This window comes from Salmo salar, chromosome ssa01 (genome assembly GCF_905237065.1).
Source record: "Salmo salar chromosome ssa01, Ssal_v3.1, whole genome shotgun sequence".
Lineage (NCBI taxonomy): Eukaryota > Metazoa > Chordata > Actinopteri > Salmoniformes > Salmonidae > Salmo > Salmo salar.
Window position 1 is genome coordinate 159,685,090 of NC_059442.1, and position 123,300 is coordinate 159,808,389.

Consider the following 123,300-nt stretch of genomic DNA (forward strand, 5'->3'; position numbering starts at 1 on the left):
TTGGCTAAGGTGTATGTAAACTTACAACTTCAACTGTATACTGCTCCCCATTCACTCTTACTGGACTAAATACACACAAAACACAAACAAACACAGACACACCAAAAGGTTAAAGGACTTAAAGAGTTGGAGCTGATGGTGAGGCTGGTCAACAGAGGACGTTATGTTAGAGGGAGGGAGAGATGAAAGAGGAGTAGCTCCTTACCAGAGTCTGCCTCTGTGGGTTTGGCTGAGAGGGCGACATGGAGCTCTGAAGCACCCATTAGCATGAGAGAGAGAGATTGAGAGAGGGATGCAGATAGAGAGAGAAAGCACCTACACAGGGGAACATAGAGCTATCCTCTACTACTGATCAACAAACATACCAGCACATAATATAAACCTTCCAAAACCTCAGTTACCAGCTGCATATAATGTAACGTATAATGGGCTACCGAGCGGAGCAGTGGTCTAAGGCACTGCATCTCAGTGCTAGAGGTGTCACTACAGACCCTGGTTCCATTCCAGGCTGTATCACAACCGGCCATGATTGGGAGTCCCATAGGGCAGCGCACAATTGGCCCAGCGTTGTCCGGGTTTGGCCGGGATAGGCCGTCATTGTAAATAAGAATTTGTTCTTAACTGACTTGCCTAGTTAAATAAAGGTTAAATAAAATTGATAAAAACATACTTAGTGTGTTCACCTTAAAAATATGTCATGTTTTGGATGGAGTAATACAAATAATGTCAAGGATGACATGAAAACTATAAGCATATACACTGATATATTAAACACAGAAACATGCATTTCTGTCCAGCATCTTGAAGTCCTTCACTACCTCACAGCCCAGCTTGGCACTGAGGGAGAGGGCAAACGTGAAGTTGTTGTTCCGCGCATCAGCAGGGGCAGCCAGGCATCGGTGGGCATCGTCAGTTGGTTTGTTTGTTTAGTATTTCAGCGAGAGTGCCAGCGCCCCACCTACAGTTCAGTGTGGAAAACAGATGTCCCATTCACTCACCGGGGGGATTAAAAAACAGAGTTTGTTAACACCAACACTCGCTTTTCTTTGAGGTCACTGCTAAGCTCAATGTCTCTCTGTATGGCCTTGGGACTTCTCATTAGGGGAGAAAAGCAAAGCACCTTTAACTGGGGCTACAGACGACTTCCTTGGATCAAAACATTGGAATGTGTCTCAGAGACACTCATACACATACACACGACCCCCCACTTGTTCCCAGGCTCTGGTGGGGTTTCTAGGTCGAGGGTCCTGAGGTGTGTGTGTGTGTGTGGTGGGAGGATTGTAAGAGGGAACTGTGCTGATGGCATCATGCTGTAATTCCCCTGCTAACTGCCTTGCAATCGATGTTGCCTCAGTTCAATATGCCACCTGGGGAGGCCTCAGGACGAGGCAGATATGGACTTTGACATATGTTTCACATTAACTTGTCTTCTCAGCCATCACATTTAACACGCCAAAATCAATGGACGGCTAGATGGATAGGTAGGTGGATTGATTGACATCACCGATGTACTCCAACCAACATGCTACCGGCAAGTTTCACATCTTCTACACACAAAAACCTCACACAAAGGAGCAATGTGGCCCTGGACAAGGACATCTGTAACAGGGGGTAACAGTGTGAGGGGGGCTTACCTACATCAGTGCAACTGGACTGGCCAAGTGGTCATGTTTACATGGAATATTCATTTCACATTTGCTCTTTAATGCTTGGCTTCCTAAGCCTGTGATGAAGCCTGTTCCAAAATGGACATGCTCCAATACCAGTTGGACTGGGTCCTCGCAGTGCCCAGCTGTGTGGTGCCCTCTCTGTTTGCCCGCTGACACCCACGTCAACCATCCCATCCGGAGGAAAGCTAAATGTTTGTGCGGTGCTGCGATACACGCCAAGACACGGTAAAGGTACAAGGCTAGGTTGACCACAGGACGTCCAGAGCATTCCGCGAGGAAACACGCAGCGAGAGGCCATTACCTTTCAACAGAAAAAATAACACTCTGGTGTAGCTCTGTGTAACAACATACAGTAAAAAGAGGGCAACCTTGTTTTTCCATTAGAAAAGATAGTTGTTTAAATGTAAATGTTTTCTTTGACTGCCAAGCCAGCTTGAATTGCGCTCGGACATAAATTAATTTTGAAGACATCGAATTTGGCTAGCGTCTTCGCTGTTCACTCAGATTGGTGAACAACAGCGTACAGTGTAATCTCATGCTCCACTTTCTCAAGACAGCTGCCGCTATAGGGGAGAATTTAAAGCACAGGCAAGTTTGGCTGCGATTTTATAGGTTATAGATTTCAAATTGTGGTAATCAAAAGAAAATACTTCTCCATCTTTAGGACAGATGTTTGGCCCAGATATGCCTTGATGTTTGGCCCAGTTCAGCCTAGATCAGTGTCATACATGATCTGATCTAGTGATGTGCAGTTTCCGCACAATTATTTATTTTTTTTAACACTTTTTCAGTTCACTTAAGAGATTTGAAAAATGCTCCCACCAGACAGCTATTTAAATATTCAAGTCATACACATCAACAGTACATGTTGTCTACAGATAGTATTTCCAACCACAACCTGGTCTGAGGTGGCTTGAAAGGTCTCACGGTCACAGACCCTGACTGTTTCTCTTAAATCAGCTGAAATGCATAATATTTCTCCCTGATGAACAAAGTATCTTTCGGTGGCCATTTTGTCTTCGTTATCAGGGTGGGCCTTAAATCCTTTATATGACCCATCGGGGATTTCCGCAGCAGATATTTTACGCCAGACAAATGTACAGACAGTAACGAGCTTATTTAGGATTTTTGTTCAGTCAGCCCGCGTCCTGAGTATATGTATTGAAGTTGGTTGATGAACAGATCTTCCTGTTTCTATTCAACCTAGTCTCTGCAGAAGGTGGGGGAGGAAGTGATTTCAGACTTCCTTTCTCTCCTGAGGAACGGCTAGACGGGAGAGGAGGTCAAATAAGCAGGCGGGCGAAGTTACGATGATACAAATATGTTATTTCTAGGTTGGGCTTATTTTTTCCTTCCTCAAATCAGCACTAATAGTGAGTTATATCATAGTAATATCAGTAATATAATACAATTCCCTCTCCATGCACGCATTCAATCAAATGTGCCTATACATCTAACTTAGTATACTGGTGTAAGATTATTTAATGAGTTGTTATTTAAAAATCAGCTTCCCTGTAGGCTATTCTGATTGGACAGTGCAGTGCCTACTGGGTAACTCTACTGATGTCATCCACTATAACTCAATTAATTCATGTGTTGCTGATCCAGTCACACTGAATCATTCAGTCAGAATGACACAAAACCCTCCAACTACACTAGAATAAATCATTGGACTTAATGAGAATAACTACAAGGATCGTATAAAGCTTTTTGGTTTTAAAGAGGCAATTCTAAAATCATCAGGCGGTTTTGGAATGACAATTAAAACACTGGTAGGGCGCTCCCCAATTTTTCCATTGTTCCATATTGAATATAATCATCAAAGGATGACTTAAGTGACCAGTATTGGGCTTTTATTGTGGAATCTCGTAACAATTCATGAGGCGTAATTACCATTGTTTTCTAATTATGAAATAAATAAAGGAGGCATGGTGGAGGCATTAAACTGGTGGCAGAGGCTTCATAAAAATGTTCTCCATGTTGTCACTTGGTTGACAAACCCCTCCCTTAATTCAAAGCACTGGTTCAAAGACTCAACTTAAGCTCAAGGAATGATCATTAGTGGTGTGTGTGTGTGTGTGTATGAGAGAGAAAGAAAATTAAAGCATACTGGGGGGGGGGGGTGAAAGGCCTATCCTCACTCAATGGTGCATTGTGGGTACTGAGGGTGCAGGGGAAAAGGTAGCATTGTGGTGGAAAAAGGAGGGAAAAGTTTACTTCATCCTGCTTGAGACGTTACTGCAGTTAGGATGGGTCTGTGAGAGAGGAAAAAAACAGCAGGAGGGAGGACCTCTTGATCCTGTTTGATGGAAAACCTGTTTAGGGCTGTGGTTTACTAAACTGTTCCCAGCAGCATCCAGGGCATGGAAAGCACGTGTGGAGCAATGATCTGAGGTCCTCTTTGTCCTGCTGGACAATTCCACAGGGAGAGGCATTGTGAGTGCTCAACTTTTGTTGAACCAGAGGAGGATGGCAACTTCCCCCTCAAACATCTTGTTCCTGCTAGGGTTTCTTCCTTATTTTCCATAGCAAAGAACCTAGATTGTTAGGGTTTCATATGCTTATCACTATAGGAGCTGGGTGGAATAAGATACCTTTATTTTTTAGATTGTATGGGATAAATACAGTGCCACTTGCAAAATGTGCAATGTATAGTACTTATGAATGCTGTTCGCAAAAAGTGCCCATCATTGAATCCTGAATACATTCTGTCTAGAAAACCAGCCCATCCCTTCTAAACATCTTTGAGTCTATGATAAAGTACCATAACGTGGCACAACACTCAAAATGTCACCGTGCCCACTGTATCTAAGTGACATAATAAGGAGTGGACTTGAGTTAGACTAATCACTTAACGAAGAGGCAATTTGTGTTGTTGGTTTGTTTACAGACTCGCTCTGCAGTCATTAGGACAGTTGCTATGGTGATGCCACTGTCACTTTGCTTGAATTCCCCAAGAGGAGTAGAGAACATGATTTTTTTTCATAAAATGACAGAAGACATTAGCACAGACGTTTCTCCTCAAATGTGTTATGTAAACCAACAGATCTATGCTTCAAGTCATGCACATTTCATTTCCAGTAGGGTGTAACACACACACACACTACCTACTCATTGCTACTTATTCTTGGGTATGGGTAGATTGTCAAAAGATATATGTAAAAAGATGACTGAGTAAAACAAGAATATTATTCTATACATTTATGAGTGCACCTGTTGTTTATAAATGTGTCTGTTTTCTGCATTTCGCAGCTATAGTTTACAACATTCTAGCCTACAGTAGGGTGGATTTGGGACTGGCAGCTGGCAGTTACCATGGTCCAGTAATTCTCAGATCCCCTTTGCTTCCACAGTCATTAGTGACACCTGGTGTTGTCATCTGGAATGACGTCACTCAGTAACAAGATGCACCCAAACACAACCGCATCTGTAACAGACACAGGCCTCACTGTATTCAATCATTCACAAAATGCATTTGCAACAAAATGTATGAACATACAAAAAAAATAATGGTACAGGTCTCCCACCTGTACCATGTACATTTTAGTCATTTAGCAGACGCTCTTATCCAGAGCGATTTACAGTAGTGAGTGCATACATTTTTATACTTTTTCCCCATACTGATCCCCCTTCGAAATCAAACCCACAATCCTGGCGTTGCAAGCGCTATGCTCTACCAACAGAGCTACACAGTACCACACAGATAGACATAATTACCAAAGGACTTTAATCATGGCATGTGATATTAATTGTACAGAGTTACTGTATATCCCAGCTAGAACAAAATGTTCAAAAACAAACTTACACAGAACATCAAGAAAACATTCTGTGGTAACTTTCTGTGAACCCAATTTATTTGGGATGGCTCTTTGCCTCTACCAGCTTTTTCCTCACATGGGGAATAGAAGGAAACCATTGTCTCCTGACCCCTCCTGTCTCAGCCTCCAGTATTTATGCTGCAGTAGTTTGTGTGTCGGGGGGCTAGGGTCAGTCTGTTATATCTGGAGTATTTCTCCTGTCTTATCCGGTGTTAAATTCCGGTGTGAATTTAAGTATGCCCTCTCTAATTATCTCTCGGAGGACCTGAGCCCTAGGACCATGCCTCAGGACTACCTGGCATGATGACTCCTTGTTGTCCCCAGTCCACCTGGCTGTGCTGCTGCTCCAGTTTCAACTGTTCTGCCTGCGGCTATGGAACCCTGACCTGTTCACTGTGATTACTATTATTTGACCATCCTGGTCATTTATGAACATCTTGGCCATGTTCTGTTATAATCTCCACCCGGCACAGCCAGAAGAGGACTCATAGCCTGGTTCCTCTCGGTTTCTTCCTAGGTTTTGGCCTTTCTAGGGAGTTTTTCCTAGCCACCGTGCTTCTACACCTGCATTGCTTGCTGTTTGGGGTTTTAGGCTGGGTTTCTGTACAGCACTTTGTGATATCAGCTGATGTAAGAAGGGCTATATAAATACATTTGATTTGTAGGTCATAACCAATATGTCCTGCTAATTAAGCAAACATAGATCTGTTCACCAACCTCAACACGGTAACTCCGTTGGTCACCCATCACCCCCGCCAGGAGCACTGTGATCATACACAACAGCAATGGCACCTCCGTCCTTCATCAAGTGCACATTCATTATGTAGTCATTATGTTTGAAGCAGCTTAAGGTAAAGCAATAGATTCCTCTCACTGGTGCTCTGAAGTTGCCCATCTCAGTGGGAAGAATTGAGAGATTAGGATTGACATGCATACGTGTCCGCACACTCACAAACGTTAGCGGAGACTGCATTTATGGTAGACGCTGCAATGAGACGAGCTTCAATGCCATACAACTCTCCTTCCGTGGCCTCCAACTGCTCTTAAATGCAAGTAAAACTAAATGCATGCTAAATGCATGCTCTTCAACTGAACGCTGCCCACACCTGCCCGCCCGTCTAGCATCACTACTCTGGACGCTTCTGACTTAGGTATTTGTAGTTGTCCACATATTCTAGGTGTCTGGTTAGACTGTAAACTCTCCTTCCAGACTCACATCGAGCATCTCCAATCCAAAATTAAATCTAGAATCGGCTTCCCATTTCACAACAAAGCATCCCTCACTCATGCGACCTGTATGCTCGTTGGTTGGCCCTCGCTTCATAGTCGTCGCCAAACCCACTGGCCCCAGGTCAACCATAAGACTTTGCTAAGTCTTTGCTAGGTAAAGCCCCGCCTTATCTCAGCTCACTGGTCACCATAGCAGCACCCACCCGTAGCATGTGTTCCAGCAGGTATATTTCACTGGCCACCCCCAAAGCCAACTCCTCGTTTGGCCGCCTAACCTTTCAGTTCTCTGCTACCAATGACTGGAATGAATTGCAAAAATCACTGAAGTCTTGGAGCAGCTTACAGATTATTGCACCTGTACATAGCCCACCCAACTACCTCATCCCCATTATTGTTTTGATGCTCATTTGCACCCCAGTATCTCTACTTGCACATTCATCTTCTGTTCATCTATCACTCCAGTGTTTAAATGCTAAATTGTAATTACTTCACCACTATGGCCTATTTATTGCCTTACCTCCCTAATCTTACTTCATTTGCATACACTGTATATACTTTTCTATTGTGTTATTGACTGTATGTTTTACACATGGAATAAACACTTGTTTGTGTCGCACTACTTTGCTTTATCTTGGCCAGGTCGCAGTTGTAAATGAGAACTTGTTCTCAACTGGCCTACCTGGTTAAATAAAGGTGAAATAAAATGTCAGCTCAATCTGAAATGAACTGACATTTCTATCACGCAAGCTAACATATCAGCGATACAGATTGCATTGAGCCCTTATATAAAATGTGTGAGACAAACAATAGGGTTTGATAGATTTTTGTATGAATTATATAAATACTACTGGATGGATTCCTTGTTCTTTTAGTGGTAGTATGCTGTTGTATACATATGTAACTGGGATACATACAATACACTCACCTTGATTATTTTTCTTCAGCTCGTCCATCTCGTTCACTTGAACTGTAATGAAATGAACACCAATGGTTGAGAACTATTCAAACTTATTCTGACTACTTCTCAGCAAACCCAAAATGACTATTATCCTACCCTCAGTCTCTCTCTGCAGGGATACCAACTTGGAATTCAACACTTTTAGTTCTTCAATCTGGTTATCCTGGAATTTCAGCTTCAATTCCAGAACTACAAACATTTAAGGTACATCAATCTATTCTAAGACCAATCCCCATTGACAAATCAAATGTATGTCACATACACATGGTTAGCAGGTGTTAATGCAAGTGTAGCGAAATGCTTGTGCTTCTAGTTCCGACCATGCAGTAATATCTAACAAGTAATATAACCTAACAATTTCAGAACAACTACCTTATATACACACACACACACACACACACACACACACACACACACACACACGTGTAAAGGAACGAATACGAATATGTACATAAAAATATATAAATGAGTGATGGCCGAACGGCATAGGCTAGATTCAGTAGATGGTATAGGGTACAGTATATACATATGAGGTGAGTAATGTAGGGTATGAAAACATAAAGCGGCATTGTTTAAAGTGGCTAGTGATACATTTAATTACATCAAGATGGCAAGACGCAGTAGATGGTATAGAGTACAGTATATACACATGAGATGAGTAATGTAGGTAAGTAAACACACACACACACACATACATAAATAAAATGGCTAGTGATAAATTGATTACATACATTTTTCCATTATTAAAAAGTGGCTGTTGTTGAGTCAGTATGTTGGCAGCAGCCACTCAATGTTAGTGATGGCTGTTTAACAGTCTGATGGCCTAGAGATAGAAGCAGTTTTTCAGTCTCTCAGTCCCCGCTTTGATGCACCTGTACTGACCTCGCCTTCTGGATGATAGTGGGGTGAACAGGCAGTGGCTCGGGTGGTTGTTGTCCTTGATCTTTTTGGCCTTCCTGTGACATTAGGTGGTGTAGGTGTCCTGGAGGGCAGGTAATTTGCACCCGGTGATGCATTGTACAGACCTCACTACCCTCTGGAGAGCCTTACGGTTATGGGCGGAGCAGCTGCCGTACCAGGAGGTGATACAGCCCGACAGGATGCTCTCGATTGTGCATCTGTAAAGGTTTGTGAGTGTTTTTGGTGACAAGCTAAATTTCTTCAGCCTCCTGAGGTTGAGGAGGCGCTGCTGCGCCTTCTTCACCACGCTGTCTGTGTGGGTGGACCATTTCAGCTTGTCCGTGATGTGTACGCCGAGGAACTTAAAAAAAACTTTCCACCTTCTCCACTACTGTCCTGTCGATGTGGATAAGGAAACAGCTGAGGGAGCAGCCCCCCAAGTCCATGATCATCTCCTTTGTTTTGTTGACGTTGAGTGTGAGGTTATTTTCCTGACACCACACTCCGAGGGCCCTCACCTCCTCCCTGTAGGCCATCTCGTCGTTGTTGGTAATCAAGCCTACCACTGTAATGTCGTCTGCAAACTTGATGATTGAGTTGGAGGCGTGCATGGCCATGCAGTCGTGGGTGAACAGGAGAGGGCTGAGAACGCAGCCTTGTGGGGAACCTGTGTTGAGGATCAGCGGGGTGGAGATGTTGTTACCCTCACCACCTGGGGGCGGCCCGTCAGGAAGTCCAGGACCCAGTTGCACAGGGCGGGGTCGAGACCCAGGGTCTCGAGCTTAATGACGAGTTTGGAGGGTACTATGGTGTTAAATGCTGAGCTGTAATCGATGAACAGCATGCTTACATAGGTATTCCTCTTGTCCAGATGGGTTAGGGCAGTGTGATGGCGATTGCGTCGTCTGTGGACCTATTGGGTCGGTAAGCAAATTGGAGAGGGTCTAGGGTGACGGGTAGAGTGGAGGTGGTCCTTGACTAGTCTCTCAAAGCACTTCATGATGACGGAAGTGAGTGATACAGGGCGATAGTCATTTAGCTCAGTTACCTTAGGTTTCTTGGGAACAGGAACAATGGTGGCCCTCTTGAAGCATGTGGGGACAGCAGACTGGGATAAGGATTGATTGAGTATGTCTAAACACACCAGCCAACTGGTCTGCGCATGCTCTGAGGACGCGGCCGGGAATGCCGTCTGGACCTGCAGCCTCGCGAGGGTTAACACACTTAAATGTTTTACTCACGTTGGTTACAGTGAAGGAGAGCCCACAGGTTTTGGTAGCAGGCCGTGTCAGTCGCACTGCATTGTCCTCAAAGCGAGCAAAAAAGTTGTTTAGTCTGTCTGGGAGCAAGGCATCGTGATCCGTGACGGGGCTGGTTTTTCTTTTGTGGTCAGTGATTGACTGTAGACCCTGCCACATACCTCTCGTGTCTGAGCCGTTGAATTGCGACTCCACTTTGTCTCTGTACTGACGCTTAGCTTGTTTGATTGCCTTGCGGAGGGAATAGCTACACTGTTTGTATTCGGTCATGTTTCCGGTCACCTTGCCCTGACTAAAAGCAGTGGTTCGCGCTTTCAGTTTTGCGCGAATGCTGCCATCAATCCACGGTTTCTGGTTTGGGAATGTTTTAATAGACGCTGTGGGTACAACATCGCCGATGCACTTGTTAATAAACTCGCACACCGAATCAGCGTATTTGTCAATGTTGTTGTTCGCCGCAATGCGGAACATATCCCAGTCCACGTGATCGAAGCAATCTTGAAGCGTGGAATCCGATTGGTCGGACCAGCGTTGAACAGACCTGAGGGCGGGAGCTTCCTGTTTTAGTTTCTGTCTATAGGCTGGGAGCAACAAAATGGAGTCGTGGTCAGCTTTTCCGAAGGGAGGGCGGGGGAGGGCCTTATATGCGTCGCGGAAGTTAGAATAACAGTGGTCTAGGGTTTTGCCAGCCCTGGTAGCACAATCGATATGCTGATAGAATTTGGGGAGCCTTGTTTTCAGATTAGCCTTGTTAAAATCCCTGGCTACAATAAATGCAGCCTCAGGATATGTGGTTTCCAGTTTACATAGAGTCCAATGAAGTTCTTTCAGGGCCGTCGATGTGTCTGCTTGGGGGGGGGAATATACAAGACTGTGTCTGCTTGGGGGTGAATATACAAGACTGTGATTATGATCGAAGAGAATTGTCTTGGCAGATAATGCGGTCGGCATTTGATTGTGAGGAATTCTAAGTCAGGTGAACAAAAGGACTTGAGTTCCTGTATGTTGTTATGATCACACCACGTCTCGTTAATCCTAAGGCATATACATACCCCCGCCCTTCTTCTTACCAGAGAGATGCTTGTTTCTGTCGGCGTGATGCGTGAAGAAACCAGGTGGCTGTACCGACTCAGCGTGTCGAGTGAGCCATGTTTCCGTGAAACAAAGAACGTTACAGTCTCGGATGTCTCTCCGGAATGCTACCCTTGCTCGGATTTCGTCTACCTTGTTGTCAAGAGACTGGACATTGGCGAGTAGTATGCTTGGGATCAGTGCGCGATGTGCCCGTCTACGGAGCCTGACCAGAAGACCGCTCCGTCTGCCCCTTCTTCTACGTCGTCGTTTTGGGTCGCCAGCTGGGATCCGATCCATTGTCCTGGGTGGTAGGCCAAACAGAGGATCCGCTTCGGGAAAGCCGTATTCCTGGTCGTAATGTTGGTGAGTTGACGTTGCTCTTATATCCAATAGTTCCTCCCGACTGTATGTAATAAAACCTAAGATTACCTGGGGTAACAATGTAAGAAATAACACATAAAAAAAAAAAAAAAAAAAATACTGCAGTTTCCTAGGAACGCGAAGCGAGGCGGCCATCTCTGTTGGCGCCGGAAGTACAGACCACATTGAAAACTGATATTCAATTTTTCATTACCTACATTGTCATTCTTTAGATGTTATTTTTCATGCTTTGTGTCCTTTCAGATTAGCCTTGTTAAAATCCCTGTCTGCCATCTAAATCTGCATCTTAATCTGCATCGCGATGATGTCTTCTGGGGAGATTGTTTTTCCTGCTCGGTTCGTCAAGGGATCGATCAGGACACCCATGTTGTTGAGGGATTCACTAAGGATTTCATTTCCATTGTTGTCCTATGCCTGCACAATATTGGGCCCAATGACTCAGGCAAGAGAGCCCAGGAACACAACTACCAAGAGCAGGTTGATGTTTATTGTCAGGAGTCTTGTCCTGGAGGAACAAGTGAGTGATTTCCCCTTTGATAGGTCTGCTGCAAAGTCAAAATTGGCTATATTGTAAAAATGTATTAAAATGTAAGGTTACACTAAGGAAAAACGGTTCTTCGGCTGTCCTCATAGGAGAACCCTTTTTGGGTCCAGGTAGAACTCTCTACATTGAACCCAAAAAGGGTTCTTTAAAGGGTTCTCCTATGAGGACAGCCAAATAAATATTTTAGGTTGTAGATAGGAAAAGGTTCTAAGAGTGTACATTTAAAATCTAATTATACAACTTTGTGGTTGTGCCAGCTAGTGACCACTCTGCAGAGCTGCCGCCAGAACAAGTTTCATAACGAAAAAATGCTAACCTGCCCACCAAGACTGCCATTCCGCTATCCATGTTTTCTTTGCTGTGCCTCAGCTTTTACAGTCAAGTTCCTGTTTATCATAGATATTTGTCTGAAATTATCTCAGGAGTAAGGAAGTATCAGCCCTATTAATCTTTACAGGCAAAATGTCATGTTTTATCAGCTTCATTGGGTTACTGACTAACCATGTTTGAACCGTTGATCCTTTGAAGTTACAGCACGTTTGTTTATCACTGGATTTTTGTTTGTGAGTACAATAAAATCATCAACATAAAGAGATCATATAAAGGAAAACATACAGAAGAAAATGGAATACATTTACAGAGGTTCAGGGGTGTGGGCTTAGTCCCCTAACGGGGTAGGCAACAACACATCCGCCACGCTGACCATCAACACAGGGGCCCATCAGGGGTGTGTGCTTAGTCCCCTCCTGTACTCCCCGTTCACCCACGACTGCGTGGCCATGCGCATCACTTTATTCCTATCTATATGTACATACAGTTGAAGTCGGAAGTTTACATACACTTGGGTTGGAGTCATTAAAACTCGTTTTTCAACCACTCCACAAATTTCTTGTTAACAAACTATAGTTTTGGCAAGTCGGTTAGGACATCTACTTTGTGCATGACACAAGTAATTTTTCCATCAATTGTTTACAGAGATTATTTCACTTATAATTCACTGTATCACAATTCCAGTGGGTCAGAAGTTTACCTACACTAAGTTGACTGTGCCTTTAAACAGCTTGGAAAATTCCAGAAAATGATATCATGGCTTTAGAAGCTTCTGATAGGCTAATTGACATCATTTCAGTCAATTGGAGGTCTACCTGTGGATGCATTTCAAGGCCTACCTTCAAAGTCATTGCCTCTTTGCTTGACATCATGGGAAAATCAAAAGAAATCAGCCCCCCAAAAAATTGTAGACCTCCACAAGTCTGGTTCATCCTTGGGAGCAATTTCCAAACGCCTGAAGGTACCACATTCATCTGTACAAACAATAGTACGCAAGAATAAACACCATGGGACCACGCAGCCGTCATACCGCTCAGGAAGGAGATGCGTTCTGTCTCCTAGAGATTAACGTAATTTGGTGCGAAAAATGCAAATCAATCCCAGAAACAGGTACAAAAGTATCTATATCCACAGTAAAACGTGTCCTATATTGACATAACCTGAAAGGCCGCTCAGCAAGGAAGAAGCCACTGCTCCAAAACCGCCATAAAAAATGCCAGACTACGGTTTGCAAGTACACATGGGGACAAATATCGTACATTTTGGAGAAATGTCCTCTGGTCTGATGAAACAAAAATAGAACTGTTTGGCCATAATGACCATCGTTATGTTTGGAGGAAAAAGGGGGATGCTTGCAAGCCGAAGGACAACATCCCAACCATGAAGCACGGGGGTGGCAGCATCATGTTGTGGTGGTGCTTTGCTGCAGGAGGGACTGATGCACTTCACAAAATAGATGGCATCATGAGGGAGGAAAATTATGTGGATATATTGAAGCAACATCTCAAGACATCAGTCAGGAAGTTAAAGCTTGGTCGCTAATGGGTCTTCCAAATGGATAATGACCCCAAGCATACTTCCAAAGTTGTGGCAAATTGGCTTAAGGACAACAAAGTCAAGGTATTGGAGTGGCCATCACAAAGCCCTGACCTCAATCCTATAGAACATTTTTGGGCAGAACTGAAAAAGCATGTGTGAGCAAGGAGGCCTACAAGCTGACTCAGTTACTCCAGCTCTGTCAGGAGGAATGGGACAAAATTCACCCAAATTATTGTGGGAAGCTTGTGGAAGGTTACCCGAAATGTTTGACTGAAGTTTAAATTGTTTAAGGCAATGCTACCAAATACTAATTGAGTGTATGTAAACGTCTGACCTACTGGGAATGTGATGAAAAAAAATAAAAGCTGAAATAAATCACTCTACTATTATTCTGACATTTCACATTCTTAAAATAAAGTGGTGATCCTAACTGACCTAAGACAGGGAATTTTTACTAGAATTAAATGTCAGGAATTGTGAAAAACTGAGTTTAAATGTATTTGGCTAAGGTGTATGTAAACTTCCGACTTCAACTGTATCTACCTCAATTACCTCGTACCCCTGCACATTGACTCGTTACCCCTTGTATTTAGGCAAGTTACTCATTGTGTATCTATTACAGTTTTTCCTCGATTACTTAAACACAAAAACTGGTTCCTGTAGCACAAAAACCCAAACCCTTACGTCCTTCCCAAAATACACATTTCCCATAAACGTAAACACTATTCACCCGTTTCAATATTCAAAACGCTTTCTGCAAAACCTTACACAAAACTGGCCAAATAAATCATTAATTGTACTATATTTAGCAAACACATGCTCTCAATATAATTAACTCAAGTCATCACAACCTAAACTCAAAGAGCACACCCTTCTCCAGGTGCAAACACTAAGCCTCAAAAGTATTAACACACCAATCAGAAATAGGGCCTAGAGGCATGTCCATGTGCTTTGGAACAATGGATCCTAACAATGCCGAAGTTGCAAGAAAACAGAGGAAGACAACAACAACAAGTAATCTCATGAAATCCATGCCACCCTAGTTCATCATGTGTTCATACATGGGAGGACTATGAGAGAAGCTGGACAGCTAGTTCAACCCAACCCATTACACGGTTGCATCCATTGTCCGTACTTTCAGAAGGAAAAACAGGTAATTTGCCTTGTTGTTACTGTGATACATGTAATGCATATAGACTGAATCTCCACTTTGTTCTCAGTGTAGTTTTTACCACAGTAATGGATGACCATAGGTCAGTAATGGTCAAATTTCATTTTTGCAGAACTGAGAGGCGGCCATCTATTGGAGGTAGGCGGAGACTTCTCACAGCTGAGCAGGAGACTGTCCTGGAGAATATGGTGATTATTGGCAATAATGCCATCTGTTAGAGGGAAATTCAAACCCATTTAGTTGAAGACCAGGTAGTCTTCCAAGGAATTGACAGCATCAGCATTTCCAACATTGACCGGATCATTCAGAAGAACTACATAAGGACAACCGTGTACCTTTTGAAAGGAATTCAAACAGTTAAGGAGCAACGATTCCAATATGTGCAGGTAATTGCTATACTGTACAGACTTTTTACAGTATGTAGAGTATGGACCATCTCCAGTATATCAATACAGTACTGTAAAGTAATGTGTACAGCAACTGCAGTACACAATTTCATTCCAGTTGTACACTACAGTACTGTATTTGTAGTACAGTAAAAAAATAAGTTTTACTTCTGTAGAGAATCTTTGAGCTGGATGCCACGGCAGACCCACAGGAGTACATTTTATCGACGAGGCAGGGTTCAACCTAACAAAATTGGTCACCGTGCCATCATATAAGTTCCTGGCCAGAGGGGAGGCAACGTCACCCTATGTGCAGCCATCAGCAATCATGGCGTCCTCCACCGCCATGTCAAAGTTGGTCCATACAACACGGCACAACTCCTTCAATTTCTAGATCAGCTGCATAATAACATTCTTCAACAGGAAGGGGAGCCAGGGCAACCAGAGCATGCCCAAGATGTTGTCATTTGGGATTACGGGAGTTTCCATTGGGCTGCTCTGGTTGGCGCCTTGTTCAATGACCACCCCAGGTTAACTGTTCTTTTTTTGCCAGCATATTCCCCATTTCTGAATCCGATTGAGGGATTTTTCTCAGCATGGCGGTGGAGAGTATGACCGTAACCCCTACGCACAGCAAAACCTCCTGGAGGCAATGGTGGACACCTGTGATGATGTGTCTGTGGAGTCTATCCAGGGTTTTCTAAGGCACACAAGGGCATTTTTCCCACGCTGCCTGGCAAGAGAAAACATGTGTGATGTTGAGATATTATGGCCTGACCCAGACCTGAGACGAGATGCTGAGTAACCTGTACATTTGCTGCATTTGGAAATAAAGCTTTTGGAAATTGCGTGTTTTACTGTGCATGGACTCTTCCTTACATGTTTTGTCAGTGTGACATTTCAAAGGTTTTTGACCAAAACAGCATATACAGCAGTATTCCCTTATCCACTAATGGAAGAGGTATTTATTACAGTACTGTTTAAGTTCTCTCGCCAGGGTGTTCCTGAAAGGGTTATCTGGATAGTGCTGTGATTTTACAAAGTTCCAATTATTTATCTAAAACCTATTCTAAACATTTTGGTAGCAGTGTTTTGAATTAATCCCTCCAGTGTTTAACAGTCATGTAGTCTGTGTTTTTGACAGCTTGTGTGTGTTGTCTGAGGGCAAAGTTTGAATTGGGACCCAGAAGTCGAATGTTTGTACCGTTGGGTGTGAGTTCTTTAAATTGTGTGTGAAGATTTGAGAAAATAGTGAGTTGTTCCAGGAATTGTGTCTAAGCTATTGAGAAACTGTATTATCATGCGTTTTCCTTAGAACATGAACCTTTTAAAGAGATACTCTTGCACGTATTAAACCCATATAATGATGTGTATGCATCCTTCGTTACATATCATCTGGAATTATACTGAAAAATATAAAAACGCAACAATTTAAGATTTTACTCAGTTACAGTTCATATGAGGAAATCAGTCAATTTAAATAAATGCATTAGGCCCTAATCTATGGATGTCACATGACTGGGAATACAGATATGAATCAGTTGGTCATATATATATATATATATATATATATATATAAATTTAATATATATATATATATATATAAATAAAATGGGCCTCACAAGGGACCTCAGGATCTCGTCACGGTATTTTTGTGCATTGAAATTGCCATCGATAAAATGCAATTGTGGTCGTTATCCGTAGCTTGCCAATATGATAACCCCACCGACACCATAGGGCACTGTTCACAACGTTGACATCAACAAACTGCTCGCCCAGACGACGCGGTTGTGAGGCCGGATGGACATAGTGCAAAATTCTCTAAAACAACGTTTTAGATTTAAAGGGGTATCCAACACCATAACATTGCCACCTGCAACAGATCACAGATGCAAAAATGTAACTATACGTTTTCACAAGCTGAAGAGGCCATGATGTGCTAAGCCATTTTGATATCAAAGCAGAATTAAAGAGAGAGGTGGTTAACAGTACGGTCTTATTGTTCTCAGCATCTCAGCCGCACTTACTGTACAACCAAGCAAGGCTGCTTTATACTCCCCCATGACATCACTTTCCTGCCATTGACAGAGTGGAAAGAATTATTACATCAGCTCAATAAAACATAGGGTTAAATATGATCATTGCATTCTAAGTAAATATATCACATTAACCTCAGGGCTTTTGGATGAAGGGAAACTTTGAAAAACTATTAAAAAGAAAAGGTCATGGAAATTCATGATACTTACCACAAGCAAGTGTTTGAGGTCATGTAAATAGTAAAGTGTGTTGCTTGAGCGCAAATGACAACGGCCCTTTGTTGCTTGTTTTATTGCAATGTGTAGATTAGATTTCTTGTGAAAATTCCACATGCAAATTGTTATGAACTCTTAAACTTGGGGTAAGGCCACACACAACTTGAGATCAGAGTTTGAAGCCTGTACCAGTAAATGAGGTAACTCTAGAACCATATATGGAAGAGTAGTTTGTTTTGGGAATAGAGGAATCGTTGCCGGTTTGAATCCCAGGGTTCACGATGAAGAACCTGGGAGAGTAAGCTGGCAATGGAAGGGTTGCTGGCATCAGAACCTCAGGTGCCACTGACTGTCATTGTGCCCTTTAAGCAAGGCACTTAACCCAAAACTTGCTCTACAGCAGACTCTGTGCTGCTTCCAGCCTCGTGTGTGTGTGTGTGTGTGTGGGGGTGTAAGGAATAAAAATAAGAAAGACAATTTTCTGATAATAAAGTCTTCCATCTTAAAATGATCTGACATTCAGGTGTGCATGTGTTAAAGCATGGAGTCTATAATGTAATGATATTGTAATTGAGGATAACCAACACAGCCCTTTCCCTGTGCTGCTTTCTCACAAAATATACATACTTGAGTTCATTTTCTTTGCCCTTTTCACAAAGTTATTTCAGTACAACACAAACAAGACGTTTGACATTTAACTCCATTCTTGAAATTAATTCCCACACAGGCAAATACGGTTCAGACATTTCCCAAGAAGGATCAAAGAAATACCCTCATTATTGACACTAAAGCAGTTGGCAGTATGTCCCACTAAATTAAGATGCCATTGATTGATGCTTATCATTACCCAGCTGGAGAGAAAAGTGTGTTAATCTAAATGATATTGCCACAGTTGGACTCCCAGATGATAATCTTGGTGGTGTACACGCTAACACTGCTGAGGCTTGCCAGCATGAAAATAAACACAATTGTTGAGGGGAGATATAGAATGGTAAGAATTACTGGGGAATTTTCTGTTGCAACTTTCCACTAGCCTCTTTTTACAACCCTTCTCAGAATTACTAGATTCACACGCTCAAAACAGCAGCTTGATATATTTTGGTCCACACAGTTAGCAGACCAATTTTGTAGCAATTAAATGAAAATGGAACACCCATAAGTAATTCTTATTGTGGGCAAACACCTCATTTTGTTCCCAAAATAACATTCTGGCTTCCCTGCTGAACCAAAGCTTTACCCCCTCTGTATGCCACTAGCCCAGGATATACACCGTCGGAAATTTGAGACAAAATATCCACAGGAACGTATTATTAAACCAACTTTTCAAAACGCTGATACTGACGGTTTTGTCTCCATCATCTGAGGCTTGCGTTGTAAATACATGCACAAGACGTGGTTAACAATAGCAGAGTTTATGCACCCGTTTACATTGCGTGTGCATGCCTGATATCAGTACCAGCGTTTTTAAAAGTTGGTTAAATAATGTTTTCCTGTGGATATTTTGTCTTAAATTTCCAACGGCATAACGACGAACCAAGCGGACAACTAGTAGAGTGTGTTCAAATTTTATTTTATTCAACATTCTGACCTGCAGAGATCGTGAGAGAATGTGTTCTGGAAAGTTTATGCCTTTGTGTCAGACTGAATAGTGATTGCAAATATATACAGTTTCAACATGTTAATGTAATGTTCAAATAATATTTTTGCAGGAATCTCCTTGCGAATGATTTTGCCGAAGATTGTATCTCCGCTGGCCACCAGATGAGGACCAACGTGGTAAAAGAGATCATGAACACAGAACGTATCTACATCTTGGTAGGCTGAGGCGCTTCCTCTATTTGCTGCACTGCCACTCTAATCTCATCCATCAGCAGGCTGTCTTTCTGAGCCGCTCTATTCAATTACCTTTTGTACCTCTCCATTCCGTGGTCCCCATCTTTGTCAGGGAGTTTAGAAGGAACAACATTTGGATGCACGACATCCTTGGATGGTTTACCTGAAAATAGTGGTTTACATCTCTCCAAAAGACAGGAGCGCAGAAGCATTGGATGGCAACGTAATTAGATAAATGTAACACTAATTTGGTAATGACATTTGACTTAAGATGAAAATACTTGAACTTGTCCATTTATTACAATAGATGTTTGTCTTTGTCCCTTAACCTCTCCCAATCTATTATAATCTGAGGATGGATGTAGGCAAACACCGCTTTCCGTTAAGTGCACACTTGTTCACTCCCATTCGTGGAATTAAAAGCATAGGATTGGTGTAAGCATAGGCGTATGCTTACAGGTGAGTTCCATGTGGGGTAGTGGACAAGTGCATACTTCAGGGGAAAGGGTGCATAATTGGGTCACAAGGCCTGATCTAGAAACCCACAATCTGAGAATATATTTATTAAGGATTGTTAAATGGGGATTATCTATTTCTTTTTTCAAATAGACCTATTCATCCCTAGCTTGCAATCATCTCACCTTCACCCTGTAACTCTTCCCCAGGTCATTGCTGTAAAAGAGAATGGTGTGTTTGAGTAATAAACCTAACGAAGCTGAATGTAGAGGAAAGTTGGTGAGTGAAGCCAAGGGAGATGCATCTGTGACAGCCGAAAGTCAGACAGGAAGGCTCAGATCAACATGGCAGTGTCAACATACAGTTGAAGTCGGAAGTTTACATACACTTAGGTTGGAGTCATTAAAACTCATTTTTCAACCACTCAACAAATTTATCGTTAAACTATAGTTTTGGCAAGTCGGTTAGGACATCTACTTTGTCCTTGACATGTATTTTTTTCCAACAATTGTTTACAGACAGATTATTTCACTACACAATTCCAGTGGGTCAGAAGTATACATACACTAAGATGACTGTGCCTTTAAACAGCTTGGAAATTTCCAGAAAATTATGTCATGGCTTTAGAAGCTTCTGATAAATGATGTCAATTAGCCTGAGTCAATTGAGGTGTACCTGTGGATGTATTTCAAGGCCTTCAAACTAAGTGCCTCTTTGCTTGACATCATGGGAAAAATCAAAAGAAATCAGCCAAGTCTGGTTCATCCTTGGGAGCAATTTCCAAATGCCTGAAGGTACCACGTTCATCTGTACAAACAATAGTACGCAAGTATAAACACCATGGGACCACGCAGCCATCATACCGCTCAGGAAGGAGACGGGTTCTGTCTCCTAGAGTCGAACATACTTTGGTGCGGAAAGTGCAAATCAATCCCAGAACAGCAGCAAAGGACCTTGTGAAGATGCTGGAGGAAACAGGTACAAAAGTATCTATATCCACGACATAACCTGAAAGGCCGCTCAGCAAGGAAGAAGCCACTGCTCCAAAACTGCCATAAAAATGCCAGACTAGAGTTCGCAAGTACACATGGGGACAAAGATCGTACTTTTTGGAGAAATGTCCTCTGGTCTGATGAAACAAAAATAGAACTGTTTGACCATAATGACCATTGTTATGTTTGGAGGAAAAAGGGGGATGCTTGCAAGCTGAGGAACACCATCCCAACCGTGAAGCACGGGGGTGGCAGCATCATGTTGTGGGGGTGCTTTGCTGCAGGAGGGACTGGTGCACTTCACAAAATAGATGGCATCATGAGGGAGGAAAATGATGTGGATATATTGAAGCAACATCTCAAGACATCAGTCAGGAAGTTAAAGCTTGGTTGCAAATGGGTCTTCCAAATGGATAATGACCCCAAGCATACTTCCAGAGTTGTGGCAAATTGGCTTAAGGACAACAAAGTCAAGGTATTGGAGTGGCCATCACAAAGCCCTGACCTCAATCCTATAGAACATTTTTGGGCAGAACTGAAAAAGCGTGTGTGAGCAAGGAGGCCTACAAACCTGACTCAGTTACACCAGCTCAGTCAGGAGGAATGAGCCAAACTTAAACCCAACTTATTGTGGTAAGCTTGTGGAAGGCTACCCGAAACATGTTAAACAATTTAAAGGAAATAGTACCAAATACTAATTGAGTGTACGTAAACTTTTGACCCACTGGGAATGTGATGAAAGGAATAAAAGCTGAAATAAATAATTATCTTCTATTATTCTGATATTTCACATTCTTAAAATACAGTGGTGATCTTAACTGACCTAAGACAGGGAATTTTTACTAGGATTAAATGTCAGGAATTGTGAAAAACTGAGTTTAAATGTATATGTAAACGTCCGACTTCAACTGTAGCTGCTACTGTATTTCTTATTTTCAAAATAAACATTTCTATACCCCCATAGTCACACACTCCCAAGCAAAAACATAATATGTGTATAATTAATTGGTTAGAGAGGTCTCAATTATTACCCTCATTTGTATTCCCTGTAGCTTTAGAATCATGGTAAAGTTGCTTCCCTTTTTAGTCACGTCTTTGGTCACTTTGACGTGAGTCATCTAAAAATATCCTAATAATTGGTTGACAAATAGTGCCTTCTACCAGGTAGGCGATGGCTGCATGGTGCAGTTGGTGAGAAGCAACCGCAGCAACTTGAAGGCGACTTCATCAAAAACTGCATGACCTGTGATAATTTGTATCCCCATAATGCACGTGTCAAACTCATTCCACGGAGGGCCGAGTGTCTGAGGGATTTCGCTCCACCGTTATACTTGACTGATGAATTAAGGTCACTAATTAGAAAAGGAACTCATCTGGTTGCCTAGGTCTTAATTGAAAGGAAAACAAAAACTTGCAGACATGGCCCTCCAAGGAATGAGTTTGACACCCCTGGCCTAGACAAAATTGATCTGCTCTAACGCACCCAACATGTTCACAGTCAATTAACCGTGTAAAATAAGGGTAAATAAATAGACAGCTTTTTTTTTAAACAGGCTCTCAAACACTAAGAGGAAAACAGATAGCAGATAAGACAAAACACATTCACTTTACCTGTAATTAAGCGTGCACTGCAACTCTTCGAATTTGCTGTTGGTAGCCAGCCATCTCTATTCATAGCAATGGTCCACTTTCTTTCGGAAATCTAAAAACTTGAATTGTTTATAGTTTGTTGCAGGTCTCACCGAAAACACAGCAACACGACCCTTTCGAGGACATCATCTTGATATTGAAAGTTTAATTCCTTTTACCACAGCAGCTGGCGTTCTCTACAACTGTTTGACTGTGCTCACTACAACCAAAATAACAAAAATATGCCTGGGCTGCCACACAACGGTCTGGTAAAGGGTCCAAGATTCCACCCGATTAGACAATCACCCCATTAAAAAGTGGAAATCATTTTACCGGTCACACCTTTTAATGGGGTGATTGTCGTCTAATCGGGTGAAGATTTAAAAGGGTCTACAGCGCATGAGCAGTGTGTCACTGTTTCCTGGTTTTGACAATATAGATAGTCAAAACTGACCAGAATTGACTTTTCGTACCAGGTTAGGATAATTAATGTAGCAGGTTAGGAACATTTGGTTAAGGTTAGCAAAAAAATAAATGTAATAAAACTTTATAGACGTCAATTTGACAAACGCTATTCCATCTAGCCATTTCTTCCCAACAACAGCTAAATACTTCTTTTTTTTTTATGTTATGTTCATTTGCACAAACAAAGTTGCACAGAGGCGGTATGCGCAAAGTCAAGTAAAAAATGTTTTTAAAGGTCAAAGTTGAAAGTTGATAGGAGAACCACGTGGTTGGAAGATACGCGCGAAAGAGTATCTCAAAAACAAATGTGACAGAGTTCTGAGCTTGCTAGCTAGGAAGTTAAAGTCAATAACATGTTCGCGTGTTATTAAAGTAAAATTGCTAGGCTATTCATTTCTGGACAGAGTGAACAAGCTTGTGTTACACGAATACCTTGTTTGTTGCATTTTTTTTCCCGGGACATGATAGCTAGCTGGCTAGATTATTTTGCTAACGTTAATTCCATTGTAACGTGCTAGCTATTTTACAGTTCAAGACGACTGTTTTCTCCTATTTAGGGGAGAAAGAGCGAAGGCTGCCTCGAAATTGCAACAATTGTATTTAGTTCGTTTTGTTAAAATACGCGTAAGTTAGCTAACAAACAAAGTAATGGCAGAAAGACCCGAGGACCTCAATCTTCCCAATGCTGTCATCACGCGCATCATCAAGGAGGCGGTGAGTGTGCGCACACATTTTCTACAGATTTTGTTTCAATAGGAGCATACTGGTAAATCAACAATGCGACAAATGCCTGCCATTCCCATGACCTTTACGAAGCTAAATGGCATATACACTCATTGGCCAGTTTATTAGGTACACCCATCTAGTACCGGGTCGGACCCCTCTAGTCATGAAGGGATACACCTGGTCAGCAACCATGTTCAGATGCGCTGTGGTGTTCAAACGTTGCTCAATTTGTATCGCGGGACCTAACGTGTGCCAGGAAAACATTCCCTACACCACCAGGATGTGGTCATGGACACACGATACTTACGCCAAATCCTGACTGCCATCAACATGACGCAACAGGAACTGGCATTCGTGTGAGAATTTGTTTTCCACGCCTCAATTGTCTACTGTTGGTGATTGTGTGCCCACTAGAACTGCTTCTTGTTTTTAGCTGATAGGAGTGGAACCCGGTCTGGTCATCTGCTGCAATAGCCCATCCGTGACAAGGACCAACGAGTTGTGCGTTCCGAGATGCCATTCTGCACACCACTGTTGTATTGTAGTTTTCAATTATTTATTTTTTTACTGTTTTGGGCCCAACTGTTAGCGTGCACGATTCTTGCCATTTTCCTTCGACCTCTCATCAACTAGCTGTTTTCTCCCACAAGACTGCTGCAGACTGGATGTTTTTTGTTTGTTGCACCATTCTCAGTAAAAGCCCAGGAGGGCGGCCGTTTCTGAGATACTGGCACCAGCGCGCCTGGCACCGATCATTCCATGCTCAGTTATTTAGGTCACTCGTTTTGCCCATGCAACTGTTCAAGCGAACAGTAACTGGGTGCCTGTCTGCCTGCTTTCATATAGCAAGCCACGGCCACGTGACTCACTGTAGGGTGAACCATTTTTTGTGAACGGTGGTGTACCTAATAAACTGTCGTGTGTAAATAAATGCTGTATCATAACACAACCATGGATGGAGTAGCTAGTGTTTTTGTGGGTACCTACAATGTTATTCTAGATTCATCCTGAACCTAGCCTATACCCAAATCCCAAAGTCTTGTGTGTTTATAGCCCTTGATCATGACTCTGTTCCACGTTACACAAGTCATTGGACCAAGGTGTCTTCTGTACAGGGGAGTTTTGTTAAGAGCCCCGACTCCGGAACATTAACACACATAAGGACCTTATCTTTCATGTCAGCAAGAAATAACTTATTTTAAAAAACATTTAAATGAATACACCTATTTATAGGGTTAGTGTTCCCACACGGCCATATCTCCATGTTAGTGTGTTTACGGAAAACGGACGGAAGACAGTCAACTATCTGGGTGAACACGTTTGTGGTGTCAGTCTTCAGTTTAATCACTGAAAAATACTCTCGGCTGCAACTGTTAAAACGGTACACAATGTGTATTTTGTTTTTTGTAAATTATTTTGATGTGATATGAAAGTAGAGGGATATATGCTTCTAGAACTGTACCGCAAGTAAATCAATTCAAGTTTAGCTAGAGTATTTGGGAGGTTTTCAGAGCTAATTCAACCACCTTAAACAATCATTTTTAAGGTCCTAGGACTATAAGGAGCAACGTAAGGCTCCTTTTAGTCCACTTTAGTGACAACTCATGCTTGCAAATGACAACACTGCCAGCTAATCTAGTAACACTACCCTCACCATTTTATTGTAAATAGCTACCAGATGGGGTGAACGTGTCAAAAGAAGCCAGGCGAGCCATATCTCAAGCTGCCAGTGTATTCGTCCTCTATGCAACATCTTGGTAAGAGAAACTACATGTGCCGGTGCAACAGGTTTATGCAATAAACACTTAATAATTGGCCATTTATAATACATACCTCCATACAGTCAAGTGCTTTAAGCACCTGGAATATATACATCTTTCTGAGTGCAACAAATAATATTAATTTACCCCCCCCCCAACAGTGCAAACAACTTTGCCATGAAAGCCAAACGGAAAACTCTAAACGCAACAGATGTGATGTCTGCGATGGAGGAGATGGAGTTTGAACGCTTCTTGCAGCCTCTACGTGAATCTTTGGAGGGTAAATGATCATCACCGATCAACATTTAATTTCTTAACAGCCTGTGTGTTTTGGAGACACTGGCCATGTATGAGCGCATCAATTATAATCAGTCGCGAATCATCGACTGAGCAGACTGACAGATCTACACTAAATAACAACTTATTATGATTTGTAGATCAGTCGGTCTGCTCAACAGCAACTGAGCAGTATTGACACACTCAAACATGGCCATTGGCTGGCTTGGCCTGAAAATGGCCCGGCAATGCATTGTGGTCAGTTCTTGCAGACTGCTTGATGCATTTTAGCCCTATTGGAACAATGTTCTGAATTAATGGGGACACTTCTTGTTGTATTACATTCTGTTTTGATTAGAGAACCTGACAAAATGGGAAAATGTAGTTGTGACTGCCACCACAGAGGATTATAAGTAGCAGAGGTTGCTGGGTGTAGGCCTAGTTGTCCCATTTAAACCTAATTTATCTCATTTCCCCTTCATTGGAACAATGCACTTTTTTTCCTATTATGGGGTGGATATTTATAGCACTCTATAAAGCTATGGAAAATTGTGGCCAGTGTCGACTACATTTGTCCACCTTGCTAACCACCGCGACTTAAGTGAATGCTGTTTTTATAACTGAATGTTGTTCCAATACAGCTTACAAGAAGGGCCAGAAGGGGAAGAAAGAGGCATCGGAACAAAAACGCAAAGATGCAAAGGAGAAAAAGAATGATGTGGAGGAGAATGACAAGAGCAGGGAGGAGGAAGAGGAGGAGGAAGAGCGCATGGAGGAAGACCAGGAAGCAGAGAATGAGGTCGAAGAGGAAGAAGTTGAGAATTGATAACTGACTGTTATTCTTCATGTAGTAGAGCACTGATCAGAACACAGATGTGAAGTCAGCGGCCCTGTTTGAGTACTTGGAAAAGGCACACTAATATGTAAATATAATAGTCTCTTGGTTTGACCATTTTAAACACATAAACATGTTACATCCAGCAACAGATACTCTTCTACACAGCATTCAGATTCAGTTGTCAGATCAGTGATTTTATTTAGATGAAGGGTGCTTTTTCAAGGTAAACAAATAGTGTGATGTAATAGTTCTATTCTGTTGTCTTCCAGCAACTGGCTCACTCTGAATAAAGGGAGCAGAATTTAGACCAACAACCATCTCCATCAGTTATTTGCTGGAATAAAGCACAATGCAAACCTGCTGTATTCTGATCAGAAATGCCTTATACCACAGTTTCTAAGACCATTATTGATATAATTTGTTGATGTTCTCAGATGTACTAATTATCCCAATGTAGATTTGATGGCAATGAAGTTACTCATGTGTTTGGTAGACTTGGTGTCGACTGACTCTCTGTCCTCACTGAACTCTGAAGGATGCAACTCATAGATTTGTGTACCTGACATCCAAATATTAGTCTTTGGCACAAATGAGATCAGCCATGCTTGACCTTAAAAGAATGATGCAGAGAATGTAAAAAATGTTCATAGGCTGTGTGGTTGTTGGTCATGACTCAAACTCTGGCTTTGAAATTAATGATTTGGTCTGTCTGGAATCTTGGGAGATGACAAACTAGGATTAAGGCTTTCAAAATCAGCCAAGCAAGTAACTATCATGTCCTTGTCAGGCTACAGATTACCAAAAGTGAGCTATTATTCATATGTTGTTGGTGAATAACTTTTCTTTTGAACAGAAGGCCTCCAGTAAAGACCCGATGTCTTCAGGGGATTAACTGTGTACTTTTGTAGCGTTGGATACACTGTTTTTTCAATAAAGATTTTTGTATAAAGCACTAATTGCTATTCCTTTAACTGCTAAATTACTTGTGAAGTTAACTCATCAAAAAACACTTCCTGGTGTCCACTACCCTAACTCTAGGGCAGGGGTGTCAAACCTACTCCATGGAAGGCCTCCTAGTGTCTGCAGGTTTTGTAAGTTGACTCATCAAAAAAGACTACCATTCTTGGGTATTATTTCCATTACCTTCTATTACCATTACCTGACAAGTGTACTCTAATCCAGATTTTTGTGACTCAACTTGGGTTAGACCATTGGTGACTTGCACTGGATAGGCTACTATGACAAGAATATTAGCAGCACTGAAAGATGTCTATCAGTGGGAAAGATGCACCAGGCACACGCAGCCCAAATTGGCTGGTGAGCTGCAGGGGAGCAAGTGAAGATTGTGGGCAGGCAGGCTCCGCATCGCTCAAGCGACTTGCTTCCCCCGTAACCATCAGTTTACTATTTAGCTTTGCCTGGACTGGATGAGAAACACAAAGTTCTTTATGAAATTGAAAACGATACTAGTTTAATATTAAAAGTGTTGCTATTTCTCTCCCCATGAGATTAGATAAGTAGCCTGTTTGAAAGTCATCTTCCTCGACCCTCCCACTTTCCCCCCTGCATCCCATAGCCAGGATCGGACAGTTCTCCCTTTACTTTCCACTTTGCAATAAACCTACACAAATAGTAGGAAATTACAAAAAGAAAATAGCTGAGCGCCTGATTTATGTAGTAAATAAGTAGTGAAACAGTATAGAACTTGAGGTAGTGGTGAATAATACATTTGTTTTCATTGGGGAGCGGCAACTAGAAACAAATGCCTAATTACTTATAAATTGGACTCAACTAAATCATTGGTGTCTCAGACTTAACTCGAACACAGGGGACTTGGGACACTAAGTGGATAATTTTAGAAATATTGGTGCCGAATTCTCTACACTTCAGTGCACTCCACTTACAATAATTAAATGTCCCAGTGCCAATCATTGGGGTAAACAGATTAAATTCTTAAAAGGGACAATTCTCCCAAATTACAAAATTACTTTCCTTAAAGCAGATGTATGCTTGACCTGGCTATGTGGTCCAGAGGGTGTGAAGCAATTTGGGAGTCTCCAGAGGCTTGTGGTCAAATCAGATGCTGTACACCTCCCAAATGTAACAAACACGGAAGGCCCCGTATAGCTCCATATTGATGGTAGGTGGGGGCAAGTAGTGTGAACGCCCTGATATCTGCGGAGGCCACAGCGCAGTAAATTATGTCTGGTCAATGCAGACGCCAGAAATTCCATAAACCATCCAAACCCTCACGCATCTTAAATTTGTGCAGCACAAGTTACCTTAAGATGTGGACAAGTACAGAAAGTACATGTAATACCAACTTCCATTGGATTTGTGCCACAAAGACTAGAATATAAGCACTTGCTTATAGGGCCAGGTAAAAAAAAAAAAAGCAGACCCCTTACAGGGTAAGAAACCATATTCCCCTATATTTAGAAGTGGCCCACTAGCAAAAACTATGAGGGTTTTAAATATTCATCTGTTGACAGGCTTTTAAATAGATACTTTATCATTGAGGCAATGACTACAGGAACAGCTAGAATGCCATTTTGCCACTGCTTAAAACCACTAGGGTATGACATGGATTTTTATTTATTTCACCAGGTAGGCCAGTTGAGAGCAAGTTCATTTACAACTGCAACCTGGATGCAAATTGGTGAAAGCCCCAAAAGGTGCCACCTATGTGCACTGAAACACGAAGAGAAAAAAAAGCCTGCTTGGGGAAATGCAGGTTTAGAACATCTACATGATCAGTCTTAGTGGTTTGTGTGAACCTAACACAATTTTTAATTTAAAGCAATCCAATGTTTGCCTAGACTTTGCAAATGAGAAACAGTATTGCAGTTGGCAATGACAGCATTCATATGGCGATTTCTTTAACCGTACCATTACAGCCCTAGACAACCAGGTGGTGAGGTCCTTAACTCTATTTGATCCATTACAGTGGCCACCAACAAAGTCAATTTGATCAGTGAAGTCACCTCTCACCTACCTCTTCATTGTTGTTCAGGGGACACGCTGCTGTAAAATAACTGTCAAACTGCCACGCAAATCTTCCGAGTAACCCTTCCAAACTTCGCTGGCTCTACACGAATAATGTAGGTCACTTATTTCAGATTCAAATGATCAAATTTCACTCTAAGGCACGTTTGCATCCCTGAATGGCGATTTCTTTAACCCTACCATTACAGCCATAGACAACCAGGTGGAAAGTTCCTTAATAAGTTAACTTAACTCATCAAGTACAGGGGAAGAAGTGAAAACCTAGACACTCAACCCACCATGGAACACGTTTGCACCAGAGCCCTTGGAGAAACCAATCTGTCCTTTTGTTATTTGGGTGAACTATCCTATGTATAATTCAAGGTCAAACAGCCATTAACCAGCAAATACAAACACTGCCCAAAACTGGAGTTAACAGAACAGTGTGGAAATAGTAGGCAGATAAGGTAAATAACTGGCAATTACAAAGACCAAATGAATATTCATGTTTATTTATTTCTCCATTTGATGCTTTACTCAGATGGGCACTCCACCTTGCCACTGTTGATGTCGTCAATGACATCATGGGGAGGGCGGCCATCGATGGTGCAACCCACAGACTGGGCAGTTCCCAGAATCTCCTTGATAGTTCCTGAGAAAATAAAGGCATTAGGACCAGCAGGGGACAATAGTTTCTATTGTATGGGAAAGGGGCAATTTTGTTCCAGGCCTTTCGGCACAGAGTTGCCCACTGTCTGGGCAGTCCTGCTTCCTAGAGCTGGGTCCATCTGCGCCTCCACTGGACTACACTCAGTCACACAGACAGGCAAAGTGGCGGGAGGCGGAATCATAGGTGATTCAGTGACGCTGAGGGGGGATAGGGGCTCTTACCAGAAAGCTCCCTGGCAATGGAGCGGGGCCTCATCGTGCGGGCGACTGTCACAATCTCGTCAAAGGTCACACTGCCGCTGTGCTTGACTGGAAACAAAGATGGAAGGCTTAGATGCGTACACTGGATCTATGAATCATTGCTGGTTGTAAAAACAGATGGGACAGCTATGTGACTAGATGACTGGTCCTTTTGGCAGTTGTTCCAGGCCTTTCGGCACAGAGTTGCCCACTGTCTGGGCAGTCCTGTTTCCTAGAGCTGGGTCCATCTTAGCCTCCACTGGACTACACTCAGTCACTCAACAAGACTGGCAAAGTGGCGGGAGGCTGGAATGTGCCCCCACTACAGGTTTAACTCAAAGCCACATGTTTTAAGTGGCATTAGACACAGGAAAAAGTGCAGGGCAACTTACTGTTCTTCACCTTCTTCCTGTCACGAGGGGGCTCCTTCAGGGCCTTGATGATCAACGCTGAAGCAGAGGGCACCACCTCGATCTACAATAGAGCGAAAAAGCATGTTAATAACAGAGATGATTGATAAACATTCAATGGCCAATCCATTTTCAGGGACTACGTACCGCTGCCTGCCTGTTCACAATGGTCAGCTTGACAGTTATCCTCAGGCCCTTCCAATCTCCGGTGGCCTTGGCGATATCGTCACCAACCTTCTTAGGAGACTAAAAGCCAAAACATGTACAGATTTAAAATAACAGAACAGGCACCAAGTGGCAAACTGCTCAATAGTGACAAATAACAATATTGGCAATTGTTCCAGGCCTTTCGGCACAGAGTTGCCCACTGTCTGGGCAGCCCTGTTTCCTAGAGCTGGGTCCATCTTAGCCTCCACTGGACTACACTCAGTCACTCAAGACTGGCAAAGTGGCGGGAGGCTGATCTGTAGAAAATGGGTAATCAAACCACACCAATCATTTTAATTTGGGAGGAATGTAACACTTACCAGACCCAGGGGTCCAATCTTTGGGGCCAGCGCTGAGGTGGCGCCAACTTCTCCTCCTGTGCATCTCATGTACACTGCAAGGGATAAAACGGTTATTTTGGGGGGGGGAAGAAACATCCTTATGCTATGAGTTACCCCCTGGTGGTTCACCAGTCAATAGAATTCACAAATGAGAACCCTTTTCTTTTAGTATGAGGGCACAATTGTTCCAGGCCTTTCGGCACAAAGTTGCCCACCGCCTGGGCAGCCATGTTTCCTAGAGCTGGGTCCATCTTAGCCTCCACTGGACTACACTCAGTCACGCAGACAGACTGGCAAAGTGGCGGGAGGCTGAATCCTAATAGCAGGCGATTCATTGACTGTCCCAATGCTTAAGGTATATTATAGAATTTGCCTCTGGGGTGCCAGTGAACCAAAAATACCCCATCACATGTTTCCAACTAGGGTGAATACTGGATTTCTGTGACAAATATCAACCATCTAATGCATTACTATGTAAGCGGCAAATATGACAATATACATTTGTGGACCACAATCAGAACGAGGTCAATGCATCGGAGTACAATAAACGTTACCTACTGAAATTCTGCTGTCAACGCCAAATGCCTATGAACAGCAAGTAGCTTTGTAGGTCCGTGCAAACTTTCACATAACTAGGCCACCCAGGCTGAAATTTACACAAGACTCAAGACCTGCCTTAAATCACCCAGTCAAAATGTATCACCTGCTAGGTTGCTACATTTGATTTGCATGCCAAATTTAATGTGGCAAAAAAGATTGGTTGCTTTAAAATAACGTTAGATGCGAGCCTGTAGTCTATCCAGCCCATGTCACACGTCTTTCAAATTAATGGAAATTTGTTGATTTTGGTAGTCAAACTAAAATAACTTAATTTCAATAGCCTTCACTTTACAATTGACGCGTCAGAAAGATTGTTACTTGCAACCATGTGGTGCCAACAGAGCAAAAAATGGTTACTTGCAACCACGTGGTGGCAGCTGAGCCGCAGTTACCTGGCTAGGCCAACAGCATCATGGAAATGAAATGGGCTATCGTTGGTTACATAGAAAAATAGTTTCAACAGAATAGCATATCATGCCATGTTCGTTAGAATGCATCACGAACACGTCATTTCGCATTTACAATTACATTCAAGAGATATTAGTTGTTCATCCTAACTAACGTTACCATTTCATCAGCTCATTGCTGAAAGGCCTGCCCCTGCATGGACGCGCCAGACAGAAGTCGACTCCATTTTGGATCTCATCTGAAACAAACCATTTTACAGTAATGCCACACATACCAACTTTAGTCTCATTGGGGTCGAATTTGGGAGGCATGATGCTGCAGTAGAAGTTGAGCTCAGTTCAGCTTGAGTTGGTGAGGGTGTCGGATGAACCCGGATTCGGGACGACCGATTACTGTTACACCTTCACCGCTAAAGTGACAAAGGAAAGAACGAGAGTAGGGTGCGTGACATTTTATAGACAGAGAATAACGCGAGATTTGGCCGAAATGACGCTCTGTCATGTCTGTACGTCATTCACACAGTTGATGAGCTGAGGCACCTTTTTAGACAACAATCACCCAATGGTCAGTACTATTTGGGATTCTTGGGACGTCCCTACCCTAAACCATGCGTTTACTCTTACCCATACCACAGACTGAACGATGAGACAGATATTTCACCGGATGTATAAATCTGAAGCATCCGCTTGGCGTTTCCACTCAACTGTACCGTAGGGATGGAACAGAAGTCGTAGAAAATTGAGGTTGTGGTGGCAGCTGCAGAGGTATTTGGGTTTGCGAGACTTGACGTCAGAAGAGTTACGGGGTGTGTTAAGTGGTGATGTCCCATCCTTTCAGGATTGGCATGAGGTAGGAATAAATACATGTAATTAATGGAGTAGGGTGGTGTTAATTGTATTTTATATAATTTTGAAATTAGTGAGTGTAGTGTTAGATGGTAAGGTATTTATTTAGTATAAAAAAAATTCAAGCAAAGTATAAGGGAGTTGTACTCCAGTCTAGTAGGTGGCGGTAAGGCAAGACATTTGGTGCCAACCGCCGTTAAACCTCATAGTAGAAGAAGAAGAAGAAGAAGAAGAAGAAGAAGAAGAAGAAGACTGTTTCCACTCACTACCAAGGAAGCCTAGTGGTCGGCAGTGGGAGAAGATGGAACGAGATGGATTTTGGACGACATTATGCACATTTTCTCATCGACGAAACATTTGATCTCAATACAATTTTCTGTTCCCAAAACTAAAATATGTTATGCACAGAGTGGACTATGTTTTGTAGAATTTACCCTTTGTCAAAGTTTTACAAAATGGCGTTATTTAGGAGTGAATTGGCGAATTATGATTTTGCACACGCGCACTTCACGGAGTATGCGTTCCCTAACGGACATATGCAGACGTGTACTAGAACATGCCAATAGGATGTCGCTTGGCTCTGCCCACCACCTTGCTTGTTCTGCCCACTATTTGTTCCTATTTGAAACGACGGGCTGTGGTCTATCTTGTTTTAGTTATACAAATCTTTGCCCTTACCATAACGTAATCCGATGTGTTACCCTTACCATTTAAAATGTCAACTTCAATGGCATAGGGACGTCTGAAGGATTCCGGATAGCACGGACCCTGGACCAATGATCCATTGGTCTGGCTTCTGTGTGGGCTCTTCACTGCGACTCAGTGCTAGAGGCGTCACTACAGACACCCTGGTTCGAATCCAGTCTGTATCACAACCGGCCGTGATTGGGAGTTTCATAGGGCGGCTCTCGTCCGGGTTTCTAAATCCCCGTTCAAAGTCACTGCGAAATCTACTCAAAACCAAAGTGACTTAGTTACTAGGATTCTGTGTTTTCCCAAAACGCTTATATGCTTTAGCAATGGAAAAATAGACAATTCAAACATGTATTTAATGTAAAAGAGATGTTGTATGTTTCTGGACGATGCACCATGTTGCCAAAATGACGGAGCGATGCTGATTACTGTTCGATTTGATAAGGGCACGCCTCTCTCCCCGTTTTGGCCCGATAACGTGACCAGTTTATGCCCGGTGCCCAGCGGTTCAGCATAATCGAATCCGCCCTTTGGGCAGAACTCATTTGACAACAGGAACACTAAACAAAAACAGACAAACAGAAGAACCATCAAATAAAACAGCAAACTATATGTCTCTATCGGAGCATCGACCTGCGTACTCAACGTTATATTCAGACTCCAACTCGGATTTATCCCAAAACTAGTCGTTTCTAGTTAAAGGTTTGTCAAAAATGACTAAACCGAAAGCTAACGTTAGTTAGCCAGTTAAATCATACATTAGAAAACTGTGGTAACTTGTTAGCTAGCTAATGTTAGCTTACTTTAAGTAGCTAGCATACATCATTGGAAGAATTTGCTTTGTCAACAGGATTGTTGCTAGCTAAATTAGCTAGCTGTACTATATAGAGGCATTCAGCTGGCTAAACTAGCTAGCTAGAAGTCCTTCTAACCTTTAGATACGACAACTGTAATGTTTTGTTGATACAGTAGCGTATTTTGGCAACATCACGTGTTGTGATTTTGTTGTTTTTTGTGTTTCTGTGTCTTTATATTGTTCTTAGGCCTAACTTATGTATTGACAATGACTCCTAAACGAGAGTAAGCTGAAAACTGGTTATGTGAACCTTAACAATGTATTTTTCTATTCTACAGTATTGAGAATGATTTCTCCACACTGGTAATTTCAAACCTCAAGCAATCTGCCCTCTGCTCGGAGTTCAATACCCGAGAGGAGGGGGCACAAATTCAGCCTCATACAGACAGAAAGACAGATATATAGACAGACAGACTGGCAGAAGGACAGACAGGCATCAGGATGCCTCTGTTCTTCAGAAAGAGGAAGCCCAGTGAGGACTCCAAGAAGCGTCTGGAGTATCAGCTGTGCCTGGTAGGAGCTTTATTTCTCTGAGTATGTGAGTAATCCGGGCATTGAAGTCAGCAGCACTTTTGGTTTTCATGCTCCCCCTCTTGACAGGGACTGATTCCGACCTGGGACAACAGGGCCTGAATTTACAATGTGTCTCACAGTAGGAGTGCTGATCTATGATCAGGTCCCCCATGTCTTGTTCATTATGATCTAAAAAGCTGAACTGTTTCAAGTTGTTTTATAATAACTTGAAAGGGCCTTACAAGCCTCTGGGTTTTCTACCTCTCCTGCACATGCTCTTTTCATTTGCCTTTTAAACGCTCATCATATTGTTATGTTTTCTCTTGTGTGCAAATAAATAAAATAAAACTGATCCTAGGTCAGTACATTGTGAATATAGGCCCTGGTAAGTGGACTCTCTAGACACATAATTAACTTGGAGGGAGAAAAGAACTAGCAGTACTGCATTCCTTGAGGTCTAAATTCAAATATTACAAAAAAAGGGTTTTTAATGCACATCAAACATAATAACAGTAGCTGGACAAAAGGAATGCATACAAAAAAGGGAATGTCCAAACTGCCGAAGACAATGTGGGTCAATTTTTTTTTTCTTCTTTTATAACCTTAAAATTGATTAATCAAATCACCTTTGGGAAAGCAAAACAATGAGTGGACATGCCCTCTTCTATGCACCAGATCAGAATACCCTCCTTGATCCATACTGACATCTTGCATTGACATCTTTTTTGTTTTGGCAGTCTAAAGAAGTAGGGGCTGGTGACATTCTGGACATCTCCGCTTGTGAGCTCACAGAGGTAAGTGTGATGTAGGCCTACACATTTGCATAGATGTGTAGTATAGCAAGTATTAATGATACATTAACGTTCAAGTCATGTTGAAAATGGAGGACAGGAGAATGTAATAATCTTTTTGTGGGCTATCTTGTAGTCTAGTCAACACTAAAAGTTCCATGTGTGCCTTGAAGTATACCAAGTTCTTCAAAGTAAAATCTAATCTCTGAAATGACAGCAGTACTATCAGCATCATGTACTATTAGATAACATGGATCGTCTTGTTGACATGAAGAGTAAAACATCTGTCTGGTGTCCCCTCTGCCCAGGTTCCAACCAGTGCCTTCTCCATATGCAAGGTGCTACAGAAGAAGGTAAGACTACCAATTATATGTGGAAGTCTGGGTCGATAAAGGAACTTGATGAATTTAATATCACTTTCTGAATTTACTGAATGGAATTGACCTAATCTCAGGCTTATAGGTTACAAAGTGCAGAAGTGTTGCTCTTTAGAACACTGGTAAGCCAATAATATGCATATCTGTGTGTCTCTTTGCTCTACCAAGGTCTTCATTCTCCATGGAAACCAGCTGAAGTCCATGGTGCCCAAAGGCTGTTGCATCAACTTTCTGGTCACACTAAAGGTTTGAAGACAAAACATTGCATTGGACAAAGTAGGCATTACCTAGCCTGTATAGGACACATTAGGCCTAAGCATTGCATAGGACACTGCACATTGCACAGGACTAAAACATCACAGGACTAAAGAAGCGAGGTATGGACAAAGGGAGCATTACATTAGACACTGGTAGTATTAGATAGGGCAAGACATGTACTGGATGAGCACAAAGGACAAATCAAACACATCACTATACAGTCATTACGTTGGAAAAAAACTAACATTAGAAATTCCATTCAGTATACTGTCTTTTTCAAAATGAATACCTGTTATTAGTTGATCACTATGTTAATGTAGTGATATTACGAGTTGAAGGCACTAGTATTTTTTTGTTGACTAGATTTACATTTGATCAGTTGTGTTTGACCTAATAAGCATAAGGGGTTAGTTAGTCAATGACTTACCCATAACTACCTGCATGATTCAGAAAACATTCAATCAGATGACTCCTTCCAACGAGGTACATCCTTGCCCTTCCCGCTCTCCCTGTCCATTTCTCATAGGTGTTGGATTTGCACGAGAACATGCTGACCACCCTCCCTGACGACATAGGGCAACTGGCATCCCTGCAGGTCAGATCATTATACATATAATAGCCTTTCAAGCTAGAATCCTTAAATGAAATATTAAGAAATTGTGCTCCCATCCCGTTTCGCTAAAAAGCTGAGTGATGGTGCTGGAGAAATGTAACCACTCTCACAGTCATAGACAGAGCTATGGATGCAAGGAATGACCATCCATGAATATCAAATGTATAGTTTTCACCATATTCTGAGGCTATTCAGTGTTTGTTTACATTTACGTTACTTACAAACATTGGAGTTAAACAAGTTTATATTTTGTGTTCCGATGGTGTACGACAGTTGAACTAAACTGAGGCATTTAGAAGTTATTCTTTAAGAATCAATGAGTATATATCATTAATATTTAAGTCCAAAAATGGATGTAGCAAATAAGGATTCTAGCATTAATATCAGAAGGATATCAATGGAAACATACTGTACCTAAATGGATGCTCACCCGCTGCCATTTTGAATCCTCCGCTTAGGTGCTGAATATAGAAAATAACCAGATCAAGGCCCTGCCGGACTCCATTGGGGATCTCAGACTTCTGCAGACCCTCAATGTGAAAGGTTTGTTTACCTTTGGTCTGAATGGGGTAGCCTTCCAGGGGAAGCCAACTTAGGAAGTATATTTTATTCAGGAAAAGGATGCATGGATTTTGACATTGTTTGAATAGGATATGGATTTGTTGGTGTATGTGTCTGTCTGTATGGCATTGTGTGTGTTTGTAAAGTACTTTATCTTCCGCCATAGGTAATTGTCTAAGTCAGCTGCCTACCTCTGTGGGCCGTATGAGCAGCCTGCGCACACTTGACCTGAGTGAGAACAGTGTGAGGGAGTTACCCCGGGACCTGGCTCTGGCACGCACTCTAGAGGTGTGTGTGTACTCGTACATTGCCAGAAGGAATGTTGCTTTATTGTAATAACACTCATTTACATTCTGTATGCTGTTAACAACCGGTCTGTGTGTTGTCACACCAGAGCCTGACCCTGGACGCTGCTCTGATGTCCTACCCCCCTGCCTCGGTGTGCACCATGGGGACTGAGGACATCCAACGGTTCCTCTGCACTGGTGAGTTAGAAAAGTACTATTAGTATAGTTTTAGTCAGACAATTTTGGTGGAATTGCAATGTAGACATGTGGTCCCTACTGTACTATAAAACAGTGCAGTTATTCCATAACTTCAGGACAACTGATTCAGACACCCCAAACAAACTTGCTCAGTTTACAAGAAAATGGCATCAGAACATGACATGATAAGTATAAGGAAGTCCCTAGTCAAGCCAGAGGAAATTCAGTCAGTACTCACTTCTACCCACTCATTTACACACTTTGTCTCATCTGTCTCTGTGTGTTTGTGTGTGTTTTGACAGAGCTGGGGGAGGAGTACTGCCCCTCGTCTCAGTTCCTGCTGCCCGTGCTGGAGAGTGACTCAGGGAAGCAGAGCCCGGACAATGTGGACAGCCTGGAGGTGGCCTGGCAGGTGAGTGCTGGCCTGGGCTGTCACCTTGCAGCCATCTTAGTTCTGTGGAGTAGCAAGGACCATTTTAGAGAGGAACATACACCAACCTTTCACAGAGCCATGAAGGAGCTCTCTCTCTCTCATTCTTTTACGGACACACACCATGAGACGGACACACACACCATGACAATCTCATTGGTAATGATTTATTGTCATAACTGTCTGACTGATTACACCGCTTGTTTCCCTGTCTCTCCATTTGCAGAGTAAGTTCAATGACTTTGAGAAGAGAAAGGTACTGTAGGAGACTTTTTAATCACTTTTTATTGTCACTCAATGGTTGATGACTCAGAGTTAATGACAGTCTCTATCACTTTCTTTCTTTGTCTCCACACACACACACACACACACACACACACACACACACACACACACACACACACACACACACACACACACACAGGAGCAGAAGCACCAGGAGAAACTGGCATTTGAGCGTCAGCTGGAAGAGAAGCAGAAGGAGCACCACCAGCTCCTCCTCATGAACAACTCCCACAAGGAGAACATCCTGCTGTCTGTCAGACAGGTGACTGCTGGGCTCACACACACACACACCACACAGACACAACATCTCTAATATAGCAACCATCACAGTCATTGTAAAGACCCTTGGAAAGCCCATAATAGTCTTTAGCGTTCAGTGGCAGCCTTCATTAGAACTTAATTTAGTATAAGACTACATATGCCTTACTACAGTGGTATTCAGAGTCGGGGTCTTGACCCCTAATGGTGTCGCACAAAAATATATAGATATACAGTGCCTTCGGAAATAATTCAGACCTCTTGACTTTTTTCACATTTTGTTACGTTATAACCTTATTCTAAAATGGATTAAATAAAACAATTTCCTCATCAATCTACACACAACACCCCATAAAGACAAAGCGAAAAAGGTTTTTAAAAAGGTTTGCAAATTTATGTAAATAAGGTATCTGTTTTTTATTTTTAATAAGTATTCAGACCCTTTGCTATGATACTCAAAATTCAAATCAAATCAAATGTATTTTTATATAGCCGTTCGTACATGAGCTGATATTCTCAAAGTGCTGTACAGAAACCCAGCCTAAAACCCCAAACAGCAAGCAAAGCATGTGAAAGAAGCACGGTGGCTAGGAAAAACTCCCTAGGAAAAACTCCCTAGAAAGGCCAAAAACCTAGGAAGAAACCTAGAGAGGAACCAGGCTATGAGGGGTGGCCAGTCCTCTTCTGGCTGTGCAGGGTGGATATTATAACAGAACATAGTCAAGATGTTAAATTGTTAAAATGTTCATAAATGACCAGCATGGTCAAATAATAATAATCATAGTAGTTGTCGAGGGTGCAATAAGCACGTCCGGTGAACAGGTCAGGGTTCCATAGCCGCAGGCAGAACAGTTGAAACTGGAGCAGCAGCACGGCCAGGTGGACTGGGGACAGCAAGGAGTCATCATACCAGGTAGTCCTGAGGCATGGTCCTAGGGCTCAGGTCCTCCGAGAGAAAGACAGAAAGAGAGAATTAGAGAGAGCATATTTAAATACACACAGGACACCGGATAAGACAAGAGAAATACTCCAGATGTAACAGACTGACCCTAGCCCCCCGACACATAAACTACTGCAGCATAAATACTGGAGGCTGAGACAGGAGGGATCAGAAGACACTGTGGCCCCATCCGATGATACCCCCGGACAGGGCCAAACAGGCAGGATATAACCCCACCCACAAAATTGAGCTCAGGTGCATCCTGTTGCCATTGATCATCTTTGAGATGTTTCTACGACTTGATTGGAGTCCACCTGTGGTAAATTCAATTAATTGGACATGATTTGGAAAGGCACATACCTGTCTATATAAGGTCCCACAGTTGACAGTGCATGTCAGAGCAAAAACCAAGCCATGAGGTCAAAGGAATTGTCCGTAGAGCTCTGAGACAGGATTGTGTTCAGGCACAGATCTGGGGAAGGGTAGCAAAAAAAAATCTGCAGCATTGAAGGTCCCCAAGAGCACAGTGGCCTCCATCATTCTTAAATGGAACATGTTTGGAACCACCAAGACTCTTCCTAGAGCTGGCCACCCGGTCAGGGAGGTGACCAAGAACCCGATGGTCACTCTGACAGAGCTCATATGTGGAGATGGGAGAACCCTCCAGAAGGACACCCATCTCTGCAGCACTCCACCAATCAGGCCTTTCTGGTAGAGTGGCCAGACAGAAGCCACTCCTCAGTCAAAGGCACATGACAGCCCACTTGGAGTTTCCCAAAAGGAACCTAAAGACTCTCAGACCATGAGAAACAAGATTCTTTGGTCTGATGAAGCCAAGAATGAACTCTTTGGCCTGAATGCCAAGCGTCATGTCTGGAGGAAACCTGGCACCATCCCTACGGTGAAGCATGGTGGTGGTGGCAGCATCATGTTGTGGGGATGTTTTTCAGCGGCAAGGACTGGAGACTAGTCAGGATCGAGGCAAAGATGAACGGAGAAAATTACAGGGAGATCCTTGATGAAAACCTGCTCCAGAGCACTCAGGACCTCGGACTGGGGCAAAGGTTCAGCTTCCAACAAAACAATGACCTTAAGCACACAGCCAAGACCACGCAGGAGTGACTTCGGGACAAGACTCTGAATGTCCTTGAGTGGATCAGCCAGAGCCCGGACTTGAACACAATCAAACATCTCTGGAGAGACTGAAAATAGCTGTGCAGCAACGCTCCCCATCCAACCTAACAGAGCTCGAAAGGAGCTGCAGAGAATAATGGGAGAAACTCCCCAAATACAGGTGTGCCAAGCTTGTAGCGTCATACCCAAGAAGACTCAAGGCTGTAATCGCTGCCAAAGGTGCTTCAACAAAGTACTAAGTGTCTGAATACTTAAGTAAGTTTGATATTTCAGTTTATTTTTAATAAATTAGCAAAAATGCCTATAAACCAGTTTTTGCTTTGTCATTATAGGGTATTGTGTGTAGATTGATGAGGGGGGAAAAAACTTTAATACATTTTATAATAAGGCTGTAACCCGACAATGTGGAAAAAGTTAAGGGGTCTGAATACTTTCCGAAGGCACTGTTTATTGAGTAAATGTATTTATTGGTTTCTTTACATTTTGATAAGAGATGTTATTTGTTGATGTAAAATCTGAATGTACCGATTTTCAAGATTGTGTCATTAGATTTGGGGTGAAGTCGTGAGAATTTTTTTGGGGAAATAATGGGGTCCCCAGAACTCTAGCGGAAGAAATTGGTTCTCGGCTGAAAAAGTTTCAATACCACTGCCCTATTACTATATGTCAGAGAATGTAGAGTTGAGCTGGCCAATCCTTTACTCCCTGCCTCAGCACTTCTCTTCCCCTCTACAGGTCATACATTGATGAAGGCATTTGCTGAAACGTGTTGGGTTTAATAATGAAATATTTATTTTCAAAGCAGACTTTCATTGTCCTATTAAAAGTTGACATACAATAATTGCTTTATTGGTGCATTTGCACAGATATTATTTATTTTTGCTGTCACAGTACACAGCAGCGCCTCTGGAGCACTTCGGGGTAAAGTGCCTTGCTCAAGGGCACAACGGCGGTAGGTAGTAATGTCTTCTTCCCCTCTCCAGGAGCAGGAGCGTCTGGAGCTAGGCGTGTCAGTGCAGCAGAGGTTCCAGGAGGTTGAGAGGCAGAGGATTCTGGGTAAGGTCCGCCAGGCCGAGACGGGCATCGCTAACCGCATCAGCAACCTGCTACTGGACAACAAACGGTGAGGACTAGAGCGAGAGCGAGGAGGGGGGTGCGCACGTTTGTCCACTTTTATTATGAGTAAACCTGGCAATGAGATGCAGGAAAAAGGAGATGTGTTCAAGATTCTAAAAATAATGGTTGATGACATTTGTTGAAATGTATCATTGATCTTGATGTCTTGGTCTTGAGACCACATAAATGCAGTCTGGGTCTCCGTCTCAGCTAAAGGTCTCAAACAAGACCATGTTGTTGGTACTAAACTTTACCCAATACATATTTTTGTCAGTTTTCTGTGGCTAAATAGGGGTGACATAGCACACAATTGCCAGGGTACCTTGGTTCACTAATGTGGCAGCTGGGCACTTGGCTCTGCATCCAAATGGCACCCTATTCCCTATGTAGTGTACTACTTTTGACCAAGAGAAGTGCACTATATAGGGTGCAATTTGGACTGCAACATGGGTCTTGAGAGGCTGGGCGTGGGTCTCAAGCGCTCTGGACTTAACTCCATCTCTGATTGACTGTGTGGTTGTGTGTGTCTTTTCAGACAAAGAAAAAGTGCAGAGTTTCTCCAACAGTTGGAGCAGGACCGGTAAGTGGGAGAGAGCCTTTCTTATCGATCCACCCTTACTGGAGCAATCCATCTATGATCCTAGAAGCTAAAAAGATTACAGCTCTTACACTGACTGAGGTACTCAACGATCTGACTCATATTCCAAATAGACAGACTATTTACGAACAGTGCCAAATGGAAGCTGCAGTGCAGAATTTCCTTCTAGAATATGTATTAAAATAAAAAAAATATTAAAACGGAATACTGCTGAAAAAGAATTGTTGCAGTGTGAGATGTCTTTCTTTCCCTTATTCTGTGCAGGATACGGATGGAGCATCTGACGGCCATCACACAAGAAGAGACCAACTCACTCAGGAAGAGAGAGGTAGCAGGTGAGCATGGGAAATGTAGACTTCAATTAGCATAAGGAATGGGGTCTCTCAAAGTCTTATCTTTGTTTTTCCTTGTCTCCTCTCTCTCTTTCTCTCTCCAGTGGCCATGCAGAAGATGTTGTCTGAGAGCTGCTCTATGCGTCTGATGCAGGAAGCCAGTGACTCACGCAGACAGAGTCTGGTCACTGAGGCCTGCAGGAGGTCAGTACACACAGACACACACGTTTGTTTTACTATCCTTGTGGGGACCAAACAATTGATTCCCTTTTCAAAAATCTATTTTCCTAACCCTAATTTTAACCCCAACTCTTAATTCTAATCCTAACCCTAAACATAACCCCAGTCTAAAATAGCTTTTTTTCCTTGTGGGGACTAGCGAAATTCTTGGCAGAATTTTTCTTGTTTTACTGTCCTTGAGGACTTCTGGTCCCCATAAGGATAGTAAAATCAAAGCACGCACACACACACTTTATCAATGAGATATTGTTTGGTCTAGTTCTCTGTGAGCACTTTATTTTTGTGGGAGGTTCCTGTTTAGAAACGCATGTCCACCTTGCTTCCTCTCTCCTCTCGTTGTAGTCTGGAGAGTCAGGACAGGAAGTTCGATCAGGTGCTTTCGCTCCAGCAGCTAGACAAATCCAAAGCCATCGCTTGTATCCTACAGGAGGTAAAATATATATTTACTGCTATGTCCGTCACAAACAGATAGATAGTAAACAAAGATTTACAATATTTTCACAAGCTAGTGAGAATGTCTAGTGTTACATGAAACACTTGGTACTGACATTGCACTTTGGTAAGGTTGGATCATACGTTGGAAAGAGTATAGAAACAGGTAGCCGACTAAACTCAACTCCACGATTTACAGTGGAGTTGAGCAGTGACTGGTGGTGGTCAGACTGGACATTGTCCTGTGTAAATGCAGGCTATTCTTTGGGTGCTGAAAGTTTTTGATGAAACAACATCGTTCTATGTGATGTTAGATCTCTAGTTTGCCCACACAAGTCGCCGCTCAACTCCATTGTAAATCGTGGTAAACAGGGAAACCCAGCCCAGTTGAATGAGCTGCCATTAGTTACTCTCTGTGGCCCTCTACAGGAGGAGATGCAGAAGGCAGCCTTCCAGGCACTGCAGCTGCAGAAGGACAGTGTGCACGGCTACATCCAACAACAGGTACCTGTGGTAACACACCGTCAACATGCATTCAGTATGAATTCAGTGTCATTTTATATAACATTCAGTATGAATTCAGTGTCTTTCAATATTACACACATTCAATGTTTATATCATTATCAGGAATACTACACACTATTCAACAACTCTGGCAATACGCAGGTGTATTAGTCCTGTGTTAGATCTATAGACCCTGGACGACATTATTTATTTGTAATCATTTTTGAACATCTCCACTATGACGTCTGTATCATTCAATCACACACGTTGAATATCAAGGTTTAGACAAACTTTGGGCTGTGGAAACCAACTGGGAGTGTAGGCTTTTGTTCCAGCCCATCACTAACAGCTGATCCCACACAGCCTTTTCTGTTGTTTTTATGTTTGGGGAAGACCGCTTGTCTGAAGGTAGAATCATGCGGTTTCCATTAATCCCAGTGCTTTTTGCATTACATGCCATCATCCCCCTACCGAGTTTGCTGCCGGAGCCTCCAGCTCACCTCCCTGTTATGTTCATATGTTTCTAGATCAGGCTAATAGAAGGAGAGTTAATGCAGCTGACTAAACTGGAGGTTAAGAGACACAATCTGGACGCTGAGAACCTGCAGGTACGTCATAGATATTAGCAAATAGTTTGACATCACTGACATGTAGCCTAGCGGTTAAGAGCGTTAGTGGTTGCTGGTTCGAATCCCTGAGCCGACTACGTGAAAATCTGTCTATGCCCTTAAGCAAAGCACTTAACCGAAATTGCATCTGTAAGTCGCTCTAGATAAAGAGTGTCTGCTAAATGACGAGAATATGTCATGACTATTTTACGTACACTACAAAACTAGATCCCCCTCGCTTCTATCCTGTCCTTAACCCGGCTTCTATCCTGTCCTTAACCCGGCTTCTATCCTGTCCTTAACCCGGCTTCTATCCTGTCCTTAACCCGGCTTCTATCCTGTCCTTAACCCGGCTTCTATCCTGTCCTTAACCCGGCTTCTATCCTGTCCTTACACCGGCTTCTATCCTGTCCCTACACCGGCTTTCATCCTGTCCCTACCCCGGCTTCCATCCTGTCCCTACCCCGGCTTCTATCCTGTCCCTACACCGGCTTCTATCCTGTCCCTACACCGGCTTCTATCCTGTACCTACACCGGCTTCTATCCTGTACCTACACCGGCTTCTATCCTGTACCTACACCGGCTTCTATCCTGTCCCAACCCCGGCTTCTATCCTGTCCTTACACCGGCTTCTATCCTGTCCTTACACCGGCTTCTATCCTTGAATATTCTACCTTGGTTTAGCCCCTCCATGTCATTCTGCCATGAGTACATTTCATGCCTCTTATTTGAAGAGGACAGGGTGTGGGCGTTGAGCATGGATAAGACATTACACAGCATTATGCATGACGGTATGTGACTAATTATTCGTATAGATTATTATCCAAATATTCTCTTAGTTTCTCTGGTGAACTCTTTTTGGCATGAGGAACTGCCAGTGCTCTCCTCTGACGTGTGTGTGCGTGCGTGCCTGCAGGAGGTGCTGTGGGAGCAGCGATCGGCTCTCAGTGACCTGCTGCAGCAGCTGCTGAAGGAGAAGGACCAGAGAGAGGTGGAGCTGAGACAGGTCCTCCAGGAGATGGAGCTGAAGAGTGACTCCAACCAGCAGAACTACTGGCTGATCCAGTACCAGAGGCTGCTGGACGCCAAGCCTCTGTTGCTACGCATGCAGGTAGCTACACTACCTTATACCACCATAATACACCACCTGTGTGGCTGTTGGTAGAGCATGGCACTTGCAGCACCAGGATTGTGGGTTCGATTCCCGCTGGGGCAGCCCATTCAATAAAGTCGATTAGCATCTGCTAAATGGCGTATGTTATTTTTATATTACCAAAAATTATACACAGAATAAATTCCAAAGCATTAAGAGTTCTTTAATGAAGGATAATGTCCCTTGATTATTTTTTGAATTGTGTCCCCCCTCCCCAAAGATATTGAATTGACCTAAACTCTTCTCTCTCTGTGTCAGGAGGTTGGTGTGGAGAGTGACCTTGTCAGTTTGCTATGTAAGCTGTCAGCCCAGCACTATCTCCCCATCATGGCCCACCACAGAGTCACTTCCGAGGCCCTGCGCCACATGACCACCAAAGACCTCCGCAAGGTGTGTGTAAAAATTAAGTTTGTGTCATGGAATCAACACAGACATGGCAATTCCATAACATGTTTTAAAGGTGCTACACATAGGATATTTTTACATTGTAATTTCAGAAAATGTCCATAATCTGTAGTTATAGTGGAATGATAGTGTTTCACAGTATTACTTACCTGCCAGTGTTGTGATTGGCTGTGATATTCACCTATTGATTTCTCCTGCTGGAGCGGCATCTGTTGTCAAACTGGGAAAAATGTTCTGACTTTGAGGCTGTGTTATCTAGTGGAAATCGGTAATTTCCTGGTTGCTAAAATTCTACACTGTTCATTCAATTTCAGTTTGTGAGAAAACGATCACTGAATAGTGTAGGGAATCATTGTACCATCTAAATCGCTGTGAAACATATTTTCAATAACAAAAAATGTGTTTTTACAGCTGTTAGAAGCTGGTGGACTAAAACTGAAAGCAACTTTTGGTTTTGGTTCACCAGCTTCAAACAACAGTAAAAAAATATATGTTTTGTTATTGAAAATGTTTCACGGCGATTTAGATCGTACACTTCAGTGCTTGTTTTCTCACAAACTAAAGTTGAGTGAAGTGTAGAATTTTTAAAACATTTCTGGAGAATTTTTTTAAATAATGTGCATGCTTTTTTTCCAGCTGGGAATCAATGAGATGGGTATTCAGAAGGCTCTTCTCAACTGGGCCAGGGAGCAGCCCACCGCGCCTTCTGAAGGTACGCACACACTCTGCTTAAAACAAGTCATCTACTGCACTATGGGGTGATAGAATGTGCGACAAATGCATTTTTTTTATGCATTACTGTGTCACCCAATTCTGTCTCTCTCTTCCCCCAGGGGCCTGCAAGGCCGATCCACAGGAAGAGGAAGCTGTCCCGTCACCATCTTCTCTGCCCAGCGCCCCCGGCGAGACACCCACCTCCACCCCTCCACTGACCCCCGTCAACCCCTCAGCCCCCAGCCTCATAGACGGCCCGGGTAGCTCAGAGTGTGTGGTGTGCATGGAGACCGAGGTAAGCAGGCAGACATTGACACTCCACTCCATTCAGACACTCCAATTTTATTCTGTCTCCTTCTCATTGTGTCTCTCTCAGTCTCAGGTAATCTTCCTGCCCTGTGGCCACGTGTGCTGTTGCCAGATGTGCAGCGATGCCCTCCAGACCTGCCCCTTGTGTCGCAGCAACATCGCCCAGCACCTACGCATCTACCACGGCTAAAGGGACCTTCTTTCCAACCCTCTGAGGCCTCAATGTGGTCTGGGAGAGCCACTAGCACTCTACCTGCAGGCTTTTGTTCCAGCCCAGCACTCACTTCATCTTATGCCTGGCAATATCTGCATCTCTTATCATACAAGTCTAGGAACTAGCCTGTTTTCTCATCTTTAACTCTGTCAACCAAGTCACTTTTTTAAATCACATTTTGTGACCCAAAAGGGACAAGGTCAATGACTGTTAGGTGTGGTGAGGGAGAGATGTCTTGCCTTAGTGAAATAACTGTCTACCTTTGCTCACTCCTCTCTTCATAGTTTAAATAGTGGTTGGCCACCCTTTAAAACGCATCATCATGCATATCTATGTGCATCCATCCAATGGTAACCAATGATACTTTTCTGATCTCTCTCTTTCTCCATTTAAGTGCTCTTATAGTCGTTTGTAAACATAGCATGCAACAGGTTATAGGAAACTTATATTGTACAGAATGATACCATCAAACAATCTGAGTGTTAAAAATATGCTGAATATGAAGACATTTAATGATATTCAATTGTAATGTGGTGATGTGTTATGTTCCTTAGCTGGTTATGTGATCACTTTCAACTTGTGTGTATTCAGCTTCTGAATGTGTTCTCTTGGTTGGTTCAATAGACGCTATCATACTCTCTCCTAGCATTTGCCACAGTAGATCACCTATATGTACTGTCAATGGCTTTTCACGCACTGAGCCGAGCTGAACTGTGCTGGGCCCGGTTTCCCAAAAGCATTTTGTGGCTAAGTTAATCGTAAGAACCTTCGTAGGAGCGTTGTTTCCCAAAACCATCGTTACTGAAGATGCATTTAACGCATGTTATTTAACGGCTGCCTCAGACCACGTGTAGAACAGCCAAGTGCGTCGTTACAGTTTATACACAAGATCTCCGGATGTTTATCTGTGACCGCCGATAACTTCAGAACGAAGTTGACTACAAAGTTTCCAATGTATTTGCAATTGTTACATAGAAGCGAATGATACAAATATCCTTCAAATGAAAACCTAGATGTGTTGGCAACATAGGCCAATATATAAATCAATTTCATGTTAATTCCATTGAGTTATATTTTGCTCATTTTAGGCCGTCTAATTTGCCTCTATTTAATGTGTAACGTGCGCACTGATGTTCCAAAGCTATGACTGTGCATTATTATAGGGTAGCCTCAGCATTGGAATAAGCCGTCTCAATACTTGCAGCCATATGGTGATATCTCGGAGCTGATCCGTCGTCGTATTGTGGAACAATTTGAATGGAGAATGCTGATCCAAGGGCAACACTGCCTTTGTTTCGACACCACCAGTATCAAAAAATGCTCCAACGACGCACTTTTTCGTCGTTATATATAGGAACGATCCATCGTTAACATTCGTAAGCCTAAACTGCATCGCTATCGGGAAAACCCGGGGCCTGGTCTGGTTAGGCGTCCACCATGTCAAAAGAATATCTCTGGTTAGGGTTGGCAAAATTGTGTGAGAAGACTATCAGTGTCAGGTACATGATCACTTAAAGCTGCTCTAGAATGTAAATATATACAGAAAAATGTATAGAATATCCTTTCATTTGTATGCCAACAGCTTTGTATATGGTAGTGTCAAATATAATAGTTACACTGCATACAATAGCATGTTACACACACACACACACACACCTGTTTAATATTTTACTTATTGCATAGATTGAACAATAGTGTATTTCCTTAAAATACAGTTATATCAAACGAAATGGGCAGATAAAATACCATATGTGTGTGTGTGTCATTTGATGCAGTGGGCATAGCCAAGACTCGATGGAAACCATATCGCTAATTTAAGAGTATCATATGGTCAGGCCTCCAGTCTCAAGATTTATGCCTGCATCGCGCTCAGTCTTCTATGCTGAACGTTCTAGATGTTAAACCACGTGTCTATTTCATGTATACTTCTTTCATTCCAGTGTTGGTAAGTATGGGTTGTCATCACTTAGGTAACACTCCGTATCCTGCTATAATACGACCATAGGAATTTATGCATTAAAAGAAGGCATGTTCATGTAGCCTTGCTTATATTGAATTATTTCATGCCATGCATGTTGTCACTTTTGTGATAAGGTTATGACAACGTTATTGCAGGATACGTGGAGTAACGGTTACAGTCACTTCTCTTCACTAATACATTAGTAGTTTGATGGAAAAAGCCTATGCAAATAAAATCTGCTCTACCCTTTTCTTGGTTTGTGATTTGACAGTGCATTATTTTAGTCATTTAATGCACTGACATTTATTGAATAAAATGTAAACTGCATTTTGATAGTACTCTGGTCACAAATCAATCATGTGAAAGTTCGTTTTGATAATTTAATTCAGACATGAATTCCTGAACTACAAGACAAAAAACAAATGTTTTATGAAGTTGTAGGGAAGAGTGTTTAAAAAAAAACGTTTTTTGTAGCTGCCCTGAACAGAAATATACTGAATGTGTTATACTGTCCAAGAAAATCTCACTTTCAAAAGTTAATATTGTTAACTCAAACCCAAATAAGGTGTTTGTAATAGGGGCTCCTGAGTGGCGCAGCACTGCATCTCAGTGCTAGAGGCGTCATTACAGACCCTGGTTCGATTCCAGGCTGTGTCACAACCGGCCGTGATTGAGAGTGCCAATTGGCCCAGCGTCGTTAGGGTTTGGCCAGGGTAGGCCGTCATTGTAAATAAGAATTTGTTCTTAACTGATGTGCCTAGTTAAATAAAAATGTTTTAAAAAAAAGAATAAACATGGCAATGAATGTGGACATTAATAAATGCATTTGTATAGCTTCCAAAATCTTTTTTTACAATGGTGGGGGAGGTACAACTTCCATCTGCTTTGATTGGTCAATTTGGACTGCGAGAGGCTGTATTTGACAAGACATTTCCTCAATAAGAACCATGAGAGATGATGGCGTTAGGCCATTCTCTGAGCCAGTCTTAGAAGGCGTTTCTTCTCTGGATGTACTTGGTGTGTCTTCAGCTTTGTTTTCTAGGCCTTCTGAATTGATGGACTCATCCTCCACTTGAGCCTCAGACCACAAGGCCCTAACAATAGAGGTCCAGGCTGTCTGAGTAACTCCACTGTCCTCTTTTTCTTGTATTGATCGATTCATCTCTTTATCATCATCAACCCTCCTATTTTGCTCCACAGCTTTTGTCCATTTCTCCTCTTCCACCTTGTCTTCTTCCTCTGGATTGTGGGCTGTTAGCAGATCCAGGGTGACACTCTGTAGGATGGGGAGCATTAACACAACATGCTCAATGTCATACTCCGGATTCAAATGACTGGTGCAGGACAACCCATGGGTGTTAAAAGGATTAACATGGGCACCACCCATAAGCAGTGATTATCAACTGTTGGTCCAGCCTCACTATCTGCAGGGCAATGTGAAATGGAAACACCAGGCATTGGTTGCACTGTACCTTGATGGTGCTTAGCATGACTCCTAGAACATCGCTTCCTTGGTATGACTGGTGCAGGCCGAACTCCCCTCTCAGAGAATGGAACAATCTGTTCATCACTCTCTTCACCTGGAGGGAACACACGAAAACCATTGAAACGATCACTGATCAGAGAGAGGTAGGAATGAGAGCAATATAGAAGGTGGAAGTCCATTTCTCTTGGTGTTGCTCATTGGAGTAGTTTGTTAGAGCAAAGGTAGATTTTTTAAATTTATTTAAACCCCCCCACGCAAAGTCTGCTTTCTCTACTCCTGTAGTTCTTCACACTGGTCCTGGGGACGTTTTAGTTTTTGCCCAAGCACTAAACACCTGATTCCACTAATTAAAGGTTTGATGAGGTGATTAGTGGAATCAGATGTATAGTGCTAGGGACAAACTAAAATGGTGGGTCCCCAGGACCAGGATTAAGAAACACTACTCCAATCATGTACGGACTAGTCTGAGGTGAATGTTGGAACACTCACCTGTTCTGCCATTGCATCCTGACTGGGCTGCTGGGCATGCCTCTTCTCCTGCTCAACCAATAGCATTTCTAGCTGCTTCCTGGAGGTCTCTGCCCTGCTCTGTGCTGCCATATACTAAGAGCGAGAGAGCATTGGAATTCAACTTGTTTGAATCGTTTACATTTCCTAATGTTTAGGGAGTGTGCACACTCAGTATGTCCTTCACCTGTTCCTGTAGTTCTGACAGTGTCCTGGCCAGAATGTCTCTCTGCTGTGTGATTTCTGCTAGCTCACGGCTATGTAGTTCCTTCTCATACCCACCCTGCTGCCAGTCCACATCCAGCACCACCTTTAGATAAACACGTTTAAAGCCTGCAGGTTTAATGCTTTACATAATGTTAAGCATTATTATATGCAAATAATTATTAATAATAATGTTGTGTATGTAGCAACATTTCAACTGATATGGCTGGTATTTAGTCTGGATCATGTGTGTGTGTGTGTGTGTGTGTGTGTGTGTGTGTGTGTGTGTGTGTGTGTGTGTGTGTGTGTATACCTGTTCCCCCTGCTCTACTTCTCCTCGCCTGGCCCCCTGCTCTACTTCTCCTCGCCTGGCCCCCTGCTCTACTTCTCCTCGCCTGGCCCCCTGCTCTACTTCTCCTCGCCTGGCCCCCTGCTCTACTTCTCCTCGCCTGGCCCTCAGGTGGTCAGTTTCCCTCTGGCTGCTCCTCCTCGCCTCCTCCACTTCCTCAGACAGATGCTGATGCTCACACTGCCACCTCCTCTTCCTCTCCAACAGCATCTGACAGAGACCGACAGTGTTACAAGACCAAAGTCCAATTCTCCCCCTTCTCTTCTGTGAAGTGTGATGGGGACTCTGACAGAGGTTATACCTCTTCCCACTCAATGAATTAAAAACATTGGATTAGTATAAATGAGGGGGAGTGAGTGAAAGGGAGCACACTTTGGGAACAAGGGGTATATTCAGAAATGGGTAAGTGTACTGTATTCTGTAAAATAAATGTCAAGGGATTATTTTTTATACCAAACAGTTATTAGAAGAATACTGGCACCATGTGGGACAGTGGTATTGCAGCCTGATAATACCCATTGGTTCAGCCTGCTCGTCTCCACAGACACACACCTTGTCCAGGTTGCCTTTCCCAGCCCTCAGGCCCTGTAGCTCCTCCTCCGTGTTGGCGATTCTCAGCTGCATCTCTTTACGTTTCAGTTTCTCTGTACGCCACTGGGCCTGCGCCCTCCCCTCTCCCTTCCTTAGCCCTGTACGCGCACACCCACACACCTCTTTAGTTAGCATGGTGTAATGACCCAATAGAACATTCCCAAAAGTTTAAACCCTGCCCACCAGGCACGCTGGACACAACTCAAAAGATATTCAAAATTGTGTAGTCTCTCTAATAAACGGATCCAAGTGCAGTGGTTCTGCCAGTCCTGTACCTTCTACTAGTCTCTCTAATGAGTCGAACTGAGTAGAGTGGCTCTCCCTGTCTTGCAGGGCTTGGCTGAGCTGGGTCTGCAGGTCAGAGACAGAGCACTGCAGAGAGGAGGACTCCAGCTGAAGCTTGGAGACCAGGGTGGAGGAGGCGGCTAGGTACTCTGTCAGGTGCGGCTGAGATGGAGAGAGGTGGGGGGAGGGACTTAAGTATGTGTGCATGTGTGTCTATGAGACTCTCTCTCTTGCTCTGTGTGAGTGTAGTAAGTTTCCTCTGCTCTTTCCTACCTTGTCCTGCTCTGCTTCCAGCAGGCTGGTCTGGTCCTGTTGGTTGCTGGTCTTCAGCACATCTTTCCTCTGTTCCAACAGTAAAGCACTCTGCTCCATACACCTGTCACACACACACCATCTTTTTTTTTTTTATATCTCAGGATGTCTACAGATTCACATTCTATCTTCCCATTGTTTTATTTGCTTGGAAATACTGTGTAACTTTACCCTAGCATTCACAGCGGCTAAGAAATGCATTGCCATTAATTGGAAGGCTGGTTATCCTCCCACAATGGGAAGACAGAAATGCCATGACCCACTACATTTGATTTATTAACAGATTAAGAGTATACCAGGCGGCTTTCATAAGGTGTGGAGGCCTTGTATTGAATACCATAAGACAAAAGGAGTCTGTATTGAAAACATACCCATGTCAGGGTGGATACCTCTTTAGGCCGCTCTGTCTTGGCCCTGGGGGTCTACCGTCCTGTGGATTGTCTGCATAATACTGCATGAATCAGGCCTTCATGGTCAAATTGCTGCAAAGAAACCACTACTAAAGGACACCAATAAGAAGAAGAGACTTGCTTGGGCCACGAGCAATGGACATTAGACCGGTGGATATCTGTCCTTTGGTCTGATGAGTCCAAATTTGAGATTTTTGGTTCCAACCACCGTGTCTTTGTGAGATGCAGAGTAGGTGAACGGATGATCTCCACGTGTGGTTCCCACCGTGAAGCATGGAGGAGGAGGTGTGATGGTGCTTTGCTGGTGACACTCTCAATGATTTATTTAGAATTCAAGGCACACTTAACCAGCATGGCTACCACAACATTCTGCAGTGATACACCATCCCATCCGGTTTGCGCTTAATAGGTCTATCATTTGTTTTTCAACAGGACAATGACCGAAAACACACCTCCAGGCTGTGTAAGGGCTATTTGACCAATAAGGAGAGTGATAAGTGCTGCATCAGATGACCTGGCCTCCACAATCACCCGACCTCAACCCAATTGAGATGGTTTGGGATGAGTTGGACCGCAGAGTGAAGGAAAAGCAGCCAACAAGTGCTCAGAATGTGGGAACTGTTTCAAGACTGTTGAAAAAGCATTTCTCATGAAGCTGGTTGAGCGAATGCAAAGAGTGTAAAAAGTTGTCATCAAGGCAGTAGCTACTTTGAAGAACCTCAAATATAAAATATATTTTGATTTGTTTAACACTCTTTTGGTTACTACATGATTCCATGTGTTATTTCATAGTTTTGATGTCTTCACTATTATTCTACAATGTAGAAAATAGTAACAATAAAAGAAAAACCCTTGAATGAGTAGGTGTGTCAACTTTTGACTGGTACTGTATATATATATATATATTTTTCAATCTACAGAACCCATTGAACAAGCACACACACACAGTACAGTACTGTACACACACCTCTGGTTCTGCTCGAGGAGTTCTCTGATCTTCCAGTTCTGCTCCTCCACTCGGGTGCTCTTCTTCAGAACCACCTCCTTTAGAAACAAGTTCTCCTGTGGAACCCAAATGGAGAAGTTATGTCGTTCCATGCAATGGTCAATGCCTATCAGGAAATTGCTTTCACCCGTCCTATTTTCCTCACACCAGTGCAGTTGAAGGACGGTAGACCAGACCAGTGCAGTTGAAGGACAGTAGACCAGACAAGGAGGAGGACACTGTAGATTAGTGGGACAGTTGACTGACCTGGGTGATTCTCTGGATGTTGTGCAGGCTCATGGCTGTTTCCATGGACACCGAGGACAGACCCAGAGAGTTGCCGCCACCATGCTTCTGGAGCTCATCCACCTAGTATAAAATATGGTAACATGACTTAAACCTGATACAATGCTTTATTACAAGCATGTATGAGGCTAAGAGCCCTTATAATGTCTCAGTTTGACAGGATCATTATGAGATTAAAAGAAGTTATGAGGAGGTCATACATACTTACGCAAAACAATGCAATACAAGAAAGTGTTACCAGAACTACAAACAAGTCCACTGCTGACCTTGGAGACCAACAGATTGATTTTATCTGCCACTTTCCCCACAGCCTGTTCGATCTCAGTGTTGTGCTGTCGCACCTCCGTCATCAAGAAGGAAGTGACATCACTAGGTGCTAGACAGGTCAAATGTTGTTTTAGATAAAAGGTTGAAAACAAATGAAAACATATTACAATAGTATGTCTGCCATACTGCACTTAGACAAGGTGACAGTGAAAATGGTATTTCCATTACCCTGGTATGAAACTGCATGATGAGGGTGGAACTGGCCAAGGTAGGACAGACCAAAGGCAGACTGAAAGGATGGGTACGGCTGTGAATGGAGTCGTAACAAAGTACTTTGTTAAATGGGGGGGGGGGGGGGAATAAGCATATTGGATAATTTCAAATTTCCCTTTTGGAGATCAATATTGATTATTCAATTCAAATTCAATACCTGGAAGGCATGACTGCTTCCACCACAGTCCACAGCCTGTGGGACCACTGTCTCCATAAACACTGGTTGCTGGGCAGCAGTTGGCACAACGACCTCAGGCACTGAAACAGAAAATATAACCCTGAATATAAGCAAATGACTGGTGGATCTACCAAACATATGGGCATAAATGGACACTGAACTAGAGGTCTTACCTGCATGGACAGGGGGTGCAGCTGACATCTGAACTGGCTGGGGGAGCAGACAGTGATGTGAAGGGTGAGATTCACTTAGGTCCTGCAGGGTGACACAGATACAGAAGAATATTAACAGGTCAGTGGCACTGTCATGGGTGTCAAACATGACAAAGGTTCGTAGGTCGTACTCCTTTTCCAGCATACTTGGCAAACAGGTTCCAAAGTAAAAGAAAAAGTATTGACTTGGTCAAAAACTGGAATTGTGGGAATGCAAATGTTGAATTTCCATACAGAACAGAAGGTGCACACACACACAGACTCACTATGGAGCCCACCTCTGTCTTGGAGTCACTGTGGTCTGGCTGGGCGGGGATGGCTCCTGTTGGGAAGGGCAGGATGGGCTGACCCATCTTGGCCATATGAGAGATCAACTTGGCTTTGGCTGTATCCAGCTGCTGTATGTATGATAATACTGTTTGAGAAAGATTGTGTCTGTTTGACTGAGTGAGTGAGTGCGAGAGTTTGTGCGTAAATGTGAGTGAAAGTGTGCGTGTAAGCATGCAAAGAAGTTAAACTAAATGAAAATAACACTCACCATCAGTTGCTCGTTTCTTGAATTGGATTTGACATTCAGAGGCTTTCCCCTGTTGGCAGAAAAGTCAGTTAACCTGCCATCTGACGACCAAATAAAAAACCCTCCTGACTCCCCCACTGAGGAACAGTGGAGGTAGTGGTACATACCTGGGCTCTGCTGGGATAGAGGTGGGGGGCTGAGACTGAGGGGACATCCCAAAGCCCAGACTGTCCACACTTGGGGAGGGGGAGTTGGTGGTTAATCCCCCACTCTGTCGCTCCGACCCACTGTCCTTAGCAAACTTCACCTAAATACACCCCACAGAGTTAGAACATCTAGACAGCCATCTTTGGCCAATTACGCCCTCTAGCTTCGGTACACAAACAGTTTCACATGGCTACAGTAAGATACTGTTTGATGTTTGAAACTGAATGTGTGTGTGTGTGTGTGCGCCCACCCGGCGGATCTCCACATTGTAGACCAGTGTGCTGGAGGAGGGGACGCGGTTGGGGATGCCCTTTGACCCATAGCCTAGAGTGGGGGGCACAATATGGAGGCGACGCCCAGTTTTCTGCATCCCTAACATCCCGTCCTCCAATCCCTAAAGAGAGAGAGAGATAGGAGAGAGAGAGCGAGAGAAACATCACATTCTTCTAGATTTGTTTTTTTCTGTAAGCATTAAAGTTGCCTCACTATGTGTGGTGATGTCATATTGCTGAGTTGACCACTACACCAGTGGAGGCTGGTGGAAAGAGGTATAGGAGGATGGGCTCATTGTAATGGCTGGAATGGAATAAATGGAAAGGAGTCAAACAGGTGGTTTCCATATGTTCCATTCCAGCCATTACATTGAGCCTGTCTTCCTCTAGTTCCTCCCACCAGCCTGCTCTACAACCTACCTTAATGACTTTACCAGTGCCAAGTTTCACTCTCAGCAGCTTGTCTTTGCCCACGTTGGAGTCAAACATCTGACACACAGAAAACAATAGAATATATTCAGCTGAATGGTGATTAAATTGGCATTGACATGCACTGTGAAGAGGATAAGTGAGTGAGTGAGAGAAAGCGAGAAATAGGACAGTCACACAAACCCATTCACTGGAAGAAAAAAAAACTACAATTCTTGTTTTAAAATCCATGCCATACATTTAGACTCTCTCCAGACAATAGTAAACAAGATGGGAGAGAGTTCAGGGTTAAGTGCTCAAGGAAGAGAAAAGTGGGTGGAGACAACAATGTTCTATTAAACGTCACTTCGAAGAAGTAAATCTAAAGATTTATCTAGGCCTCGTCTATTCCTCTCTGATAAAACAGAGAGTCAGCCTTATCTGGGCCTCTTGAAAGCACATAGACATTCCCAACAGAGGGGAGATGGATTTTTCCAAAAACTCTATTGCTTGCTGCATATGTTTATGTGATATACACAGCTATTTTTTTAATCATGAATTATATACATTATGGCCGCTGATTCATGATAACTCGATCATAACCCAAAATACAAGGTTGTAAGCTATGTCATAAACATACATTAATGTACAGCTTCAAATTGTCTAGAAACGAGTCCTTTTTTTTATTTTTTCCCCCCTTATAGTAGCTATAATTTGGTGGTTAAATTTCACCAGCCCCATCCCTCCGTTCTATAGCATTTAGTGGTTTTGTCAATGAAGACCCATTTTTATTTATTTTTATTTTATTTTACCTTTATTTAACTAGGCAAGTCAGTTAAGAACAAATTCTTATTTTCAATGACTGCCTAGGAACAGTGGGTTAACTGCCTTGTTCAGGGGCAGAATGACAGATATGTACCTTGTCAGCTCGGGGATTCGATCTTGCAACCTTTCGATTACTAGTCCAACGCTCTAACCACTAGGCTACGCTGCCACCCCATGTGCACAATGTTGCCCTGTAAAGGTAAAACCATGCTTTACAATTGGTTAGAATCCATGTTTCACGATTTGTTACGATCACATAGGGATCTCAACATCGTACCATGTTGACTCAAACTGAAATGGTCTCGAACTGACTGATAATGTTTTCACCTTTGGTCTCGGTTTAGATATTGCCGCCTCCGGCAGTCTGCTGTCTGAGGAGCACTTCCTGGATGTGTTCACTGAGCCAGTAGCCATTCCATGTGGACAACGTCTGCATGGCCTGTATCAAGGAGTACTGGGATACTAGTGACCTTTGCCGGCGTCCCATGTGTTTGGAGAAATTTGACAGGAAACCGGAGTTTTGCATCAATACTCTCATTTCTGAGATGGCTATTCAGTTCAGGAAGTCAGTTCAAGGGAAAGCCACCAGCCTAGACCAAGGACCTCACCCAAGGCCCAGCCCAAAGCCCTGCTCAACCCCTAGAAGTTTCCTGTGACATCTGTACTGGGACAACGCTCAAGTCCCTGAAGTCCTGCCTGGTGTCTGACATCTTTCCGTGAGACTCACTTGGAGTCTCAGAGAGTCACCGGTTTAAAGAGACAAGCTGATCGACCCTGTGGAGAACCTGGAAGACAGGATGCGTAAGAAGCACGAGAAACTCCTGGATCTGTTCTGTTGAAGTGACAAGACATGTCTGTGTGTGTGTTTTGCTTGAAAACAGACCACATGACACTGTCCCTCTAGAGAAGAGTATAGAGAGAAAATGGCTAAACTAGGAAAGGTTATGGCAGAGGTAGACCAGAAGATGCTTACAAGATAGAGTAAGGTTGAGGAGATGAAACACTCAGATCTCAGCAAGAGAAACAGAAAGAGAGAGACAATGTGCAGGTCTTCACTGCTCTGGTGCGCTCCATTGAGAGAAGCCAGGTAGAAATCATTGAGGTGATTGAGGAGAGGCAGAAAGCAGCAGAGGCAAGCTGAAGGGCTCATTAAAGAGCTGGAGCAGGAAATCGCTGAGCTACAGAGGAGAAGCAATGAGCTGAAGCAGCTCTCACACACTGAGGGCCACCTTCAACTCCTCCAGAGCTTCCCATCCCTGTGCAGCCCTCCACCCACCAAGGACTGGTCTGAGATCAGTGTTCACAGTGATCTGTGTCTGGGGACTGTGAGGAGAGCTGTGTCTCAGCTGGAGGAGACACTTATGAGTGAAGTGAAGAGGTTTGGTGATGTTGAGCTGGAGGGTATTCAGCAGTAGAGGTGACCCTGGACCCTGATACAGCACTTCCTTACCTCATTCTGTCTAGGATGGGAAGCAAATGAAAAACAGAGGCAAAGAACATGATCTCCCAAACTACCCAGAGAGGTTTGATTATTTTGTCAATGTCCTTGGAATTGAAGGCTTCTCTTCAGGGAGATTTTACTATGAGGTTATGGTTACGGGCAATACTGAGTAAGATTTAGGAGTAGCCAGTGAGTCTGTCAACAGGAAGAGGGATATAAAACTAAGGCCTCAGAATGGATACTGGACAATGCAGAGGTATGGGTGTGAGTACAAAGCCAGTGACACCTACCCTGTCCCCATCTTTCTGAGAGACACACCACAGAAGTTGGGGGTGTTTATGGAGTGTGAGGAGGGTCAGGTCTCCTTTTATGATGTGGGGACCTGGTCTCATATCTACTCTTTCACTGACTGCAACTTCAGAGACGCTCTATCCATACCTTGGCCCAAATCCTAATCCTGATGGTGAAATCTTCCCTCTGATCATCTCTACATTCAAAGTCACAGACTCTTAAATTCCCAAATTGTACAATGGAGTGGTTATTCTCATTATTATCATGTCTGTTTGACATGACGAGTATAAGACCATACTAGGCTAAGCTACTGGTCAGAAAGTTTGCGTCATAATTTCTGCCAGCACGATGCTCATTAGGGAAACTAATGAGCACTGTACGAGGAAGGGTGCATTGGGAAAATATAGGATCCAGCATCTAGAATGTCAGTATATTGTCAATGTTTGAATATCTTCTGATCTTTTGTATTTCAAAATAAATAAATTATAAAGCCACAAATCAAATTGCCCAATGCGCTGAGCTTTTCTGAGCCTTTATTCATTTTGTCAGAACCAGTTGATTTTCTCTGAATACAGCAGTTATTTTGGCTGTATTCTGAGTTATTTGTCACCTGTCCGATGTTGTGGTTCTGTAGAAGCCAGCCTGTGAAGGTCACCTCTACCGTGTCACCATAGTCCACCGCCTGTCCCTCTCCTAACAGCAGGTCCTGGGTCAGTAGTGTATCTACTGTGGTCTCACTGTTCCATCTGGCCACACACAGCTGTAATGGTGGGTAAAGGTTTAAACATTAAAAAAAGTCTATGGATTTTTACTGTGTGCAAATAACTCAATACAAACTATCCATCCATCTGTTTTTCCAGCGCCATATATAGAGATCTATATACACTGTGTACAAATCATTATGCACACATGAATCCAGGTGACAGCTAAGATTCCTTATTGATGTCACTTGTTAAATCCTCTTCAAATCAGTGTAGATGAAGGGGAGGAGACATGTTAAAGAAGGATTTTTAAGCCTTGAGACAAGTTAAGTGCATTTGAACGGGGTATGGTTGTAGGTGCCAGACGCACCGGTTTGTGTCAAAAATTGCAATGCTGCTGGGTTTTTCATGCTCAACAGTTTCCTGTGAATGGTCCACCACCCAAAGGACATCTAGCCAACTTGACACAACTGTGGGAAGCATTGGAGTCAACATGGGCCAGCATCCCTGTGGAACGCTTTTGACACCTTGTAGAGTTCATGCCCTGATGAATTGAGGCTGTTTTGAGGGTCAAAGGGGGTGGGGTGCAACTCAATATTAGGAAAGTGTTCTTAATGTTTTGTACACTCCGTGTATATCTGTCTAGTATGAGAAAAAAATTACATCCGTCGTTCACCTCTTTGCAAAAGTCCACTCCAGCTTTCTCAGAGTCAAACATCAGGGACCAGTTGTGCCTCTGGTCATCGTAGAATGTTCCATAGTTACCTGGCTGAACCTGAGAAGTTAAAACTGATATAGTCTAGTTAAAACACACCACACAGTTAAAACTGCACAAGCATGTACACATCATGGGAAGATGTACTACTCACTGTGAAGCTGAATCCTAGATGGATCTTGGCAGTTGTGATTGGTTTCTGTTGGCTGCCATAAAGCAGGATCATGTACTGAAGAAAACAATCAAGACGAGATGAAGCAGACAGACAAATGACTGGGCAAACACAAACTTGATGTGTGCATGAACAGAATAAACTTGGGTCCCACTTTACAATAACAAGTATTTATGTGGTAGTTACAAAGGCAGGTTTATATTGTTTTACACAACCTTTTTATGCAATATTTTGTATCACTTTTCCACCTTTTGGTTATGATCAAGTGTAGTAGATTTGTAAACAAACGCAATTTAAAATGTGGCTAAAACTCTTGCCATAGATTTATTACTGTATCAAGACAAATTAAAACAATTTATCATGAGCCCTTTTCACTCTACACTAAAACAGCCTAGAGTATCTCAAGATCATACAATTAACTGAGTCACATATTTCTTATTAAGTGGTTAGAGCAGAATACATGACCCTGCATTAATTGAGTTGGAAAATCATATGATTAAATGTAAACAGTGCATGGCTTTGGGCGGCGCTCACAAGCACCTCAAATGTTCTACTTCTTGAGTTCCGGCACCTCTTATAGAATATTCACTTAAAAAAACATTGCAGAGTTCCAGCACCTAAATAAAAACAGCACTCAAAATGAGTACCAGCACCCATTTCAGTCCAAGCACTGAATGTAAAGAGATGGAGACTTCCTCTTCACATCACCTGGAGTGTGTTTATTCTTAATGGAAACCAGTTTTACATATCCTTCACAGCTCAAGTACCTCTCTGGTTGGATGATTTCCCAGGATAGCAGCTCCCACCTTCCCCTGTTTTGTGTACTGGCCATTCACACTGCAAACACAAAACCATGATGACAAGATCAAACAGGACCTGTGAACACAACAACAAACACACACGCATATTCTCTCACGCACGCGCCACCTCAAGCACACTAATAATGGACATACTCACATACACATTCAACTCTGAGAGAGACATATCAACTCTATCTAGTGATATGGATTTCAGGTGCTTGTTGGTGGACATACTCACAAGTGGAATGCATGAACAGCAGTAGCCAAAAGGACAGAAGGAGTTGGTGCAGGCTTTTGAGGAGATGGGCCTTTGAAAACGCACACAGAGTTAACAAAAAACACGCAGACCATATTCAAACACTTCCATAACGTGAACTTTTGCACCAATCCATTAATGGATGTATTGGAAGAAATGCATTAGCGTTTACATGTGGTCTGAAGTCTGTTTAAACTTTACAAGCCACAATACTGAAGAAATGCATCCTTCCTGCTGTCTAGAGGAGTCATAACTTTCATCTATCCAATCATGTCGGATCAGTATTTACGTCAAAGGGAGGAAGGAAGGACGGAATGGATTTCACTAGTGTTTAAACAGGGCCTCAGACTTGTCTTACTCAGAGCGGTGGGGGTTTTCTTCGGCTGTTTGGGGGCTCTGAACTGGAAGGACTCGTTGCCCTGACTGGCAGCCTGATCCAGATCAAAGAGAGAGGCTAGCTTTGCTCTGTCAACACACAAACAAACACAATGATACTGTATATGGGTAATTCCAAAATATCAGAATTGCACTGAAACTAATAAAATGTATGCCAAACAAAAACCATTGAATGAAAAAGTTTAACAAACCATACAACTATGCAAGGAATACTTTTTACAGAAACATATTTACTGGAAGAACTAGGCAGATTCAAAGTTTTGTAAAAAAAAATGTTTTTAATGCATCCACGTTTTTCCAAAACTCACATACCTTTTCACATTTAGTTGTGTCAACAGTCTGAATTTAATTTATTACATTTAGAAAAAAAAAAGTGTCACTGGCCTACACACAATACCCCATAATGGCAAAGTGGAATGATGTTTTTCCAAATGAATAAAAAGTTTGAGTCAATAACAACGTCTTGAGTCAATAAGAAATCAACCCCTTTGTCATGGCAAGCCTAGAGTTCAGGAGTAAGAACTTGCTTAGCAAGTCATAATAAATTGCATGGACTCACTGTGTGAAATAATAGTGTTTGACATGATTTTTTAATGACTACCTCATCTCTGTACCCTACACATAAAACTATCTGTAAAGTCCCTCAGTCAAGCAGTGAGGTTTTCCAATGCCTCGCAAAGAAAGGCAGCTATTGGTAATGGTAAAAAACAAACATTGAATATCCCTTTCAGCATGGTGAAGTTATTAATTACACTTTGGATGGTATATCAATACACCCAGTCACTACAAAAATACAGGCGTCCTTACTAACTCCGTTGCTTGAGAGGAAGGAAACTGCTCAGGGATTTCCCCATGAGGCCAATGGTGACTTAAAAACAGTTAGAGGTTACTCCACAATACTAACCTAATTGACAGAGTGAAAAGAGAGAAATCTGTACAAAACATGTATCCTGTTTGCAATAAGACACTAAAGTAAAAGCGCAGAGATTTTGGCAAAGAAATTAACTTTATGTCCTGAATACAAAGCATTATTTTTAGGGCAAATCCAACAACACGTCACTGAGTACTACTTCATATTTTCAAGCATTGTGGTGGCTGCATCATGTTGGCTAGAGGAAAACCGGGTTCAGTCTGCTTTTCAACAGACACTGGGAAACAAATTCACCTTTCAGCATGACAATGACTTAAAACACAAGGCCAAATACAGACTGGAGTTGCTTACCAAGATGACATTGAATGTTCCTGAGTGGACTAGTTACAGTTCTGACTTAAATCGGATTGAAAATCTATGGCAAGACTTGAAAATGGCTGTCTAGCAATGATTTATATTTAACTAGGCAAGTCAGTTAAGAACAAATTCTTATTTACAATGATGGCCTACCCCGGCCAAAACCGGACGATGCTGGGCCAATTGTGCACTGCCCTAGGGGACTCCCAATCATGGACGGATGTGATGCAGCCTGGATTCGAACCAGATACTGCAGTGACGCCTCTTGCACTGAGATGCAGCGTCTTAAACCACTGCGCAACTTTGGAGCCCAACTTGACAGAGCTTGAAGAATTTGAAAAATTCTAATGTGCAAATGTTGTACAATTAAGGTGTGCAAAGCTCTTAGATACTTACCCAGAAAGACTGGTGTTCAACCTCCCCAAGTTCTCTCACGTCACCCCGCTCCTCCGCACACTCCACTGGCTTCCAGTTGAAGCTCGCATCTGCTACAAGACCATGGTGCTTGCCTACGGAGCTGTGAGGGGAACGGCACCTCCGTACCTTCAGGCTCTGATCAATCCCTACACCCAAACAAGGGCACTGCGTTCATCCACCTCTGGCCTGCTGGCCCCCCTACCTCTGTGGAAGCACAGTTCCCGCTCAGCCCAGTCAAAACTGTTTGCTGCTCTGGCACCCCAATGGTGGAACAAGCTCCCTCACGACGCCAGGACAGCGGAGTCAATCACCACCTTCCGGAGACACCTGAAACCCCACCTCTTTAAGGAATACCTGGGATAGGATAATGTAATCCTTCTAACCCCCCCCCCAAAAAAAGATATAGCTGTACTATTGTAAAGTGGTTGTTCCACTGGATATCATAAGGTGAATGCACCAATTTGAAAGTCGCTCTGATAAGAGCGTCTGCTAAATGACGTAAATGTAAGACTCACAGCTGTTAAATCCATTTTAATCCCACTTTGTAACAACAAAATGTGGAAAACATCAAGAGGTGTGAATACTTTCTGAAGGCCCTGTGTGTGTTTATTATAATTTTTTACATTTTGTATTTTACCCCCTCTTTCTCCACAATTTTGTGATATTCAATTGTGATCTTGTCTCATTGCTGCAACTCCCCAATGGGCAAGGGAGAGGCGAAGGTTGAGTCCTCCGAAGCATGACCCCGCCTAACTGCACTACTTAACACCCGCCCGCTTAACCCAGAAGCCAGCCACACCAATGTGTTGGAGGAAACACTGTTCAACTGACAACCGAAAGTCAGCCTGCAGGCACCTGGCCCACCACAAGGAGTAGCTAAAGCGAGATGAGTCAAGTAAAGCCCCCAAGGCCAATCCCGGACGCTGGGCCAATTGTGCGCAACCCTATGGGACTCCCGGTCACGGCCAGTTATGACACAGACTGGGATCGAACCCGGGTCTGTAGTTATGCCTCAAGCACTGCCTTAGACCGCTGTGCCACTCAGGATGCCTGTATGTGTATTTTCAGTAACAGAATTTCAAGGCACAAGGCAATGTTTCTTAAACTTACAGAAGGCAGAATAATTTCACCAAAACTAAATAGAAGTGTTGATATTAGTTGGCAGGGGTCTTCACTTCAACATTGTGTTTTGATGCATTTCTAATACCGTTTGACTTTTTCCTGGTAGATGTTGTCTGAGACCCCTTTTCCATCTGTTTGACCACAAATCAAAGTCTTTCCTAATTCAATTTTTTTGGGATGGATAATGGTTGAAAAATGCACAAGTATGCCTTAACTTCTCAAAACGAGTCTCTTAGCTTTCATTTGACATTCTCCTATGAACTTCACGTTGGTACTCATGGACATGTTGGTGCTCATGGGTCCATTAAGACATGTTGGTGCCCATGGACATGCTGTTGCTCATGGGCCCATTAAGACATGCTGTTGCTCATGGGTCCATTAAGACATGCTGTTGCTCATGGGTCCATTAAGACATGCTGTTGCTCATGGGTCCATTAAGACATGATGTTGCTCATGGGTCCATTAAGACATGATGTTGCTCATGGGTCCATTAAGACATGATGTTGCTCATGGGTCCATTAAGACATGCTGGTGCTCATGGGTCCATTAAGACATGCTGGTGCTCATGGGTCCATGCTGGTGCTCATGGGCCCATTAATTTAAACCTCTTTGGGCTAGGGGGCAGTATTTTCACATCCGGATGAAAAGTGTGCCAAAAGTAAACTGTCTGCTACTCAGGCCCAGAAACTAGGATATGCATATTAATAGTAGATTTGGATAGAAAACAATCTGAAGTTTCTAAAACTGTTTGAATAATGTCTGTGAGTATAACAGAACTGATTTGGCAGGCGAAACCCCGAGCACAATCCACCCAGGGGGAAAAAATGTAGCTCAATCTGTTTCCCATTTGTTTTCTTTGGCAATCCCTTTTTAATAGAAATATGCTTGCAGTTCCTATGGCTTTCACTAGATGTCAACAGTCTTTAGAAATTGGTTGATGTTTTTCCTTTGAGAAATGAAGTGGCTCTACTCTCAGAAAGGAAAGGGCTAAGTGTACTTTTTTATTTTAGGCGCGCGACCTTGAACTCGCTCCACTTTCATTTTATCTGCTATTGAACACAGTATATTCCTTCTTAAATTTGATAGATTATTTACATTTTAAAATACCTAAAGTTGGATTAGGAAAGTTGTTTGAAATGTGTGGACAAAGTTTACAGGTAACTTATTAGATACTTTGTAGGCATGTTGGGCGAGATGGAACCGGTGTTTTTCTGAATCAAACACGCTAAGTAAATGAACATTTGGGGATATACGATGATGGCATCAACACATGGTTAAATACTTGTATTATGATTTGTATCATCACCATTCAGTCACTTAGAATTGTTTACATCCAAACAGATACTATCACGGCTTGCCTATCATCCTAACCTTACTTCCCAGGGTAGAGAGAAGAGACAGCATAGCTTTCTAGTTGTTTGATTAGGTGATTGATTCAATTTGCTCACATTACATTTCGATTAGAAGCCAATATTATCCAGAGCCCAGCATGAATGTTTGCATGAAAGTTAAGTTGAACAAGTATTTTCTGGTATAATGTGATGTGCTACAAGGCAATAGGCTGCAAATGAACAATGCAAACCATTTTCCACATATTCCAAAGATTAGAAAAGAGAAAAACACTACTTATATTCTTCAAAATATAACCTTTTCTCACCCTCTGTGCTAAATGCAATATAAAGTGCATTACTAGCAGGGAACATCCAACCCACATGACATAAACATGACATCCCCAGGCAAGCCTATCCACTCTATAGAGATCAGCATCCCATGACATCTATTAAACCCACCCGTGGTGGCCCCTTCCTCAAGAAAGCTAAAACATATTTTTAACTACAGCAGCACTCAAAGCAGTGAACCTTTGGTTAAATAAACTCAACACTCAACCAATGGACAAGCAGCCAGTCACCCCATCTTTACTTACCGGATAGGTTATCTCTAGTCTCACACTCCAGACATCTGTGCACAATAGCCTAGGGATGAGGTTAGGTTCTCTCTCAAAGAACACATGTACACAGAACATACTGACCCATGGAACTCCCACCACAGGTAGTCAGTATGCCACACTGCAGACATGGTCGCCAGTTTGTAGCTTCTGACAGAGGCCCTGTGCCAGATGAAGAAGACACCGAGAAGGGGAGGGCACGTAGGAGAGGAGCTGGCTGGCAAACAGATTGTGTGCCCTGCCAGATCTCTCTCTCATGGTCCCATACAGTTATGACAAGGGACCATATAGCAGTATGGTCCATGCTGCTATGGTGCTATACCAGAAAACATTGTTAGAAAGCATAGGTGGTCTAATTGGTATATTCCCATCCATTGCATAGGTGGGACAGGCTTCTCAGCCTCGCTCTGTCACATCCCAAGTAAGCGATAATCAACGAGGGGCTATGAGTTCATTATTTTCCAGAGTCCCTTGTTAATTATCCCTTACATAATCCATTGGTTTAAATTGAATAGTTTTTCTTTTAAAAGGAGGCCCTAGATGTTGATGTGGTGGCTTTTATTGCACTTCACTTGGAAATATTTGAAGGGAAACACTGTTGACACTTCTTGGAAGAACACGTATAGGCTAGTAGTAAGAAACATTTTACACCACATATTTTAGTGGAGGTTTGTTTAGCCTACCCAAGCTATGAGAGGCTCTCACACATTTCACCAAACGAGTTTCCCCAAATTCAATAATGCCACCTTTGACTGAGTCCATAGGGCACCACTGTTTCAACATAGCCACTTATCTCCAGACTCACATATTCTAGTTAAGATCTATCCAATGCACGTGGTTAAGGACTGCAAAACAATTTGGGAGAAAGATGAGATAAATATCTAAATCACTATTTAATTCTATACTATTTTTAGGCTTGCAGCACTACTTTTCAATTATTTTAATTGTTTTCATGCATCCCTAAATATAGTCTGTAGCCTAATAAACGTTGATACTGTTAGTTACATTGTAACACATTGTAAACGTTGTTTCTTTTTTAAAACAATGAAAGAACATTACTTTTCCCTCTTCTCAGTGTATGAAGAATGATCCAATCAAAAGACAATGCGCTTCGCATGCTAATAAAAAAACAACTGTACATGCATTTACTTTTTCTCTGTAAACTCACCCGCCTTTAGGCAACAGAAAATCCCCTTCTTGATAACCACAAAACATGTCTAGAAGTCTGTCGTACCCTTCGAATAGAAAAATACAGGGGTATTTTATGTCTAGCGAAACATCACACACAAACAACACGTTCAAGTGATAAACTTCAAACACGCCTCCATGTAGAATGGCCTCAACTGACTAGTCAACTTACTGTCGTAAAACGGCCCAGTAACCAATCAAACTCAAGCTCTGCAGTCGTAAAGCGTAAACACAACAACACGCTGGAGGAAATGTAGTCCTAGTCGAAGAAAGGAGTTTTTCAGTATTATTAGATTCACTCTCGAGATTGTCAAAGACCCCTAGGATAATCTGTTATAGCTACCGTAGGTGAGCATCTTGAACTGAGCAGGGCTGTTATCCGGTTTTTATGGATGTTATGGAAGTATTTCGTGAACGAGGGATCTGTCACGTATCCACTAGTTAGTTAATTAGCCACTGGTACTGCTCGAGAGGCTAGCTAGCCCATTCAAATACACTGTAAGCCACCTTCTCCATTCTCGGGAGCTAGAGGTTAGCTAACTAACTAAATGAAACTAACAGTCAGGTGAAATTGATGGCAGGTGTGGGGTAATTCTTGTAATTTATTGTCATGAATCTTGACCTGGAGGAAGCTCTGCAGGGGGTGGGTATAGTTTGTGGAACGTTCCAACAGGGATCTGTTCCAAAAACTTCGTAAAGTACAAAGTTGCCAACAAACAACGCATACAAAGAAGCCTGATCAATTCACCTAGCTAACTAGCTGCCGAATAGGCATCAACTCACCACGTAGCTTATTCTTAACGTTTATCCATAGCCTACCAGAGTGAGGACAGATATTTTTGGGAATAAACTTGGTGAGTGAAAAACTTAATGAAGTAGTCCACTCCCTACCCGGTATCTTATTCTGCCGCTATACATCTTTGTATGCGTTTGTTGGCAATCTTGTTATTTACGATGTTTTTGGAACAGATTCCTGTTGGGATGTTCCACATATTATACCCACCCTCTGCAGAGTGGTCACTAGCTAGTCATAAAATCTGCTTTTAAACCTAACCTTAACCACAATCCTAGCCCTAAGACCAAAAACAATTTTTTGTTTCCATGCATTTTTATGAATTTGCAGCTGGCCCATCTAGCCAAAATCGCTCTGTTCTGCCTCCAGGGCAAGATTCATGACAATAAACGTCAGCCTGCTTTACAGTAGCTCAGTCTCAGCTAAGAGGTCTGGACCTTTACGGCACTGGAGGTAGTGTAGTATACTTTACCTGTAATCACATGGTGGTCCTGATAAACTCCAGCAGAGTTTTGTAACAGTAACTTACTCTGCAGATAACCATGCGCCGAGTCCGATTGTAACTAAGGCTGTGTAAACAGATAACCTTGGGTGCAACTTACATATGCATTTGTCAATACCTAAGTAAATTGCCAATAGAGTCCAGACAGACTAAAGACAGCTAGCTAACTTTCAAGGATGTCAATATCATATCAAGTGTCCATTGTGTAGGCCATCAATGGGATGCTTCTTTAAGTTAGCTATTCTGTGTGTCTTAACACACTACTTGACACACTTGACATAGTGCTGTTACAGTATGTCCAACATGTCTGATTAGTGTGTACAGCCTGCTATATTGGAAGAATCATCATTTAACTGCCCATCTTTATCCACAGTGAGAATGTCAGCCCCAAAGCTGTTGATTCTATATGGGAGCCAGACGGGCACTGCTCAGGACACGGCCGAGCGGATTGGACGCCAGGCGCAAAGGAGGCGAATGCAAGTCAAAGTGGAGGCTCTTGACAGTTACAATGTGGTCAGTTGGCAAGCGAGATAAGATAGCCACACAGTGCCTAAATAAATTAAATAAAACATACCGCACTATTACTATGAAAAATAAGTATTCTCCATTGAATCCGCTTGCCTTGTTAAAGCTGAATACACTGAGTATACAAAACAACAAGCTCTTTCCATGACAGACTGACCAGGTGAAAGCTATGATCCCTTAGTGATGTCACTTGCACTTGTTAAATTAATTTCAATCTGTGTAGATGAAGGGGAGGAGACGGGTTAAAGAAGGATTTTTAAGACTTGAGACATGGATTGTGTATGTGTACCATTCAGAGGGTGAATGGGCAAGACAAAAGATTTAAGTGCCTTTGAACAGGGTTTGGTAGTAGGTGCCAGGCGTGCCGGTTTGTGTCAAGAACTGCAAATCTACTGGGTTTTTCACGCTCAAACGTTTCCCGTGTGTATCAAGAATTGTCTATTACCCAAAGGACATCCAGCCAACGTGACACAACCGTGGGAAGCATTGGAGTCAACATGGGCCAGAATCCCTGTGGAACACTTTTGACATCTTGTTGAGTCCATGCCCGACAAATTTAAGCTGTTCTGAGGGAGGCAACTCAATATAAGGAAAGTGTTCCTAATGTTTGGTATTCTCAGTGTATAGCTATGATATTTCTGAGGCTGAGCTATGTGCTTCAAATAGGATTTGTTAAGTTGACAAGGTTAGATCTCAGCTCAATTAAAGAGGGTGTTGTATTTGGCATGCATCTGAGGGTTGTGTTTCTTCAACAGGCTAACCTCATCTCTGAGTCCCTGGTTATATTTGTGTGTTCCACCACTGGCCAAGGAGATCCTCCAGACAACATGAAGGTATCAGATAATAGTGTGCAAACTGTGTGTGTCTGTGGTAAAAGCTGCTGTGTCTCTATGCGTCTCTCCCAATTTGCACTTAATAATATATGGCATTTAGCAGACGCTTTCATCCAAAGTGACTTGGACTTAGTCATGCGTGCGTTTTTACCTATCATTTTTTCTTCACTTCCTTTGCAGAATTTCTGGCGGTTCGTGTTTAGGAAGTCTCTGCCCGCTGGATCTCTGTGTCGCCTAGACTGTGCCGTGCTGGGCTTGGGTGATTCCTCCTATCCCAAGTGAGGGCTTTCATCAAAAACGCAACCACATAAATAATTCAAAATCCCTTTGTCTATACATGCACACCATTGAAATCTATTTACGATGGTAGTGAGTGACCAACCCAAACATGGATCACGTCACGCATGTCAATGACGGGAAGATCAAGTGAAATTTGATTAATGAATCAAAACTTCCCCATTGTTTTTCTATGTGGACTTCTATGTGAAGTCACTTCCCGCATTGACTCAATTTAAAAGGAAACTGTACCCTGTACGGGGCACTATCTGGAAAATAACATACCCTAGCTGTGAATAATACAATTAGATTTTCACTTGTAGGTTCAACTTTGTGGCGAAGAAGCTTCACAAGCGCCTTATGCAGCTGGGGGCCAGTGTGCTGCTGCCTGTGGGACTGGCAGATGACCAGCACGACCTGGGGTGAGAGACCGTTGCATGGGGTTCCTCAGGGATCTGTCTTTGGCCCGTTAAGTATTGGTTTTATATACTCTGTAGTCTTCATAATGCCATGTTAGCTCAATATTGTAACCTGTAAAGTCAGTACATTATATTACTTAATTCTCTTACCTTTTGTTGACTGTTTGGACTGTTCAACCTTTGTGTTCAACAGTGCAGATGGGGTGATTGACCCCTGGCTCACGTCATTCTGGGAGAGGGCGCAAGCTCTATATCCAACACCTGCAGGCCAGAGTCTTATCAGGGAGGATGAACCGTAAGTCTCCCTTACTTGACTGTTGACAAATCAATGTGTCTAATATTATGTCTGAATATGCCCAACTCCCATGATGTACTGTAACTGTACCCTTACCGTTGTTTGTTTTACAGACTCCCTCCGAGGTACGTTTTCAGATTTCTGGATGACATCACTGAGAATAGGGCGGATAGGCTAAGAGTGCCAGAGCTGCCGATCTCACCCTCTCAGACACACACCTTTCCAGGCAGGGTGGTATCCAGTAAAAGGGTTACGCACGCCTCCCACTTTCAGGATGTTCGACACATTGAGTTTGACATCACAGGCTCAGATATTGAGTGAGTGCTCTAATGTACTGTGCCTTAAGAAATTGCTACCATGTTTATTGACCGATTTCTTGAAATGTAACTGTCAAATGTATTTTGTGATGGTGAACCATCTTGCTCTGAGGTTGTTAAAATGTGCTTAAAAAGGATTCGACTTTAGATGATGTTTAACTGGTTGACTGAAGTGTGTGTCATTGGCAGGTTCACTGCTGGGGACGTGGTGATGATGAGACCTTGTAACACCCCTGAGGACGTGGAACAGTTCTGTCAACTCCTGAGACTGGACCCTGATCGCCAGTTCACCCTCAGCCCCACAAACTGCGACACAGGTTTGTGCTTGTCACATTTGACTGCCTGTATCGGTGTACGTGAGATACGGTCACATCCATCTACCTAAGCTCCCACTTCTATACACCATACTTTAACCACATAACCCGTGTCCCTCTTTTACCCCCCTCTCCCCTGTCTCCCCAGGTTCGGTCCCAGCCCGCCTGGCCCAGCCTTGCACGGTTCGGCATCTGGTGGAGAGCTTCCTGGACATAGCGGCAGTGCCTCGTCGCTCCTTCTTCGAGCTCCTCGCCACCTTTGCCACCAATGAGCTGGAGCGGGAGAAGCTGTCTGAGTTTAGCTCTGCCCAGGGCCAGGACGAGCTGCATGCCTACTGCAACAGGCCGAGACGCACCGCCTTGGAGGTTAGAGGGACCTGTAATGATGTGATTATGCTGCCACCTGGGGGCACAGGATGGAAGTTTAGTTGATCCCACTTACAACAATAATCAATATTATGTTCAATAGATTTGGTGAGCCAGGTCAAAGGTCATACGACAGGGCTGCGTCCAGATTCCCACTCCCTGTGTGTGTTTGTGGGGTCGTGTGTGTGTGTGTGTGCGTGCATGGTCCTCAGGTGTTGAACGACTTCCCCCACACGACAGCAGAACTGAGTGTAGACTACCTACTGGACCTGTTCCCTGAGATTCAGCCTCGCTCCTTCTCCATTGCCTCCTCCCTGCTGGTGAGGTTACAGCACTGAAAAGCCCCATGTCAGGGTTGGGCAATGATGTTCCCCAAGGGCTGCTGTGGGTGCAGGCTTTTATTCCAGCCAAAGCACTAATGCACCGGATTCAACTAATTGTCTTCAACCAAGACTTTGTTAGTTGAATTAACTGTTACTGGTTTTGCTGGAGCAAAAACCTGCACCTACACTGGCCCTTGGACCATTCCGTTTTCTCTCCACACAGGCACATCCCAACAGGATCCAGATACTGCTAGCTGTGGTGCACTACAAAACCAAGATGCACCTGCCACGCAAGGGCCTGTGTTCCTCCTGGCTAGCCTCACTGGACCCCACACAAGGTCTGTTAGCACTGTCTACTACATGGTTTTAGCATAATGGCACTCTAATGCAGTATGCAGGTAGCTACTGAACGTTCAGTGTTTTGCCAAGCATATTTTGGGTAAATAAAGTCTTATAAATTGAATTTGAATTGATTTAAAATTCAATTAGAAGAAATGGTATTAACACAGTAGCTATATCAGCTGTCATATCAGTCAATTTGTTGACTCCACTTTGCAGGGGACGTTTATGTGCCTTTGTGGGTAAAGAAGGGGAGTATGAAGTTCCCTAAGGATCCCTACTCCCCTGTGATCATGGTTGGGCCTGGAACGGGAGTGGCTCCTTTCAGGTCTGCTCTGCAGGAGAGGATAGCCCAGGGCAAGACTGGTGAGTTACCCTGGGATTGGTTTTACCCTCCGCTCACCACTCCTGAACAGTGTTATTTTAAATTTCATTTTAGTCATTTCATCCGTAGTTTTATCAGTCGACTAACACTCTGGACGATTTCAGTCTACTTTTAGTCACATTTTTACTGGTAACTTCCATGATGTGCACATTAAGATAGCCTTGTCCAACTAGGCCTACTATCCCTTCATATAGCTGGCACATAGCTATTGTGGCAGATTGTAACCAATGCAAGCCATGATTTACCATATAGGTTACAAAGCCTTGGCTACAGGTTAAACAATTTAGGCCTACAGCTCTGATTTGCTCCCCATCATAGCCTTGTGATGGGGTACATAACAGTGACAAAAAGGGGGAGAATCTGAGCTTTCTAACAATGCCAGAAGTATTACTGTACACGACCGCGAGAACGGAAATACTGATGAATAACAGTGCACATGGTAATAGGCTACATGAAAGTAAGAGAGAGTAAAGACTGTTTCTAGTTGAGGTTTGTAACAATGAGGTGTCCTGGCTGCCTGCGCATCAGGTCAACATATTGATGAGTGACTGAAGTGACCTCATGGGAGATCGGGCAGATCAGCTCAATAAGCCAATAGCTAGGTTTCATGTGAATATGAAAAAATCTGCATAACGAAAATATGCTTATTTTCCCACCAGTCGTGTTTCCACCAAACAGACGTAGTGCACACGAAATGTACTTTTTCATGTAACGAAAAAAAATCTAAAGTTCAATGTATTTGATTCGCATTTTCAACTCTACGGATAGTTTTGTCACAAAAAAAACAAAAACGGTTGAGTTAAATAGCAAATGTGTCTACTCTGGTTTTGGCATCTGCGCTCTAGCCAACAGCTTGCAGACACAGTTCGGGTTGGCTAGTCAACATGATGAGATTATTATAGACAATAGCGAGAATATGTTTATTTGTCAAACGGCAGTCAAGCATCGATCATCTTGTCACCAGAATAAGACCCGCGGAAGATAGCCTAGCGGTTAAGAACGTTTGGCCACTAACTGAAAGGAAACTGGATTAAATCTCCGAGCTGACTAGGAGGAAAAATGTGTCTGTGCCCTTGTGCAAGGCACTTCACCCTAATTGCCCCTTTAAATCGCTCTCGATAAGAGCGTCTGCTAAATGACTTAAATGTAAAAATATATATTTATTTTAAAGGAGCATCAACATCACTGTATATTTTTACCACCCTGTAAAGGTAATTTATTTAATGTGTAGCCTAATAACGTGCATGTTTTCCCGATGAGTCGTAGTGAGAGGACCACACATTTCATCGTGAGTCCAAGTTTACTTCGATATAATGGTTATTATTTCAATATTTTTGCTTAAAGGCATTTACACCGCCATTTCTCGCATAATACATTTTACCAACACAAAAAAAAACACCTTGTTAACGAACAAATTATCTGTCGCCATTTATACAATTGTACCGAAACTTCCATCACAGCTGTTGTGATGAATTGTTTTATACGGTAGGACTTTAATCTCATAAAAACATTTATTTATTTAGAGGATTGCATTATACCGGTATTCTGGCAGAATACCTTTTGATTGGACAACATCGATTAAAAGGTTCACGTCACATTAACTGTCCATTAGTCTCGGAATTCTCCTGTCGTTACATTTGTCGATTTAAATTAAGTTATTTAATGTTTTTTTCAGGGCGTCTCGATATGGTCATTAGTTTGTCAGGAAAAATAGGTGGTTGGCGAAATGTTTTTGTTATTGTTGATGAAATTATCACTACTCCTCTAACACAACAACACTGTACATTTACTGAATTAAATATGGCCCCAATTCCGAACCAATCCTTTCTAGCAGGGGAGAAGAACTGCCCCCTCTCTCAGCGACTGGAACGAGCTCCAAACCTGGACAGTTTCTCTTCATTCAATCATGGACACTCTTTCTGACAGTTGTGGCTGCTTCGCATGATGTATTGTCTCTACCTTCTTGCCTTTGTGCTGTTTGCGCCCAATAATGTTTGTACCATGTTTTGTGCTGCTGCTGCTGCCGCCATGTTGTGTTGCTACCATGCTATGTTGTAAGTCGCTCTGGATAAGAGCGTCTGCTAAATGACTTAAATGTAAATGTAATGTTGTTGTCCTAGGTCTCTCTTTATGTAGTGTTGTGGTGTCTCTCTTGTGATGTTTTGTCCTATATTTTTATTTTTAATCCCAGCCCCCGTCCCCGCAGGAGGCATTTTGCCTTTTGTAGGCCGTCATTGTAAATAAGAATGTATTCTTAATTGACTTGCCTAGTTAAATAAAATACACATTTGAATCCACGGAAGTTCAAGGCAGACCGCGGTACTGCAGGCATTGTTAGCAGAATACAGGATCCCCCATTACAGTGAATGGAAAAATGGCAATATTCGTGGCCAATCTTCGTATAGATAAATTTTTTAAAAAAATTTCGAAGACAATCATGGTATCAATAATTACTTCTAATACACTAGATGTACACTACCGTTCAAAAGTTTGGGGTCACTTAGAAATGTCCTTGTTTTTTAAAGAAAAACACTTAGTCCATTAAAATAACATCAAGTTGATCAGAAATACAGTGTAGACATTGTTCATGTTATAAATGACAATTGTAGCTGGAAACGGCCTATTTTTTTATGGAATATCTACATAGCCGTACAGAGGCCCATTATCAGCAACCATCACTCCTGTGTTCCAATGGCACTTTGTGTTAGCTAATCCAAGTTTATCATTTTAAAAGGCTAATTTGAGCTGTGCTAAAATACTTTCAAAAGGGTTTTCTAATGATCAATTAGCCTTTTTAAAATGATAAACTTGGATTAGCTAACACAACGTGCCATTGGAACACAGGAGTGATGGTTGCTGATAATGGGCCTCTGTACGCCTATGTAGATATTCCATTAAACATCTGCCGTTTCCAGCTACAATAGTCATTTACAACATTAACAATGTCTACAATGTATTTCTGATAAATTTGATGTTATTTTAATGGATCAAAAACAAGGTCATTTCAAAATGACCCCAAACTTTTGAATGGTAGTGTATGTCCTTCAACCTATTTTTTTAATTTAAAAAATCGCACAGAGAAGTTAAGGATAATTTACAGTGCCTTCGGAAAGTATTCATACCCCTTGACTTATTCCACATTTTGTTGTTATAGCCTGAATTCAAAATGTATTAAATATATTTTTTTTCCCTTGCCCATCTACACACAATACACCCCATAATGACAAAGTAAAAATATATATTTTAGGATTCTTTGCAAATGTATTAAATGAAATACAGATATCTCATTTACATAAGTATTCACACCAGAGTCAATACTTTGTAGAAGCACCTTTGGCAGCAATTACATCTGTGAGTGTTTCTGGGAAAGTCTCTAAGAGCTTTCCACACCTGGATTGTGTAACATTTACCCATTTATTATTTTCAAATTTCTTCAAGCTCTGCCAAATTGGTTGTTGATCATTGCTTGACAACCATTTTCAGGTCTTGCCATAGATTTAAGTCAAAATGGTAACTCAGGAACATTCACGGTCTTCTTTGTAAGCAACTCGTGTAGATTTGCCCTTGTGTTATAGGTTATTGTCCCACTGAAATGTGGATTAATCTCCCAGTGTCTGGTGGAAAGCAGACTGAACAAGGTTTTCCTCTAGGATTTTGTCTGTGGTTAGCTCCATATAGTTTATTTTTTATCCTCAATGCGAGGGGGCAGCACCTTGAGCCTGCAACGTCACTTCCTGGAGCAGCTCAAACTACGCATGTTGTCTCCATGAGATGCAGTCTTAGCAAGCTAAAAAACGATTTCCTGGGCTTCAAATGCGCTGTTGACTCTTCACATAGGAGTGAATGGTGTCATGTCATCAATGGTCTTGTCAATTATTTTTAGTCATAGCTTTCTCCCCACTCTCGTCAATAATTTCCTGTATGAGTCAGTCAATTTGTGTTCTACCTAGTAACAACCTTGTTTCTATACTTGTTCCCTTCTGTTTGTATACCGGTTAGCAAATTTAATCCTGTTTCTCCTCTTGTATATCAGCCAATGTGCTGTTTTTTGGCTGCCGGTCCCAGTCTAAGGATTTCTACTGCAGCTCAGACTGGGAGGAGATGGAGAAAGCAGGGCAGCTGACACTCTTCACAGCTTTCTCCAGGGATCAGGTAGGTAGACCAGGCTCCACACACACACACACACACACACTTCACTCTAATGGATGGGTAAGTTTCTGTGTGATTTTGCAGGAAGACAAGATTTATGTGCAACAGCGTGTGCAGGAGCAAGCTGAGCTGCTATGGGACCTGATCGCCAATAAGAACGGCTACTTTTACATCGCAGGGTGAGTATACTTTAACGTGCTGAAATGTGTGCTACATTGATAAAATGGTGCTTGGTAAATGTGTGGGCATCTCACCCTGGTCGTGTTCAGTAGACACAACATGGAATGAAATACAGAGCAGAATGTTTTCCCAATCAAAATGCGCATGGTGTGCCCTAATAAACACAACCCCAGATTGGTCTTTACTGATGCATGTCTTCTATCATTCGTATCCAGCAACGCCAAACAGATGCCGACGGCAGTGTGTGACGCCCTGAAGGAGGGCTTTCAGAGCCAAGGGGGCATGTCCTCTGCCGAGGCGGACGAGATGCTGGTCGCCATGGAGAGGGCAGGCCGATTCCAGAGCGAGACCTGGTCCTGATCACATGGCTACAGAGTGGTGCTATTCAAACCAGCAAGCTTTATCAGTTTGACATATTGTTTGGGCAGTATACTGCTCCAAGTGCTTTCATTTGACAATCAGTGGTGACTTCATTGCAGAGGAATTCAAAATCAACGCCATACCACTTCTGTACCAAGGTTTAGGTATCAGCTTAGAAAATAGGTGTCAAATATTATACTACTGTACTACTACAAGCAGCACTGCATAGTGCTATTAAATGTTTCCAAAGTGCATTTGACTAAGTCTGACATTCATTACTTTGACTGCCATGCACTTAATGAAAAACAATGTGTACATACTATCTGTAATATTGCGGCTGATAAATATCAGATACAGAAAAAATGTTTGAGTTGAGACACTGAAGGTCCTAACATTTAAGTTGTCCCAGATATAGGGTTCCTTTAGTGGAACAATTGGGATACAATATATACATTGATCTGACCATTGTCTATCTTGATGTAAATAAAGGTATCAAAACATACCTTTGTAGAAACTACTAGACCAAAGATTCATCACAACCAGTAACCTAAACCACAAAACAATGACAGATTTCCTGAAAAGTTGTTTAATTTGACATTCAAACGCTCATGGGAAACATATACAGTACTTACATTTCATCAGCATTTGCCACATCTTACAAACAGTCCAATCTATGTATTCTTGGTACTGTGAATAAATGACAAACAAGGATGTATGGCAGTGATGGGAAACTGTTCCTGATTTGTTGCTCTATCAAATCAATATCTAATTCCGACTTGGGAAAACAGATGTGACCAGATACTCTGAGCATTCAGTGACATGAATGAATTGTGCGTTAGGCAAAAGTGAGAACCTGGGTCATTTACAATAAGGTACGTGAACTTGTCCAAGTACGTTTTTGTGTAGTTTCCATTGCAAAACAGTGTGTGCCCTATGGAACATGACCCTGAAAAGAATTGCTCATCTCTGTCCTATAGGAACTCAAGTGCTGTAACTCATGTCCTCCACAGTATCACAACTAAAATAATTGACTCAGTGGTGTTTGCATTTCTGAGCCTTACATGATCTGCCCCCATACAGTACATCCATAATTCACAATTATCCTTTAGTAAATTACACTGACAATTCATAAAACCTCTACCTGATGTATTCACACAGAGTGGGTCATAAATGCGCCATTAGACAAACGCGCCTACACACTAAGCTGGACTGTCCAACTTTCAGTAGACAGGAGGCTTGTCATGAAGGTCCCATGTCTTGAGCATGTGCAGCAGCATTTTGACATTGGCACCCATCCTCCACACCGCTACTCCCATCTGTCTCCATCTCTGTCCCTATCGGAGGGCCAGCTGGTGGACCTGGTAGATCTCGTCAGGAAAGTTCATCTGTTGCTCTTCACAGACGATAGTGAGGCCTGCCCGTGTCACCAGGCTCTTCACCAGAGCCAGTTCCCGACACACGCTGCTGTCGACGTCGTCGGGGATCACGCCCTCGTAGGCCACGTTGTCCTTGATGACAATTAGACCCTCAGGGCGGAGGCCGCCGCGGCAACGGCGCAGGAACTCCACCAGGTGGTCGTCAGTCAGGTGGCCTGAGGTGAGGGGAAGGAGGGAAGGGCGGCTAGCTCTAGCTTAACAGTTTGGTTTTGTTGCATAATGTTGTACACATTTGCAGCTGAAAGCTGAATTGCAATATGACTGCATAAAATAAATACAGAAACTACTGTATTACAAAGCTAATCAAAATAAAAAATGACTAAGTTTGACATAGAGCTGTCTGACAGTATGTCAGTTAACTCTGAAAAATGTTAGAATTGTGAGGACTCACCAATGACCCACTGGATCCAGATGACGTCGTAGCGTCTGTCCTGTGGGATAAAGTCCTGCAGGCCGAGGCAGAAGTAGTTCTCCACCCGTTTGCTCTCGTCGCCCAGGTAGACCTTAGCCTGGTCCAGGAACTCCTGAGTCACATCCACCAAGTCCACAGTGTTGAAGAGGGGTAGCAGCAGTCGCTTGGTGATGCGCCCTATTCCGGCGCCACAGTCCAGGGCGCAGCCATTGCCTGTCTTCCCTTCACCCTGCTTTTAGTGCCAGGAGGGAGCGGTTAGAGTGGGTTTCTTGACGTCAGCACCAGATAACTGCATAAGAGGTAAGCCAATGCTCTATACTTGGCCCATCATTTTTCTGTAACGTTTTAAGTCATGTTTCCCCCCCCCATTAAGTTTCATTATGTGTGCAAACAAAGTATGCATGCAAATAAATAGCCTAAAATGATGCGCTTTAAGTGTGTTTCTACAGAGAAGTTTGGAAACTGTTTCTTACGCCAAGGAATTTCTGCAGGAACTTCTTGGAGCCGTCAATGTCAATGTTAGAGATCTTGCCGTAGCCTCCTAGCATGCCATCCACGGTGGGCTCCACTTCTCTCCAGTAGTTTTCAGCCTTGGAGTAGAAAACGGTCTCATTCTGCACACCGTCACCCATCCTATCTGAAGAACCCAAGGGGCTGAGGTAAGTAGGACTGCCCACATATGCATCATTATAAACTGGGTGGTTTGAGCCCTGAATGCTGAAGGCCGTGGTATATCAGACCGTACACCACGGGTATAAAAAAAACATTTTTACATTGGTAACCAGTTTATAATACCAATAAGGCACCTCTGGTGTTTCTGGTATATTGCCAATATACCACGGCTAAGGGCTGTATCCAGGCACTCCCATGTTGCGTCGTGCATAAGAACAACCCTTAGCAGAGGTATATAGGCCATATACCACACCCCCTCGGGCCTTATTGGTTCATTATAACGTTGACTATAAAGCTAAAGTCACACAGAGTGAAAGAATAACAAAGCAACTAGTAGGTCTGACCCACGACTTTGGAGAAGGTTATTTAGTTATTTCTCCTTATTGCGAGCAATGCAGGGAACATGCCTCATCGAGGTTGACTTCTAGCTAACTTAGCTAGTTAGTAAGTTTCTAGCTATCTGAGCATCAGATTTTCTGCCTTAGTAGGGCCTGCACCTTGTGTTACGTTGGTTGAAGCACTGCCTACTCCCCTCCCAGGCTTCTTCACTCCTCTCCGAGACGTCGACTTGATGTTATTCATGATGGTATGATTAGCTGACTTCTTGTATTCTCTCCAGCATGTGTCCCCGGGAAACCCTAGGAGACATGTTTAACCTTACTCCCAAGTCCTAGTGATGACGTGAGAGGTTTGCATTTATCCTCACCTGTCACACACACACACACACACACAGACAGAGTAGCCAAATGTGGCCCTACTTGGCCCCAGTTCAGCTGTCAGCGCTCATCTTGTGACCAGGGTCAATGTGGGGCATGGCAGTGAATGAACCAAGTACACTACATAGCCAAAAGTATGTGGACACCTGCTCATGAAACATCTCATTACAAAATCATGGGCATTAATATGGTGTTGGTCCCCCGTTTGCTGCTATAACAGCCTCCATTCTTCTGGGAAGGCTTTCCACTAGATGTTGGAACATTGCTGCAGGGACTTCCATTCAGGCACAACAGCATTAGTGCGGTCGGGCACTGATGTTGGGCGATTAGGCCTGGCTCACAGTCAGCATTCCAATTCATCCCAAAGGTGTTCGATGGGGTTGAGGTCAGTTCTTTGTGCACAAATCATTGTCGTGCTGAAACTGTAAAGGACCTTCCCCAAACTGTTTCCACAAAGTTGGAAGCACAGAATAGTCTAGAATGTCATAGTATGCTGTAGCATTAATAATTACATTCACTGGAACAAAGGGGCCAAGCCCGAACCACGAAAAACATCCGCAGACCATTATTCCTCCTCCACCAAACTTTACAGTTGGCACTATGCATTATGGCAGGTAGCATTCTCCTGGCATTGGCCAAACACAGATTAATCTATCGGACTGCCAGATGGCAAAGCGTGATTCATCACTCCAGAGACCACGTTTCCACTGCTTCAGAGTCCAATGGCAGCGAGCTTTACACCCCTCCAGCCAACACTTGACATTGTGCATAGTTATCTTAGGCTTGTGTGCGGCTGCTCGGCCATGGAAACCCAGATTCTGACAAACAGTTATTGTGCTTCTCGACCATGACTGCCCAACCCTCTTCCTGGAGATCTGCTGTCTTGTAGGTGTTCAGTCCAACCCTAATTTAACACACCTGATTCTACTAATTAGCTGCTCAACAAGACCTTAACTAACTTAATTAAATTAGGGTTGGGCAGCCCTGTCCTAGACGTTTCCACTTCACAATAACAGCACTTACAGTTGACCAGGCAGCTCTAGCAGGGCAGAAATTTGACGAACTGACTTGTTGGAAAGATAGCATCCTATGACGGTGCCATGTTGAAAGTCGGGCCATTCTACTGCCAATGTTTGTCTATGGAGATTCCATCGCGGTGTGCTCGATTTTATACACCCTTTAGTAACGGGTGTGACTGATAAATCCATTCATTTGAAGGGGTGTCCACATACTTTTTGCCAAGTAGTGTAGCTCGCTGGTCTAGCTAGGAGGGCGAACCTCCGCAGATCAGGGTCTATGATCAAGCCAACCGTAACAAAATATACAAGGCAGACATGACTAGTGACATGCACCAATATTGAAGAAAGCTTACTGGTTTGAAAGCAAATCTAACTAGTAACCAATGTGCACGTTGACAATGAACATGGGGGTCAGGTAGCCAGAAACTGCTACGTTAGCTAGCTGGTAGCTAGCTTGTTTGTTGAAGTGCAATGCCAATGGTTTTCTAGTTTAGCTATCTGGGAGGTTAGCAAGCAAAGTGGTTATGACAGCAAGGCACTTTACTTTAAGGATCTATTTTTAGAAGCAGACAGTTGTCGAGGACTGATAATCACTGACTTAGCCATCAATGATGAAAAGTAGGTAGCACGTTGTAGCTTTAGCTAGCTACCGGTAGGTAGCATGTTGAATCAGTGAGTTGACAAGGCTGTAAAGTTGAATGCGCCCAACATCTGACCCAAATCAAAGCTAATCTTTACAAACTGGGATGGGGCAATTTACCTTCACGTACGTCTCAGTCCTAAATCCCCAAACACCTCGATCATGTCACAAATCAAGTGCCAACGTGCTTTTTCTGCTTACCGAAAGCATCCCTGTACACCACACTGCCAAACGCTTTGCAGTTCACGTAATTTCCTTATTTGGCTTGCGCTTGTGGCATGAGATAGTTCACTGTCTCCACCCAGTGGTTTATCGCAGAATTACAGATAGGATATGTGTTGGGCTACAGTATGTGTGTGCATCAGCAGAGATCATAATTCATGAGAATTTGGTTGTGTCGTGTAGAAGCTGGGTTTGTCTGGCATGTCTCGCCTTACCCTTCTCTTCCTAGTCTCTCCATTACCCTCTCTTATGATCACCTCTCCCTCTATCAGTCATTGCCTCAATATCTTCTTTCTACTATAACTTTTTACTTCTCTTCTGCTTCTATTCCACCTCTTTCTCTTTCTCTTTCTGTCTCCTGCTATTCTCACCCTTTTCTCCACCCATTCCCTCTGGTCCATTTCTCTGTTGTCTCCACCACCCCTCTCCACTTTATATCAGCCCCCCTTCTCTCTCTCGGTTTCTCTCTCTCTCTCTCGCTCGCTTTCTCTCTTTACCTTGCTCTTTCTCTCTTTCTCTCTCTCTCACTTGCTTTCTTTCTCTGCCTCTCAATTCAATTCAAAGGGCTTTATTGGCATGGGAAATGTTTACATTGCTCAAGCAAGTGAAATAAAAAATCAGAAATGATATCTCGCTTCCTCTCTCTCTCTATCCCTTTCTCTCTCTGAATTTCCTCTGTCTTGGTCTCTCACTCTCCTCACTCTCTCAGACTCTCACCCTGCCCCTCTCAATTGAATTTAAATTCAAAGGGGCTTTATTTGCATGAAATCTGTTTATTGCCAATTTTAACTGCACACTTGTTGTTTGTGAACATTGATTTTGTAATGTGATATGTTTCCCGCCCAACACGCTTTCCATAAATTTCTATAGCAGACCGTCATGCCAAATTGAGTCAAAACTTTTTTGAAATCAACAAAGCATGAGAAGAAGACTTTGCTTTTGTTTTGTTTGTTTGTCAATGGGTGTGCAGGGTGTGTACATGGTCTGTCGTACATCTATTCATCTATCCATCTATCCTCTCTCTCTCTCTGTCCTCCTCACCAGCTGTTGGCGGTGCTCACTGATGACTCAGTGCAACGCTTGCCTGTCAGGAAGTTGGACAGCCCCAAGTCAGTCGATATCTAATCTGATCTGCTCTCTCTGTCTCTGCCTGACACTCTCCCTGCTCATTAGAATTACAAAGCAGCAGCAGGGAAATGGAGAGGAAATCAACACTTTTATCAGATAGTCCTTAGTCAGCAACGCCAGCCTGAGAATCTCTTCCCTACCTTCCTCTCGCCACGCTTTTCTCTACCTCCACCATCTCTCCGTCTGCTCTCTCGACAGACGTCCTCTTCAAATACTTGTCCTTTCTTGTGTCCTTCTGTGTCTCCTGTTGTCTCGCGGTGTCTGTCTTCGACTTGATTGTTTGCATCTTCCACGTCATTTTATAGGTGGATGCTAGTATATTTCTGTACTGTACGTCCTGAATTAAATTGAAATTATGTGACTTATTGAAGTTGTTGCCTCCTTCTCAACAGTACTGGAAGAGAAGGTCCAAGGTCCCACCTCTCTTTCTATGCATTTTGAGAAGGAGGTGAAGAGAGATGATGCAAGCAATCGAGGAAAGATGAATTGAAAAAGAGTACTTTAACAAGGAACTTCTCCAAGGTCACCATCGTTAGAATGCTGGTAGTGGGATTGGGAGGTGACAGACGGAGAGAACGGGGTTGGGTAGGGGGTAGGTGATGTCTAAGCTGGTGCTCACTAGGGGTTGAGGTCAGTCGGCGACACTCATCATCCTAATCACATCCGGACCTTCGCCTCATCCCCCCACCATCCACATAAGCACAAGGTCACAGCCTTGCCGGGCCATCATCTACATACCGTACATGCTTACAAACGCACACTCGCTTACACGGGAAACACTTACATACGAATCCGTCATGTAACACGACAGATGCATACCAACATGCCAAGACTGCTAAGCCCCTGTCCCACACCTTGCTGAGTTCATGTGTTTGATGTTAAGGTAGATTTTTTGCTATTGGGTAGATCTCATCAAGAGCTTTCTATTACTACAGAATACACATTTTTCTCCAAGTGTCATATGCCCCATTGTGACTCAGTCAACCCTCGAATTGAGGATTGGAATCCAAAATTGAAGTATTTTGTTTTTGTTGATAAATAAATCAACAATAATTAGGTATACATCACAGTATTTCTAGTGGCACACTCATTTCAAATCCATTCTTTGTCTGTAGTATACTCCGTAGTTAGCCACATTTTAGGCTCAGACTGTATTTAAATATTACAACAGGCAAAATAAATTCCAACCCTAGAGTATTACCAATATCATGGAGCCAAATTTACATGAGAAATATACTAGACTCCCATATATTACACGAGAAGTATATCTGAAATATAAACCAAAGTGCTGCCTTATGGTTTACGTGACTATCAGTGCAGTGTGAAATACTTGTGAAGTGCAGAGGCCTCATCAATATAGGTGACACTTATTTGTGTCTCCTCCATATAAAAATCTCATTACACTGAGCTTTGACAGATCTACAGTCTCGTTGCTTGAGATCTGGAAGACGTTCAATTAGAGGGAAACAGGAAAACTCGGAGCCAATCAAACTTAATGGCAAAGCAGTCTGTCTGCCAATAAAGGGCCTGTTCGGGAGGGTGAAACGTTACAAAACGTTCAGAAAGAAATGCATATGAACAGATAGGATTGACTGACATTGTGTCAGATCTATTACAGTGCTTTCTGCAACATTCTCAATATTTCAACTCTGAATACAGCCCAGGTTAGTATGGCAACCCAACAATAATGTTCTCTTAATGTTGTAATAAGGCCATGACCTAATACTGAGATATGAATATTTTAGAAATGTTTTGCCAACATTGTGGTTGTAGAACATAACTGTGGTCTTCCTAGGTGTCATTTATTGTACAATGTTGTGGGACTGTCATTTAAATGTTTTCTGAAGGCATTTCGGTAACTCCAAGAAGACGATCTAAACTGGTTAAATCCAAAATCTACAATATTTTCTGCTGTTCAACGGTAATTTGATTATTGAAGAATATAACTTATTAGAGTTTAGTACAACTGTCTTATCCTATCATAATCCAGTATCTAAGTCTGTTCTAGTCCATTGTTTATGTCTTGTAGCTGGGCTAAATTCATAAATCTTACTGATGTCTGTCGGTCAAAGTCCAACACCCTAGCTGCTACTCCAAGAGGTCTGCATTACCTGGGACTGTTTTCATGAAGCGCCTCGGAGTAGGAGTGCTGGTCTAGGATCAGTTTAGCGTTTTAGATTATAATTAATAAGATTATATGGACAGCAGGGACCTTATCCTAGGTCAGCACTCCTATTCTGAGACGCTTTATGAATACAGGCCTAGGTCTATCAGACGAGGATGTCCCAACCACCGACTAGCCCTAAATCTGGTTGGTCCCTCTGAAGGGTTATGCTGTGTTCCTGTTACTGTGGAGGGGACTGCTTCTAGCAACACCTAACACACATGAACTGAAGTGAGCTACACAGAAATGTTGCTGCACCTCTTTGAATTGAGAGCTTGATGTGGAATGTCTTTTCTTCATTTTGTAGCATTTCGAAATAATAAAAACAAACGCAATTCCATTCAGTATCAGAATTCTTAGTTCAGTATCATCACACAAGGATACCTGTATGTTCTATGTGAAGAGATAATATCAATTAAATTAAATGTAATGTAATGGAATCTGCATCAATTCACTAGCTGATGCCGCAGTGAAGACCTCATTGAGATTCTACCATAGCTCTTTTAAAAAAACAGCACTGTCCAGGCTTGAAAGGGTCTATGTGATTATGACACATTTGACTTTGTGACAAGGAAGAGGGTGAATTGTAAACAACAACAAAAAAAGAAGAGGGATATGGATGGAACTTTTGAGAGAAGAAAATGACATAAAGTAGATCAGAGAATACTACAGGCTTATATCTTTAATAGATAATAACAACCTATCTGCTTTCTTCCAGGCTACCGCTAGATGGCAATGTTGTGCTTCATGCAGTTGGTATTCTCGGTCCATGCATCCCTGGTGTCTACCAGAGCTTAATCTACAGTTAGTGCACTGAATGTTGAATTTGGGACATTTCAAACATTGGAGGCTTGTGGGAGGAGCTATAGGAGGACGGGCTCATTGTACTGGCTGGAATGGAGTTAATGGAACGGTATCAACCACATCAAACATATGGAAACGACATGTTTGACTCCGTTCCAGCTTCCATTCCAACCATTACGATTAGCCCTTCCTCCTATAACTCCTCCCACCAGCCTCCACTGATTGTAAACTAGTAAAACTGTCTTCTCCCACTGAAAAAGATGAACTGAACCATTTATTGTGTACATCTAAAAGTCACTTTAGTGTCTGTAGCCTATTGAATATAGACCTATGCTTACATGTGTCAAATAGGTTTTAAGACCCCAAAACCTATTTCCTAAATATATTGATTTGCATGCTTTTGGTAGGCTACATTAAACATTCCCCTCTTGTCCCACTGAAGAATGAAAAAGTCTACGAACACCCAATTAAAATAAGTTGTGAGGCGATCACTTTCAGTTTTCAACCTTCACATTTTTACAAGATTTTCAATCCACCCACAATAGCCATCAGAGTGCAAAGGTCAACATCATTAGTAGTTGTCCGTGGTTCATTGAACCTTAGGAGTGTATATTAGTACTATCTATTATTCTCGGGAATGAAAGTGGTTGTGTTCTACCCCTAGATAGCTGTAAGGCCATTGTAGTGAAAAGGTCACCGGTGGGGGAACAACAAATGCTTATCAAATCAATGTGAGGAGAATTGCACTTTGGCAAATGGGCCAGGTGAGGGCACTGAAACGTAGCACTGCGCTCCTAAGTGATTTTCTAACTTTCAGAAGTTTTAGTCATAACCACCATAACTGTGAGATATTCACATTTTCCATGTTGGCTAGACATGGCTAAATCCCTTTTGGACCAAATTTAAATGCTAATTTAGGCACCACTTTGGATGCACTGTTGATGTTTTTACCTGGAGGACTTTGAAAGGACAGGGGTATTCATTCGGACCACTATACAGCTTATTTATCTAAGATGTGTGAGGGACATACACTAGAAAGGCTAAAAGTCTACCACACAACAGAGGAGGCTCATCCAGGGAGGAAGAGTAGGATGGCCTTCCTCATAAAAAAAGTAAAACATGTATCTGTCATACAGAGCCTTCAGAAAGTATTAACACCCCTTGACTTTTTCCACATTTTATTGTGTTACAGCCTGAATTTAAAATGGATTAAATTGATATTTTGGTCTACACATAATACCCCATAATGTCAAAGTGGAATTTGTACAACTTAATAAAAAATAAAATACTTAAAGGTCTTAACCATTCAACATTTTGTTATGGCAAGCCTAAATAAGTTCAGGAGTCAAAATGTGGTTAGAAGTCACATAATAAGTTGCATGGACTCACTCTGTGTGCAATAATAGTGTTTAACATGATTTTTGAATGACTACCTCATCTCTGTACCCCATACTACAATTATCTGTAAGGTCCCTCAGTCGAGCAGTGAATTTGAAACACAGATTCAACCACAATGACCAGGGAGGTTTTCCAATGCCTCGCAAAGAAGGGCACCTATTGGTGGATTTTTTTTTTTTTTTAAACAGACATTGAATATCCCTTTGAGCATGGTAAAGTTATTAATTACACTTTGGATGGTGTATCAACACACCCAGTCACTACAAAGATACAAGCGTCCTTCCTAACTCAGTGGCCAGAGAGGAGCAAAATTGTGATTTTAAAACAGTTACAGAGATTAATAACAATGACAAGACAAAACTGAGGATGGATCAACAACATTGTAGCTACTCCACAATACAGAATAAATGTACAGAATAAAAATATTCTAAAACATGCATCCTGTTTGCAACAAGGCACTAAAGTTATACTGCAAAACATATGGGAAAGAAATTAACTTTATGTCCTGAATAATAAGCGTTATGTTTAGGGCAAATCCAACACAACACATCACTGAGTACCACTCTTCATATTTTCAAGCATGATGGTGGCTGCATCATGTTATGGGTATGCTTGTCATCTGCAAGGACTAGGGAGTTTTTTTTAGGATATAAAGAAATGGAATAGAGCTAAGCAGAGGAAAAATCTTAGAAGAAAATGTGGTTCAGTCTGCTTTCCAACAGACACTGGGAGACAAATTCACCTTTCATTCACCTTTCAGCAGGATAATAACCTAAAACACAAGGCCAAATATACACTGGAGTTGCTTACCAAGACTAAATTGAATGTGTGGCCTAGTTACAGTTTTGACTTAAATCAACTTGAAAATCTATGGCAAGACTTGAAAATGGCTGTCTAGCAATAATCAACAACCAACTTGACAGAGTTTGAATAATTTTTAAATTTATAATGTACTAAGATCTCAGAGACTTACTCAGAAAGACTCACAGCTGTTATCGCTGCCAATGGTGAGTCTAACATGTATTGTCTCAGGGGTTGTGAATACTTCCATAAACTAGATATTTATGAATATCATTTTCAATACATTTGCAGAAATTTCTAAAAACTTTTTTCAGTTTGTCATCATCGGGTATTGTATGTAGATAGTTGAAAAAAATCTATCTAATCCATTTTGAATTCAGGCTGTAACACAACAAAATGTGGAATAAGTCAAGCGGTATGAATGCTTTCTGAAGGGACTGTATGTCATAGGCTATGTATACATTTGCTGATATCATAGCATATGAATGATAATAAGCTACTGCTGGGGAGTGGACACTATGCATATTAGGATTCAATTGGATGTGAATGTGAATGGGAGTTGTGCCTGCATTTTTTTCTACAGTTTGTCTTTATCATTGATGTACGATGGAAATATCACTCTGTCATAAGCAATTCCATGATTGCTTATTACCTAGTTTTCCAAATTTTGACTAGCTTCACAATGCCATGCCTTACATTGGAAAGGAGCATTAGAATGCTGTCGTGGAACAAGGCCTACCCTGAAGACAGTGTAATATGCAAATGGAGGCAAGTTACCTGCAAATGGGCTCCCGAGTGGTGCAGCGGTCTCAGGCGTCACTACAGACCCTGGTTCGATTCCAGGCAGTATCACAACCGGCCATGATTGGGAGTCCCATAGGGCGGCGCACAATTGGCCCAGCGCCGTTAGGGTTTGGCCGGGGTAGGCCGTCATTGTAAATAAGAATTTGTTCTTAACTGACTTGCCTAGTTAAATAAAGGCAAAAAAAAAAAAATTTACATAAAAAAATGTTATTGCATTTTTTATTGAACCTTTATTTAACCATTTCTAGTTAAAGCAATGATTGGTTCAATGGGGGAACTCATATTCACAATCACCCAACTGTCCCCTTGTTACGTGTGTGTGTGTGCTCCTACGTGTGTGTGTGCTCCTATGTGTGTGTGTGTGTGCTCCTACGTGTGTGTGCTCCTACATGTGTGTGTGCACCTACGTGTATCTGTGTGTGCTCTTACGTGTGTGTGTGTGTGTGCTCCTACGTGTGTGTTCCTACGTGTGTGTGTGCTCCTACGTGTGTGTGTGTGCTCCTACATGTGTGTGCTCCTACGTGTGTGTATGTGTGTGCTCCTACATGTGTGTGTGCTCCTACGTGTGTGTGTGTGTGCTCCTACGTGTGTGTGTGCTCCTACGTGTGTGTGTGCTCCTACGTGTGTGTGTGTGTGCTCCTATGTGTGTGTGTGCTCCTACGTGTGTGTGTGCTCCTACGTGTGTGTGTGTGTGCTCCTACATGTGTGTGTGCTCCTACATGTGTGTGTGCTCCTACATGTGTGTGTGCTCCTACATGTGTGTGCGCTCCTACGTGTGTGTGCTCCAACATGTGTGTGTGCTTCTACGTGTGTGTGCTCCTATGTGTGTGTGTGTGTGTGTGTGTGTGTGTGTCTTTGTCTGTGCTTCCACATGTGTATTCAACCATGCCTGCCCATCCAATAGCTCCTCTTATGACGTGAGAGGAGGAGAGTGCGTTCCTCTTATGATGCGAGAGGGGGAGAGTGCGTTCCTCTTATGACGCGAGAGGGGGAAAGTGTGAGCACCTCTTATGATGCGAGAGGGGGAGAGTGCGTTCCTCTTATGACACGAGAGGGGGAGAGTGTGCGCTCCTCTGATGATGAATGAGGGGGAGTGTGCTCCTCTTATGATGCGAGAGGGGGAGAGTGCGTTCCTCTTATGACGTGAGATGGGGAGAGTGTGTGCTCCTCTTATGATGCGAGAGGGGGAGTGTGTGCTCCTCTTATGATGCGAGAGGGGGAGTGTGTGCTCCTCTTATGATGCGAGAGGGGGAGAGTGCGTTCTTCTTATGACGCTAGAGGGGGAGTGTGTTCGCTCTTCTTATGACGTGAGAGGGGGAGTGTGTGCTCCTCTTATGATGCGAGAGGGGGAGAGTGTTCACTCCTCTTTAGACACTGGAGGGGGAGTGTGTTCACTCCTCTTATGATGCTAGAGGGGGAGTGTGTGCTCGTCTTATGATGCTAGAGAGGGAGTGTGTGCGCTCCTCTTATGATGCGAGAGAGGGAGTGTGTGCGCTCCTCTTAAGACACTAGAGGGGGAGTGTGTGCGCTCCTCTTAAGAAACTAGAGAGGGAGTGTGTGCGCTCCTCTTATGATGCGAGAGGGGGAGTGTGTGCGCTCCTCTTAAGACACTAGTGGGGGAGTGTGTGCGCTCCTCTTATGACGCTAGAGGGGGAGTGTGTGTGCTCCTCTTATGAGGCGAGAGGGGGAGTGTGTGCGCTCCTCTTAAGACACTAGCGGGGGGAGTGTGTGCGCTACTCTTATGACGCTAGAGGGGGAGTGTGTGCGCTCCTCTTATGACGCTAGAGGGGGAGTGTGTGCGCTCCTCTTAAGACACTAGAGGGGGAGTGTGTGCGCTCCTCTTATGACGCTAGAGGGGGAGTGTGTGCTCCTCTTATGACGCTAGAGGGGAGTGTGTGCGCTCCTCTTATAACGTGAGAGGGGGAGTGTGTGCTCATCTTATGATGCGAGAGGGGGAGAGTGCGTTCCTCTTATGACGCTAGAGGGGGAGTGTGTGCGCTCCTCTTATAACGTGAGAGGGGGAGTGTGTGCTCATCTTATGATGCGAGAGGGGGAGAGTGTGCGCTCCTCTTATGATGCGAGAGGGGGAGAGTGCATTCCTCTTATGACGCGAGAGGGGGGAGAGTGTGCACTCCTCTTATGATGCGAAAGGGGAGTGTGTGCTCCTCTTATGATGCGAGAGGGGGAGAGTGCGTTCCTCTTATGACGCAAGAGGGGGAGTGTGTGCGCTCCTCTTATGATGTGAGAGGGGGAGTGTGTTCGCTCTTCTTATGATGCGAGAGGGGGAGTGTGTGCTCCTCTTATGATGCGAGAGGGGGAGAGTGCGTTCCTCTTATGACGCGAGAGGGGGAGTGTGTTCACTCCTCTTATGATGCTAGAGGGGGAGTGTGTGCTTGTCTTATGATGCTAGAGGGGGAGTGTGTTCACTCCTCTTATGACGCTAGAGGGGGAGTGTGTTCACTCCTCTTATGACGCTAGAGGGGGAGTGTGTTCACTCCACTTATGACGCTAGAGGGGGAGTGTGTTCACTCGTCTTATGATGCTAGAGGGGGAGTGTGTTCACTCCTCTTATGACGCTAGAGGGGGAGTGTGTGCTCCTCTTATGACGCTAGAGGGGGAGTGTGTGCGCTCCTCTTAAGACACTAGAGGGGGAGTGTGTGTGCTCCTCTTAAGACACTAGAGGGGGAGTGTGTGTGCTCCTCTTATGACGCTGGAGGGGGAGTGTGTGCGCTCCTCTTATGACGCTGGAGGGGGAGTGTGTGCGCTCCTCTTATGACGCTGGAGGGGGAGTGTGTGCGCTCCTCTTATGACGCTGGAGGGGGAGTGTGCGCTCCTCTTAAGACACTAGAGGGGGAGTGTGTGTGCTCCTCTTAAGACACTAGAGGGGGAGTGTGTGTGCTCCTCTTATGATGCTAGAGGGGGAGTGTGTTCGCTCCTCTCATGATGCGAGAGGGGGAGTGTGTGCGCTCCTCTTATGACGCTAGAGGGGGAGTGTGTGCTCGTCTCATAGTGCTTGAGGGGGAGTGTGTGCGCTTGTCTTATGATGCGAGAGGAGGAGTGTGTTCGCTCATCTTATGACACTAGAGGAGGAGTGTGTGCTCCTCTTATGACGCTAGAGGAGGAGTGTGTGCGCTCCTCTTAAGACACTAGAGGGGGAGTGTGTGCGCTCCTCTTATGACGCTAGAGGGGGAGTGTGTGCGCTCCTCTTATGACGCTAGAGGGGGAGTGTGTGTGCTCCTCTTATGACGCTAGAGGGGGAGTGTGTGCGCTCCTCTTATAATGTGAGAGGGGGAGTGTGTGCTCATCTTATGATGCGAGAGGGGGAGAGTGCGTTCCTCTTATGATGCGAGAGGGGGAGAGTGCATTCCTCTTATGACGCGAGAGGGTTAGAGTGTGCACTCCTCTTATGATGCGAAAGGGGGAGAGTGCGTTCCTCTTATGACGCAAGAGGGGGAGTGTGTGCGCTCCTCTTATGATGCGAGAGGGGGAGTGTGTTCGCTCTTCTTATGACGCGAGAGGGGGAGTGTGTGCTCCTCTTATGATGCGAGAGGGGGAGAGTGCGTTCCTCTTATGACGCAAGAGGGGGAGTGTGTGCGCTCCTCTTATGATGCGAGAGGGGGAGTGTGTTCGCTCTTCTTATGATGCGAGAGGGGGAGAGTGTGTTCCTCTTATGATGCGAGAGGGGGAGAGTGTGCGCTGCTCTTATGATGCGAGAGGGGGAGTGTGTTCACTCCTCTTATGATGCTAGAGGGGGAGTGTGTTCAGTCCTCTTATGACGCTAGAGGGGGAGTGTGTGCTCGTCTTATGACGCTAGAGGGGGAGTGTGTGCTCCTCTTATGACGCTAGAGGGGGAGTGTGTGCGCTCCTCTTAAGACACTAAAGGGGGAGTGTGTGCGCTCCTCTTATGACGCTGGAGGGGGAGTGTGTGCGCTCCTCTTATGACGCTGGAGGGGGAGTGTGTGTGCTCCTCTTAAGACACTAGAGGGTGAGTGTGTTCGCTCCACTTATGATGCTAGAGGGGGAGTGTGTGCTCGTCTTATGATGCTAGAGAGGGAGTGTGTGCGCTCCTCTTATGATGCGAGAGAGGGAGTGTGTGCGCTCCTCTTAAGACACTAGAGGGGGAGTGTGTGCGCTCCTCTTAAGACACTAGAGAGGGAGTGTGTGCGCTCCTCTTATGATGCGAGAGGGGGAGTGTGTGCGCTCCTCTTAAGACACTAGTGGGGGAGTGTGTGCGCTCCTCTTATGACGCTAGAGGGGGAGTGTGTGTGCTCCTCTTATGATGCGAGAGGGGGAGTGTGTGCGCTCCTCTTAAGACACTAGCGGGGGAGTGTGTGCGCTACTCTTATGACGCTAGAGGGGGAGTGTGTGCGCTCCTCTTATGACGCTAGAGGGGGAGTGTGTGCGCTCCTCTTAAGACACTAGAGGGGGAGTGTGTGCGCTCCTCTTATGACGCTAGAGGGGGAGTGTGTGCTCCTCTTATGACGCTAGAGGGGAGTGTGTGCGCTCCTCTTATAACGTGAGAGGGGGAGTGTGTGCTCATCTTATGATGCGAGAGGGGGAGAGTGCGTTCCTCTTATGACGCTAGAGGGGGAGTGTGTGCGCTCCTCTTATAACGTGAGAGGGGGAGTGTGTGCTCATCTTATGATGCGAGAGGGGGAGAGTGTGCGCTCCTCTTATGATGCGAGAGGGGGAGAGTGCATTCCTCTTATGACGCGAGAGGGGGAGAGTGTGCACTCCTCTTATGATGCGAAAGGGGAGTGTGTGCTCCTCTTATGATGCGAGAGTGGGAGAGTGCGTTCCTCTTATGACGCAAGAGGGGGAGTGTGTGCGCTCCTCTTATGATGTGAGAGGGGGAGTGTGTTCGCTCTTCTTATGATGCGAGAGGGGGAGTGTGTGCTCCTCTTATGATGCGAGAGGGGGAGAGTGCGTTCCTCTTATGACGCGAGAGGGGGAGTGTGTTCACTCCTCTTATGATGCTAGAGGGGGAGTGTGTGCTTGTCTTATGATGCTAGAGGGGGAGTGTGTTCACTCCTCTTATGACGCTAGAGGGGGAGTGTGTTCACTCCTCTTATGACGCTAGAGGGGGAGTGTGTTCACTCCACTTATGACGCTAGAGGGGGAGTGTGTTCACTCGTCTTATGATGCTAGAGGGGGAGTGTGTTCACTCCTCTTATGACGCTAGAGGGGGAGTGTGTGCTCCTCTTATGACGCTAGAGGGGGAGTGTGTGCGCTCCTCTTAAGACACTAGAGGGGGAGTGTGTGTGCTCCTCTTAAGACACTAGAGGGGGAGTGTGTGTGCTCCTCTTATGACGCTGGAGGGGGAGTGTGTGCGCTCCTCTTATGACGCTGGAGGGGGAGTGTGTGCGCTCCTCTTATGACGCTGGAGGGGGGAGTGTGTGCGCTCCTCTTATGACGCTGGAGGGGGAGTGTGTGCGCTCCTCTTAAGACACTAGAGGGGGAGTGTGTGTGCTCCTCTTAAGACGCTAGAGGGGGAGTGTGTGTGCTCCTCTTATGATGCTAGAGGGGGAGTGTGTTCGCTCCTCTCATGATGCGAGAGGGGGAGTGTGTGCGCTCCTCTTATGACGCTAGAGGGGGAGTGTGTGCTCGTCTCATAGTGCTTGAGGGGGAGTGTGTTCGCTCCTCTCATGATGCGAGAGGGGGAGTGTGTGCGCTCCTCTTATGACGCTAGAGGGGGAGTGTGTGCTCGTCTCATAGTGCTTGAGGGGGAGTGTGTGCGCTTGTCTTATGATGCGAGAGGAGGAGTGTGTTCGCTCATCTTATGACACTAGAGGGGGAGTGTGTGCTCCTCTTATGACGCTAGAGGAGGAGTGTGTGCGCTCCTCTTAAGACACTAGAGGGGGAGTGTGTGCGCTCCTCTTATGACGCTAGAGGGGGAGTGTGTGCGCTCCTCTTATGACGCTAGAGGGGGAGTGTGTGTGCTCCTCTTATGACGCTAGAGGGGGAGTGTGTGCGCTCCTCTTATAATGTGAGAGGGGGAGTGTGTGCTCATCTTATGATGCGAGAGGGGGAGAGTGCGTTCCTCTTATGATGCGAGAGGGGGAGAGTGCATTCCTCTTATGACGCGAGAGGGGGAGAGTGTGCACTCCTCTTATGATGCGAAAGGGGGAGAGTGCGTTCCTCTTATGACGCAAGAGGGGGAGTGTGTGCGCTCCTCTTATGATGCGAGAGGGGGAGTGTGTTCGCTCTTCTTATGACGCGAGAGGGGGAGTGTGTGCTCCTCTTATGATGCGAGAGGGGGAGAGTGCGTTCCTCTTATGACGCAAGAGGGGGAGTGTGTGCGCTCCTCTTATGATGCGAGAGGGGGAGTGTGTTCGCTCTTCTTATGATGCGAGAGGGGGAGAGTGTGTTCCTCTTATGATGCGAGAGGGGGAGAGTGTGCGCTGCTCTTATGATGCGAGAGGGGGAGTGTGTTCACTCCTCTTATGATGCTAGAGGGGGAGTGTGTTCAGTCCTCTTATGACGCTAGAGGGGGAGTGTGTGCTCGTCTTATGACGCTAGAGGGGGAGTGTGTGCTCCTCTTATGACGCTAGAGGGGGAGTGTGTGCGCTCCTCTTAAGACACTAAAGGGGGGAGTGTGTGCGCTCCTCTTATGACGCTGGAGGGGGAGTGTGTGCGCTCCTCTTATGACGCTGGAGGGGGAGTGTGTGTGCTCCTCTTAAGACACTAGAGGGTGAGTGTGTTCGCTCCACTTATGATGCTAGAGGGGGAGTGTGTTCGCTCCTCTGATGATGCGAGAGGGGGAGTGTGTGCGCTCCTCTTATGACGCTAGAGGGGGAGTGTGTGCTCGTCTCATAGTGCTCGAGGGGGAGTGTGCGCGCTTGTCTTATGATGCGAGAGGAGGAGTGTGTTCGCTCATCTTATGACACTAGAGGGGGAGTATGTGCGTTCCTCTTATGACGCGAGAGGAGGAGTGTGGGTTCCGTAGTAGGTGTAGTAATATAGTATATATTATATTATTAGTCATTTAGCAGACGCTTTTATCCACAAGCAACTTACAGTCATGCGTGCATACGTTTTACGTATGGCTGGTCCCGGGAATCGAACCCACTATCCTGGCGTTGTATTCTCTACCAACTGAGTATATTTATGTGTGTGGGTTTGTGGGCTCTTCTTTTTATGTGTGTGCTCAACCAGCCGCTGGCAAGCGAAGGCAATGGAGAGGTTACGGTGTCTGTGTGTGTGTGTGTGTGTGTGTGTGTGTGTGTGTGTGTGTGTGTGTGTGTGTGTGTGTGTGTGTGTGTGTGTGTGTGTGTGTGTGTGTGTGTGTGTGTGTGTGTGTGTGTGTGTGTGTGTGTGTGTATGCGTGCGTGCGTGTTAGTGATGGGCGGGTTGATTTATAACCCGCAGTCCCAACGGTTGTATCTGCGGGCTGGGCGGGTGTAGGGTCATGATACATTGTGTGGATGAAGGGCGGGTGGGTGGAGGTCGGGTTGATTAAAGAGAAAACAATACATGTGCAATTCAGATCTCTATAGGCTACATTATAGGTTTTTCTTTAATTGTTTTTAGGCTATCTGGCATTAGTGCATGAGCCTAAAGGCGTCTGCATGCTTACCAGCCCAAACAGGTAGAGTTCATACATATATTATCACACCATTTTGTGATGTTTTTGTTTGTTTTGGACTTCAGTGAGGTTTTTTTTCGGCTGTTCGGGCACACTATTTTTTTATGGAGGCAAGCCAAGCAAGCCAAAGTTCGGAGCAGAAGTCTACGCCCCTTCGTCGGTGATTAGTCAACAGTAAGGATTCTTCAATAAAGTCTTTGTTGTCATTCAACGAGAAACTACTCGTTTTCATGCACATCTTTTTATTGAAAAATACTGCACTAAGATCTCTACGTCAAAAGTGTAAAAATTAATGACCGATTTCTTGAGTTATCTTAGATTTATTCTGACTATTTTGAGGAAGTGCATACTGGTTACGGTGTCTCAAAATGGACAAACAGTACTATTTCCGCTTTTAAGGGAGTATGCGAGCACACTCGTTCGGCTCGGCTAGGCACCAGCCGAACTGAAGCATGCTGACACCTTTAGTTTTATGCCCTGTTATCATTGTGAGTTATTTCATTAAGCCATACATCATCTTCACGGAGTCTTGCGAAGCTACTGAATGGAGAAGTGTAGTGTTTGGAGGAGAACATGTCTCATCAGAGATTGCATTTTTGTTTTGAGAGATTTCAAAAAATGACTTTTTCATTCAAGGCAGGATAAATATATTGTTTCAGGTGATAATAATGGTTTTACACAACTTGTTTCTATAACTTTATAGCAAGTCAAATTGACTTGCATTGCAGGGCAGCTAGCTAGCCTAGTAATTATACAAAAAAACAAACGTAATTTCCATCACAATAAACTTAAACGGGAGGCGACAGTCATATAATATAATTGGCATAACAGCCAATGTATATTATTTAACATTACTATTAAAATACTACTAACTTATAGGAATAGGTAATTGTTTACAAGTTGCTAGCTATCCCATAAAGCCATCACCGAAAACCACCACATTCATCTTCTTCTGTGGTTTGGTAACTTCCTGTTCTTTGATGGACTCTGGCTGGACTGAAGACAACGCAAAGTTTGAAAAATGTCAAAGTATGTGGCGTCCGTCTCACAACGGAGCCTTCAACCGCAAGGGGGCGTTACGTTTCCACTCCACTGTGGACGTTCCCATTGAAATGCATGACATCTGGCACAATATAACGGAGGGCTTATTGGTAATGTGAACGAGGCTTTAGAGCCTAACTTTACCTACTCCAAATAGCCTACACGCCAATCGCCAAATGCTTTTGGGAACAGGCAGAAAAAGTTCATGTTGATCCACTGAGGCAAAAAGGACCATGTCTGAATTTAATTTCAAAAGAGAAAAGCTGTGTAATGAAGAGATTAAAATGAAGAGAAGGTAGGGCCAGAAAAGTAATGTTTAGAAAAGATTTGGTGAAGTGGTAAAAGAGGATGATAGCAATGCCTCTGTTATGTGTGATGATTGTCAGGCGCTATACAAATTTGACAGTCACAAGACTGCATCTTCAAATAGGCTTGCATTTTCTCCCTGGTCCCTAAATGTTTTTGCTGCCTGAAGGAAACAGAGATGACAGAGAAATTGAAGCATTCATTCTATCATTTATGACATTATTCTGGTGAACAATGGTTTATTTAGTCTTCTAGGGCAACATATAATGAATGACAGAAGAGAAGCTGCATGTATCTAACTATAGACACGTTGACTAACAAATATCCTGCCAAAATGTTGGAAACTATAAGCAGAAACATTAGGCAAAACAATATCCGGCACCCACTGTCAAAAAAATGGCCACTGTTTCTGACTATAGCCTACAGCGCATTTTCTATATTTGCAGCTTAGGGTCGGGTTATGGGCCTCAGATTTTCACTTTATCACATAGTCGGGCGGTTGCGGATGGGTTATTAGCAATTGTGGACGGGTGCGGGTGAAGAAACAGCTAACCCTCACACCACTAGTGTGTGTGTGTGTGTGTGTGTGTGTGTGTGTGTGTGTGTGTGTGTGTGTGTGTGTGTGTGTGTGTGTGTGTGTGTGTGTGTGTGTGTGTGTGTGTGTGTGTGTGTGTGTGTGTGTGTGTGTGTGTGTGTGACAGAGAAAGAGAGAAAAATAAAGAGATATAGGAGAGGAACGAAATAGACATTGACCGAAATAAAAATCCTCTCTCTATGCATCTAGTCTGTTTGGATAACAACAACATATTCATTTTGATTGATTGAGTTTATAAGACAATAAGAACTCAACATTATATCAAACTGTTCTCCACATCAGATCTTTTTCTAAGCAAAACACTTCTAATGACTGTTGATGGCCTATGTTATGTCACTATGACAGGGTTACAGTATGTAGGCCTCATTATGGGGTTTCAAGAAAACAAATGCTTGAAGACAATTGAAATGCTTGAAGACAATTGAAAATGCTTCAAGACTATTCAAAATGTTTCAACACAATTGAAAATGCTTTAAGACTATTCAAAATGTTTCAACACAATTGAAAATGCTGTAAGACTATTCAAAATACTTCAAGACTATTCAAAATGCTTCAAGCCTATTCAAAATGCTTCAAGACTCTTCAAAATGTTTCAACACAATTGAAAATGCTTTAAGACTTTTCAAAATGCTTCAAGACTATTCAAAATGCTTCAAGCCTATTCAAAATGCTTCAAGACAATTCAAAGTGTTTCAATACCATTCAAAATCTTGAAGACAATTGAAAATGCTTCAAGTCAATTGAACATGCTTCAAGACAATTGAACATGCTTCAAGACAATTCAAAATGCTTCACAATTCAAAATGTTTCAAGACAATTCAAAGTTCTCCAAAACCATTAAAAATGCTTCAATAAAATTCAAAAACAAAACGGGGGCTATAAATGCATATATTGCTGCATATTTACTTGGCCAGTCTAGTCACACACACACACACACACACACACACACACACACACACACACACACACACACACACACACACACACACACACACACACACACACACACACACACACACACACACACATACACACACACACACAGTCTATCCATTTACAGCTGAGCACAAACACATCAAGTCTGAAGCACATAGCATTTTGAGTCTAGAATGTTCCCTCTCTCTTCCCACACAATATGGAGCTGTTCCAGTTTGCCTCTGTAGGCTCTATACAGCTACAAAGCTAACATTCTATGGCAGGATTTAAATAGACACCATTGTATCATCCACATAAGATGTTTTATTATCAGTGTATAAAAAGGGAGTGGGAGTAGAATAGCAAAATACATTGGCAGACATGTTCAGACATATTTATTTGTATATTGTTCAGTAACTGTTACTTTTATTGATCCCCTGTCATGAATCTGTCTATGCACTGTCATTACCATGACATAGCATTTCATAAGCAGTCATAACTGATATCAGGCTTTGACAACTGACGGTAACACTCAGTGTTGTTCGTGATGCATCCATAACAATGTCATAACACATGACAAAATGTGACTAAAAATGTTGTCATCTGAGATATGACTTATATAATTGCCTGTCATGACCTATATATTTTGTTGCATTATGGCATAGATTTAGCCGGTGGTAACTTGTGGAATAGACACCGGCTGGAATGCGGTTTTAACCAATCAGCATTCAGGATTAGACCCACCCGTTGTATAATGCACTATGACATAGTGTCGTATGATATTGACAGTTGTCATATACTGCAGCAAAGTATGTGGAGTTCATGGCTCCATTGTAAAGCATTATGACTCATTTGAAAGTTTGGTAAAGTGTTAATACAGTATATAGCATTATATCAGTAATGCCATGCTTATGACACAGTAAAGACACCTTAAAACCACATACATCTAGATGTTCCGCTAGCGGAACGCCTCGCCAATATCCAATGATAGAGCGTGGCGCGAATTACAAACTCCTCAAAAATCCCAAAACTTCCATTTTTCAAACATATGACTATTTTACACCATTTTAAAGATAAGACTCTCCTTTATCTAACCACATTGTCTGATTTCAAAAAGGCTTTACAACGAAAGAAAAACATTAGATTATGTCAGGAGAGTACCCAGCCAGAAATAATCAGACACCCATTTTTCAAGCTAGCATATAATGTCACAAAAACCAAAACCACAGCTAAATGCAGCACTAACCTTTGATGATCTTCATCAGATGACACTCCTAGGACATTATGTTATACAATACATGCATGTTTTGTCCAATCAAGTTCATATTTATATCAAAAACCATCTTTTTACATTAGCATGTGACGTTCAGAACTAGCATACCCACCGAAAACTTCCGATGAATTTACTAAATTACTCACGATAAACGTTCACAAAAAACATAACAATTATTTTAAGAATTATAGATACAGAACTCCTTTATGCAATCGCGGTGTCCGATTTTAAAATAGCTTTTCGGTGAAAGCACATTTTTCAATATTCTGAGTAGATAGCCCGGCCATCATGGCTAGCTATTTTGACACCCACCAAGTTTGGCACTCACCAAACTCAGATTTACTATAACAAAAATTGGATTACCTTTGCTGTTCTTCGTCAGAATGCACTCCCAGGACTTCTACTTCAACACCCAATGTTGTTTTGGTTCCAAATAATCCATAGTTATATCCAAATAGCGGCGTTTTGTTCTTGCGTTCAAGACACTATCCGAAGGGTGACGCGCCGGCACGTATCGTGACAAAACTTTTCAAAATATTCCATTACCGTACTTCGAAGCATGTCAAACTCTGTTTAAAATAAATTTTTATGCGATTTTTCTCGTAAAATAGCGATAATATTCCGACTGGGAGACCTTGTTTTCGTTCAAAGACTGAAAATAGAAAATGGAGTCTTCACATGCACTCGCGCGCCCGTGTCATTGTTCTCAGATCGACCACTTTCCAAAACCCCTACTGTTTTTCGCCCAGGGACTGCAGAGTCATCATTCCCCATTCTGGCGCCTTCTGAGAGCCTATGGGAGCCTTAGAAAATGTCACGTTACAGCAGAGATCCTCTATTTTCCATAAAGAGGCTATATAAGGACAAGAAATGGTCAGAGAGGGCACTTTCTGTATGGAATCTTCTCAGTTTTTGGCCTGCCATATGAGTTCTGTTATACTCACAGACACCATTCAAACAGTTTTAGAAACTTTAGGGTGTTTTCTATCCACATCTACTAATTATATGCATATTCTAGTTTCTGGGCAGGAGTAATAACCAGATTAAATCGGGTACGTTTTTTATCCGGCCGTGAAAATACTGCCCCCTATCATAAACAGGTTAAAGGGTAAGTAGCATAAACGTAACCACATGTAACATATGGCTTTGCATTAGTATACACATCAAAAGTCCCAATACAAAGTTACACCTCACATTTCTATTTTACGAGTTATTACATAAAACCGATCAGAATTCCAAAGAATGCCTAAGTCATGTTGGAAAATGATTTTCCGGGGTGTGAAGTAATATAGAGGACCCGGCAAGCCAGCCTATTCCCTATAATGTAAACTGCAACAGAAATAACTTCAAATGTATAACTTCAAATGAAACCAAATCGTTTGCTCTGATCGCTACTGATTTCAAGTAAATTTTCAGTCAATTTACAAGCAAATATTATATGAATTTATTGTGACAAATCAACTTGTAAGGTTGCTAACCAACTAGCCTGCTAACATTAGCCCTACCAGCCTGCTAACGTTACATTAACACTGAATGATTCAGACAGTCAGTTGCTATCAACACGTAGCTTACAGCTACATTAAAGTAAACCAAAGCTTAGAAATATGTAACTCCATCTAACCAGTTATCAAAGAATATTAGCAACAATGCCTTCAGAAAGTTTTTTTCCACATTTTGTTGTGTTACAACCTGAATTTAAAATGGATTCAATTTAGCTTTTTTTTGTCACTGTTCTACATAAAGAGTTAAAGAGCATGGATGACATGAAGTTAGTTGGTGAAGTGTTGCTAGATTTCAGTGCTGCTTTTGATGTAATTGATCATGAACTGTTACTAGGTAAACTCAAATGTTATGGTTTTAAGTCTGCAGCTCTATCATGGATGGAAACTATCTATCCAAGAGAAAGCAAAATTGTTATTTAATGGTAGCTTTTAAAACAGTAAAGACATACACTGTGGTGTACCTCAAGGAAGTTGCCTAGGCCCACTTCTCTACTCTGTCTTTACTAATGATTTACCTTCAGTAATGAACAAAGCAAGAGTGGTCATGTATGCTGATGACTCTATAATGTATTGCGCAGCATCAGAATGTAATGAGCTAACAGATGAGCAGTGAACTAAGAATGGTGTCTGAGTGGGTTGATATGAACAAATTGGTGTTGAACATTTCTAAAACGAAATGTATTTTATTTGGTTCAAGATATATGCTTGCTGATGTGTCAATGAATATAACGCATGTAGAGTAAGTGAAAAAAAAATACTAGGCATCATTTTAGACACAGCTTTATCATGGTCAGAACACATAAATAATATTGTTGTTAAGATGGGTAAGGGAATTGCTCTTACAGGAAAATGTTCAGAGTATGTAACATCCAGCTGTCACGTCCTGACCAGTAAAAGAGGTTGTTTGTTATTGTAGTTTGGTCAGGACGTGGCAGGGGGTGTTTGTTTAGAGTGTTTCGGGGTTTGTTGGGCTATGTTCTTTGTTAGTCTATTTCTATGTTAGTTCTAGTATGTCTATTTCTATGTGGTGTTTATTGGGTTGACCTTCAATTGGAAGCAGCTGCTCCTCGTTGCTTCTAATTGAAGGTCCTATTTAAGAGGGGTGTTTTTTCTATGGGATTTGTGGGTAGTTGTTTCCTGTTTTGTGTTCGTGCACCTGACGGGACTGTGTAGTGTCGTTTGTTGTTTTTGTATATGTGTTTCTTTTGTTTTCCTTCTTTAATAAAATAAGAAGATGAGTTTACACGTTCCCGCTGCGTTTTGGTCCAATCCCTGTGACACCAGCACTCTGAATCAGGTGATTAAATCCCTGGTCCTATCACACTTAGAGTACTGTCCAGTTATATGGTTATCTGCAGCAAAGAAAGATATCACTCAAAACAGGGCTGCCAGACTAGCTCGTCATTGCTCTATCCATATGAATATTATCCAAACGCATCAGAATATCTCATGGCTTCACATTGAAAACAAATTACTATCCAGTCTTCTGATTTTCTTTAGGAATGTTATATTTTTCAAAAAACTAAAAGTATTGTTCAGGCCAGTTAGTACATACTAGCAACACGCATAACCACTAAACCAGACAGGCAAATTCAGGGCAGCTAAGACAACCCAAGTCAAGGACAAATCACCTTAAATCTACAATTTTATATAGAGCCATAGCTGAATGGAACTCTTTACCAATCCATATTTCTCAGACAAAAAGTAAATTCACCTTCAAGAAAAAAATAAAATAACATCTAATGCTATAGACCATATGACTGGACAGGAAATAGAAAGCATCAACTGAATGTTAAATGTGTTTCCTGTCAGGTATTTTAATTATCTGTATTATCTACTTGTTGAATATTTGTGAAGTCTTGATTTGTGGTTGTTTGTAATGTCTTGTTAATTGGTGTTGGACCCCAGGAAGATTAGCTAGTGTTACGGCGTTAGCTAATGGGGATCCTTATAAAAATTACAAAATTACATCGAATACCATATCATGTCAAAGTGGAATTATGTTTTAGATTTTTATGTAACAAGTCACATAATAAGTTTCACACTCTGTGAGCAATAATAGAGTTTACTTTTTTTTTTTATGACTACCTTATCTCTGTACCCCACACATACAATTATCTGTAAGGTCCCTCAGTTGAGCAGTGAATTTCAAACACAGATTCAACCACAAAGACCAGGGAGGTTTTCTAATGCCTCGCAAAGTAGGGCACCTATTGGTAGTTGGGTAAAAAATAAAAAAGCAGACATTGAATATCCCTTTGAGCATGGAGAAGTTATTATTTACACTTTAGATGGTGTATCAATACACCCAGTCACTACAAAGATACAGGCATCCTTCCTAACTCAGTTGCTGGAGAGGAAGGAAACTGCTCAGGGATTTCATCATGAGGCCAATGGTGACTTTAAAACAGTTACAGAGTTTAATGACTATGATAGGAGAAAACTGAGGATGGATCAACAACATTTTAGTTACTCCACAATACTAACCTAATTAATAGAGTGAAAACAAGGATGCCTGTATAGCAGAGGTGTGGACTCGTGACTTTCGTGTCATATGACTTGGACTCGAGCCTTATGACTCGACCTGACTTGATACCCTCCCCAAGCCCAAATATTCAAAATGATGCTATTAAAAAAAAGTGTGCCGCGCATCAACTTCATTTAATGGATTACAGTTTGAATCGGACAGTAGCCAATCAAATTGTGCCAGCTGAGAAAAAGTTGTGCGTGGCAGTGCAGAGGAACGTTGGCGGGTGAATTCAGATGGAGCCCTTGGAAAGATGATACCCCAAATAATTATTTTCGGATATAAAGACGACGCTGTATCAACAAAAAACTGATTGCAACTTGCAAAACATGCAGGAAGAAAATTACAGAAGGAGGCGCAACAATTTCCAACTTTGTTAGACATTTGAAGCTGGACAAAGAATGGTAAGTTGTGGCTAATATAGCCGACAGCTATATATTTTATTACTTTACTAGTGTATCATGTAGGCTAACCTAACGTTAAATCAATGAGCCTCCACACAGTCAGTCAGTTCGGGAACGTGACCATTGCACCCAAGATTGAGCTACAACTAGCTAGGCAGTTGGTAGCCTAAATCCTGCCTGATGTTACTGCTGTTCCTATAACCATTGACATACGTTAGCCTACTGTAACCACAGAGAGAGAGAGAGAGAGAGAGTGTGTATGTGTATGTGTGTGTGTGTGTTAAGGTAGGGCGATTGTGTACAAGCCTACATCGCCCGATTGCGCCCTATAGCGATCCTTGATAGTCGATCACTATTGGGGGGGTGGTCTTTCTCATGGCTACCCATGTATTTCCATGGAAATATAACGTTTATTTGGAAAGTAATAAATACATACATATTTTTAAAAGTGTTCATGATTTGCGTAAATGTAATATACTATTACTCTTGTTAAAAATATGAAATGATATTACATTTGGTGAAGAGCACATTATGACTTGTTTAGGACTCGAAACTCAAAGTTTAGGACTTGAGACTTGACTTGATACTTGATGGTCTTGACTTGAGACTTGACTCGGACTTGCCTGTGTTGACTTGGGACTTGACTTGAGACTTGAGTGCTAAGACTTGAGACTTACTTGTGACTTGTAAAACAATGACTTGGTCCCACCTCTGCTGTACAGAATACGAATATTCCAAAACATGCATCCTGTTTGCAACAAGGCACTAAAGTAGTGGTGCAAAAAATGTGGCAAAGCAATTAGATTTTTGTCCTGAATACAAAATGTTATGTTTAGGGCAAATCCAATAAAACACGTTACTGAGAATCACTCTCCATATTTTCAAGCAGAGTGGTGGCTGCATCATGTCTTGGGTGTGCATGTAATCAAATGGCGCTAAGCACAGGCAAAGTCCTAGAGGAAAACCTGGTTCAGTATGTTTTTCACCAGACACTGGGAGATGAATTCACCTTTCAGCAGGACAATAACCTAAAACACAAGGCCAAATCTACACTGGGGTTGCTTGCCAAGAGGATAGTGAATGTTTGTGAGTGTCCGAGTTACAGTTTTGACTTAAAGCTGCTTGAAAATCTATGGCAAGACCGGAAAATGGTTGTCTAGCAATGATCAACAACCAATTTGACACAGCTTGAAGAACTTTGAAAATAATAATTGGAAAATGTTGCACAATCCAAGTATGGAAAGCTCTTAGAGACTTACCCAGAACGACTAACAGCTGAAATCGCTGCCAAAGGTGCTTCTACAAAGTATTCACTCAGGGTTGTGAATACTTATTTAAATGAGATTTTTCTGCGTTTCTTTTTCAATAAATTAGCAAAACAATTCTAAAAACATGTTTTCACTTTGTCATTATGGGGTTTTGAGTGGAGATGGGTGAGAGAGAAAAATCTATCACGCTATAACAACAAATGTGGAATATGTCAAGGGGTATGAGTACTTTCTGAAGACACTGTATATGCAGTTATCTTAGCCAGCAAGTTAGCCAGCGAGCTAACGTTAGCTATAAATTAGAGAGGCGAGCCAGCAACCAGAGGGTTGCCAGTTCAAATCCTGGGTCCCACCGGAAAAATCTGTTGGGAAGTGAGCTGGCAACCGGATGGTTGCTGGTAGAAAATCCTAGATGCCATTGCCTCCGTTGTGCCCTTGACAAAGGCACTTAAACCCCCACAACAACAGCTCCCCGGGCGTCCAGTGTAGCAGCCCCCACACCTCTCCAAAACATGCATGTTTTTTCTTTCGGAGGGGTTGGGTTAAAAGCGGAAGTCCTTGGAACTTGTGTGCAATTGACCATTAAAGTTATCTTAATCTTAATTTGATTTGTATCTTAATTACATGCTAGCATGGTTAGTAGCTAACATTAGCCAGCTTGAGCTAGCTAACTAGCATACAAACTTGGTAGCACAGAGTAGGTCCTCCATATGATGTTGAGAAATAGTGCATTGTGGGTAGTTTAGAAGATATCTGGAAGAAGTTAATACATTTGTAATAACCCCAAAAACCTAACTATGTTTGTACTTACAGCCAACCAGATCGTGACTACAACTAAGTTATTAAGTCTTTGACCACACTGTGTTGTTACGTTGGTGAGTAAAACATCATGCTACTTTCCCTTTAATGATCGACAGTTCAATGAAGTGTTGCTTTTCATGTTAATGGCCCAAAAAGCAATGGCTGTAGGCCTACCCACTACTCCACAGCCTTACCAGCTTATTTAAACCAACATAGTAACCCAACTCCATTCTTCAGAGTAGAGGACTGAGTGAGTGTGCCTGCGAAAACATGCGTGCGTGCACTTTGCCTGCCTGTCAGTGTGTGTGTGTGTGTGTGTGTGTGTGTGTGTGTGTGTGTGTGTGTGTGTGTGTGTGTGTGTGTGTGTGTGTGTGTGTGTGTGTGTGTGTGTGTGTGTGTGTGTGTGTGTGTGTGTCAGACTCAGATCCCCCCACGCACAGTGTCTGGGCAGGTCTGCGGCGCCTTGCGCTCGTTTGATGTGCAGCATTACCGTGACATTACATCATGGCTGAGTGGAGGGGGCACCTGGCCTTGGTGCTGTGGAATGGGGAGGAATAACAGGAAAGGAATGTGGTACCAAAGAGGGGGAGAGGGATTCAGAGGGTATTCGCTTGGTGGAGAGAAATTATATATGAATGTGCGTGTGTGTGTGTGTGTGTGTGTGTGTGTGTGTGTGTGTGTGTGTGTGTGTGTGTGTGTGTGTGTGTGTGTGTGTGTGTGTGTGTGTGTGTGTGTGTGTGTGTGTGTGTGTGTTTTAAGGCATATGTGTGCTTGTGGCATTGTCTGGGTGTTTGAGTTACGTAAGTGTGCTTGTGTGTTTTGGGGATAATTTGGGGTTGCGGGGGATAAATGTGTGTGTAGGGGTGTGTGTGTGTGTGTGTAAAGCCATGTGTCAGTGGAGGCTCCTCAGAAGAAGAAGTGGAGGACCATCTTACTAAGTGAATTTCATATTTTCACTTAGGAAGATGGTTCTCCACTGAGGAGTACACCACATCAGTCACTGGCTTTATCAAAAAGTGCATCGAGGACGTCGTTCCCACAGTGACTGTACATACATACCCCAACCAGAAGCCATGGATTACAGGCAACATTCGCACTGAGCTAAAGGGTAGAGCTGCCTCTTTCAAGGTGCGGGACTCTAACGAAGCTTACAAGAAATCTTGCTATGCCCTGCGACGAACCATCAAACAGGCAAAGCGTCAATACAGGACTAAGACTGAATCATACTACACCGGCTTCAACGCTCGTCTTATGTGGCAGGGCTTGCAAACTATTACAGACTACAAAGGGAAGCACAGCCGCGAGCTGCCCAGTGACACGAGCCTACCAGACGAGCTAAATCACTTCTATGCTCACTTCGAGGCAAGCAACACTGAGGCATGCATGAGAGCATCAGCTGTTCCGGACAACTGTGTGATCACGCTCTCCGTAGCCGACATGAGTAAGACCTTTAAACAGGTCAACATACACAAGGCTGCGGGGCCAGACGGATTACCAGGACATGTGCTCCGGGCATGTGCTGACCAACTGGCAGGTGACTTCACTGACATTTTCAACATGTCCCTGATTGAGTCTGTAATACCAACGTTTCAAGCAGACCACCATAGTCCCTGTGCCCAAGAACACAAAGGCAACCTGCCTAAATGACTACAGACCCGTAGTACTCATGTCCGTAGCCATGAAGTGCTTTGAAAGGCTGGTAATGGCTCACATCAACACCATTATCCCAGAAACCCTAGACCCACTCCAATTTGCATACCGCCCAAACAGATCCACAGATGATGCAATCTCTATTGCACTCCACACTGCCCTTTCCCACCTGGACAAAAGGAACACTTATGTGAGAATGCTATTAATTGACTGCAGCTCAGCGTTCAACACCATTGTACCCTCAAAGCTCATCACTAAGCTAAGGATCCTGGGACAAAACACCTCCCTCTGTAACTGGATCCTGGACTTCCTGACGGGCTGCCCCCAGGTGGTGAGGGTAGGCAGCAACACATCTGCCACGCTGATCCTGAACAATGGAGCTCCCCAGGGGTGCGTGCTCAGTCCCCCCCTGTACTCCCTGTTCACCCACGACTGCATGGCCAGGCACAACTCCAACACCATCATTAAGTTTGCAGACAACACAACAGTGGTAGGCCTGATCACCGACAACGACGAGACAGCCTATAGGGAGGAGGTCAGAGAGCTGGCCAGGTGGTGCCAGAATAACAACCTATCCCTCAACGTAACCAAGACTAAGGAGATGATTGTGGACTACAGGAAAAGGAGGACCGAGCACGCCCCCATTCTCATCGACGGGGCTGTAGTGGAGCAGGTTGAGTGCTTCAAGTTCCTTGGTGTCCACAGCCACAACAAACTAGAATGGTCCAAGCACACCAAGACAGTCGTGAAAAGGGCACGACAAAGCCTATTTCCCCTCAGGAAAGTAAAAAGATTTAGCATGGGTCCTGAGATCCTCAAAAGGTTCTACAGCTGCAACATCGAGAGCATCCTGACTGGTTGCATCACTGCCTGGTACGGCAATTGCTCGGCCTCCGACCGCAAGGCACTACAGAGGGTAGTGCGTACGGCCCAGTACATCACTGGGGCTAAGCTACCTGCCATCCAGGACCTCTACACCAGGCGGTGTCAGAGGAAGGCCCTAAAAATTGTCAAAGACCCCAGCCACCCCAGTCATAGACTGTTCTCTCTCCTACCGCATGGCAAGCGGTACTGGAGTGGCAAGTCTAGGACAAAAAGGCGTCTCAACAGTTTTTACCCCCAAGCCATAAGACTCCTGAACAGGTAATCAAATGGCTACCCGGACTATTTGCATTGTGTGCCCCCCCAACCCCTCTTTTTCTCTGATGCTACTCTCTGTTTATCACATATGCATAGTCACTTTAAATATACATTCATGTACATACTACCTCAATTGGCCCGACCAACCAGTGCTCCCGCACATTGGCTAACTGGGCTATCTGCATTGTGTCCCGCCACCCGGCACCCATCACCCGCCAACCCCTCTTTTACGCTATTGCTACTCTCTGTTCATCATATATGCATAGTCACTTTAACCATATCTACATGTACATACTACCTCAATCAGCTTGACTAACCGGTGTCTGTATGTAGCCTGTATGTAGCCGCTACTTTTATAGCGTCGCTACTATTATTTTTCACTGTCTTTTTACTGTTGTTTTACTTTACTTACCTATTGTTCACCTAATACCTTTTTTGCACTATTGGTTAGAGCCTGTAAGTAAGCATTTCACTGTAAGGTCTACACCTGTTGTATTTGGCGCACGTGACAAATAAACTTTGATTTGATTTGAAATGTGTGTGTGTGTGTGTGTGTGTGTGTGTGTGTGTGTGTGTGTGTGTGTGTGTGTGTGTGTGTGTGTGTGTGTGTGTGTGTGTGTGTGTGTGTGTGTGTGTGTGTGTGTGAAGGCATGTGTGTATGTGTCAGTGGAGGCTCCTCAGAGGAGGAAGTGGAGGACCATCTTCCTAAGTGACAGCTAGCTTCTGTTCTGCACTGGGTACATTAGCTTCAATACTTAAGCTAGGAGGCTGTGGTTCTCACCCCCTTCCATAGACATACACATTAATTATGACAACTTCTGGAGGATGTCCTCCAACCTATCAGACCTCTTGCAGCCTGAACTGACATGTTGTCCACCCAATCAAAGGATCGGAGAACTGAAAGCATAAGCTACAGCTAGCTAGTGTAGCACATGAAGATGTGTGAAACTTACTCCTTGTCACAGTATCCACAGAAGGTGGCGCCCCTCCTCGGTCGGGCGGCGCTCGGCAGTCGTCGTCGCCGGCCTACTAGCTGCCACCGATCAATGTTTCTGTGTCTTTTGGTTTTGTCTGTCTGATCCACACCTGTTTCTTGTCTGTCATTAGTGGGGGGTTATTTAGTGTGTCTTTTCAGTTCAGGATTTCGGGAGGGATTGTTTTATGTCCACTCTGGACAGATGTTAGTGAGTGCTGCTCTCTTTATTCTATAATTGACCGGGCTGCGCCCCGTGCGTCATTTTTGTTTTGGGAACGTGTTTTTCCTCGTGGAGTATTGTGTGCGCCCTGTGCCTTTCGGCTTCTTGTGTTGTTTCTGGATTTCCCATTAAAACACTATCACTCCGGACCTCTGTCTCCTGCAACTGACTCTGCTTCTCTACTGATCCTGGTAAAACGTGACACTCCTCAACATTAAGTGTCCCGCTTGCGTCACATCATTAGCTAGGTTTTGAGGTGGCGCGATCGGCTAAGACGTTTGAGGAAGGCGGTCATGTGTGTTTGTGAGGCAGCGGTCCCGAGTTTGCACCAGGTATGGGCCGAATCGGGAGGAAATGGTACTCATTAAGCAACCAGCGTGACGTCCTTTACACTAGCACTGCAGTGCATAAAATGTGGTGAGTAGTTGACTCAAAGAAAGAGAAAGATAATAGTTAGTTATTTTTACAAAAATGAAGGAGAAGCAAGCGAGAGAGAGAGCTAGCTATATAAAAAAATATATATTTCACTTTGACTTACTTAGCTAGCTTGCTCAAACACCATGATCAAACAGAGAGGGATGCTATGTTACCTAGCTGGCTATGGCTATTCAACACTGGAACTCTTCCAAGATAAGGTAAGCTTTTGGGTTTATTAATTTATTGCCACCGGGCCCCACAAAATGTAACTGCTAAACTGCTTGCTAACTACACACTGTACTGTATGATTGTAGCGGGTTTACTAACGTGTTAGTTCTAATAGCTATGTTGACTTGATGTTAGCTGATATGATGACAACAATGTAGGCTGTGTGTAGCGGATAGCAGTTTTGATATGAAGATTTTGCTGAGAAAGGCTTTTTTTCCTGGTCACAGACAGCTAATCAGCTAATGTTTTGTGCACTAAAGTCCAAAAGCGAAGTGAAAAGGTGAGAGGAGGAGACAGCATAGATGCGAGAAGGAATTATCCAATGATCAAAGGGATAATGCTGTTTGCATGTGGCTGCTATGAAGGTGAACTGTGTTTGTGTGTGATCACGGGTGTATTCAATCCGCCGATTCTGTTGAAAAACGTTTTTTTTCCTACGGAACCAAACAAAACAAAACTGGGATAAACATATCTGAATATGTCCAATAGAAACTCTAATTTGCAACTGTTGGACTAAATATTACACCCTAGATCAGCTAGATGCAGGCAAGATTGTTAATGTCTGTCACCTTGATTGCTCAAATTTCTCTCGACCTGTGCACCTAGTGTACGTTGTAAACTCTCGTTCATAGGCTAGGTTGTAGCAACCTCATCATGGGGGGAAATGTGAGTATCATGTAGTAGCCTAAACCTATGAATGTTACATTGAGCTGGATGAATGGAATAAGAATGTCAGTCATCCAAAATGCTGTAATAGAAATAAGGCCATGCTCATAAAAAAAATCTTGTTCTCCCCTCATCTTAAACGACACCGATCGCCACTGATGTATGTGTGTGTAGGGGTGTGTGTGTGTCAGGGTTTGTATCACTATATTCACACTGTGATACCTGAGTCTGAGCTGTACGTCAGGCTAAAGACCAGGGATGACCTCACAACAGCAGCCAATGCTACCGATGATCTAACTCCACTGTGTGTGTGTACTGTATGTATACAAGCCAACAGTTACATTGGAAAGTTGCCTTCTGCTCTGTTCTTAAGACTTTTTCAATACAATGAAATTAGTTGCATTTGATATGAGAGTGATTTCCAATAGTTCAGATGGAAATGTAACGTCTAGAGCAGTGTTTCCCAAACTTTTTATAGTCCCGTACCCCTTCAAACATTTAACCTCCAGCTATGTACCCCCTCTAGCACCAGGGTCAGCGCACTTGCAAATGTTGTTTTTTGCCATCATTGTAAGCCTGCCACACACACACTATACGATACAAGAATGAGGCTTGTGGGAAGTGACAAAGAGCTCTTATAGGACCAGGGCACAAATAATAATATAATAATAATCAATAATTTTGCTCTTTATTTAACCATCTTACATATTAAACCTTATTTGTTCATCGAAAATTGTGAATCACTCACCACAGGTTAATAAGAAGGGTGTGCTTGAAAGGATGCACATAACTCTGCAACGTTTAGTCGTATTGGAGAAAGTCTCAGTCTTAAATCATTTTCCACACACTGTGCCTGTATTTAGTTTTCATGCTAGTGAGGGCCGAGAATCCACTCTCACATAGGTATGTGGTTGCGAAAGGCATCAGTGTCTTAACAGCACGATTTTCCAAGGCAGGATACTCTGAGCGCAGCCCAATCCATAAATCTGGCAGTGGCTTCTGATTAAATTCAATTTTCACAGAAAAGCTTGTTGCAATTTCGATGAGGCTCTCTTGTTTAGATATCGGTAAGTGGATTGGAGGCAGGGCATGAAAGGGATAACGAATCCAGTTGTTTGTGTCATCCATTTCGGGAAAGTACCTGCGTAATTGGGCACCCAACTCACTCAGGTGCTTTGCTATATCACATTTGACATTGTCCATAAGCTTGAGCACACAAAAAATCATGCAATGATGAAAGACCTGTGTGTTGTCCTTGTCAATGCAGACAGAGAAGAGCTCCAACTTCTTAATCAAAGCCTCAATTTTGTCCCACACATTGAATATAGTTGTGGAGAGTCCCTGTAATCCTAGATTCAGATAATTCAGGTGAGAAAAAACATCACCCAGACAGGCCAGTCGTGTGAGAAACTCGTCATCATGCAAGCGGTCAGACAAGTGAAAATTATGGTCAGTAAAGAAAACTTTAAGCTTGTCTCTCAATTTAAAAAAACGTGTCAATACTTTGCCGCTTGATAACCAGCGCACTTCTGTATGTTGTAAAAGTGTTACATGGTTGCTGCCCATATCATTGCATAGTGCAGAAAATACAGAAGAGTTCAGGGGCCTTGCTTTAACAAAGTTAACAATTTTCACTGTTGTGTGCAAAACGTCTTTCAAGCGGTCAGGCATTCCCATGGCAGCAAGAGGCCCTCGGTGGATGCTGCAGTGTACCCAAGTGGCGTCGGGAGCAACTCCTTGCACGTGCGTTACCACTCCATGATGTCTCCCTGTCATGGCTTTTGCGCCATCAGTACAGATAACAACATGAGCAGCAGCTTCGTTTGGCTACATACGGACCGTTAGTGGAATTCCCGCGAGAGAGTAACGGTTAATGTGATTGGATGTTAATTATTTGACTAGGCTACCTGTATTTGACATTGTGTTGTTAGTTTGCTGAACACTAGAAGGTTAAATTCCATTTTTGGCAGTGAAATGAGGCTACTCAGCGAGAAAAAAACCTCACCCAAATGTATAGCCCTGTTGGAAAATATTAATGGACTGTTTGAAAATGTGAAAAAACATTTTTTTTTTACAACAATTATCTTAAAAAAAATAAAAGATTATGTGAATCACAATTTTATTTGGCGTACCCCTGGGGCCAGATTTGGAATACCTGGTCTAGAGCAAACGCATTCTTTCTGTGTGAGGAAGTCTATCTGCAATGTTTTGTTTCAACCTGCTGGACCCAGCCCTAGCTGTGTGTAAGAGCGGTGCCTGGTTAATTTTGTGTGTGTCTATGTGAAAGCAATACAGAGAATGGGAGGTAGCATGAGTTTGTGTGCGTGTTCGTGTTTACAGGATTAAATAGGACAGAGTGTTACACAATATTTCAACCCCGCCCTCAACCCAGCGTGCATGTCTAACCCATTTCTCTTTCACACACACACACACTCCCTCTCTCCTCCTCTTCCTTCTCTCTCTCTCTCCCTCTCTCTTCCTCTGTCTCTCTCTCAGGCTGGAGGCTCATGTTTTCTAGGTCACAGGCGGAGGCGGGATGAGGACGCGCTCCACTCTCCTGTCTGCTCTAATCTGCCCAGCACACTCTGATTACAGCCCAAACAATGATAGAGGGAGAGGGAGAGGGGGAGAGGGAGATAGAGGGAGAGAGAGAAAGAGGGACAGATAAAGGGACAGTTAGGGTGAGAATGAGGGACAAGAGGAGGAGACAGAGTAAAATGGAGAGAAAGTTAAGAGAAGGCGAAGACAGAGAGAGTGGGGGAGACCAAAATAAAAAGACTGAAATGGTGGAACATCCATGAGCCATTGATTAATAGCAAAATATTCACATATACAGCCTCAGTAGCATTCTTGAATTACACTGAACAAAAAAGTGTTGGTCCCATGTAAAGTGTTGGTCCCATGTAAAGTGATGGTCGCATGTAAAGTGTTGGTCCCATGTTTCATGAGCTGAAATAAAAGATCCCTGCTATTTTCCATATGCACAAAAAGCTTATTTCTCTCAAATGATGTGCACAAATTAGTGCATTTCTCCTTTGCCAAGATAATCCATCCACCTGACAGGTGTGGCATATCAAGAAGCTGATTAACAGCATGATCATTATACAGGTGCACCTTGTGCTCGGGACATTACATTTTAGTCATTTAGCAGACACTATTATCCAGAGTGACTTACAGTAGTGAATGCATACATTTCATACATTTTCATTTCATGCATTTTTTTTTGTACAAGCCCCCCATGGGAATCAAACCCACAACCCTGGCGTTGCAAACACCATGCTCTACCAACTGAGCCACAGGGAAGGAACAATAAAAGACCACTCTAAAATGTGCAGTTTTGTCACACAACACAATGATACAGATGTCTCTAGTTTTGAGGGAGTGTGTAATTTGCATGCTGACTGCAGGAATGTCCACCTGAGCTGTTGCCTGAGAACTGAATGTTAATTTCTCTACCATATGCCGTCTCCAACGTTGTTTTAGAGAATTTGGCAGTACGTTCAACTGGCCTCACAACTGCAAACCACATGTAACCACGCCAGCCTAGGACCTGCACATCCAGCTTCTTTACCTGTGGGATCGTCTGAGACCAGCCACTCGGACAGCTGATAAAACTGGGTTTGCACAAACTGTCTCAGTGAAGCTCATCTGCGTGCTCATCATCCTCACCAGGGTCTTGATCTGACTGCAATTCGGCATTGTATCCAACTTCAGTGGGCAAATGCTTACCTTCGATGGCACTGGCACGCTGGAGAAGTTTGCGCTTCACGGATTAATCACTATTTCAATAGTACCGCGTAGATGGCAGACAGCGTGAATGGCTTTGTGTGGGTGAGCGGTTTGCTGATATAAACATTGTGAACAGCGTGCCCCATGGTGGCGATGGAGTTATGGGCAGGCATAAGCTACGGACAACGAACACAATTGCATTTTATTGATGGCAATGTGAATGCACAAAACTACCGTGACAAGATCCTGAGGCCCATTGCCATGACATTCATCCGCCGCCATTACCTCATGTTTCAGCATGATAATGCACAGCCCCATGTCGCAAGAATCTGTACACAATTCCTGGAATTCCAATTGGCCCATTAATTCCCCCTCCTCTCCCCTCTAACTATTCCCAAGGTCATTGCTGTAAATGACAATGGGTTCTCAGTCAACTTACCTGGTAAAATAAAGAAATCTAATAAAGCTGAAAATGTCCCAGTTCTTCCATGGCCTGCATACTCAGCAGACATGTCACCCATTGAGTATGTTTGGGATGCTCTGGATCGATGTGTATGACAGCCATGGAAGTCACCAGGACCTGGCTTCGGGCCTTTAGCCCCAAACGATTTTGGGTCAGCCCCAAATCTTTGACGCTGCTGCAACAGTGTAAAGAAAATTATAATCAACAGAATGCACCACTTAATTCATAGAGCTGTTGTTACGTGAAACTCCTGAAGTCATCCAACCGTTATAATCAGGGGTGTAGTGCTGTCGGTGCAGAATGGTGCTATGTCTCCCAAGATCACTTAATTATTCATTAGTATTCTACATAACAAACTGAATATAATAGCATGATAATGTCAGGCTACTGTTATACCAAAAACACCATGTCATTTCTTTCAATTTAGGATGATTGTACTGAAATTGATATATATTTTTTCTCCTGCGGTGGCTGTGTTAAACTCCATCTATTCTAGAATTGGAATGGTTAAGCCGGTTGGATATTTGTTTACAATGAAGCTGGGAAATGTTATCTAAGTGTAGGTGAGTGCTCATGATCATTAGTCTAGCAATTGAAAGCAATGCAGATCTTCTGTACACACACAGACACACACACACACACACACATTAGGTCTATAGCCTACCTAATGAGCTTCCCTGATGTTTTCCTACTGATGTGAATACACATTTGTACACTTTTCCCAAAGGCTATTCAAGTAATTTTACATATTTTTTATTGCTTAAAAAGGTAATTAGGCCTACACCATTTCCATAACAATATACAGTACCAGTCAAAAGTTTGGGCACACCTACTCATTCAAGGGTTTTTCTTTATTTTAACTATTTTCTACATTGTAGAATAATAGTGAAAACATCAAAACTATGAAATAACACATATGGAATCATGTAGTGACCAAAAAAGTGTTAAACAAATCAAAATATATTTTATATTTATCAAAGTAGCCACCCATTGCCTTGATGACAGCTTTGCACCCTCTTGGCATTCTCTCAACCAGCTTCACCTGGAATGCTTTTCCAACAATCTAGAAGGAGTTCCCACATATGCTGAGAATTTGTTGACTGCTTTTCCTTCACTCTGCGGTCCAACTCATCCCAAACCATCTCAATTGGGTCGGGTGATTGTGGAGGCCAGGTCATCTTATGCAGCACTCCATCACTCTCCTTCTTTGTCAAATAGCCCTTACACAGCCTGTAGATCTGTTTGGTAATTTTCCTGTTGAAAAACAAATGCTAGTCCCACTAAGTGCAAACCAGATGGGATGGCGTGTGCGCTGCAGAATGCTGTGGTAGCTATGCTGGTTAAGTGTGCCTTGAATTCTAAATAAATAACTGACACTGTCACCAGCAAACCACCCCCACACCATCACACCTCCTCCTCCATGCTTCACAGTGGGAACCACACATGAGGAGATCATCCGTTCACCTATTCTGTGTCTCACAAAGACACGGCGGTTGGATCCAAAAATCTCAAATTTGGACTCATCAGACCAAAGGACAAATGTCCATCGGTCTAATGTCCATTGCTCGGGTTTCTTGGCCCAAACAAGTCTCCTCTTCTTATTGGTGTCCTTTAATAGTGGTTTCTTTGCAGCAATTCGACCATTGGGCTGCAATCAGAGGTCCTCATGAGAGCCAGTTTCATCATAGCGCTTGATGGTTTTTGTGACTGCACTTGAAGAAACTTTAAAAGTTCTTGACATTTTCCGCATTGACTGACCTTCATGTCTTAAATTAATGATGGACTGTTGTTTCTCTTTGCTTATTTGAGCTTCATTTGAGCTTTTCTTGCCATAATACGGACTTGGTCTTTCACCAAATAGGGAAATCTTCTGTATATCCCCCTACCTTGTCAGACCAGAACTGATTGGCACAAATGCAATAAGAAGGAAGGAAATTCCACAAATTAACTTTTACCAAGACACACCTGTTAATTGAAATGTATCCCAGGTGACTACCTCATGAAGCTGGTTGAGAGAATGCCAAGAAAAAGCTGTCATCAAGGCAAAGGGTGGCTACTTTGAAGAATCTCAAATATAAAATGTATTTTGTTTTGTTTAACACAGTTTTGCTTATTACATGATTCCATATGTGTTATTTCATAGTTTTGATGTCTTCACTATTATTCCACAATGTAGAAAATAGTACAAATTAAAAAAAAACCTTGAATGAGTAAGTGTGTCCAAACTTTTGACTGGTACTGTAGCTGAAGTCACCATTGGCTTCATTGAGTTACTGAATTTATTCTCATAATTGTAGGCTAGGCTACCAGCTGATAGATTATTTGAAATATGATTGTTACAGTAGGCCTACCTACACAATCATATCATATGGGGTTATTGACCACAATCGATTGAATGAATAATAAAACGTTTTAATTAATTAATTTGGCCATGGGGAGAGCACAGCGCATGGAAGAAAACATAGCGCTGCAGGAAGTGCTGCAGATTAATTGAAATACATTTGCCAAATTCTATAGTTACAGGAACTGCAGGAAATTGTTTTAGAAAAGGCCCTTTTTTTCGGAACCACAAACCCATAGTCTTCAGGACTGACCCCCGATTGTTATGAAACTCTGGTGACCGCCCTGACGACAGCGTGTTCCAGTTCCCGCCAATATCCAGCAACTTCGCACAGCCATTGACGAGTGGGACAACATTCCACAGGTCACAATCAACAGCCTGATCAACTCTATGAGAAGGAGATGTGTTGCGCCGCATGAGGCAAATGTTGGTAACACCAGATGCTGACTGGTTTTCTTATCCACGCCTGTCACGTCCTGACCAGTAAAAGGGGTTGTTTGTTATTGTAGTTTGGTCAGGGCGTGGCAGGGGGTGTTTGTTTAGTGTGTTTCGGGGTTTTTGGTTGATGTTCTATGTTTTCTATTTCTATATGGGTTTTCTAGTTTTTCTATGTCTATGTTAGTTTTGTCAATGACTTCCAATCAGAGGCAGCTGTTTGTTGTTTTCTCTGATTGGAGGCCATATTTAAGTGTGTTTGTTTTCACTTGTGTTTGTGGGTGGTTGTTTCCTCGTATAGTCCGAGCACCTTACAGGACTGTTTTTCATCGTTGTTTTGTATGAGTATTTTTTTCCCTTCTAAATAAAAAGAAGATGAGCACCTTAACCGCTGGATATTGGTCCGATGATTTCTCCTCCTCAGACGATGAACTTTATGACAACGCCCCTATCTTTTTTAAATGTATCTGTGACCAACAGATGCATGTCTGTATTCCCAGTCGTGAAATCCATAGGTTAGAGACTAATGAATTTGTTTCAATTGACTGATTTCCTCATATGAACTGTATGTAACTCAGTAAACTCTATGAAATTGTTGCATGTAGGGTTTATATTTTTGTTCAGTATATTTTATTGTGCAATTCATGGAACCTATTGAACCGTTAGAACCACACCGTAGGCTGCCTGTTAACCATGTGGAACCCATAGAACCATTAGAACCACACCATAGGCTGTCTGTTATCCACATGGAATCCATAGAACCATTAGAACTACACCATAGGCTGCCTGTTATTCACAAGAAACCGGAAGTAGTGAAATCACTACATCAAATCTTGTTACTTTCCAGCCATTGTGTGCTCGTTATCAGAATGCAAGGTGCTATGCGTTAGTTAACCTCCCATAGTCAGTGGAAGGTTAAAGTCAATGGCTTGTTCAAAGTCATGAAGATGACTGACTGTGTGCATGCCATAAAAAGAGAGGGAGGGATG

At 43.1% G+C, this 123,300-nt stretch overlaps 6 protein-coding genes, 1 long non-coding RNA gene and 4 other non-coding genes across 30 annotated transcripts; 3 read left to right on the forward strand and 8 right to left on the reverse strand.

The window, feature by feature from the left end:
• Window positions 1-19,064: 19,064 nt before the first annotated feature.
• Window positions 19,065-23,004, reverse strand: LOC106570328 (uncharacterized). The gene is made up of 2 exons (XR_006758587.1): window positions 22,405-23,004; window positions 19,065-20,017 (listed from the first exon to the last, which is right to left on the reverse strand). It is a non-coding gene; the product is annotated as an uncharacterized lncRNA (long non-coding RNA).
• A 123-nt stretch (window positions 23,005-23,127) lies between these two features.
• Window positions 23,128-26,796, forward strand: pole3 (polymerase (DNA directed), epsilon 3 (p17 subunit)). The gene is given in 4 exon segments (NM_001146579.1): window positions 23,128-23,601; window positions 25,285-25,370; window positions 25,535-25,653; window positions 26,291-26,796. Coding segments are annotated over 4 exon segments (456 nt in total). The 5' UTR covers window positions 23,128-23,535; the 3' UTR covers window positions 26,476-26,796.
• A 3,169-nt stretch (window positions 26,797-29,965) lies between these two features.
• Window positions 29,966-32,787, reverse strand: rpl12 (ribosomal protein L12). Of its 3 annotated transcripts, none has more exons than XM_014142349.2 (6): window positions 32,507-32,787; window positions 31,319-31,392; window positions 30,939-31,037; window positions 30,774-30,855; window positions 30,364-30,450; window positions 29,966-30,124 (listed from the first exon to the last, which is right to left on the reverse strand). In XM_014142349.2, exons 2-6 carry the CDS (start codon window positions 31,385-31,387, stop codon window positions 30,006-30,008), a joined length of 456 nt encoding a protein of 151 aa, XP_013997824.1. In that variant the 5' UTR covers window positions 31,388-31,392; window positions 32,507-32,787; the 3' UTR covers window positions 29,966-30,005.
• On the reverse strand, window positions 30,190-30,311 carry LOC123726824 (small nucleolar RNA SNORA65). Its single transcript, XR_006758977.1, has one exon. It is a non-coding gene; the product is annotated as a small nucleolar RNA SNORA65 (small nucleolar RNA).
• Window positions 30,559-30,684, reverse strand: LOC123726820 (small nucleolar RNA SNORA65). Its single transcript, XR_006758973.1, has one exon. It is a non-coding gene; the product is annotated as a small nucleolar RNA SNORA65 (small nucleolar RNA).
• LOC123726822 (small nucleolar RNA SNORA65) lies at window positions 31,125-31,247 on the reverse strand. Its single transcript, XR_006758975.1, has one exon. It is a non-coding gene; the product is annotated as a small nucleolar RNA SNORA65 (small nucleolar RNA).
• Window positions 31,520-31,645, reverse strand: LOC123726823 (small nucleolar RNA SNORA65). Its single transcript, XR_006758976.1, has one exon. It is a non-coding gene; the product is annotated as a small nucleolar RNA SNORA65 (small nucleolar RNA).
• Window positions 32,788-32,965: 178 nt separating the features above from the next.
• lrsam1 (leucine rich repeat and sterile alpha motif containing 1) lies at window positions 32,966-50,220 on the forward strand. Of its 2 annotated transcripts, none has more exons than XM_014142470.2 (24): window positions 32,966-33,196; window positions 35,020-35,254; window positions 35,992-36,048; window positions 36,354-36,398; window positions 36,591-36,668; window positions 37,207-37,275; window positions 37,752-37,836; window positions 38,021-38,142; window positions 38,249-38,339; window positions 38,642-38,751; window positions 38,996-39,025; window positions 39,194-39,316; window positions 42,370-42,509; window positions 43,038-43,082; window positions 43,365-43,435; window positions 43,537-43,636; window positions 44,015-44,102; window positions 44,534-44,608; window positions 45,136-45,216; window positions 46,133-46,327; window positions 46,628-46,759; window positions 47,411-47,486; window positions 47,608-47,783; window positions 47,865-50,220. In XM_014142470.2, the coding sequence occupies exons 2-24, from the start codon at window positions 35,183-35,185 to the stop codon at window positions 47,985-47,987; spliced, it is 2,184 nt and encodes a 727-aa protein (XP_013997945.1). In that variant the 5' UTR covers window positions 32,966-33,196; window positions 35,020-35,182; the 3' UTR covers window positions 47,988-50,220. The 2 variants fall into 2 exon arrangements, with proteins under 2 accessions (XP_013997945.1, XP_013997936.1); XM_014142461.2 differs by lacking the exon at window positions 32,966-33,196 and adding an exon at window positions 33,461-34,587.
• A 117-nt stretch (window positions 50,221-50,337) lies between these two features.
• Window positions 50,338-69,834, reverse strand: fkbp15a (FKBP prolyl isomerase family member 15a). 11 transcript variants are annotated; one of them, XM_045693308.1, is made up of 28 exons: window positions 69,581-69,834; window positions 69,410-69,496; window positions 69,218-69,284; window positions 63,300-63,406; window positions 62,924-62,993; window positions 62,653-62,722; window positions 61,868-61,942; window positions 61,675-61,773; window positions 60,908-61,057; window positions 57,753-57,821; window positions 57,311-57,454; window positions 57,021-57,160; window positions 56,875-56,923; window positions 56,603-56,734; window positions 56,298-56,379; window positions 56,104-56,204; window positions 55,902-55,980; window positions 55,673-55,782; window positions 55,368-55,469; window positions 55,083-55,177; window positions 53,667-53,787; window positions 53,384-53,555; window positions 53,070-53,206; window positions 52,482-52,727; window positions 52,152-52,274; window positions 51,947-52,060; window positions 51,444-51,551; window positions 50,338-51,247 (listed from the first exon to the last, which is right to left on the reverse strand). In XM_045693308.1, the coding sequence occupies exons 3-28, from the start codon at window positions 69,262-69,264 to the stop codon at window positions 50,822-50,824; spliced, it is 3,168 nt and encodes a 1,055-aa protein (XP_045549264.1). In that variant the 5' UTR covers window positions 69,265-69,284; window positions 69,410-69,496; window positions 69,581-69,834; the 3' UTR covers window positions 50,338-50,821. The 11 variants fall into 11 exon arrangements, with proteins under 11 accessions (XP_045549264.1, XP_045549269.1, XP_045549265.1 ...); XM_045693313.1 differs by lacking the exons at window positions 69,410-69,496; window positions 69,581-69,834 and having other exon boundaries at window positions 56,615-56,731; window positions 69,218-69,376; XM_045693309.1 differs by lacking the exons at window positions 69,410-69,496; window positions 69,581-69,834 and having other exon boundaries at window positions 56,603-56,731; window positions 69,218-69,376.
• Window positions 69,466-79,867, forward strand: ndor1 (NADPH dependent diflavin oxidoreductase 1). 4 transcript variants are annotated; one of them, XM_014142274.2, is made up of 15 exons: window positions 69,466-69,735; window positions 70,906-71,045; window positions 71,813-71,890; window positions 72,071-72,168; window positions 72,490-72,588; window positions 72,779-72,880; window positions 72,994-73,197; window positions 73,387-73,514; window positions 73,660-73,877; window positions 74,090-74,197; window positions 74,424-74,538; window positions 74,759-74,905; window positions 78,958-79,076; window positions 79,158-79,252; window positions 79,469-79,865. In XM_014142274.2, exons 2-15 carry the CDS (start codon window positions 70,911-70,913, stop codon window positions 79,611-79,613), a joined length of 1,791 nt encoding a protein of 596 aa, XP_013997749.1. In that variant the 5' UTR covers window positions 69,466-69,735; window positions 70,906-70,910; the 3' UTR covers window positions 79,614-79,865. The 4 variants fall into 4 exon arrangements, with proteins under 4 accessions (XP_013997749.1, XP_013997767.1, NP_001133591.1 ...); XM_014142292.2 differs by having other exon boundaries at window positions 69,482-69,768; NM_001140119.1 differs by having other exon boundaries at window positions 69,515-69,585; window positions 79,469-79,867.
• A 316-nt stretch (window positions 79,868-80,183) lies between these two features.
• On the reverse strand, window positions 80,184-84,794 carry ntmt1 (N-terminal Xaa-Pro-Lys N-methyltransferase 1). 4 transcript variants are annotated; one of them, XM_014142498.2, is made up of 5 exons: window positions 84,710-84,794; window positions 82,631-82,771; window positions 81,935-82,098; window positions 81,441-81,693; window positions 80,184-81,204 (listed from the first exon to the last, which is right to left on the reverse strand). In XM_014142498.2, the coding sequence occupies exons 2-5, from the start codon at window positions 82,713-82,715 to the stop codon at window positions 80,948-80,950; spliced, it is 759 nt and encodes a 252-aa protein (XP_013997973.1). In that variant the 5' UTR covers window positions 82,716-82,771; window positions 84,710-84,794; the 3' UTR covers window positions 80,184-80,947. The 4 variants fall into 4 exon arrangements, with proteins under 4 accessions (XP_013997973.1, XP_013997965.1, XP_013997958.1 ...); XM_014142490.2 differs by having other exon boundaries at window positions 84,629-84,773; XM_014142483.2 differs by having other exon boundaries at window positions 84,639-84,756.
• Between the last annotated feature and the right edge of the window lie 38,506 nt (window positions 84,795-123,300).

Coding starts and splice junctions, on each gene's coding strand:
- rpl12 (XM_014142340.2), bottom strand. CDS start 31,435: ATGTTTCTTCCCCCCCCCAAAATAACCGTTTTATCCCTTGCAGTGTAC. Junction 30,451..30,773: donor CAGGAAGAAGGTGAAGAACA/GTAAGTTGCCCT, acceptor CTTTGTTTCCAG/TCAAGCACAGCGGCAGTGTG. Junction 30,125..30,363: donor CATTGCCAGGGAGCTTTCTG/GTAAGAGCCCCT, acceptor TTATTTTCTCAG/GAACTATCAAGGAGATTCTG.
- lrsam1 (XM_014142470.2), top strand. CDS start 35,183: ATGCCTCTGTTCTTCAGAAAGAGGAAGCCCAGTGAGGACTCCAAGAAG. Junction 38,752..38,995: donor GCCTGGAGGTGGCCTGGCAG/GTGAGTGCTGGC, acceptor CTCCATTTGCAG/AGTAAGTTCAATGACTTTGA. Junction 42,510..43,037: donor CTGCTACTGGACAACAAACG/GTGAGGACTAGA, acceptor GTGTCTTTTCAG/ACAAAGAAAAAGTGCAGAGT.
- fkbp15a (XM_045693308.1), bottom strand. CDS start 69,264: ATGTTTTGTGGTTATCAAGAAGGGGATTTTCTGTTGCCTAAAGGCGG. Junction 57,161..57,310: donor ACAATGTGGAGATCCGCCGG/GTGGGCGCACAC, acceptor GGGTGTATTTAG/GTGAAGTTTGCTAAGGACAG. Junction 56,205..56,297: donor TGCACCCCCTGTCCATGCAG/GTAAGACCTCTA, acceptor TTTCTGTTTCAG/TGCCTGAGGTCGTTGTGCCA.
- ndor1 (XM_014142274.2), top strand. CDS start 70,911: ATGTCAGCCCCAAAGCTGTTGATTCTATATGGGAGCCAGACGGGCACT. Junction 74,906..78,957: donor GATAGCCCAGGGCAAGACTG/GTGAGTTACCCT, acceptor CTTGTATATCAG/CCAATGTGCTGTTTTTTGGC. Junction 79,253..79,468: donor GGCTACTTTTACATCGCAGG/GTGAGTATACTT, acceptor ATTCGTATCCAG/CAACGCCAAACAGATGCCGA.
- ntmt1 (XM_014142483.2), bottom strand. CDS start 84,672: ATGATCGAGGTGTTTGGGGATTTAGGACTGAGAC. Junction 82,099..82,630: donor TTCAACCAACGTAACACAAG/GTGCAGGCCCTA, acceptor TGGGTTCTTCAG/ATAGGATGGGTGACGGTGTG. Junction 81,205..81,440: donor CTGGATCCAGTGGGTCATTG/GTGAGTCCTCAC, acceptor CCCTCACCTCAG/GCCACCTGACTGACGACCAC.